The sequence below is a fragment of the Bufo gargarizans genome, chromosome 2, assembly GCF_014858855.1.
Source record: "Bufo gargarizans isolate SCDJY-AF-19 chromosome 2, ASM1485885v1, whole genome shotgun sequence".
Taxonomy (NCBI): Eukaryota; Metazoa; Chordata; class Amphibia; order Anura; family Bufonidae; genus Bufo; species Bufo gargarizans.
In genome coordinates this window covers 492,174,813-492,318,991 of record NC_058081.1, presented here as the reverse complement: position 1 = coordinate 492,318,991, position 144,179 = coordinate 492,174,813, and the positions used below count along the sequence as shown (strand labels likewise).

Here is a 144,179-nt window from a genome sequence, read left to right as displayed (position 1 = left end):
TTGGGCCCCCATGCATAGCACCCCCCTCTACCCGTTCCTGACCAGCAGTGAACTGATAGGTATGAGGTATAAATTACAGGTCGTACCTCACATATCAGTACACTGCTGTATATACTATATATCTGTACACACTGCATCTATTATACCTTGTACCTCACATATCAGTACACTGCTGTATATACTATATATCTGTACACACTGCATCTAATATACCTCATACCTCACATATCAGTACACTGCTGTATATACTATATATCTGAACACACTGCATCTATTATACCTCGTACCTCACATATCAGTACACTACTGTATATACTATATACCTGTACATACTGCATCTGTTATACCTCATACCTCACATATCAGTACACTGCTGTATATACTATATATCTGTACACACTGCATCTATTATACCTCGTACCTCACATATCAGTGCACTGCTATATATACTATATATCTGTACACACTGCATCTGTTATACCTCATACCTCACATATCAGTACACTGCTGTATATACTATATATCTGTACACACTGCATCTATTATACCTCGTACCTCACATATCAGTACACTGCTATATATACTATATATCTGTACACACTGCATCTATTATACCTCATACCTCACATATCAGTGCACTGCTATATATACTATATACCTGTACACACTGCATCTATTATACCTCATACCTCACATATCAGTGCACTGCTGTATATACTATATATACTATATACCTGTACACACTGCATCTATTATACCTCATACCTCACATATCAGTACACTGCTTTATATACTATATACCTGTACACACTGCATCTATTATACCTCATACCTCACATATTAGTACACTGCTTTATATACTATATACCTGTACACACTGTATCTATTATACCTCATACCTCACATATCAGAACTCTTGTATATACTATAAATCTGTACACACTGCATCTATTATACCTCATACCTCACATATCAGTACACTGCTTTATATACTATATACCTGTACACACTGCATCTATTATACCTCATACCTCACATATCAGAACTCTTGTATATACTATAAATCTGTACACACTGCATCTATTATACCTCATACCTCAGATATCAGTACACTGCTTTATATACTATATATCTGTACACACTGCATCTATTATACCTCGTACCTCACATATCAGAACACTGCTGTATATACTATATACCTGTACACACTGCATCTATTATACCTTGTACCTCACATATCAGTACACTGCTTTATATACTATATACCTGTACACACTGCATCTATTATGCCTTGTACCTCACATATCAGTACACTGTTTATATACTATATACCTGTACACACTATCTATTATACCTCATACCTCACATATCCGTGCACTGCTATATATACTATAAATCTGTACACACTGTATCTATTATACCTCATACCTCACATATCAGTACACTGCTTTATATACTATATACCTGTACACACTGCATCTATTATACCTCGTACCTCACATATCAGTACACTGCTGTATATACTATATATCTGTACACACTGCATCTATTATACCTCATACCTCCCATATCAGAACACTGCTGTATATACTATATATCTGTAAACACTGCATCTATTATACCTCATACCTCACATATCAGAACACTGCTGTATATACTATATATCTGTACACACTGCATCTATTATACCTCGTACCTCACATATCAGAACACTGCTGTATATACTATATATCTGTACACACTGCATCTGTTATACCTCGTACCTCACATATCAGTACACTGCTGTATATACTATATATCTGTACACACTGCATCTATTATACCTCATACCTCATATCAGAACACTGCTGTATATACTATATATCTGTACACACTGCATCTATTATACCTCATACCTCACATATCAGTGCACTGCTGTATATACTATATATACTATATACCTGTACACACTGCATCTATTATACCTCATACCTCACATATCAGTACACTGCTTATATACTATATACCTGTACACACTGCATCTATTATACCTCATACCTCACATATCAGTGCACTGCTGTATATACTATATATACTATATACCTGTACACACTGCATCTATTATACCTCATACCTCACATATCAGTACACTGCTTTATATACTATATACCTGTACACACTGCATCTATTATACCTCATACCTCACATATTAGTACACTGCTTTATATACTATATACCTGTACACACTGTATCTATTATACCTCATACCTCACATATCAGAACTCTTGTATATACTATAAATCTGTACACACTGCATCTATTATACCTCATACCTCACATATCAGTACACTGCTTTATATACTATATACCTGTACACACTGCATCTATTATACCTCATACCTCACATATCAGAACTCTTGTATATACTATAAATCTGTACACACTGCATCTATTATACCTCATACCTCAGATATCAGTACACTGCTTTATATACTATATATCTGTACACACTGCATCTATTATACCTCGTACCTCACATATCAGAACACTGCTGTATATACTATATACCTGTACACACTGCATCTATTATACCTTGTACCTCACATATCAGTACACTGCTTTATATACTATATACCTGTACACACTGCATCTATTATGCCTTGTACCTCACATATCAGTACACTGTTTATATACTATATACCTGTACACACTATCTATTATACCTCATACCTCACATATCCGTGCACTGCTATATATACTATAAATCTGTACACACTGTATCTATTATACCTCATACCTCACATATCAGTACACTGCTTTATATACTATATACCTGTACACACTGCATCTATTATACCTCGTACCTCACATATCAGTACACTGCTGTATATACTATATATCTGTACACACTGCATCTATTATACCTCATACCTCCCATATCAGAACACTGCTGTATATACTATATATCTGTAAACACTGCATCTATTATACCTCATACCTCACATATCAGAACACTGCTGTATATACTATATATCTGTACACACTGCATCTATTATACCTCGTACCTCACATATCAGAACACTGCTGTATATACTATATATCTGTACACACTGCATCTGTTATACCTCGTACCTCACATATCAGTACACTGCTGTATATACTATATATCTGTACACACTGCATCTATTATACCTCATACCTCATATCAGAACACTGCTGTATATACTATATATCTGTACACACTGCATCTATTATACCTCATACCTCACATATCAGAACACTGCTGTATATACTATATACCTGTACACACTGCATCTATTATACCTCGTACCTCACATATCAGTACACTGCTGTATACACTATATACCTGTACACACTGCATCTAATATACCTCATACCTCACATATCAGTACTCTGCTGTATACACTATACACCTGTACACACTCCATCTATTATACCTCGTACCTCACATATCAGTGCACTGCTATATATACTATATACCTGTACACACTGCATCTATTATACCTCATACCTCACATATCAGTACTCTGCTGTATACACTATATACCTGTACACACTGCATCTATTATACCTCGTACCTCACATATCAGTACACTGCTGTATACACTATATACCTGTACACACTGCATCTAATATACCTCGTACCTCACATATCAGTACACTGCTGTATACACTATATACCTGTACACACTGCATCTAATATACCTCATACCTCACATATCAGTACTCTGCTGTATACACTATATAACTGTACACACTGCATCTAATATACCTCATACCTCACATATCAGTACACTGCTGTATACACTATATACCTGTACACACTGCATCTAATATACCTCATACCTCACATATCAGTACACTGCTGTATACACTATATACCTGTACACACTGCATCTAATATACCTCACATATCAGTACACTGCTGTATACACTATATACCTGTACACACTGCATCTAATATACCTCACATATCAGTACACTGCTGTATACACTATATACCTGTACACACTGCATCTAATATACCTCATTCCTCACATATCAGTACTCTGCTGTATACACTATATACCTGTACACACTGCATCTAATATACCTCATACCTCACATATCAGTACACTGCTGAGAATACTACATACCTGTGTCCACAGCATCTATTATACTGTATAATAGATGCAGTGTTTGTGTGTATATATATATATATATATATATATATAAAAAAATATTGTGTGTATATATATATATGTATATATATATATATATATATATATATATATATACCGTATATATACACAGTGGATACAAAAAGTCTCAAAAATGAGACAAAGATAAACCATTTCAGAACTTTTTCCACCTTTAATTTGACCTATAAACTGTACAACTCAATTGAAAAACAAACTGAAATCTTTTAGGTGGAGGGAAGAAAAAAAAGAAAAAAATAATAATATGGTTGCATAAGTGTGCACACCCTAAGGCTACATGCACACGACCGTATGTGTTTTGCGGTCTGCAAATTGCAGATCTGCAAAAAAAAAGGATGATGTTCCGTATGGCACATCCGTTTTTTTTTGTGGATCCTATTGTAATAATGCCTATCCTTGTCCGCAAACTAGATCCACGTTTTTTTGCGGACCCATTGAAATTAATGGGTCCGCATCCTAGCCGCCAAAAAAAACGAATCGGAAATGGAAACAAAATACGGTCGTGTGCATGAGGCCTTAAACTATTACTTTGTTGAAGCATCTTTTGATTTTTTTACAGCATTCAGTCTTTTGGGGTATGAGTCTATCGGCGTGGCTTCTTTACAAAAACACTCCAGATCTGTCAGATTGCGAGGGCATCTCCTGTGCACAGCCCTCTTCAGATCACCCCACAGATTTTCAATCGGATTCAGGTCTGGGCCATTCCAAAACTTTAATCTTCTTCTGCTGAAGCCATTCCTTTGTTGATTTGGATGTATGCTTTGGGTCGTTGTCATGCTGAAAGATGAAGTTCCTCTTCATGTTCAGCTTTCTAGCAGAAGCCTGAAGGTTTTGTGCCAGTATTGACTGGTATTTGGAACTGCGAGTTAGCCGCCGCATGCGCATTATTTACTGGGATGCAGTACCAGGAATGGACATCGCAGTGCGAATGCGCCGGCCGACAGATTCAGCGTACAGGCGCGGGATCTCAGCGAGAGAAGAAGTAAGAAGATGGGCAGGCAGAGGTAAAGACTGGGCGGGGGGGAAGCGACGATAAGGCAGAGCTGCCTGGGCACCTACGAGGTTGACGCCGCCCCTGGGCACTTGCGAGCCCTCATTTGCATATCCTACTAAGATGATTTTTGCCAGTTTTATAAGTCCACGAATGCTTATAAAGGGAACGTTTTTATCAACTGTAATGCTGCTAGAAAGCTATGGGAAGGGTTAAAAAGGTGAAACTGTGATGACAGACTCCCTTTAAATGATGGCAGGTGTATGCTGACTCCTATTTAACATGATTTTTAAAGTGATTGCTTAATTCTGAACACAGCACACTTATGCAACCACATTATTTTAGTTTTTTTTTTGCTTCCCTCCACCTAAAAGATTTCAGTATGTTTTTCAATTGAGTGGTACAGTTTATAGGTCACATTAAAGGTGGAAAAAGGTTCTGAAATGATTTATCTTTGTCTCATTTTTTTACATCACAGAAATCTGACATTTTAACAGGGGTGTGTAGACTTTTTATATCCACAGTATATATATATATATATATATATATATATATATATATAGCAATAGGGTACAAGGAATAATCGGGTATCATAGGTACGTGTCACCAAGGTTTCTGGCCTCAGTGGAGTGAGAGCCATTTTTTATGTGTCAGCAGCAGTTGCTGTTTGACACCTTGATACTTATTATGGCTGTAAGTGCTGGGTGGGCGACTACTCCCCATGTTCCAGGCCGGGTTTTGCCAGGCATAAAAACCAGCCAGCACTGCCAGGTGGGTAGAATTACCTCCATCTAACAGTGGAGCTCTGGAGGTCTGTGTGCTGTGATCTAAGGGCTGTGTTGGGATCCACGGCTTGAGCCGGGCTGGAGGGTTCAGGCCCCTGCGAGGGCGAACAGGCTGCCTGTGGACTTGACAAAGCAGAACTTCCAACAGGGTGTGAAGTAACACCCAGGAGAAAAGGTGACTGTTTTGTATATGAACTTTTCATGTGTGTGAACGATCACCAACACTGATGTTTTGAACCAAGTACTTTGCCTCTGCGCTGCACCTGCTAATCCTAACTACCAGAGCGAGTCCCCACAATTGGTGGAGGATGCGGGCAAGCGCAGTGAGGCTGGCGTGAACGCCAATATATTTTTGGGTTTGCATTTTTGGGCACGGTTGTATGTCGTACATCAAACCCACAGTATTACAACCCTTACCCCATGACAAAATGGAGGTTGTTGTGAAGGCCCTCATGGAAGCTAATCTACAGCAGTGAGAGACCAACGTTTACCAATGGGAGGCTAATAAGCAACAGAAAGAGACCAACTAGTTGCTGCTACAACACGTGATGACTTTTCGGACAGCAGGAGCAACCCCAAGCGTCCACGAGGCCCGGAAAGCATTCCACGCAGCGATCCCTAAGATGACACCCGCAGGCGACATCGAAACCTACCTGGCGATGTATGAGAAAGTGGCCACCAGAGAAATGCTTCCCCAAGACCGAGGTCATTGCTCCTTTTCTGGCATCAGAGTCCCAGCGCGTATATTTCGTCTTGCTGGACGATCAAGCGGCCAACTACCCGAAGGTAAACGGTGAGATTTTGGCAAGACTGGGGGTAAATGTGTTGGTCCGAGCCCAGCGGGTACATTAGTGGGGGTTTAAGCCCGCTGAGCCCACGAGACCCCAGTTTTATGGGTCACTCCACCTTTTGTGGCTACAGCCTGATGTGCTGAGTCCCACGGCTATGCAGGATAGACTATTGGATGACATATTCTGGAGGGCACTGCCACCCCCTCTCCAGCTCTGGATCGGCCAGGTGTCTCCTGGAAATGCCCTCGAAATGGTGGACCTGGGGGAACTCTATGAGGCCACTAAGAATCTCAAGGGGCGTTCTTTCGGGAGGGGGGCAGTTAAACCCCAGAACTCCCCACCCCAGGCCCAACCGTATGAGCCGGTGAAACCCACCTGGGAGGTTCCCACTATGGGCTGGACTCAGGTAATCTGCTGGCGGTGTCAGGAACCTGGCCATATAAGGTCTGAGTGTCCCCATCGGGTTGAGCCCATGGACACTAATTGTGCCAGGTGGAAGAGGGAGACACTCAAGCTGGACTCAGGGAGCTTGGTGACTCTAGTAAGAGCTACCCTACTGCGGTCCGCTGAGTTTACTGGCCCGAAAGTTGGGATGATGTGCATTTACGGAGACATAATAGACTACCCCACAGCGCTGGTGACTCTAACCACGGTAGCCGGCAGGTGGACCCACGAAGTGGCAGTCGCCACAAACTTGCACTACAAACTCATAATAGGGAGAGACTTTCCCCTATGGCCGTTATTGAGAGTGACTGGTACCCCTGAGTCAGGGGTGAGCCCAGAAGATTGGCCTTGTTCAGAAGGACGGCCAGAACCCTGGGAACCTGAGGCTAAAAGGCCAGCAGTAGGGGTGACTGCCACCTTGGTGGAAGAGAGGGAGACAACCCTGCATAGGATAATGGTGGGAGACGTGGGGGAATTGCCACCGGGGCCTGAGTTGGCAGACCTCAACGTCTCTGGGGAATATTTCAGTACAGCCCAAGCCGAAACCCAACCCTATCCTGGGCTTGGGAGATTGTGGTAATAGTTGATGGGGTATCCCATCCTGGGGCGCGCACACGGACACAGGTCCTGTGATCCAGCGCCGAAGTACCACTAAAGCCGCACTAAGATAATAGACCGCCGAGGAAGGCTTTGTTAGGCCGAAACATCCGGTCACCTAATCTAACACTTATAATCAATTGCGCTTCAGAGACATTACTGGATCATGAATTTTGTATGATGTAGCATTTTACTATCAATTTACTACGACCGGCGAGTCATCGCTGGCACCGACAACCGCTGTGTGCGGTGCTCTACTTCTATACCATCGTATCTCTCGATTATCGAGACTCCATTTGAAAGAATCGCCATGGATCTCGTAGGCGCAGTACCAAAGTCCGCTAGATGGCACCGACATATCTTGGTAGTCCCAGACTACGCCACTCGGTACCCAGAGGCGGTGCCTCTGCGACTTAAATCGGCCAAACTCATAGCAAAGGAGTTAATGGAGATGTTCTCCAGAGTGGGGCTACCTAAATAGGTTCTGACTGGGGGGACCCCTTTTATGTCCAAGGTCATGCGGGAACTCTGTAAGTTGCTGAACATCAAACAGATACGAACGTCCGTCTATCACCCGCAAACTGACGGCCTAGTAGAAAGGTTTAATAAAACATGAAAAACCATGTTAAATGAGTAGTGTCTAAGGATGGGAACTCCTTCTGCCCTATCTTATGTTAGCAGTGCAAGAAGTGCCCCAGGCCTCTACTGGGTTCTTGCCCTTCGAACTTCTATATGGCAGACATCCACGTGGTCTGTTGGATATAGCCAAAGAGGCATGGGAGCAACAACCCACACGATATAAAAGCGTTATTGAATATGTTTTCCAGATGCAGGAACGTATGTAAACCGGGTTGCCACTGGTAAAGGAACATATGGAGGCAGCTCAGCGAGCTCAAAGTCAGGTGTATAATCGGCAGGCTCAGGTTCGGATCTTTAACCCAGGAAATCGGGTTTTGGTTCTGGTACTGACAATGGACAGTAGGTTACTGCCTAGGTGGCAGGGACCCTACGAGGTACTCGAAAAGGTTGGAGAAGTATACTACAAGGTACAGCAGCCAGGGTGGTGGAAGCCGGAGCAGGTGTACCATGTGAATTTGCTCAAACCTTGGAAAGATAGGGAGACCAGTACTGACGATAGCCCGCGGCCGAGAGGTTCCGGACCCTCAGTCTGATGTAAGGGAAGCGGTTGCCACAGTCAAGATTGCCGACAGCCTCTCCTCTAAACAGGCTCAGGAGGCCAGGGAGTTCGTCAGCAGGAACACGGACATGTTCTCAGACCTCCCTGGACGCATTTCCATAATCCAGCATGACATTGTCACTGAGCCTCAGGCCAAAATCCAGTTGAAACCATACCCGGTACCTGAGGCTCGGCAACAAGCCATCTCGGAGGAAGTGCAGCTAATGCTGCAACTAGACGTCATTGAGGAGTCCAAAAGTGAGTGCGCCAGTCTGAAAGTCTTAATACCAAAGTCAGACTGGTCGTTACGATTCTGTAACGATTTCCAGAAACTATACGAAATCTCCACGTTCGATGCGTATTCCATGCCCCGGGTAAACGAGCTGATTTAGAGGTTAGGACAAGCCCGGCATTTTCTGTTTTGGACCTCACCAAAGGGTACTGGCAGGTACCCTTAATGGAGGCTGCCAAAGAGAAAACGGCCTTCATTACACCGGAGGGGCTATACCAGTATAAGATGTTACCCTTTGGTCTGCATGGCGCCCCCGCCACTTTCCAAAAGCTAATGGACATTGTGCTGCGACTGGGAAAGTCACCTGCCCAAAGTGCAGGCTGTAGTAGACTCCCTTCAAAAAGCTGGACTAACCGCTAACCCGAAAAAATGCACGATAGGGTTGGAGGAGACAAAATACCTGGGGTATGTCATTGGCCGCGGAGTAATCAAACCCCAAGTAAACAAAATAGAGGATATAAGAAATAGGTCCCGACCTGTCACCACTAAACAAGTAAAGTCGCTCCTAGGAATGATAGGCTATTACCAGAGATTTATTCCCCACTTTGCTACTTTAGCTGCGCCATTGACAGGGTTATTAAAGGGACGCAAGTCAGTAATGGTTCACTGGAATGAGTCCCCGATTTGGGGATGCCCAACTTCAAGCGGGAATTCATAATACAGACAGATCCTCCAAGATCCTCCGAGTAGGCCTCGGTGCTGTACTGTCTCAGGAAGTCAACGGGGAGGAGCATCCCGTTGTCTTCCTAAGCCACAAGGTCACCCCAGCCGAGACCAGGTACAGTATAGTGGAAAGAGAGTGCCTGGCTATCAAGTGGGCACTCGAGTCTCTCTGCTATTATTTGTTGGGGAGAACATTCCGACTGGTGACTTACCACTCCCCTCTCAAATGGATGAGCCAGGCCAAAGAGAGAAATGCCTGAGTCACCAGGTGGTTCCTGTCCTTACAAAACTTTAAGTTCTCCGTAGAACACAGGGCAGACCGGTTGCAGGGAAACATGGATGCCTTGTCCGAGTATACTGTATGGCATGTGTTCACCCCCTCAGGGTTGAACAAAGGGGGGAGGTATGTAAGAAGGTACAAGGAATCAATGTGGATGATAGTTACGTGACACCGAGGTTCCTGGCCTCGGTGGAGTAAGAGTCGTTTTTTTGTGTCAGCAACAGTTGCTGTTTGTCACCTTGATACTTAGTATGGCTGTAATAGCTGATCTGGGATGGCTTTTACTGGGAGTAGTCAAAGTGCTGGGTGGGTGACTACTCCTCATGTTCCAGGCCAGGTTTTGCCAGGCATAAAAACCAGCCAGCACTGCCAGGTAGGGAGAATTACATCTGCCTGACAGTGTAGCTCAGGAGGTCTGTGTACTGTGATCTGAGGGCTGTGTTAAGATCCGCAGCTTGAGCAGGGCTGGAGGGTTCAGGCCCCTGCGAGGGCAAACCGGACATCTAAATGCCTGCATGTTGACTTGGCAGAACTTCCAACAGGGTGTGAAGTAACACCCAGGAAAAAAGGTGACTGTTTGGAATATGAAATTTTCATGTGTGTGAACGATCACCAAGCAACTTGTATTTTTGTTTTGCTTTCATGTGTGAATAAACACAGATGTTTTGAACCAAGAACTTGTACTTTGCCTCTGTACTGCACCCACTAATCCTAACTAATAGAGCGAGTCCCCCCAATATAAATATATATATATATATATTTATATATATATATTTATATAGAGAGAGAGAGAGAGAGAGAGAGAGAGAGAGAGCAGTGTACTGATTTGAGAAGTACAAGGTATAACAGTGCAGTTCTCTTACTAGATATACAGTTATGGCCGGACTGAGAGCAAAGCTTGGGGGAGGCTGGCATGACGGGGGGTTTGGCTCAGGGAGACCCCAGTAGTAGTGATAGGTTAGTTAGTTAAAGGGGGGTGGATTATGGAGATCAGGGGGTTAGGGATTGGTTAAGTAGTGTTTAGGGGTGGGGGTTAAAAGAAGGAGACAGGTATAAGAAGGGTGCCATTTTAGGTCAGGAAAAAAGAGAGTAGAGAGTCCACGTTATTTAATTAAAAAAACTTACTGATGGAGCAACTGGAGGACACCATCAGGCGTCTGCGGGAGGCTGCGGAGGTTCGGGGTCCAAGAGCAGCTGCAGCATTTAATCAGGGGGATGGCTGAGGCTTCTGCACCGCCTCAGCCCGTGGTGTCCCGGCCGTGGTGGACCAGGCTTCCGGTGCGCTTTAGCCCACAGTCCTCCCCCACCCCCGGGCTTAGCGCCGATGACGGAACCCTTCCGAGGACACTCAGCTCCAAGGACCGGCGGGGAAATCATCCTCCTGCACCCCCCAGAGTGCGGCATGGTTCATCCAGATGCGGCATGGATGCGGGACCAGGAGCGGCTGGCACCTTCTCAGGTCCTGTTGAGGGAGGTACCCCCCAGCGTGATCATGGCGGCGAGAGACACGGGGCTGCTGTGGTGCCAGTGGAGGTGTGCAGCATCTGGACTCAGGATTTTCGGCTGATGGGGTCAGATTTCTTGGTTGAGGTGGTGGGCCCCAGGCGGATTTGGGTAGGGGCTTAGGGCAGCTGCTGGGGGGATTGGCGGGCCTACTGGCGGGTTGGGGTATGGGGGGGTTGTCCCCGTTACCAGCAGTGGGGGGTGACAGGGGGCCCTGGGGGGGTCTAACATGGGGCCAGGTGGTAGTGTAGGGTCAGGGAGCACTGTTGCATCGTTGCAACCACAGGCAGACGGGGTAGCGGACGAAGAAACGGTGTGGTTGGATGATAAAGCAAAGGGGGAGGTATACGTCTGCTTTGAAGGTCCGTTGGGGGCTCATTTAAAGAGGACCTTTGACTACAATAAAAAATCCAAACTAAGCATACAGACATGGAGAGCGGTGCCCAGGGATCTCCCTGCACTTACTATTATCCCTGGGCGCTGCTCCGTTCTCCCGGTATAGGCTCCGGTATCTTCATATGTTTGGCTCAACTGGGTGGAGCCTGCCGGCGTCTCCTTCTCCCAGGCTGTAGCGCTGGCCAATCGCAGCGCTCAGCTCATAGCCTAAGAGTTATTTTTTTTTTCTCTCAGGCTATGAGCTGAGCGCTGCGATTGGCCAGCGCTACAGCCTGGGAGAAGGAGACGCCGGCAGGCTCCACCCTAGTTGAGCCGAACATATGAAGATACCGGACCCTATACCGGGAGAACGGAGCAGCGCCCAGGGATAATAGTAAGTGCAGGGAGATCCCTGGGCGCTGCTCTCCATGTCTGTATGCTTAGTTTAGATTTTTTATTGTAGTGAAAGGTCCTCTTTAAAGCAAGAGGTAGGGAGCGTATTAGGAGGGGGGGAGTATGTGGAGATTTTTTCTTTGCTCCTATTGGATACGTTTATTCTGGATAAGTTTTGGAAGGATGAGGGCAAAAAAGAGGAGGAGCAGAAGCGTAGATATCGTATGATACCGCAGACTTTTCAGAACTGGCTACAGGCGTTTGCGATATTAGCGACTGTGATAGGGGAGAAGGCGCCGGAGTGCTGTTCGGCGTTGTTTTGTTATCTGGACACAATAACTCGCCTCCTCCAATTGATCACATAGCTGCCGGTCTCCTGTTCTTCAGGACCTGTCAAAGGACCTGTGATGACGTCACTGAGCTCATCACATGGTCCATCACCGTGGTGATGGATCATGTGATGAGCACAGTGATGTCACCACAGGTCCTTTGACAGGTCCTGAAGAAAGAACAGGAGACCTGCAGCTACGCTACAATTGGAGGAGGTGAGTTAATTTTTATTAATTTTTTTCACCCTCAATTGACCTTCTACTAAGCATTCTGTATTAAAGAATGCTATTATTTTCCCTTACACCATGTTATAAGGGAAAATAATACATTGAATAGACTTTTATCCTAGCAACCATGCATGAAAATCGCACCGCATCCGCACTTGCTTGCAGATGCTTGTGATTTTCACGCAGCCCAATTTACTTCTATGGGGCCTGAGTTGCGTGAAAAACGCACAATATAGAGCATGCTGCGATTTTCACGCAACACACAAGTGATGCGTGAAAATCACCGCTCATGTGCACAGCCCCATAGAAATGAATGGGTCCGGATTCAGTGCGGGTGCAATGCGTTCACATCACGCATTGCACCCGCGCGGAAAACTTGCCCTTGTGAAAGGGGCCTTAGAGGATCTAAAAAGGGAGGTGGGGAGGGCAGCTCGTTTAAAAAGGTTGAAATTGCGTGAGCTTCAGTCGCTCCTGTGGAAACTCAATTTTGTGTGTCGGATTATGCCCATGGGGATGGTTTTTTGTAGAAGGTTAGCGGGGACGACGGCGGGCGTTGTTTCACCACATCACTACATTCGCTTGGGTAGAGAATTAAAAGTGGACTTGCAAGTTTGGAGTTCCTTTTTGGAGCAGCATAACGGTCACTCGTTATTCATGGGTGAGATTTTTTCAGACACGGCGGGGGGTTCCAGTTTTGGCGTTTACTGGGGGGGGGCGATAGTGTGTTGGGAAATGGCCGGGGAGTTGGGCGGAGAGGGGCTGGTTAAAAAATGTAGCACTGTTGGAGCGGTTTCCCATTGTGGTGGCAGTTTTGTTGTGGGGGAGTGTTTCAGGGATAAGAAGGTTTGTTTCCACTGTGACAACTTGGGGGTGGTTCAGGCGATAAATAAGTTGTCGGCCTCGTCGCCTTCAGTGGTATGGCTGCTGCAGAGGCTGGTTTTGAAGTGTTTGTCGATCAACACTTGGGTGGTGGCTGTGCATGTGCCGGGGGTAGACAACGGTATCGCTGACGCTCTCTCGTTCACAGTGGGATTGTTTTCGGCAACTGGCCCCAGAGGCGGAAGAGTCCGGGAGGGAATACCCGAGCTGTCTGTGGGAGCTTTTGGAGTGACAGTAGCCGGGCTCGTTCAGGCATCATTGGCGCCCGGTACATGGGTGACATGTTAAGGCGTGGGTGTACTGGGAAGAATGGTGTAATAGGCTGGGTGTTGGAAATGGGGATCTTGAAGAATGGTTGTTTAGACTGGCGTTTTCTTGTGCTTTCTTTGGGGTTTTACATTTAGGGGAGTTGGTTTGTCCGACGGTCAGTCGGGTGGGGGGGTTGCTTAGGGATGATGTTGAATTGTTTCGTGATAGGGTGGAATTCGTTATTCGTCGGTCTAAGACGGATGTGGAAGAAAAGGGGAGGAGAGTAGTGTTGTTCAGTGTTCCTGGTTGTGAAATGTGTCCGGTAAAAAGTTTGCGTGATTATGGGGCGGTTATGAGGAAAGGGATTAGGCCATTGTTAGTACATGCTAATGGGTCCTTTTTGTCCTGTTTTCAGTTTGCGGCTGTTTTTTCTAAATGTTTGGAGCGATTAGGGCTGGGACAGGCGGGGTACTCTAGCCATTTGTTTCGTATTGGAGCAGCAACGGAGGTCGCTCGGTGGGGTCTGGCCGACAAGATTATTAAACGGATTGGGGGTGGGAGTCGGTTCGGGTCAGGTCCTATGTCTGTTTGAATTGTCTATAATTTAAGGGGCCCGTGGGGGGTAAGGGTATTATATTGGGGATAGTTGTTAATGCAGTTGTATTTTATTGTTTTGATTTTTCTCATTACAGGTGCAGTACCTGCCCTGGTGTGGATCTTGGGACATTCTTATGTCTTTTGGGGGGCTGTCCGGGCAGCGGTTTGGCCGGACGGTCAGCAGTTGGGATTCTCACGGTCCGAGGTGGTGGTAAGGTGGCTGGGGCATAGAGGTACTGTCTGGAGTGGGGTTGTGCCTGAGATCCATCGTTTTGTTAGGTTGGATAGGGCGCCGGATGTTCTTGTGCTGCATGTTGGCGGCAATGATTTGGCGGCGCAGCCATTGCGGGAGCCGCTGCGCAACATGAAGTTTGATTTGTTACGGCTGTGGGCTTTGTTTCCACGGTTAGTGACGGTGTGGTCGGACATAGCTCTGAGGATGGTCTGGAGAGGGGCTAGATCGGTGGAAGGGGTAAATAGGGCTAGAGTAAAATTGAACAGGGTGATGGGTTATTTTATGGCCAGGAATGGGGCAGTAGCGGTGAGGCATACAGAGCTGGAGAAGGGGGTTGTTTTTTTTTTGGAGGTCTGATGGAGTACATTTAAATGCGGTCGGTTTGGATATGTGGAGTTTGGCCTTGCAAGAGGGTATTGAAACAGCTTTGGGTGTATGGCGGGCCGCGCAGACTTAAGGAGTCAAGTCTGTGTGTTGGTGGCGGGGGGAGGTCCTTGAAGTTGGTTTATTTACTGGTGAGGATGAAGTGAAGGGTGAAGTATTCCAGTTATTTGGGGCTTCAAGGACCTCCCTTTGCAAGGAATTGATTATTGTTATGGTTAATTTTATATGGTTATTTATATTCTTTGTTGTTTGTTAATAACAACGGCTGCTGTGGCCGACTTAGGCTACTTTCACACTAGCGTTCGGGTGTCCGCTTGTGAGCTCCGTTTGAAGGGGCTCACAAGTGGCCCCGAACGCATCCGTCCAGCCCTAATGCATTCTGAGTGGACGCGGATCCGCTCAGAATGCATCAGTCTGGCAGCGTTCAGCCTCCGCTCCGCTCAGCAAGCGGACACCTGAACGCTGCTTGCAGCGTTCGGGTGTCCACCTGGCCGTGCGGAGGCAAGCGGATCTGTCCAGACTTACAATGTAAGTCAAAGGGGACGGATCCGTTTGAAGATGACACAATATGGCTCAATCTTCAAACGGATCCGTCCCCCATTGACTTTCAATGTAAAGTCTGGACGAATCCGTTCAGGCTACTTTCACACTTAGAATTTTTTTTAAACTATAATGCAGACGGATCCTGTAATGACCGGCGTCACACACAGGGAGGAAAACAGGGATAGCCCTGCCCAAGGGAGAGGGAAAGGTGGTGACCCCCTAACTCACCTTGCGGCTGGCACCTGACTGCCCTGACGTCCCTAGACGGGTTCCTCACCCGTGCGGCGATCACGTGCCTAAACCCTGGCTTTCCCTGAAATGAGCCCTAGATAGTGAACGGGCCGGTGGGATCGCTAGTCCGCACCACTGCACTAAGAGGGAAACACCAGGGAGAGGACAGACAAATACAAACAAACACATACACCCAGGTGGGCGACCACAGCAGTCCACAAAGGTCCAGCAGGGATCCGGAGGGTAGCGTTCTGAAACAACCATCCGAGAACGCAGCAACACAGCTCCAGTGGGTCAGAATAGATGTCCAGGCAGGAAGCTCTATCTCTGGCAACCAGAGAAGTGTGAGAGAGGAATATAAGGAGGTTTGGGAGTGCTGGACAAGGAACAGCTGAGGAGAAGGAGCTACGGATCCCTGAGTGAGCCAAAAGGGTTTGCAAAGCAAACCCAGAAAGCTACCATAAGGAAAACAGCCCTATCTTAAATAGAGCGTGCAGCCAACCGCTGCGACTTCCTGACCCCGGGTATAACGGAGTCAGGTGTGGTTCTGGATACCCTCGTGACAGTACCCCCCTCTCTACGAGGGGCCTCCGGACACTCAGGACCAGGTCTCTCAGGATGAGAGGCATGAAAAACCCGAACTAACCTGTCGGCGTTTACCTCAGACGCAGGAACCCACATTCTTTCCTCGGGACCGTAACCTCTCCAATGCACCAGATATTGAAGAGAGCGGCGGACCCGACGAGAATTAACAATTTTGGATATCTGAAATTCTAGATTACCATCCACGACAACAGGAGGGGGTGGCAGCGGTGATGGTTCTAGAGGTGGAACATATTTTTTGAGTAACGACTTATGAAAAACATTATGAATTTTAAAAGTCTGAGGTAACTCCAGGCGAAAAGCCACGGGGTTGATGATGGCTACAATTTTGTAAGGGCCAATAAACCTAGGACCCAGTTTCCAAGAGGGAACCTTCAACTTAATATTCCTAGTAGACAACCACACATAGTCATTCACTCCTAGGTCCGGACCTGGCGACCGTCTCTTATCAGCCATGCATTTGTATTTACCTCCCATATTTTTCAAATTAGCTTGCACCTTCTGCCTGACCGCAGAGTGAAGGCAAAAGGGCCAACAAATGCTAAGCATCTCTGGGAACTCCTTCAAGACTGTTGGAAGACCATTTCAGAGAATGCCAAGAGTGTGCGAAGCAGTGATCAAAGCAAAAGGTGGCTACTTTGAAGAACCTAGAATATGACATATTTTCAGTTGTTTCACACTTTTTTGTTATGTATATAATTCCACATGTGTTAATTCATAGTTTTGATGCCTTCAGTGTGAATCTACAATTTTCATAGTCATGAAAATAAAGAAAACTCTTTGAATGAGAAGGTGTGTCCAAACTTTTGGTCTGTACTGTATATCCCTCCATGAAAAGGACATCCCTAGCATCACAAGGACATCCCTAGCATCACCCGCGGGGTAAGTAAATTCCCATGGAGGGGCCCGGCACATGGGGGCTTTTGTAGATACTGGATAACCCCTTTAACTCTTTGTGTGTGCTGTCTTTGGACATCAAGGAGAGATAAATTTCAGTAAGAAAATTTAAACTATTTATGACTTTTTTTGTGCTGTTATGCGTTTTTTGCTGCTGTTTATTTTAACAACCCCATTGAAGTCTATGGAAAAAAAAAAAAAAAAACACCCTACGTAAGGTGCAGAATTTCATGTGAAAATCAACCTGCCATGTGGATTTAGAAATCCACAGTGTGTAAATTTTTTGTGCAATTTATTTTCTGTGTGCCGATTTCAGCCTTTGCAATGCAAATCCACAATAAAGACTGCAGTTGTTGGTGCGGAAATGCAGAGAAATCTGCACGAAAATACGTGTGGTTATACTGTTTCTACATTCCTCTAATAGGTGTTGTCTTCTCAAGAGGTTGTTCACACAGCTGATTTGGAAACTGTGGCTTCTGCTGGGGTTGTTCACTTTTACAGGCTATAAACTACAGTGCCTCCTCCCATTTTTTTTTTTTAAAACAATGGGAGACAGAACACACGCGACAACCGCTAGAATTTCACCATGAAAATTCCGGGGGCAAAATCCGCCATTTGAACAGCCTCTAATAGTGGGGCTGCAGTAGCCAGACAATTATGAAGTGGCTCTGATGGTTCCCATTGGATGGAACAATAGTCATACTAAATTAAGGCTGCATTTACACATTTTTTTCGGTCCACAATCCGCAGATCACAATGCGGACCCATTGACATCAATGGGTCTGTAGTCCATATGTTGCAGTATAGGACACCTCACTTGATGCTTGAAAAAGACCAAAAAATCGCACATTCTGGTGAATAAACTACTTTTTCCTTGAAGACTTGATAGTGCTGCGGTCTCTTTCTACATTTTGGAATAATGGGGGAACTATGGACTGGTACCCCCAACTGCTGGCACTACCACCATACTGGCTATACAAAGGAGAGCAAAGGGCAAAGGAGAGCATCGGAGCATGAAATGCTCCGATGCTAACACCAGGGAGGCTGTCTGCGTGAAAATATGGGTATGTCCAGGTTCAGCTCTGCACCCGGACAACCCCTTTAAACATATACTGCAGTGTGGTGATCAACTGCAAGCGGCTGGGCATGTTTTACATACAGTTGACCAAATGCATAACAGGTGCAGTCATCACAGGGCTGTCTCAGGGTACGACCACATGTGGTTGTGATGCAGTTAGGAACCGCAGCATCTCCGTCCCAAATAGAAATCAATGGGGAAATAGGTTTCTGAGAGAGACCTGATGAGATGACCGCAAGTGTTCTACGTGCGGTTGCCCACCTGCTTGCGTTTGCTGACTGCATTGTCTATACAGTGGATCCACTGCTTGGGGTATATGTTTAACAATGAAATTTAAATTTGCATACAATAATTTACCACGTGTCACTATTTGAAGTTCATCAGAACATTAAAGAACCACAAAAATCCCCAACAGTCTGTAAACCACCGCAGACAATAAAAAAAACGTACACCCTGAAAGCATGAATATACATGTGGTGGCCTCATGGGTTCTCTAACTTCGCCGCGTCGTCATACCCTTACGATACGTCATACCCTTACGATACGTTCAGCCATTTCTTCATGGCGCCTCTGATAGAACAATGACAATGTTGCCTTAGGATTTGGGTTCACCATTATGCAACAATTCACGGTCCTTCAAGAAGTCATTTCCCTATAGAGAGATCTGCATAATCTCTTAGCCGATGGATCATAATAAATGATTACCTTTTTTTCCAGCTATCATCCAGAAGCAATCAAGAGATCAAGTCCCTGGAGCCAGTTCACTTGAGCTGCTGGAAATGTTAGTGAAGATGAGTTCTTTAAAATGAGATTGAGGGAGATGTCTAATAAATTATTCCAATGATCTCGGTTACATTATGAGGAGCGGTGGCGGCTCAGTATATCCACATACACGACACCTGGTTAGGCAATTTCACCGTACGCTGAGCTGTATGTAATGTAATACATAAAGTCAGTGTTAGACACTGCGGCTGGAAAACCCAGCAGGTTCCGAAAATTCAAATATATTCCCTGCAAGAGCAGTGACAGCCACAAGTGGTGAAGGAACCAGTCCTAATCCAATGAGACCTGTTTAAAGGGGTATTCCAATCTTACAATATTAAAGTGTATCAGTAGGACAGGTAATGAAATTAACACCAGTGGGGTCCGACCTCCGGGATACCCACCGATCACAACCACAAAGGTCCCTTCAAATTTTTTCCAGTACATCAGCGCTATTGGACATGCACTGTGCCGGAAACTGTGTTAGGCCTCTTCCACATTTCTGTGTTAGTTTGACGTCCATGGAAAAAATTTAATAAAATTGGCTGTGTTTCATCCATGAAGATGTCCGTAAAGAACCCGTGTGTCTGTTTTTTTGCCCTCTGTATTACATGGACACTGCTCAGCTGAAAATTAATTTCCAGAGCATTTCCTACCGGTGGTCAGTGAGAAACAGAACAAACATGGATTCCATCAGTGCTGTATCAGTGATTTTTCATGGACACATAGCTTTCAATGGACATGTTTGGTCTGCATCACGGACCAAAGTAGTGCATGTCTCCATGATGGCCCATGGTCAGTAAAAAAAATTACTGGTGTGTGAACAAACACATTAGAATCAATGGATACCTGTGCTGTCCGTGGAAAATGTGGATGTGAACGAGGCCTTACAGTGGGTGGATGGAGTGTTGTTGTACAAGCAAATACTGTAAACTAGCGCTGCAAATAATGGGAGTCCTACTGAGAAGCACATGATGGCATATTCTAGGTGCTGAGCAACATCTGGAGGTGGCTTTTTTCTCCCTAAAAAACTGTCCTTCAGCATAATTAAAATACCAGAACCCCCCCCCCCCCCTAAAAAAAAAAAAAACTATGAAACCAGCCTTATGACATACAATAATAACAAGTATACTTATCCTATAGGTGCAACTGCTGTGTCCCAACTAATGCTGGTTTGCTTGGCTTAGGCTTCATGCACACAATCATGTGTTGGCAGTGCCCGTGCTGCGGTCCATAATGCACGGGCACCGATCTGTGACTCCGTTCTGCACGGTATCTTCTGGATCGTGGAAGTGAATGTGTCTGCATCCGTGATACGGTGTGCACAAGGCTGCTGCCCGTATATAGTGGACCCTCTGTTTGCAGGCCGCAATATGTGCACAGACCTGCTAAAGTTGTGTGCATGAGGCCTTCGGCTTCTTTCTCACATCCGTGAAGGAGCCGTTTTTGGTCCATGTGTCAGTTTCTTGCTCTTGCTCTCCATATTCCACAGACTTTGCTAGGCTGAAAATTAATTTTCAGAGCATCTTCTAGCATTGATTCGTAAAAAACCATGGACCAAACATAGGATCTGTGTTGTGTCCTGTAATTTTCATGGACATGTGTGTGAGACATTTGTAATCACTGACACAAATAGGGCATGCTCCCGTGGTGTCACCATGGAAAACCAATGGATACGTGAGCGGTCTGTGGAGACCATGGACAGCATGCATCTGAGATTCGTTCACATGTGAAAGACGCCTTATTGTGGGGCTCCAGCAATCACCTGTTATCCAGGGGTAGTATAACATGGTGCCCATGTTTGCTGTGAGTGCTATTAGATATAACATCCTTTATAATGCTTACTCCATATGTATTTATATGGCTCCCAATGTAAGCTGGAAGTCAACATGCCCTTGAGGCACTGTGATAAATGTGGCGCCTCTTCTGCTTGTCTCATCTAGGTCGAGGTTTTAGACAGTATTAATAAATTGGCCCCAAAGTGCCCGTTTTAGGCTGCATTCAGGAGATCCTAATACATCCACATTTTAACCTCATTATGACAGCATCAAGACCCAGAATCCCTTCAGTTCTGCTGAACCAAACGTTCTGTAGATGACTTTATTCTACTAGAAATCCTCTAGCAACCAGCCCCCTCTCAGAACAGCGGCTTCAGGCCTATTAATGCCATTAATGCATCTGGTTAAACGGCTTCATTAGTACAAAACATGTGCCTAGAAAAATAAAGCACATTTTCTATGAAAACAAGCAGATTTTGTTGACAGCCAAGCTGTTTTTGTAGGCTCTGGCGTTATGGGGAAGACAAGGTATTACCATAGAAACAGTGCCCTCTTGTGGTAGAAGTGAAAAACAGACACTGCAGTGGAATATATTCAGTCTATAGGAGCAGTAGTACTTATGAGGTTGGTTTTGGTCAGAGATCTACAGTAGAGATAGTACTGCAATTATCATGAAATGTCCACTGCAACTTAAAGGGGTTTTCTGGGATTTTGATACTGATGACCTATCCTCCGGTTGGGTCATCAGTATCTGATCACCCAACCGGAGCATTGTGGCCTCTTCTGAGGCCAGTTGACATGACGTTCATTGGTCACATGGCCTAGGTTCAGTTCTATTCAAGTGAATGGGGCTAAGCTGTCATACCAAGTACAGCATGGTACTCACCGGAGCGCCATTAAGCGCTACAGCTTCCTCAAACAGCTGATCTGCGGGTGCTGGGAGTCAGACCCCCTGCCAATCTCATATTGATGGCCTATCCTGAGGATAGGCAATATGAAAATTCTGGAAAACCCCTTTAATATTACTGCTGGATAAGGGGGGCCTCTGCATGTATCAGGGCATGAGTAGGGCTGCAAAGTCTGCACCTGTGATAATCATAGTTCCAGCAAAATGAGATTGGGAGCTAAATGGGCATGTTATCCTAATGTTTTCACGTTCTTGGAAGAAAAAAAGCCAGGGTAGTGATCTGAGAGACTTTTACATGGGTCCAATTGTCATGACTAGGTCTGAGCTGGTATGTTGGGTTGCAGTGGTTAGTACTTACCAAAAGTGGTCTGAGGAAGGACAACCTGTCAACATGGCATCTAGGACTGGTTGTGCAGGGAGTGAAGGCTAGGCTGATCCCACAGAAAAAAAATAGTGGCTATAGTAGCAAGTGTCATAAGTGGACCATGGAGTAAGGATGTTTTCCTTTACATCATGTGGGTGGCCGAGTGTGTCACTTGACTGGAGTAGAGATGTATGTTGGGAAGAAGGCAGAGTAGTGAAGGTAGTATGATGGTCTGGGCAATGTTCTGCCGGGAAATCTTGGGGGCTCGGTGTTCATAGTGGATGTTACTTTGACATATACCATCTACCTTCCAAATTCCTCAGATCAGGAGCTGGAAAGACAAGTCCCATCCATGGAAGTACCACCTTGCAGCTTACAGGACTTTTGGAGTCCATAGGAGGAGATTCATCAAAACTAGTGCAAAGAAAAACTGGCTTAATTTCCCATAGCAACCAATTAGCTTGACCATTTCATTTTCCAGAGGAGCTCTGTAAAATGATAGGTGTATTCTGATTGGTTGCTAAGCCAGTTTTCCTTTACAGCAGTTTTGATCAATCTTCCACCATGACTTAATGGGTCATAGCTATTTTGGTGGCAGGACAGGGGCCAACACAATATTAGGCTATGTTCACATTTGCATTAGAGGGTCCAGTAGGGCAGATTCCATTCAAAATGTTGAACATAATTAGCACAGAATGTCGTCAGGCAAAATGCCAGGCTTCCTGACTGCCTCCAGACACCCCCCTTATAGTTGATGGGCATTGCTCGTTTCCATCACAACTAAGATCTGGCGTTTCAGATATGTTCTTTCTGTTCCTGTAGCTATGGTTTTAATCATAGAAACATAGAATGTGTCGGCAGATAAGAACCATTTGGCCCATCTAGTCTGCCCAATATACTGAATCCTATGAATAGTCCCTGGCCCTATCTTATATGGAGGATGGCCTTATGTCTATCCCATGCATGCTTAAACTCCTCCACTGTATTTGCAGCTGCCACTTCTGCAGGAAGGCTATTCCATGCATCCACTACTCTCTCAGTAAAGTAATGCTTCCTGATATTACTTTTAAACCTTTGCCCCTCTAATTAAAAACTATATCCTCTTGTAGCAGTTTTTCTTCTTTTAAATATTCTCTCCTCTTTTACCTTGTTGATTCCCTTTATGTATTTAAAAGTTTCTATCATATCCCCTCTGTCTCATCTTTCTTCCAAGCTATACATGTTAAGGTCCTTTAATCTTTCCTGGTAAGTTTTATCCTGCAATCCATGTACCAGTTTAGTAGCTCTTCTCTGAACTCTCTCCAAAGTATCAGTATCCTTCTGGAGATATGGTCTCCAGTACTGAGCACAATACTCCAAATGAGGTCTCACTAGTGCTCTGTACAGCGGCATGAGCACCTCCCTCTTTCTACTGGTAATTCCTCTCCCTATACACCCAAGCATTCTGCTAGCATTTCCTGCTGCTCTGTGACATTGTCTGCCTACCTTTAGGTCTTCTGAAATAATGACCCCTAAATCCCTTTCTTCAGATACCGAGGTTAGGACTGTATCACCGATTTTATATTCTTATGGTTGACACCTGTAAGGACTAATAATACTAAAATATTCAGCATGTTCACCTGTGTCTTGAAAATTACAGCAATGTACTTACCATCAGCACTGACCATGTTGTAACAAGTTACTGGAGGCATCTGGTAAGCAGAAATCCCAAGGATGCTTGGTATCTTAGAGATGAGCGAATTTCATATCTTGAAATTCATTTACGCTTCGTTTACTGGTAAAAGGTAAATTGCGTTATGGATTCTGTTACCATGGACCATAACGCAATTCTATAATGGAATGCCTCTAGAATAGATGTCTATGGGCTGCAAAACAGATCCGTTCCGTTTCCGTTATGCAGGGGAGTCCTGCGTGAACCCGTCCTCACATGGAAAGAGCTACAGCAGTAAGGACACACCCTCTAAGCTGCCAGCCTGAAACAAATAAATCAAAACAATTGGAGCAATGAATGTGGAGATCTCTGGATCCATGTGAGCTACAGGGCAGGTATAGGATTGTCATGTGCTATATGGTGTCAATTTTTTTTTTTTTACTTCAATCATGGCATAACCCTGTTCACATGCTCTATTAGAGCCATCGAGGAGAGCCGCCTTTTGGCCAGCGATTCCCTCAGTAAATGCAGTGAAAGCTGCTGTGGATATATTTAACCGTCTGCAGCTTTCCTCAGCAGAATCAGCCATTTGCCAAGGGTGCCAGGAGAAGATATGTGACCATCAGTGATCATTGCTGGAGCTCCAATCTGATGGGGGGTTATCTGTAACAAAACTGCTACAAATGGGCCCACCTTTACAACCAATTTTGCTTTCCTGCTAAGGGTACTTTCACACTAGCAGGAGTTCCGTCACAGGATCTCAATACCGGAAAGAACTGATCAGTTTTATCCTAATGCATTCTGAATGGAGAGCAATCCGTTCAGTATGCATCAGTTCAGTCCTTAAGTTTTTTGGCCGGAGAAAATACCGCAGTATGCTGCAGTTTTCTCTCCGGCCAAAAATCCTGAACACTTGCCGGAATGCCGGATCCGGCATTCATTTCCATTGAAATGCATTAATGCCGGATCCAGCACCAAGTGTTCAGGCAAAACGGATCCGGTTGTACGTCTGTGCATGCGCAGACTTTTAAAAATGAGAAAAAAATAAATACTGGATCCGTTTTTCCGAATGGCAACCGGAAAGACGGATCCGGTATTGCAATGCATTTGTGAGACGGATCCGCCTGACAAATGCCATCCTTTTTTTGTCCGTTGGAACTGCCTGCCGGAATCCTCTGCCGCAAGTGTGAAAGTACCCTTAGGTTTATCAAAAATGAAAAAAAATGAATATTCTTAATGAAAAATCTCCTTTCCTTCTGTTCCCTGTGTGTGTCTCCATGGTTACAGACTACAAACAACTCCTCTGTTGTCAGATTCTACTGTCACACTACCATCTCCCCCCAGCTACCAAAATGTATTAAAGGTAAATTACAATTAGGGGTAATGTGGAATAGGGCTCATGCACACGACCATATGTATTCTGCGGTCTGCAAAACACAGATCCGCAAAAAATACGGATGACGTCCTTGTGACATCCAAATTGTATCTTTTTTTTTTTGCGGATCCATGGTAACAATGCTTATCCTTGTCCGCAAAAGGACAAGAATAGGACAGGTTCTATGTTTTTTTTTAATGAAACGGAATGCACACATTATTTCCGTTTTTTTGCAGACCCATTGAAGGGACTGGTTCTGCATGAGGACAGCAAAAAAAAAACTGAAAGGACACAGGAAAAAAAAATATAGGTTTGTGTGCATGACCCAACAGAGTGTGACTACAGAGGCTTATTAGGTAGTCTGTAACCATAGAGACACATGGATTTGCATAGGAGCTGTTAACACTAAACTGTTTTCCACAGTCTGTAATATTTTTGATGGCATAAAATATGAAACAATTATAGTTATGTAACAAATTAATAAACTATACCATAAACCAGCAGCTTTGGAGGCTATACGGTGGACGTCGTACACGTGCGCACAAGCGCTTACGATACTTAATGAAAGATCACAAGTGGTTTCTTTCTTTTAATCACGTCAAACATTTCCCATAAGAACCAACAAAAATACAAGAACGAGTCTATCAGAGATAATACATGATTCAATAGGAATGATGCTGCACTGGATTGTCAGACATAGAAAATACAGGACATAGTAATACTGGAAAAAGAAACCCTTCCCATCGCCAGAATGAAATGTTCCACAAGGTGAAAAGATCTCATGCCTTCCAATGTAATACAACAGGAGTTACTAAAGAAAACTGCTGCGGGCGACTACAGATTTATACGCGCTAGAATGACCAGATCCGACAACGTACAAACATAAAAATATATTACATTTTACACAACCATCGCCTCATACACAGCAAAACGTTCACCTGTTTGTTTTGTACCTTAGGGCTCATGCACACGACCGTGGTTGTTTTGCAGTCTGTTTTTCACGGATCCATTGTTCTGTATCTGAGGGTTTTTTTCCCCTCCGATTTAAGTCCTCTTCCGTTATCCCACGAAACATATCCATATGCGATCCATTTTTTGCGGATCGGATACAGTAACTTATTAATCACCAAACACATGAGCAATATGGGCTGGGCATAGCATTTCTACAGTATGGATCCGCAAAATACAGATGACATACGGATGTGTTCAGTGTGCGTTCAGTATTTTTTGTGGACCCACTGACTTGAATGGGGCCTCGGACCGCGATTTGCGGACAATAATAGGACATGGCGCTACTTTTTTGCAGAAAGGAAATACGGAAACGGAATGCACACAGAGTACCTTCCGTTGTTTTTGCAGACCCATTGAAGTAAATGGTTCCGCAAAAAAAAAAAAAAAAACTAACTGAAGTGGAAAGAAAATACATTCGTGTACATGAGCCCTAATACTGTGACGGCTAACCTCCGGCACTCCAGCTGTGGTAAAACTACGACTCCCAAGATGCACACTTGCTTGGCTGTTCTTAGAACTCCATAGAAATGAATGGAGCATGCTGGGAGTCGTAGTTTCCCCATAGCTGGAGTGCCGGAGGTTAGCCATCAGTGTCTAATGCATCTAAAATTTAAAAAAGTTTGATTTTTTTTTTAATCAAAAATTTCAAAAGACTTGTAACTATAATACAGATTTATGTATCTCCATGGATACAGACTACAAACAAACCCTGTGTGGTCTGATCCTTCTCGATGACCTATAACCATGAAGATGCATCTACTGTATCTGTACAAAAAAAGGAAGTTTTTTAATCAAAATTTGCAAATTTTCTTTTCTTGTTTTTCTTTTTATTTCAGATGCTTTGAAGCAAAAAATAAAACAAAAAATTTGAAAAAGCGTGCATATTTGTTAAAGCATGATTTGAATGAAACATCTCTTCGAGTAACATAGGTTTTAGATCAGAATAACCAGTCTCCTCAGGGCAACAAGGGAAATGTCTGTTAGGCCAGTTTCACACTAACGTGTTCGGCCTGGAAAATGGCGTCTGTGTCTCGGACTGACCCCAGCTCATCCAAAACCATCTATGTACAAACAGTAGATCCCTGCTCAGGCGGGGATGCAGTGAGTTTGGGTCCATCAAGTAGTGGCCGGTACAGGAAACGTGACCGTTACACAAACTGTATTTTCCAGACCAAACACGCGTGTGTGAAACTGACCGATGACTGTGTTCTATGGCCCTGACGCCTGTGTGTGAAAGGACCCCTTATAAACGCTACAGGAGGAATGTATTCCGATACCACACCAGGAACCAATATCATCCAAACATGACCACCACACTTTGGTCAAATAACATTTTCTCTTCTCCGTCTTTTTTTTTTGTCTTTCCTAGAACAAACCTTTGGAATGTACGGCCTCACCCAACTTCCATCCGCCCTCTTACTGATGTTGTCGAGCTTAATTAACTTTCTACAGAATTAGGTCAGTGTGCGTTTCAGATTATAGACCAGGGATCAGCAACCTCCGGCACGCCAACTGCTGTGAAACTACAACTCCCAGCATGCATACTTACTCGGCTGTTCTCGTAATTCCCATAGAAGTGAAAGGAGGATTCTGGGAGTTGTAGTTTCTGAACAGCTGGGGCGTCAGAGGTTGCGGATCCCAGTTATAGACATTAGATTGTCGGATTTAAAGTGTGCTTAAACGTTTACAGAAATTTGATAAAAAGAATATTTCTACTGAAGGTCAGGAGCCTATTGTACTTTGGGGTCCATACACTGGGCTCCAGGTGAGCTGAGTACAGGTAAGAGCACACATCGCTGCCCCTGCCTGTACCAGCTCTGCAGAGCCCATCACTAATAGGGTATGCCAGGCTTTAGTGGAGCGAGTGCAGCAATGTGCTATAGGAGCTCCTGCCTCTGCTAGAAGTCTACCACATCAGTCAGTCCCATAGAAGAGAATGGAGCAGTGGACTGACATACGTACTACCACGCTATTCAGAGAAGGGATTTGGGGAACCCTTGTCTTGAGATTACGGAGCATTCCTGCAGTAAGACCCCCTGCACTCCGATATTTATCACCTATCCAGTAGATCGTTTTCTTGGGATGAATCCTTTAAAGGGAACCCATCACCGGGATTTTGTGAATAGAGCTGAGGACATGGGTTGCTAGATGGCCGCTAGCACATCCGCAGTACCCGGTCCCCAAAGCTCTGCGTGCTTTTATTGTGGGAAACATATTGGCAAAAGTAATGTCTTTTTACCAGCGGGCGTAAGATCGTTTCCTCAGTACTTTCCCATCCACTTCTTGTTCTGCTGCTAATTGTAATCCTGATATTTATTATGTACTGTATGAATTTCTATCAATAAACTATGACCTTACATTATATGTGTGTGTTTAAATACCAGACGCAACCTGCGTACACGAGTGGCACTGTTTTGGAAGGAAGCAGCACTTTTTCTCTAATCTCATACAACCCCTTTAGGACTAGATGAAAACCACATCCCGATGTATTAGTTCCAGACAGTAAAAACTAGATGCTACTGGTAGGGATACCCTACTATAATAAATCCTGTAACAAGGTGGCTTGGCACAGCTACTTAATCACTGGAAAGAATGATGTGGACTGTAAGATGTACACTCTTTGTAACAAGTTTTAGGGTTAAGGTGGTCATGCAGTGGTTTCGGGTGGTGTGTCCTCCTGATCCACTACAGTAATAACCTCCTCCAGGCAGGCTTGCTGGGCACTCTCCTGAGAATGGTTGGTGTTAATGCTCTGAGTTTCACACTGGGGATGAACAGACACATTCACGGCTATCTCCTGCCCTTGGACAGAGCTGTCTTCAGAGTCCCCTGCAGAAGATCCACTTCGGTTCATACCTGAACTGATGGTGTAGATTCCACCCACGTGATCTTTTTCAACCTGGTCAGGGTCATCCAACCGTACAGCCTCAAACATTTCTTCCATAAAAGTTCTGCAGTTGAAGATGAGTGGAGGCAGGGGAATACTTCTGGCTAGCTCTTCTATATAACGGGCAAACTCCATGGTTTTAAACTGTGTCACCTTGGCCAGCTCCAGGGTTTTAGCTGAGGTGATAATTGGGATCCGTTTTGCTATCTCAAAGGCTTTCTGAAGCTTCTCAGCCCCTTCTGTACGGAAGAACTCGTTGATGGCTTTCTCTGTCTTTCGAAGGTGACTGCTCATCATGCAAAGCCGAGTGATATTCATGATAAGGGTGATGGTGAAGGTCACCAAGCAGACAATCATGTAATAAATGCCCATATCACCGGATGTGTAAGTCACACGGAGGGTAACGGTGTAATAGGAGGTGGCATTTCCAACTGAACACATACAGGTGTACCGCCCTCGGTCAGCAAATGTCACACTGGTGATGTTAAGGGCTCCATTGGAGGAGATCAACCATTTTCCTCCTGTATTATAAAGAGCAGAACAAACAGAATGCCATGAAGCAAAACATCACAAAATCTATGAATAAAATTATAATACTCTTTGAAGGGGTTGTCCACTTTTTCCTATTGATAACATCAGTGGAGGTCCGACTCTGGGCATGCCCACTGATCTCTGTTTACCTGCACACGGTTGTAATTGCAGTAGTGAGGTGTAATTACAACTATTGCGTCATCATCAGTGATGGTCAGTTCGCCGCATTCGCCAGCGAACACATGCGAGCTGCCATCTTAACTCACAAGTCTGGCGATGCACAGGTAAGCCCTTACCTGTGCCGGTCTGAAACAAATGCGGTCACCGGGAGCAGGCAGTTCCGAGAACAGCCAGATGAAGACCCCTGGCGGCTGTTCTCGGAACTGCCTGATCCCGGTGACCTAGTTTGTTTCAGACCGGCTGGCGAACACGGCGAACTGGCCATCATTCACTTCTATGGGACGGCTCCTTCTGTTCAAGTGGATAGGACTGAGCCGTCCCATAGAAGTGAATGAGGACGCCATAGTTGTAATTACCCCTGCTCACCGCTGTAGTTGGTGCTGGACCACGAGCAGGTAAATAGAGAAGAGAAGGCAGCGCTCATATGAGTGCTGCTTTCTCTTCAAACAGCTGATCGGCGGGGGTGTTAGCCCCCTGATGATCTGATATTGATGACCTGTCGTGAGGATAGATCATCAATATAAAAAAGCGGACAACCACTTTAACTGTTAAACTTAGCTATTGGACAGTAAATAATCCAACACTTAAAGGGGAAATCTACTTTGTTTTAAGGGGTTGTCTAGTTTGCCAAACCCTAGTGTTGAGCGAACTTCTGTTTTCAAGTTTGACGTACAAGGTTATCTAAGAATTCCGCTACCATGGACCGTAAGTTATGGTTTGTGGTAGCGGAATCCATAACGGAATTCTTAGATAACCCGAACCTTGTACGCCAAACTTGAAACACAACTTCACTCATCCCTACCAGACCCATTTACATGCACCCTGTTAGGGAACAGAGTCCTTTTTTTCAGGATCCTCATCTCTTGGACACAGTGGAAAGTGGTCCTCACTGGAGGACCTGACCTATCCTGTCCCGAATTATACACATACTGATTTGAATTGGCACTGTGTAATATTTCATTTCCACCGTGGTGGCGCTGAGGGAAAGTGAAGACTAAGTGCCATGTTTCCCCATAGACTAGCACTGGGGGTTACAGCAGGGGGACACTTTAGAAAGAGCTTATCGTCAAGGGATCTTGACTTGATGAACAAGTAGAGATTGTACAAAGCAGAGAATCCCTTTAAATGAGGATTCCCCTTTAATAGTAGAACTTTAGGAAGGCTAAATCCCATAGCATTTGTATTGGACATGATTATGAAGTAATAGGGATAGAACTATAATGTATATCTTCAGGGCTTCTAGAATTAAAGTGACCCTTCTGCTGCTGCCTCACCTACCCCATGAGTAGATGATAAATGTAAGATCTCTGGGCCACCAGCGATCATGAAAATGGTGGTTCGGGGCCCCTGTGTGAATAAAGTAGGGAGCACATGCGTGACCATTGCTCCATTCACTTCTATGGAAATTCCGAGTACAGCGCTTGTTTCTCTCTCTCTCTCTCTCTCTCAGTCCCACGGCAGTGAGTGGAGGGGTAGTCAGAATATCCAAATTATGGATGTCAGAATAAAACGATGCAAATTAAATAAAAACAACAACATAAAAACCTCTATAAATATGATATCTCTGTAAATGTAATGACCCGCACAATAAAGGTAACATGTCATTTTTACTGCCCAGTGACCGCCGTAAATACAAAACTGCTAAAAGTATGGGCTCAGATGCAGTAAGCTCATATATATATATATATATATATATATATATATATATATATATATATATAAAATTTTCAAAGAAGAGGCAGCACTCCAGAATTTCGGTAAAAACGACCCACTTTAATCTCCCCCCTATGCACAGGGGAGATTAAAGTGGGTCGTTTTTACCGAAATTCTGGAGTGCTGCCTCTTCTTTGAAAATTCTATAACCATACTTGACCGAGTGGCCTAAGGTCAGAGGACTTCTGCACCCGACTACATCCACAAGTGCTGCTGCTCTTTCTTTGTATTGTATATATATATATTTTATCTGCTAATCTTGAAACTTTGTACTTTAAGTGTGAATAAAATAACATGATGATAATAGACGGACATTAATTTTAAAAGGGAAAAACTGCAGCCAGGGGGAGCGATTTCCTGTAGTAAAGACAGGACAGCTGCTGCTGGGGAAGTCATTCAACCTGTCAGAGCTTCTGGGAGATGACAAGGGATCTCCTCATTCTACTCATCGAAATTTGGGCCTAAACCTCAGGCAAAGGTGAATATATACGGACACTCCCAGCTTACCTCCTTCCACCTCTTCCAGTGGGCGCCCTTTAGAATTAAACCACACCACGTCCCCATTCTGACTGGCGTTAAGGTTACACTCTATCACTGTGCTGCTTCCCTCCTTGGCAATCTGGTCCCGGTGTGCAGGAGAGTTGGCAGAGATCTGCAGCTGGGCATGTAAGGAGGCATTGTGGAGGCTCAGCGGCTGAGTGTTATTTGGTAAGATTTGGGCACTGGAAAGCCCTCCTGCCAGGCTGCTGCAGAGGAGGAGGACGAGGGGCAGGGGAGGGACACGGCAATGAAATCTTTCCATCTGTTCATAAAAATACAGCAATGTACTCCACGACAAACAGTCCAGGCATAGGAGTCTTAACCAGATCTCTCATTGGTTGCTAAAGGGTGCGGCTTGTTCTTCTCCACCATCTTTCCGTAGCCGTAATCCTGTCCAGAAGAGAAGAAAACAAGTCTTATTCTTCACTTCTGAGAGCTTATCCCCAGGACATAGACACACGGCTAAAGCCAGATCCTGACAGCTTCCACTGCCGTCATCCAGTTACTGTCTGCAACGTGCTCATACGCCTATCGAAATCTGTAGACGAAAGCTTCCCTGTGCAAATATTAAGACAGGACGACCGCTTCTTAAAGGAAACCTGTCACTGGGATTTTGTGTATAGAGCTAAGGACATGGGTTGCTAGATGGCCTCTAGCACATCCGCAATACCCAGTCCCCATAGCTCTATGTGCTTTTATTGTGTAAAAAAACAAACAACGATTTGATACATATGCAAATTAACCTGAGATGAGTCAGGGACAGGACACATCTCAGGTTAATTTGCAAATGTATAAAATCATATTTTTTTTTTACACAATAAAAGAACACAGAGCTATGGGGCTGGGTATTGCGGATGTGCTAGCGGCCATCTAGCAACCCATGTCCTTAGCTCTATACACAAAATCCCGGTGACAGGTTCCCTTTAACCACTTCAGCCCCGCTAGGTGAAACCCCCTTCATGACCAGGCCACTTTTTACACTTCGGCACTACACTACTTTCACCGTTTATCGCTCGGTCATGCAACTTACCACCCAAATGAATTTTACCTCCTTTTCTTCTCACTAATGGAGCTTTCATTTGGTGGTATTTCATTGCTGCTGGCATTTTTACTTTTTTTGTTATTAATCAAAATGTAACGATTTTTTTGCAAAAAAATGACATTTTTCACTTTCAGCTGTAAAATTTTGCAAAAAAAACGACATCCATATATAAATTTTTCGCCAAATTTATTGTTCTACATGTCTTTGATAAAAAAAAAAATGTTTGGGCAAAAAAAAAAATGGTTTGGGTAAAAGTTATAGCATTTACAAACTATGGTACAAAAATGTGAATTTCCGCTTTTTGAAGCAGCTCTGACTTTCTGAGCACCTGTCATGTTTCCTGAGGTTCTACAATGCCCAAACAGTAGAAAACCCCCACAAATGACCCCATTTCGGAAAGTAGACACCCTAAGGTATTCGCTGATGGGCATAGTGAGTTCATAGAACTTTTTATTTTTTGTCACAAGTTAGCGGAAAATGATGATGATTTTATTTTTTTTATTTTTTCTTACAAAGTCTCATATTCCACTAACTTGCGACAAAAAATAAAAAATTCTAGGAACTCGCCATGCCCCTCACGGAATACCTTGGGGTGTCTTCTTTCCAAAATGGGGTCACTTGTGGCGTAGTTATACTGCCCTGGCAATTTAGGGGCCCATATGTGTGAGAAGTACTTTGCAATCAAAATCTGTAAAAAATGACCGGTGAAATCCGAAAGGTGCACTTTGGAATATGTGCCCCTTTGCCCACCTTGGCATCAAAAAAGTGTCACACATCTGGTATCGCCGTACTCAGGAGAAGTTGGGGAATGTGATTTGGGGTGTCATTTTACATATACCCATGCTGGGTGAGAGAAATATCTTGGCAAAAGACAACTTTTCCCATTTTTTTATACAAAGTTGGCATTTGACCAAGATATTTCTCTCACCCAGCATGGGTATATGTAAAATGACACCCCAAAACACATTGCCCAACTTCTCCTGAGTACGGCGATACCAGATGTGTCACACTTTTTTGCTGCCAAGGTGGGCAAAGGGGCACATATTCCAAAGTGCACCTTTCGGATTTTGCAGGGCATTTTTTACACATTTTGATTGCAAAGTTCTTCTTACACATTTGGGCCCCTAAATTGCCAGGGCAGTATAACTACCCCACAAGTGACCCCATTTTGGAAAGAAGACACCCCAAGGTATTCCGTGAGGGGCATGGCGAGTTCCTAGAATTTTTTATTTTTTGTCGCAAGTTAGTGGAATATGAGACTTTGTAAGGAAAAAAGAAAAAAAAAGAAAAGTCATCATTTTCCGCTAAATTGTGACAAAAAATAAAAAATTCTAGGAACTCGCCGTGCCCCTCACGGAATACCTTGGGGTGTCTTCTTTCCAAAATGGGGTCACTTGTGGCGTAGTTATACTGCCCTGGCAATTTAGGGGCCCAAATGTGTAAGAAGTACCTCGCAATCAAAATGTGTAAAAAATGGCCTGCGAAATCCGAAAGGTGCCCCTTTGCCCACCTTGGCTGCAAAAAAGTGTCACACATGTGGTATCGCCGTACTCAGGAGAAGTTGGGCAATGTGTTTTGGGGGGTCATTTTACATATACCCATGCTGGGTGAGAGAAATATCTTGGCAAAAGACAACTTTTCCCATTTTTTTATACAAAGTTGGCATTTGACCAAGATATTTTTCTCACCCAGCATGGGTATATGTAAAATGACACCCCAAAACACATTCCCCAACTTCTCCTGAGTACGGCGATACCACATGTGTGACACTTTTTTGCAGCCTAGATGCGCAAAGGGGCCCAAATTCCTTTTAGGAGGGCATTTTTAGACATTTGGATCCCAGACTTCTTCTCACACTTTCGGGCCCCTAAAAAGCCAGGGCAGTATAAATACCCCACATGTGACCCCACTTTGGAAAGAAGACACCCCAAGGTATTCAATGAGGGGCCTGGCGAGTTCCTAGAAACTTTTTTTTTTTTGCATAAGTTAGCGGATATTGATTTTTTTTTTTTTTTTTTTCTCACAAAGTCTCACTTTCCGCTAACTTAGGACAAAAATTTCAATCTTTCATGGACTTAATATGCCCCTCACGGAATACCTTGGGGTGTCTTCTTTCCGAAATGGGGTCACATGTGGGGTATTTATACTGCCCTGGCTTTTTAGGGGCCCTAAAGCGTGAGAAGAAGTCTGGAATATAAATGTCTAAAAATGTTTACGCATTTGGATTCCGTGAGGGGTATGGTGCGTCCATGTGAGATTTTATTTTTTGACACAAGTTAGTAGAATATGAGACTTTGTAAAAACAAAAACAAACAAAAAATTTCCGCTAACTTGTGCCAAAAAAAATGTCTGAATGGAGCCTTACCAGGGGGGGGGGGGGGGGGGGGGGGGTGATCAATGACAGGGGGGTGATCACCCATATAGACTCCCTGATCACCCCCCTGTCATTGATCACCCCCCTGTAAGGCTCCATTCAGACATCCGCATGATTTTTTACGGATCCATGGATACATGGATCGGATCCACAGAACGCATGCGGACGTCTGAATGGAGCCTTACAGGGGGGTTATCAATGACAGGGGGTGATCAGGGTAATCAGGGTGATCACCCCCCTGTCACTGATCACCCCCCCTGTAAGGCTCCATTCAGACATCCGCATGATTTTTTACGGATCCATGGATACATGGATCGGATCCACAGAACGCATGCGGACGTCTGAATGGAGCCTTACAGGGGGGTTATCAATGACAGGGGGTGATCAGGGTGAATCACCCCCCTGTCACTGATCACCCCCCCTGTAAGGCTCCATTCAGACATCCGCATGATTTTTTACGGATCCATGGATACATGGATCGGATCCACAGAACGCATGCGGACGTCTGAATGGAGCCTTACAGGGGGGTTATCAATGACAGGGGGTGATCAGGGTAATCAGGGTGATCACCCCCCTGTCACTGATCACCCCCCCTGTAAGGCTCCATTCAGACATCCGCATGATTTTTACGGATCCATGGATACATGGATCGGATCCACAGAACGCATGCGGACGTCTGAATGGAGCCTTACAGGGGGGTTATCAATGACAGGGGGTGATCAGGGTAATCAGGGTGATCACCCCCCTGTCACTGATCACCCCCCCCTGTAAGGCACCATTCAGACGTCCGCATGATTTTTACGGATCCATGGATACATGGATCGGATCCACAGAACGCATGCGGACGTCTGAATGGAGCCTTACAGGGGGGTTATCAATGACAGGGGGTGATCAGGGTAATCAGGGTGATCACCCCCCTGTCACTGATCACCCCCCCTGTAAGGCTCCATTAAGACGTCCGCATGATTTTTACGGATCCATGGATACATGGATCGGATCCGTAAAAATCATGCGGACGTCTGAATGGAGCCTTACAGGGGGGGTGATCAGTGACAGGGGGGTGATCACCTGGTGTTTGGTGGGACTGTACTGACCTACCTGAGTCCTCTGGTGGTCGATCCTAACAAAAGGGACCACCAGAGGACCAGGTAGGAGGTATATTAGACGCTGTTATGAAAACAGCGTCTAATATACCTGTTAGGGGTTAAAAAATTCGGATCTCCAGCCTGCCAGCGAGCGATCGCCGCTGGCAGGCTGGAGATCCACTCGCTTACCTTCTGTTCCTGTGAGCGCGCGCGCCTGTGCGCGCGCGTTCACAGGAAATCTCGCGTCTCGCGAGAAGACGCGTATATGCGTCCAGGAGGAGTAAAGCAACCACCTCCCGGACGCATATACGCGTACAGCGGTCGGGAGGTGGTTAAAGTAACAGATATATATGGAAAAGTTTACATAATATTTGCCATGGTGCGATGCAAGCCTGTGGAGCAGAGACGAGGTGGGACAGTTCTCAAGACCGGTGCAAAGGAAAACTTACTTAGTGGCCCCTAACAACCAATCAGGTTGATCCTTTCATTTTCCAAAAAAGCCCTGGAAAATGAAAGGTGGAATCTGATTGGTTGCTATGGGGAACTAAGTTTTCCTTTGCACCAGTCTTGATAAATCTCCCCCAAGGACTTCATGGCACTGTCAGTACCGTTCAGACTATAGGACAACATGGTGAAGCTGCTAGACAGTCAGCTGGACCACCCTATGGGACCAAGGAGCTGACTTAGCCACCCTGCTCGTCACCTATCACATCACATGTCGCCATCTTGTCCAGCCTTGTTCTGTTCATAACCTCAGAATAGACTGAAATTATAACCCCCTCCCCCACCCCCATTATGTACAAATACCATAAGGTGTGTATCTATAGCGCTCATCCCCATAAAGGTTGTGCACCCCTGGCCAAAAAGGGTGCAAGTTAGAACACTTTGATGCCAGCATCCTGTCAGTGTGACTCTTATGGGGTACTCCCATTTATATTGTTATGGCATGTCGCTAGCTGATTGTTAGCTGATTGTCTGATTGTACCCCAACCGATGGCATATCCTAGCCATATAATAATAAAAACAGGAATACTCCTTTAAGCTGAAAACTGTGGCTAAAGAATAATCTGAATGAATGCAAAATTCCACATATTCCATGAGTGTACTTTATGATTGGACGCTCACCTTCAGCCGAGGACATGTCACCCTGCCTAATCACCCCCCTTTAATACCCTGTTAGGGAAGTTAACCGCCTCCGGACCGCCTAATGCAGGATCGCAGTCCGGAGGCGGCAGCGCTGCGCAGAGTCACGCATATATGCGTCCTCCCGCGAGATTTCCTGTGAACGCGCGCACAGGCGAGTGGATCTCCAGCCTGCCAGCGACGATCGTTCGCTGGCAGGCTGGAGATGCGATTTTTGTAACCCCTATCAGGTATATTAGACGCTGTTTTGATAACAGTGTCTAATATACCTGCTACCTGGTCCTCTGGTGGTCCCTTTTGTTTGGATCGACCACCAGAGGACTCAGGTAGCTCAGTAATAAGTAGCACCAAACACCACTAACTACACTACACCCCCCCCTGTCACTTATTAACCCCTTATGAACCCCTGATCACCCCAAATAGACTCCCTGATCACCCCGATGTCATTGATCGCCCCCCTGTAAGGCTCCATTCAGACGTCCGTATGATGTTTACGGATCCACGGATACATGGATCGGATCCACGAAACACATACGGACGTCTGAATGGAGCCTTACAAGGGGGTGACCACCCATATACACTCCCTGATCACCCCTTGTCATTGATCACCCCCCTGTAAGGCTCCATTCAGACGTCCGTATGTGTTTTGCGGATCCGATCCATGTATCCGTGGATCCGTAAAAATCATACGGACGTCTGAATGGAGCCTTACAGGGGGGTGATCAGGGAGTCTATATGGGTGATCACCCCCCTGTCATTGATCACCCCCCTGTAAGGCTCCATTCAGACATTTTTTTGGCCCAAGTTAGCGGAAATTGTTTTTTTTTTTGTCTTACAAAGTCTCATATTCCACTAACTTGTGTCAAAAAATAAAATCTCACATGCACTCGCCATACCCCTCACGGAATCCAAATGCGTAACATTTTTTAGACATTTATATTCCAGACTTCTTCTCACACTTTAGAGCCCCTAAAATGCCAGGGCAGTATAAATACCCCACATGTGACCCCATTTCGGAAAGAAGACACCCCAAGGTATTCCGTGAGGGGCATATTGAGTCCATGAAAGATTTAAATTTTTGTCCCAAGTTAGCGGAAAGGGAGACTTTGTGAGAAAATACAAAAAAAAAAAACAATTTCCGCTAACTTGTGCCAAAAAAATAAAAATTCTATGAACTCGCCATGCCCCTCATTGAATACCTTGGGGTGTCTTCTTTCCAAAATGGGGTCACATGTGGGGTATTTATACTGCCCTGGCATTTTAGGGGCCCGAAAGCGTGAGAAGAAGTCTGGGATCCAAATGTCTAAAAATGCCCTCCTAAAAGGAATTTGGGCCGCTTTGCGCATCTAGCCTGCAAAAAAGTGTCACACATGTGGTATCGCCGTACTCAGGAGAAGTTGGGGAATGTGTTTTGGGGTGTCATTTTACATTTACCCATGCTGGGTGAGATAAATATCTTGGTCAAATGCCAACTTTGTATAAAAAAAATGGGAAAAGTTGTCTTTTGCCAAGATATTTCTCTCACCCAGCATGGGTATATGTAAAATGACACCCCAAAACACATTCCCCAACTTCTCCTGAGTACGGAGATACCAGATGTGTGACACTTTTTTGCCGCCTAGGTGGGCAAAGGGGCACACATTCCAAAGAGCACCTTTAGAATTTCACAAGTCATTTTTTACACATTTTGATTTAAAACTACTTACCACACATTATGGTCCCTAGAATGCCAGGGCAGTATAACTACCCCACAAGTGACCCCATTTTGGAAAGAAGACACCCTAAGGTATTCCGTGAGGGGCATAGTGAGTTCATGGAAGTTTTTATTTTTTGTCACAAGTTAGTGGAATATGAGACTTTGTAAGAAAAAAAAGAAAAGAAAAAAAAAAAATCATCATTTTCCGCTAACTTTTGACAAAAAATTAAATGTTCTATGAACTCACTATGCCCATCAGCGAATACCTTAGGGTGTCTACTTTACGAAATGGGGTCATTTGTGGGGTGTTTGTACTGTCTGGGCATTGTAGAACCTCAGGAAACATGACAGGTGCTCAGAAAGTCAGAGCTGCTTCAAAAAGCGGAAATTCACATTTTTGTACCATAGTTTGTAAACGCTATAACTTTTACCCAAACCATTATTTTTTATTTTTTTACCCAAACATTTTTTTTTTTTATCAAAGACATGTAGAACGATAAATTTAGCGAAAAATTTATATGTGGATGTTGTTTTTTTAAAAAATTTTACAACTGAAAGTGAAAAATGTCATTTTTTGGCAAAAAAACTTTAAATTTCGATTAATAACAAAAAAAGTAAAAATCTCAGCAGCAATGAAATACCACCAAATGAAAGCTCTATTAGTGAGAAGAAAAGGAGGTAAAATTCATTTGGGTGGTAAGTTGCATGACCGAGCGATAAACGGTGAAAGTAGTGTAGTGCCGAAGTGTAAAAAGTGGCCTGGTCATTAAGGGGGTTTCAGCTAGCGGGGTTGAAGTGGTTAATAAAGGTGGCCCCCCATTCATGACCCTCATATTAGTGTCTCAAAGTCCTGGAGTCCATTTAAAGGTTTGCTGAGTTTTCTGGGGGTCTGAGTGCTAAGACCCTCACCGATCACTAGAAGGAAGCAATATGGACTCCAGAGAGTCTATGGACCCATCTCTGCAGTGAGCGATTCTCTCTCCTCTTTCTAGTGATCGGTGGGGGTCTCAGCATGCAGCAAAACTTTGGATATGACTTTACTTCTCCTGTGGTGGCGCTAAAAAGTAAAATGGCCAAATGAACAGGCGGCTATAAGAAGTGTCTACTGTACCAAGGCCTAGAGACTCAATGGGGAAATAATATTCAATTGTGCGCTACACTGATTGGCTCAGTGGGTAAGAGCCCATGTTAACAGCCGTGAGCGATTGCTTTGACCAGGACCCGCACTGCTATACTGTGTGGTGCCATACTGTCCACTAGGCGGCATTATTGCTGGTATAAATGGAGCGGTGAGCGGATTCGGTTCTCCTATTTGGATTAGTACTGATGGTGGCTATATGTTGGCCTGGGTCTCCTAAGGGGCTGGCACTTACTGTGTTCCTCCCCATGAATTGCCTGCATACAGATGGTTAATGTTTGGAGCACTTACAACCACTCTGGGCAGCTAGGTCTAGCAGAGTGGCCCAGTAGGTAAGAGCGCCTGTATAGTACCTCCTATTAGCGGTAAGATGTTGGTTACACGGGAACAGAGCACTTACCGCTCGTTACTCACAGTAATCCCCGACCTTCCTGCAGCGACATTCGCACACAGCCTCTCCGCCCAGGCCCAGCTGACGCTACCCGGAAGACGTCGCTGACAGATCACTTCCGGGTCGTGGCTGCTTCCGTGACCCCCAGTGGTGTCGGATTGCTGGAGCTGTCAGTGACGTGTCGGGAGCGCTGCAGACACTCGGTGACGTCACGCGCAGGACCCTTCGCTCATCTACCGCACACAGGTAACGTCACTCACCTCCGCCCGGCGTGGGACTACAAGGCTCAGCATGCCTCTTTAGGGTATGCAGGAGGAGGTTATAGTCCTATAGCTGGTATGAGAGTGGTTGTCAACTACAACTCCCAGTATGCTCTCAGGCTATTTGGCTGCAGAGTGGTAAGACTTGTAAGGTGTTACCAGATGTTGGGTGCTTCGGAGCAGTCACTGATGCCCCGCCCACTTTGAGCTGGACTAATATGTTGGGGTCATACTGGCTCTGCCTGATGGTGGAGATACCCTACAAGTAACACTGACGTGATGGCTCTGCCTGATAGTGGAGATACCCTACAAGTAACACTGACGTGATGGCGGAGATACCCTACAAGTAACACTGACGTGATGGCGGAGATACCCTACAAGTAACACTGACGTGATGGCGGAGATACCCTACAAGTAACACTGACGTGATGGCGGAGATACCCTACAAGTAACACTGACGTGATGGCTCTGCCTGATGGCGGAAATACCCTAGAAGTAACACTGACGTGATGGCTCTGCCTGATGGTGGAGATACCTTACAAGTAACACTGACGTGATGGCGGAGATACTCTACAAGTAACACTGACGTGATGGCTCTGCCTGATGGCGGAAATGCCCTAGAAGTAACACTGACGTGATGGCTCTGCCTGATGGCGGAGATACTCTACAAGTAACACTGACGTGATGGCGGAGATACTCTACAAGTAACACTGACGTGATGGCTCTGCCTGATGGCGGAAATGCCCTAGAAGTAACACTGACGACGTTATGGCTCTGCCTGATGGCGGAGATACCCTACAAGTAACACTGACGTGATGGCTCTGCTTGATGGCGGAGTTGACCTACAAGTAACACTGACGACGTGATGGCGGAGATGCCCTACAAGTAACACTGACGACGTGATGGCGGAGATGCCCTACAAGTAACACTGACGACGTGATGGTGGAGATGCCCTACAAGTAACACTGACAACGTGATGGCGGAGATGCCCTACAAGTAACACTGACGACGTGATGGCGGAGATGCCCTACAAGTAACACTGACAACGTGATGGCGGAGATGCCCTACAAGTAACACTGACAACGTGATGGCGGAGATGCCCTACAAGTAACACTGACGACGTGATGGCGGAGATGCCCTACAAGTAACACTGACAACGTGATGGCGGAGATGCCCTACAAGTAACACTGACGACGTGATGGCTCTGCCTGATGGTGGAGATGCCCTACAAGTAACACTGACGACGTGATGGCTCTGCCTGATGGCGGAGATACCCTACAAGTAACACTGACGTGATGGCGGAGATACCCTACAAGTAACACTGACGTGATGGTTCTGCCTGATGGTGGATATACTCTACAAGTAACACTGACGTGATGGCTCTGCCTGATAGTGGAGATACCCTAGAAGTAACACTGACGTGATGGCTCTGCCTGATGGCGGAAATACCCTAGAAGTAACACTGACGTGATGGCTCTGCCTGATGGCGGAAATGCCCTAGAAGTAACACTGACGACGTGATGGCTCTGCCTGATGGCGGAGATGCCCTACAAGTAACACTGACGACGTGATGGCTCTGCCTGATGGCGGAGATGCCCTACAAGTAACACTGACGACGTGATGGCGGAGATGCCCTACAAGTAACACTGACGACGTGATGGCGGAGATGCCCTACAAGTAACACTGACGACGTGATGGCGGAGATGCCCTACAAGTAACACTGACGACGTGATGGCGGAGATGCCCTACAAGTAACACTGACGACGTGATGGCGGAGATGCCCTACAAGTAACACTGACGACGTGATGGCGGAGATGCCCTACAAGTAACACTGACGACGTGATGGCGGAGATGCCCTACAAGTAACACTGACGACGTGATGGCGGAGATGCCCTACAAGTAACACTGACGACGTGATGGCTCTGCCTGATGGCGGAGATGCCCTACAAGTAACACTGACGACGTGATGGCTCTGCCTGATGGCGGAGATGCCCTACAAGTAACACTGACGACGTGATGGCTCTGCCTGATGGCGGAGATGCCCTATAAGTAACACTGACGACGTGATGGCGGAGATGCCCTACAAGTAACACCAGATTTTTGTTAGTCATTTATATGGAATCTGATGACAGAAGCCTCTGCATTCTTCAGGATGGAAGATGGCGCTCGCATCACCCGCAACATGCAGAACATACACTGTATACGCAGATGGTGAGCTGCATGGCGGTGTCCATAGTGGCTTGTATTACTGCGTGCAAAATGGAACTATATTGCGGTCCATAGAGGACTGAGTTTGACAGGTATAGCATTTAAAGGGACACTACCATCACAGTTTTTTCTCACCTATTTACAGCCTATATGTGAATATTTGTGCTTTGTAACTATAACAAAAAAATGGGTGGATGGTTTTTTGGATATAGGGGGAGATTTAGGAAAACTGGCTTAGTTGCCCATAGCAACCAATCAGGTTCCACCTTTTATTTTTCAGAGCTGCTTTGGAAAATAAAAAGTGGATTCTGATTGGTTGCTATGGGCAACTAAGCCAGTTTTCTTTTACTCAAGTTTTAATAAATCTCCCCTATAATTTTTTTAAGAAGCTCCATATATTCTACTTCCTGTCCTGGCTCTTAAAGGGATATTCCCATCTGGGACGTTGATGGCATCTCTCTAGAACAAGGGTAGGCCGAAGGTCACTGACCCCTGCTGTAGGATATGGGATCAATGTCAGATTGGTGCAGGTCCCACTCCTATCTCCAGAGCAGGACCCCGAAGCGAGCAGAGAGCAGCCGTGCATGTGTGGCCACCCTCCGTTCACCGCTAAGGCTAGGCTGGTACACTTGTCTATATGGAGTGTATGACGGTTTATAAATACGTCACATATCGTTACATAGATTCCGTTTTTTCTTCTCTTCTAGATGTGTTAAGCATGTCTGAAAAAGACAGTATTGAGAAGAGAGGGGAAACCGCTGAACCCCAGGAGCAGGTGGAAAACACAGCCCCCACGAGAAGTATCAGCCCAGAGGAGGGAAAAGCCGTCTCCGAACCGGTGGCCATAACGCGAAAACGTCCAGAGGCCAGATCCAACAGTACGTCAACTGAGGAGGAAGAGAGCAAGACGTCAGCCCAACCGGAGCAGGTGAGGAATGGACAGAGGGCAGAAGGGGAACACAGTGTCACCGCGCTTGTACATCTTCAGTAGAGGAAAACGGAAGCGATAGCTGTCTGCCAAATGGGCTCCCGGGTCCCTCATACAGGCTGAACTCGGCTGTATCTGTTCTCTATGGGGAGAGCGGTGTCAACGACTTATCTCCCGCGAGAGCAAAGGGATCAGACGAAATTCAAAATGCCCAATCCTTCTCTCTGGATAGGCCATCGATATCAGCTATTCTGAAGTAACTCTGGCTCCGGGAGTAGGAGCTGGAACTGCACATTGTCTGGTGGACGATGCTGGTTACTGCAGCGCTGCTCCCATTCACTCGGATTACAGGAGGCACCTGGCACAGCAACCTTGCCATTAGGGCTCAGTTCACACGAACGGTTTTTGCGTTCCGTATACGGTACCATTCATTTCAATGGTTCCGCAAAAAAAAAAAAAACTGAAATGTACCCCGTATGCATTCCGTTTCCATTTTTCCGTTCCGTTCAAAGATAGAACATGTCCTATTATTGCCCGCAAATCCTGTTCCGTGGCTCCATTCAAATCAATGGTCCGCCCCCCCAAAAAAAAGGAAGACTCACGGAATGTACTCCATATGTCTTCCGTATCTGTTCCGTTTTTGCTGAACCATCTATTGAAAATTTTATGCCCAGCCCAATTTTTTCTATGTAATTACTGTATACTGTATATGCCATACGGAAAAATGGAACGGAACCGGAAACACTACTGAAACAAAAAATGGAAAAACGGATCTGTTAAAAAAAAGGCCTGCAAAACACTAAAAAAGCCATACGGTCGTGTGAATGAGCCCTCAGCCTGTATATTTACTTGGGGTGGGAAGATGTTATCTAGTAGATGATTTTGGGTGTTCCCCCTAATTCTCTATCTGTTCATGATCACGTCAGGATCACATGGATGTGCTGGGTGAAGGTCACTGCTGTTGGGTAATAGTAATAAACCATGTCATGAGGCGATAGGCAGACTTTAATGTCCATAAAAATGGACTAATACGTAAACTGGAGAAATGGCTTCATGTGCCTATTTTCTATTCCCTACATGCAGGCCATGCTGGATATCGGCGCTGCTTTCTTACTTCACCTCCTTTAAATTCTTCATCCTAAGAATACGTTTTATTAAAGGGGTTTCCCATCTAGCACATTGATGACATCATATCACTAGGATATGCCATCAATGTCAGATAGGTGCAAGTGCTACCTTGGGGACCCACTCCTATCTAGAGAACGGGGCCCCGGAAGTGAAGGAGAGCACACTGCGTATGCTTCATTCATTGATATTTCTGGCAGTCCTAATACGGTGAAAGGACAGGTGGCCGCGCATGTGCAGTGTGCTGTCCTTTACTTTGGGGCCCTGTTTTCTAGGTGGGACCTGCACCTGTCCGACATTGATGGCATATTCTAGTGATATGCCAACCCCAGACAGGCTATTGTACTCATGTGCAGGTGAGATAGAGTTCCATGACCATGGTAAATGCATAACCCAGGCCATCCAGCTATCTCTACTGTATGGGTTAGATATAATCAATACAGGAACCGAGGGGTTAAAATAAGGAGCCCGCAGGGCTCGGCTTTCTATATGTGGTGCTTATAATTCTTTTCTTCATGTTTGTGCAGGAGTCAGCGGCCAAATCTCCATCGTCATGGGGGTATTGGGGTAACTGGGGCAAGTCGTTAATTTCCTCTGCTACGGCCACAGTGGCTACTGTTGGTGAGTATAATAACACTTCCTGCACCCCCTGTGCTTAGAATAGTGCCTGCCATTGTATTGTAAAGGTATATCAATGTATTGTGACCACACTTGTGCCAAAAGGACACGCTTTTAACCTGTGTTTGGGATATTAAAAGCTGTGGGTAGTTTGTTCAAATACGTCAGGAGCTCGAATACCGGCAGATGGATGCAGGTCCGGCTGTGGATACCACTGGCCATCATCTGTTGTGAAAGGGATCATGTAAAGTTTCTTCCGGAACAGAGTGGAGGTCTGATGCAAATGTAGATGGGACCCCAGTACTTAAGTATCATGCAACTGATTGAGAGGTGTATTGCCTCGAAACGCGTTGTGTGTTTTAGATGTTGTGGCCTAGATGTTGGCACTGGGACTGTGCATCGGATGGAGCTGGTCACTGCGGGGCTGCTTCCATTTACTTCAGTGGAAGCAATGCTGCAGTAACAGCTCCATGCACTACACAATGGATGGAGCAGTGTAGTGCTGTCTGGAGCCACAAGGTAACAGCTGATCAGCCTAGGGTGTGGGGTGACCCTGAGGATAGGCCACCAAAATCAAAATCCTGGACAACCCCTTTGTACACTTGTGTAAAATGGCACGTGCTTCATGGAGTGTTTTACAAGCATATCTGGTGACATATTTGTAGGTTTTAACATTTAAAACATGCTTTTCCCTTCACCCATGACAGCACCATATAGAGATGGATCCGCCCCCACAATTGGACAGGAAACCCCAGAGCAATCAAAAAGGGAACACCCACTTCCTCCCAGAGTGTATTTCCTGTCCTCCGGACAGAGGAGCCTGGAGCATGCAGCCTCCAGGCCTGTGAAAGAAGGAACACCTTATGATGGATTGAACTTAGGTTATGGCTTCGGGCCCCGGTTGGCCGCCTCATGGCTTCGGGCCCCGGTTGGCCGCCTCATGGCTTCGGGCCCCGGTTGGCCGCCTCATGGCTTCGGGCCCCGGTTGGCCGCCTCATGGCTTCGGGCCCCGGTTGGCCGCCTCATGGCTTCGGGCCCCGGTTGGCCGCCTCATGGCTTCGGGCCCCGGTTGGCCTCTGGGCTGCATGCCTTTTGCATCTATGCCTGCTTGGTTAAATGTCTTTCATCTATACCTGCTTGGTTAAATGCTTGGTCGGCTGAACGCCTGTAGCGTCTACTGTAGCTAGCTGCCTTTGAGTCTGTGCCTGTCCAGCTGGCTGCCTTTCCTGGTTGACTACCTTTTAGTATATGCCTGGATGGCCTCATGTTTATGCTTGCTGGGATGACTGCATTGTAGCAGTCTGCTTCTGCTGCTGGGCTTATGTATTGCAGTTGTGTTTGATTGTCTGGGTGCTTCTGCGGCCGTGTCTGCATGTCTGGCAGCTTTAGTGGCCATTTCTGCATGGCTGGCGGCTTCTGCGACCGTGTCTGCATGGCTGTACTTGGCTCTGAGTGGGTGTCTATGTGACCAGCTGTGCCTGAGGTGTCGCCATATCTCGGTGGCGGTCTACTTTGGTGGCCATGTATGCAGGGTGAACTAGTTCTGTGGCTATGTCTGGTTATCAATTTGTAGTTTAATGGTCTACAATAAGCATAGCACTCCAACAAAGTCCTATAATGCTCCTGTTGGGGAGTGAGAAGATGGGCTGGACCATATTGCTTGGATGGCCTAAAGGATGTATGGCGTACCAGCAAAGCCCTATAAGCCTTCTGGTTGGGAATAAGGATATGGGCTGGACCATATTGTTTGCATGGCCTACAGGACATATGGCGTACCAACAAAGCCTCATATTGCTCCTGGTTGGGAGTAAGAAGATGGTCTGGAACATTTAGTCTGGATGGCCTACAGGAGGTATGGCGCACCAGCAAAACCCTATAAATACTTGCCGCCAATCTAGAACTTCCCAGGGAGGTCCTGAAGGGTCGGCGGTTATCTGCTGGGATCCTTTGTGCGGTAGTTCCGGCGGTGGGGATCCTAGTAGGTCTAAAGGGTCCAAGGGGCTCTTTGGACCTCTTGTGGCCGATCCGTGAGCTTCTCCAGGGGATGGATGCCACGGAAGGGTTCCATCATGGATGCCAGATTGTGAGGAAATTTTGAGATTTTGACGTCTGAGGGTTCTTCTGGTAAATGTAACAAAGGGCCTCCAGTGGATCTTGGATCAAAGCATCTGTCTTGCAATATATTGGGCACCAAAAGAATCGGCGTTCAGCAATCATCTTCAGTTTGATTATTCTGTGTCAAGATAAGTACTTTAAGATGTTTTGTTAGATCTGTTATGATTATTTTGATAAATACTTGATGAGAAACCCATATGAGATTTATTTTATAATATTATGCTAGGTTTTAAGTATAATGTCTAGTATAAAAATTTCCTAGGTTTTGAGATGTTTATTGATCCGACTTTTTTTTTTTAGTTCGGGCCTCTTGTTAGCCTTTGGGTTCCCTATGCTTCCATCTGGGTATTCTTAGCTTAGATTACTTTTCAAGCACGGTCCCGCCTGAGAGATGTTTTTATATCTCTGTTACTGGTCTCTCTATGGTGCTGTCATGGGTGAAGGGAAAAATGATAATTACACTTACAGGTAATTGGATTTTCCAGAGCCCATGACATCACCCCTCTAATTCCCTCCCTGGTAATTATGGTTGATGAGAATTGTTTCTGTCTTTCAAGTAAAAAAAAGAAAGAAAAGAAGAATGAAGTAATAGGAATTCTATTTGTACGGCTCCTACTGATCTACTTTGGAATCAACACTGAGGGAGGAAGTGGGTGTTCCCTTTTTGATTGCTCTGAGGCGTCCTGTCCAATTGTAGGGTGGATCCATCTTTCTATTGTACTATCACGGGTTTTGGAAAATCCAATTACTGGTGAGGCTAATTTCACACTCGTGTTTCGGGCGGATCTGTCATTGATCTGCAAAAACAGATCCATTACAATAATACAACCACATGCATCCGTCATGAACATGGATCCGTTTGTATTATCTGTAACACAGCCAAGACAAATCCGTCATCAACGCCATTAAAATTAAATCGGAGACGGATCCGTTTTTCATTGTGTCAGAGAAAACGGATCCGTCCCTCCTGACTTACACTGTGTGCCAGGACAGATCCGTTTGGCTCAGTTTCATCAAGCGGAGGCAAACTGATGCATTCTGAGTGGATCCTTTTCCATTCAGAATGCATTAGGGCAAAACTGATCCGATTTGACCCGCTTGTGAGAGCCCTGAACGGATCTCACAAACGGAAAGCCAAAGCGCCAGTGTGAAGGTAGCCTAAGTATAATTATTATTTTTTCTGATGTTTTTCTGGGAAAATACAATACTTAGAGCATCATGAAAATAAATGCTACAAATGCCATAAAATGCCCATAAATCAAAGAGCGTTGTAGTCTGATGTAGATATTATGTTGGCCTTTAAAGAAAGATGTAGGCAAACAGAAAGCACCGATAAAGGGTCATCCGGTGGCCGTCACTCCCCGAACATATGTCCGTACGTATTCCAAACCTCACATTTGCTGATTCAGAATGCTGTCACGTGGTCCTGGAAGCTCTGTGCTTTCTTCCTGTTGGGCAACGTGTCAGCACTGTCTTATGTGACTGAGCACCGTTTCCCTCCTCCGTTCCTTTTCACAAGTCGCCCATCTTGTGACCGCAAGGAGCTGGCACTCTGACATCAGGGTTCTGTGAGTGAAGTAAAATGCTAGGTTTGCAATTACATTTATGCAAGAGGGAATGTTTACTAAAGTGTTTTTTGTTCATTTCTTTTTACATTTTTGCTGGCAAACAACCCTTTTTAAAAACACCTAAAGCCCATCAGAGGGAGAGCAGTGGTGGCCGTCCATTTTATCTTACAGATAGAATGTTGAGTTCACACATGAAACTTTTCCCACTCTGGTTGTGAAGTTAAAGGGGTTCTGCAGTTCTTTTAAACTGATCACCTATCCTCTTGATAGATCATCAGCATCTGATCGGCGGGGGTTCGGCACCCGGGACCCCCACCGATCAGCTGTTTGAGAAGGCAGCGGCCCTGGCAGTAGCTCCGCGGCCTTCTCGCTGTTTACCACAGGCCCAGTGATGTCACGACTAGTATCACTGGCCTGGGCGCGGCTAAGCTCCATTCAAGTGAACAGAGCATAGCACCGCCCAGGCCAGTGATACTAGTCGTGACGTCACTGGACCTGAGGAAAACCGAGAGAAGGCCGTGGCGCTCCTGGAGCGCCGCTGCCTTCTCAAACTGCTGATCGGCGGGGGTCCCGGGTGTCAGATCAGATGCTGGTGATCTAGCTAGAGGATAGATCATCAGTTTAAACAAACTGCAGAACCCCTTTAAAACCTACGTTTCTCCCCACAGGTCATGGAATCTCTTCAGCTATTGAGAAGGCAGAGAGCTCATTGGGAGTCCCAAGTCCTGTAGAGTTGTCATTTAGGGATCGGGTGGAGGCCACAGAAGGTAAGTCACTTCTACATGTGGGTTGGGGTTGCCTGGGATTTTAAGTTGGTAAATAGAAGGAAATATAAAAAAATTTCCACCCCCAGCCCGCTCTATTGCCACCCCTTTTGGGGTCCCCGCAGGTCTTTAGCCATGATGTGACTTCATCATCCACATAACCACTGCAGCCCGTCACTGGCCTCAGTGGTCACATGCTGTAGGTTCACTGCTGAGGCCAATAATTGGCTGCAGCAGTCACATGAATGGTGTATGTGACATCATCGTTGCAGGACTGGCATGACACCAGTGGAGTGGCAGAGCTGTAGTGGTGTGGCTTAAACAGGCAATGGCTACGTCATGTTTTTATTTTTTTATTTTATTTTATACGGTCCAGTGTAAGGAGCCTGTGAATTAGGCTAGGGCTATACAGAGACTTCAGTGACAGCTGCTTCAAGGTTTCAGTTTTCAATTCCATTTCCAATGTACCAGCACTACAAAATGCCTTCATGTATCCATGGAGCACACACTGGTATCTTGGCTGTATTTATCTTAAAGGGGTATTCCAGTTTCACAAAGTTGATTATCTATCCTCAGGATAGGTCATCATTATCAGATTGGTGGGGGTCTGACCCGGTACCCCCGCTGATCTGCAGTTTTAAAGGGGTTCTGCAGTTTGTTTAAACTGATGATCTATCCTCTGGATAGATCATCCGCATCTGATCGGCAGGGGTCCGACACCCGGGACCCCCGCCGATCAGCTGTTTGAGAAGGCAGCGGCGCTCCAGGAGCGCCACGGCCTTCTCACTGTTTACCGCAGGCCCAGTGACGTCATAACTAGTATCAACTGGCCTGGGCGGGGCTAAGGTCTGTTCACTTGAATGCCGCTTAACCCCGCCCGGGCCAGTTGATACTAGTCGTGACGTCACTGGGCCAGCGGTAAACAGTGAGAAGGCCGCGGCGCTCCTGAAGCACCGCTGCCTTCTCAAACAGCTGATCGGCGGAGGTCCCGTGTGAGCACTGGGTCTTCTTCATTGTTTACCTGCTCGCGGTCTATTGCCTGATATTGATGACCTATCCTGAGGATGGATAATCAACTTTATGAAACTGGAATACCCCTTTATGTACACTGCTTTTATTTCACCAGATGCCAGAGCTGAAGAAAGCAGTGAATCCAAAGAGGCGGAGGGCTCCTCCCCCATTACAGGTGCCCTGGGGTTCTTCTCCAGTATCTCCACAGCAGTGCAGAGTACAGTAAGTCTTCTGTCTTCTTACACGTTCACACAGTGTGCAGTCTGACATCAGCATAAACCATTCCTGGCTTCCAAATAAGAGGACTGTTCTTTGTAGTCTAACTTGTTTATTGGTAAAACAGGAGTATTTGATTAAAACTATAAGAATACAAATAGCAAGTATCAGTATAAAGTATAGATACTGCCCAGGTACAATGATGTTATATGAGGATAAATGATAGCAGTCGCAGTAAATGCAGCGCTTCACCTCCACTTAACAAGCAGCCGATTGTCTGGAAGGAACGTTTTCTTACTGACAGTCAGCTGCTCCTCGCAGCGTCTAAGGTTACTTTCACACTAGCGTTATTCGTTTCCGGCATTGAGTTCCGTCATAGGGGCTCTATACCAGAAAATAACTGATCAGTTTCATCCCCATGCATTCTGACTAGAGAGAAATCCGTTCAGGATGCATCAGGATGTCTGTGGTATTCTCTCCATACAAAATTCCGGATCAGTTGCCGGCATTAATTTACATTGAAATGCATTAAAAATACAGTAATGCCGGATCCGTCCTTCAGGCATCCGGATCCGTCTACAAATTTGCGTGCAGATTGCCGGATCCGGCAGGCAGTTCCGGCGACGGAACTGCTTGCCGGATCACTCTGCCGCAAGTGTGAAAGTAGCCTAAATGCACCATAGAGAGTGGCTCCTACTCTAGAGGAGTCGTACCCACACCTTAAAGGGGTTCTATCATCATGAAGATGTATGATATGTCATATATGTAAAACAATGCTTCATGGGGTCCAACTGCTGCCCACTGAAATGACCAGGTTCCCAGAGACTTACTATTTGGGATAAGTAAGTGTAGGAAGTGATCTGCTTTCATAGCCCATGTTCTATATACTGTGTGTCAGAAAGGAATCTGCGGTCTGCCATAAGACGCGAGCACAGATTCTCTGCCTTTCTTTTCTTTGCTCCATCGCTGTTAACATATATTGGAAATTATTTTTGCTAATGTTTTCTGTACCCACAAATATGCCTTAGGGGAAGACTGTTCTCACCGGAGGGCTGGATGCCTTGGAGTTTATTGGCAAAAAGACCATGGACGTTATCGCAGAAGGAGACCCAGGCTTCAAAAAGACTAAAGGACTGATGAGCAGGAATTCTACTTTGTCACAGGTAGGTCAAGGCTATTCACTATTCTACTGTCTGTCAATGTCCAGCAGGGCAGACTGCATTCATGTATGCTACATCTTAGATAAAGGTTAGTCGCTTAATGAGCATGGATCTTCACTGCTATCGGGGTCACGGAAACAGCAGAGCGTCAGCCGCTCTCCCATTTCTGTAACCTCACCTCCTCTAGCCCATCTCCACCATGAACGGCCAAGATGGGCCAACCCCTCTAACGTAGTGACATGGCGCCTATACATAGTCAAGTTATCGGCCTCCACTCTTTTCTTTTCACGCCCACAACACATTTTACACTTTTATAAATGCCTTCACTTATCTTGTACTTTTGCTTACATTGCCTGTAAAACTGGTTGTACATTGTGGATGTCAGAGGACTGTTTTATGTACAGATTTTCGTTGATAGTCGGCCAGGTTGTCCTCTTGGAAAGCAATGCCATAAGTGAAAATGACAAATCACAGCCCTATTTCTGCCATGATCTCGGGCCTGGGCTTCCATTAACTAGATGCCAGTCTGTAGGCCCATGCTGAGAAACCCCCAACACAACAGATGAACATGTCCAGTGGTCAACAGAAAATTCTCTAACTGCCTAGTGCATGGCCATCTTTAGAGTCTATTTACAGCGCTGACTAAAATGACATACATGGATTGCTCTTTAGCTCTGAGCTCACCTTTACCTATGATTTTCTTATTTGTACGCTGCTGGTGTCCCAGCAAATAAGCCTTGTTGGGCTTACCTTGTTCCCATGGTACACCTCTTTCCCAGCTAAGTGTACACTCAGCCACCTATCTACATGATGTAAAAGAAATTGTGATTCCTCAGACCAGGCCACACTAGGAATGATTCTAAAGCCCCCTTTTACACTGGACAATTTAGCAGATGATTGTCAGGAAGGAAGCGTTCCTTCCCGCCAATCGGCGGCTCGTCAGTGAAGGAGACTGCTGAATTTACATGCAGTGATCTCCTCCTCAGTATAGGGAGGAGCGATCACTTATGCCGCCGCTCATTCCCATAAAGAATCCGCTTTCATGCTTAGATGGCACAATCTGCTGCCGGCAAACAATGATTTAGGTGACCGCATGAAAGATGCGATTACCCAAGTCGCTAATGAGCGTTGTTGATGCTCAGCCGATGTAAACAGGCCTTAACAGAGCCTGTATATATGGTATATGATTCAGACTGGTGACCAGGTGTCCACTGGTATAATGCTGCAACTAGGAACCGCACATGCATCGTCCTCAGGGGCACTGCCTGTTCCTCCACCTTCCTGTCATAGCCAGCATTAACATTTCAGTCATTTGTGCTGCAGTATCTCTTCTGTGGTGTTGGACTCGCCTTCTGTCCTCATGCACATCCTTAAAGGGTTTGTACCAATTGTGGGGGGTCGCTCTGGTAGACACTTGGTAGCTGTGCAGGGACACAGACTGGATAAAGTCCGATTTGAGGGGTTTTATTTCACACTTATATAGTTAAACATAAGCGTAGCCTTAACAAATAGGCTTAAACAAACAAACCCTGCTCGGCTGAGCAAGTACCTAATACAACATGACCGTCCCTGACTATACGTGGGACCAGCTACCCCGCCCACAGGTACAAATGGCAAGTATTGGGTGGCACATGTTATACCTTCTGTAGTCCATCAGTCATCTTCTCCAGATATGGCCACACTTCTCAGCTCTGACCCGCAGCTGTGGGCTATGGAAGCCCGGGTGGAGTGAGCGTCCCACTGCCAACCTCACTCACTCCAGTATAAGCAGGTCCCAGTACGTATTTTACAATCTGTCTATGTTAGGTATGGCTGTCAACCCTGCTGATCCTGTGTCTGGGTTAACCTTTTGGTCCCCAGAGACACACCCAAGGCTCACCACACACAGTTTAACTGTTTCAATGGCAGATATCGGTTCTCCCAAACGATACCCTTCTCACACAATATATAAACTATCCCAGATAAGCATCTGAGCAGTAGGGGTCTGACCTCTGGGAGCTCCACCAATCATGAGAATGGGTTTCCTGAGTCCTACTAACGAATGGAGCAGCGATCGAGCTTGAGCACTCTAATCATTCTGTATGTGACTGCCAGAGATAACCAAGCACTGATCAGATACTTATTCCCTAATATCCACTTGATAGAGGATAAGTGTATATCTCAGTACACTCGCTCCTTGGACTTCTGGCGAGTACTAACCACTATATACTAAGAGCCTCTTACAAGACCTGGTATTTTGGAAATGTTCTGAGCCAGTGGTCTAGCCATCACTATTGGACTCTTGTCATTGCTCAGATCCGTACGCTTGTTCATTTTTCAGCATCCAACACATGGACCAGGAACTGACTGTTCACTTGCTTTCTAATTTATTGTACCCCTTCAACGTGTCATTGTTGCAAGTAGTAGTTTTAGTGCTATGGCTGATCTAGAAATGAGTGCACCTCAGTTTCACAGGATCTTGATGATCAGGTGTTACTTTTTTTTCACGTTTCACAGGTTTTACGAGAAGCAAAGGAAAAAGAGGAACAGCGCGTCAGCAGTGATGTCACCACAGAGACGGAGCGAAGAGCACACTATGGTCTGTTATTTGATGACTATCAGGGTCTGGCTCACCTTGAAGCATTGGAGTTGCTGTCCAAAGAGAGCGAAGGAAAGGTATGGTTCTAACATCCCTGTTGTCACTGTTCATGGCTGATCTACTTGTAGTGAACACATAACATACAGTGGAAGTTACATGTGAGCCCAAATAGGTCTTCCAGTATCTTTATACTGATGGCCTATCCTCAGCATAGGCCATCAATATCAGATCAGTGGAGGTCTGACACCTCACATCCCTGCTCCCCGATTAACAGTAGCTCTGGCACCAGAAGTAGGCACCGGAACTATAAATCTCCATCCATTATAGTGGACAGAGCTGGATACTGCAGCTTTGCTCCCTTGCACTTTAATGGGCGCAGCATTGCATTAACCAGCTCTGTCCACTACACAGCGGATGGAGCAATGTAGTTCCGGCAACTACTTCCAGCACTAGAACTAGTCCTGAACAGCTAATCAGTGAGAGTGCGGGTGTGGGACGACTGCTAATCTGATATTGCTGGCCTATCCTGAGAATACACCATCATAAGATTACTAAAAAATGTCCAAATGACTGAGGTCTGTTAGCAGATCCTACAGAAAGTGAACCATGCACATAAAATAGCCCGGTTCTTTCATGAGTGTGCATGTTTAGATCAGATGTTAAATGGTGAACAAGCTTGAGGCATGTTGGACTTCATTGCATCATTTGTGGACAGTCTGGTTGCCAAAGTACGTCAGACTGTTAGCCTATCCTACTGAAATTAAGAGTATCGGCCAAAGTGTATCTAATGTGTATGGGTGGTTTTATTAAAGGGGTTGTCCGAGTTATTTTTTTCTATCTTCTATGTTCTATATTTGTTCTTTCTATGTTCCTAACTGGGAAAATATAAAACTTTCCAATTAACTCCCTTTATCTGCAGTGCCTGCTTTCTCAGATTTCGCTGAGGGTCACATGACCTGTGATGTCAGCTTCTCTCCCTGCTCTGATAAAGTTCATTTACAAGGCTGTTAACAAGACGTCACTGTGCTGGCCACGCCCCCCTGCACTGCCGGGCTGTCTGCTCTCTCCTAGGATTCTTAACCCCTTCAGCTGCACAGACTGGGTAGCTGCAGCAGGGACAATTCTGGGCACAGGAGCTGACAGACTAAAGAGAGCATTGCACAAGGAGGTAGGGGGAAGATCCTGTGTGAATTAGCAGTGTCATTATACAGCTGGGACCTGTAGTGCTACACATACAAATTGCTGTTGATTCTCCCAGCATTCAGGGCAGCTCTTATATTCACTCCCTTAGCAGTGTCATTATACAGCTGGGACTTGTAGTCCTACACATACAACATGTGTCATGGATGGTGTAACAGAAAGCAAGAAGTTACAAATAAGGATCCGACTGGCTTGATCCGAAACTAAGGAACAAAATGGTGACCCCTATTTAAGCCCTGAAACTCTCCCTGTCTTCTCAGCCCATGCAAAGATCTCTATGATAGAAAATTGCATGCCCTCGTGCCTCGACTGTATGACACCTGAACACCCTATAATAGTGAGGGGACACGACCACCGGCTCCCTACACTTAATACGGAGGGAGTCAGGGTCACCTAGGATCAAGCAAACAGGAAAACACAAATAAATGAACAGACTTATCTTCAGAAGCATCAGTTGTAGCATCCAGCATGTATACACTCCAGGAAGTTGTATAAACCGCAAAGTGATGCAGTATGGGAGGGGATTTAAAGGGATGCATTCGGTGCAACTAGATGACAGCTGAGAGAGGGAAACGAGATGACAAAACAAAAGCAAAACAAAAGAACCTCAAGCAGGAGGTTCTGAAGAACGTCTGTCAGAGCTTCTCAGATGTCTGGCGGTGAAAACATGCTGCTGATTCTCCCAGCAGGCAGACATGTCACTCAGGGCATCTCTTGTATCCACTCCCTTAGCAGTGTCATTATACAGCTGGGACTTGTAGTCCTACACATAAAACATGCTGTAGAGTCTCCCAGCAGGCAGACATGTCACTCAGGGCAGCTCTTGTATCCACTCCCTTAGCAGTGCAGAGGGAGGGGCAGAGATTGTTTTTATTGCATGTAAACAAAGGTCCAGAAGAGAACCAGGTAAATGAGGAAATATATATATTTTTTGCATAAAACTTGCTTAGCTTAGTTATATATTGCTGCCCATCAGATTTTCAGTGCTATATATTTTTTTTTCATAACTCGGACAACCCCTTTTAAGTCTTTATGGACTTGAAAATGATCTTTTGAGACACCTATGGAAGAGCTTGATTTTATGTTCCTAAATTCATCATTTGCCTGCTCAGGTGAAGTCTATTGTTGGGTCTCTATCAGGAGACGAGCTGGCAGATCTTAAGCAAGAGCTGGAGTCCTTAAAGGAAGTGTTCTCGATGGAAGAGTTTGATGATGATGAAGAGGTGGAGAAAGGTATGGAGTCATCTTTATAATCGTCTAAATGTTATCCACTGAAACCTCTTTGAGCCGACCACCCAAACTTGCCTTGAAAAGTGGTTTTCCATAAGGGTTTGGTGGAATTGAAAATCTGTCATAGGGTGGCTAGTCTGGATAAGGGGTTATTGTTTGGAGAGGTTTCTCTGATATCTCTTCATTTTACTCCTATTCAAGCAGCTTTTCAGGCATGTGCTGAAATAAACCAGTTCCTCCCAACCCTTGGCCAAGCATGCATGGGTTTTGAAGCTTGTGTTGGTGGTTCATCTGCCCTGAGAACAGTCCAATCCTTCTTTCCCCTGACATCTCCTGTGGTGGATAGTTGAGAGGCTCTCATGCACACTAGATGGCCGTTAGTGGGTCCTGCCAAAATTGGCAAGTTGGACCTATATTCATCAAATGTATATTATACCCCAAGTACACTGCAATTGATTTGACTAGCCTTTAGTTTAACACAAATCTCTGAGTAGTTCTAAATGCGGTTGTATCCTTCATAGAGCCTCTTAGATGGGGCCCCACATTGGAAGAATAATGTTCCCTGACCTTTCTTTTCAGATGCAAAGTGGACACCATCTCCATTGGCTTCATTGTAGAGGAGGCTACCCTGCTTGCTTGGGTCTTTCCGTAGCCCCCAAGACTTCATTTAAGAGACTTGTATGCAAAAAATGTGTCTTCCACTCCTTTGAAGCCAGTGCAACCAGTGGTCCCCCTATTCTCCTGATGAAAGGTGAAAGTCCCAGTCCTTACTCATCTGGCATTTCTGGCTTATCCTGAGTAGATGCCATAAACGCCTTTTATGAGAATGCATTTTTAAAATTTCCTTGCATACAAAAGGGTATGCCCTAAACATATATTTCTTAAGGAAAACAGAATCACTTGTGAGAAAATCTTATTTGTGAATGACCTGCCCTTTTGATGTCTTGCTGGTGTTCAATTCCCTTCCTACGTCAGAGACATCTAGGAAATCCGTTCTCCAGGCTCTAGTAGGCCCATTCTGCCGGCTGCCTGCCAGGATCAGACATACTGGGCCGGGTTGGGGGATTTATCTGGTGGCATAGCGCAGTGAACGGACTGTGTGAGGCTTCTGTAGCTGGGACTTATTATTAGATCAAAGCAGGCAGCTGCACAGTTGGATTTGGCCAGGTCTTGCTTTTATTTTCCTCTTCATCCGCCTCTTGCATGACTCTCAGTGTGTAAGAAAATGCATCAGCTTGTAGTTATATCAGGGGGAAAAGGGTTTTTATTTTTACATGCTATGAACGTCCACGCTGAAATTTCACCGGTTGATAGCAGCTCTACCAAATAAAAGGAAATGTACCATTCTCTGAGACTATCGCAGAGAACCATCCATTTATGAAACTGTCTAAAAGAAAAACTCTCTTTTCTACCCAAAGGAACCAATCACAGTGCAGATTTCATTGTTCAAGAGCACGATAAATAGTGAAAGCTGTGCTGTGATTGGCTGATGTGGGCAACAAAGACAGTTCTCATAAATCTGCCTTTGTCATTATATGTTGTCCGCACTAAAGGGGTTTTCCTATGAACAGGGTAAGAGGCTGATCAGAGTAGGCCCGACCATTAGAACCCTACAGTTCACAAGAATGGTGGCCCGCTGACCTCCCATTTGAATGGAGTGCTAGCCATTGAATACTGTGGGACTGCACTGCACTCTGCTCTGTCTGGCAGTCCCATGGACATATACAACTGCAACTCCATTCAGACAGGGGGGCACAGGACCCTTGTTCTCGTGATCAGGATCGAGGATAGGTACTGTTCACGGAAAACCCCTTTAAGCCTTTTATTCACTTCTATACTTTATTTCATTAGCTCATACATTTGCAAAAGGGAAATTCACTTTAGTATTCAGATTTTTATGAGCTTAAATGATCATGTTACCAGCTGGGTACTCACAGAAAGTAGCTGTAAACTGGTTCTTGTGCCCAATTTTTTGGCAAAATAGTGGGGGTTCACAGTTACACCTACAGTACACTATAGAGAGTAGAAAAGCCTAAGGGAACACCTGGTGGACAGAAGTAGTAATAGCAGGCAGTGGCAACAAGGCAATCATTTAGCAAGGGGTGAAGGAGCAAGGTATCAAAAGCTTAGGAGTAAGCAAAAAGTATATATGCATAAGGCAAAGTTACATCAATAATCCCTAGAAGATGTCAAGGAAGCTCCAATCCCAAGCTGTGACAAAAGATGCCAGGCTTAGAAAACATGGCTGCCTTCCTCCGAAACAGCACCACGCCGGTCTATGGGTTGTGTCTCGTATAGCTGCTCACATCCACTGAAGTCAGTGGGGCAGAGCTGTAATACCACAACCAACCTGTGGACAGCAGTGGTGCTGTTTATTTTTTTTTGGGGGGGGGGAAGCAGCCATTTTTTTCAAGCCCTGGACAATCCCTTGGGGAAAAGCAGCCATTTTTTTTCAAGCCCTGGACAATCCCTTTAAAATGACTATTAAGTACCTTGTGGCCCACTGTCCCGGCCCATGACCCACTGTACTGGCCATGATTCATCCAGGGCACAACAGAAGATTTATTATGATTGATGATCCCCTTAAATGGAAAATTCTGCTTTTTGGACTCTATGAATGGGGTTCCACAGACCTATCTACTATGACTTTATTTTGTAGAAGACAACTTGTGGAGGTAACCTGTATTTAAAGGTAAGTCGGCCCGGTGATCAGCTAATCGCCAGATTCTCTCATCACCTGAGGAAGCCACTTTAGGCCAGACATGAAGCTTAGTGTGGCCATGTCCACCAGAGCAGGGTCTGTTCTTACCTAACGGCACCCTATCCTTCATAGTGGCGGGCACCACTGTGTCCATAGGGTATATGGACCTTGTATGTTATTGTGAGGTGAGCTCACACTGGGATTGGATCTCCAAATATGAGAGGATCAGACATACTCGGTCGTGATAAACCACTTCACCTTCCTCCAGGTGTTCGGCGCCTGAAGCTACGTATGGTTAAGTTCCAAGTGTGAAGTGCCATCGGTGATTGTTGGTCTGATGTGTCAGGATCAAACCTGAATTCTTCTGTCATATTTCTTTTTCTCTAGCTGATGAGGATTTTATGGAAGAAATATCTGCCCTGTTTAAGGAGCTGCAGATCTCTATGAGGCCTGAGAAACTGACAAATGTGAGTATGTCTTCCGTCTGGTAACGCAATAGCAGACCACCCCCTCCCCCAAAGTCTGTCGATGGACTTCAGCATGCCCCAGCAAGGGTGTGCTTCCAGGCAGTCTGGCAGGTGTCGTACCCCCATATGAAAGAAACATGCATGCGAGGCCGATCTTAGTGAGTGTGCATGTTTATGGGCAGTCCGGGGGTCCAGCTGCATGTTAACCTCTTCCATGCTATGATATACTGCCTGCTAAGGCTACTTTCACACTAGCGTTTTTTGTGGATCCGTCATGGATCTGCAAAAACGCTGCCGTTAAAAACAACAATACATCCGTCTGCATCCATCATACACGGATCCGGTTGTATTATGTTTTCTATAGCCATCACGGATCCGTCATGAACACCACTGAAAGTCAATGGGGGACGGATCCGTTTTCTATTGTGTCAGAGAATCCATCTTGCTCCGCACCACATCGCAGACAGAAAAATGCTGCTTGCAGCGTTATTCTGTCCGCAATGGGGACGCAACCAAACGGAACGGAATGCATTCTGGTGACTCTTTAGTTCAGTTCAGTTTTGTCCCCTTTGACAATGACGGATCTCAATTGCGGTATTGAAAATGCTGGTGTAAATGTAAACTAATTCTCAAATGGAGTTTTCTCAACAACCCCTGTAGCAGTGACTCTCTGCCGGGGCTGATTGACGGGGCCCAGAGAGGGAGCCCCAGCCTCCTCTGTGACATCATGGGAGTCTAATGGACATCTCCATTGCCCACTTTCATTGGATGTCACCATCAGGCTGCGTAACCCTTTACACCTCCTTTTTCCATTAATGTCACTGTTACTTCCATGTCTTTATTGATGCACTTTGCCATTTTTTACTTCTGAGATTGATCAAGAATGGCATAGCACGTCTGCACCACCAGAGGATGTGCTTAATTTTGGAGAAGCGCATCCTTCAGCCGTCCATGTGCCTGAATTGAAATGTGTGCCAACTCGTAGCGGGCTTGGATTTCAGTCATCAGGAATACGTAGTAAATTTTCTGAAAGTGGAAACGCCACTTGCGCCTGGATATAGCATTTAATAAGTTGCAAACCAAGGTCACTAAGATTTGTATCTAGCTTGCAGGGGGTTAGTAGGTTTGGCCAGCTCCTGTTAACCTTAGTGTGTCATCTGCTTACCATTTAAAACAAACAGTAAGGGCCCATGTGGGCACATCCTTAAATGTGTGTCCTGCCATGCATGATTATTTTTTAGGTATTTCTTTTTTTCTGTCTTTGATCATGACATTGTACAAATACACACACAGCTCTGCAGTACGTGCATTATATACACACACAGCTCTGCAGTATGTACATTATACACACAGCTCTGCAGTATGTACATTATATACACACACAGCTCTGCAGTACGTACATTATATACACACACAGCTCTGCAGTATATACATTATATACACACAGCTCTGCAGTATGTACATTATATACACAGCTCTGCAGTACGTACATTATATACACACACAGCTCTGCAGTACGTACATTATATACACACACAGCTCTGCAGTACGTGCATTATATACACACACAGCTCTGCAGTACGTGCATTATATACACACACAGCTCTGCAGTATGTACATTATACACACAGCTCTGCAGTATGTACATTATATACACACACAGCTCTGCAGTACGTACATTATATACACACACAGCTCTGCAGTACGTACATTATATACACACAGCTCTGCAGTATGTACATTATATACACAGCTCTGCAGTACGTACATTATATACACACACAGCTCTGCAGTACGTACATTATATACACACACAGCTCTGCAGTACGTACATTATATACACACAGCTCTGCAGTATGTACATTATATACACACACAGCTCTGCAGTACGTACATTATATACACACACAGCTCTGCAGTACGTACATTATATACACACAGCTCTGCAGTATGTACATTATATACACACACAGCTCTGCAGTACGTACATTATATACACACACAGCTCTGCAGTATGTACATTATATACACACACAGCTCTGCAGTACGTACATTATATACACACACAGCCTGCAGTACGTACATTATATACACACACAGCTCTGCAGTATATACATTATATACACACACAGCTCTGCAGTACGTGCATTATATACACACACAGCTCTGCAGTACGTACATTATATACACACAGCTCTGCAGTATGTACATTATATACACACACAGCTCTGCAGTACGTACATTATATACACACACAGCTCTGCAGTATGTACATTATATACACACACAGCTCTGCAGTATGTACATTATATACACACACAGCTCTGCAGTATGTACATTATATACACACACAGCTCTGCAGTACGTGCATTATATACACACACAGCTCTGCAGTACGTACATTATATACACACAGCTCTGCAGTATGTACATTATATACACACACAGCTCTGCAGTACGTACATTATATACACACACACAGCTCTGCAGTACGTACATTATATACACACAGCTCTGCAGTATGTACATTATATACACACACAGCTCTGCAGTACGTACATTATATACACACACAGCTCTGCAGTATGTACATTATATACACACACAGCTCTGCAGTACGTACATTATATACACACACAGCCTGCAGTACGTACATTATATACACACACAGCTCTGCAGTATATACATTATATACACACACAGCTCTGCAGTACGTGCATTATATACACACACAGCTCTGCAGTACGTACATTATATACACACAGCTCTGCAGTATGTACATTATATACACATACAGCTCTGCAGTATGTACATTATATACACACACAGCTCTGCAGTATGTACATTATATACACACACAGCTCTGCAGTATGTACATTATATACACACACAGCTCTGCAGTATGTACATTATATACACACACAGCTCTGCAGTACGTGCATTATATACACACACAGCTCTGCAGTAAGTACATTATATACACACAGCTCTGCAGTATGTACATTATATACACACACAGCTCTGCAGTACGTACATTATATACACACACAGCTCTGCAGTACGTACATTATATACACACAGCTCTGCAGTATGTACATTATATACACACACAGCTCTGCAGTATGTACATTATATACACACACAGCTCTGCAGTATGTACATTATATACACACACAGCTCTGCAGTATGTACATTATATACACACACAGCTCTGCAGTACTTACATTATATACACACACAGCTCTGCAGTACGTACATTATATACACACACAGCTCTGCAGTACGTACATTATATACACACACAGCTCTGCAGTACGTACATTATATACACACACAGCTCTGCAGTATGTACATTATACACACACACAGCTCTGCAGTACGTACATTATATACACACACAGCTCTGCAGTATGTACATTATATACACACACAGCTCTGCAGTATGTACATTATATACACACACAGCTCTGCAGTATGTACATTATATACACACACAGCTCTGCAGTATGTACATTATATACACACACAGCTCTGCAGTATGTACATTATACACACACACAGCTCTGCAGTACGTACATTATATACACACACAGCTCTGCAGTACGTACATTATATACACACAGCTCTGCAGTATGTACATTATACACACACACAGCTCTGCAGTACGTACATTATATACACACACAGCTCTGCAGTATGTACATTATATACACACACAGCCTGCAGTACGTACATTATATACACACACAGCTCTGCAGTACGTACATTATATACACACAGCTCTGCAGTATGTACATTATATACACACACAGCTCTGCAGTATGTAAATTATACACACACACAGCTCTGCAGTATGTACATTATACATACACACAGCTCTGCAGTATATACATTATATACACACAGCTCTGCAGTACGTACATTATATACACACACAGCTCTGCAGTACGTACATTATATACACACACAGCTCTGCAGTACGTACATTATATACACACACAGCTCTGCAGTACGTACATTATATACACACACAGCTCTGCAGTACGTACATTATATACACACACAGCTCTGCAGTATGTACATTATATACACACACAGCTCTGCAGTATGTACATTATATACACACACAGCTCTGCAGTATGTACATTATACAGACGTGGACAAAATTGTTGGTACCCTTTGGTCAATGAAAGAAAAAGTCACAATGGTCACAGAAATAACTTTAATCTGACAAAAGTAATAATAAATTAAAATTCTATAAATGTTAACCAATGAAAGTCAGACATTGTTTTTCAACCATGCTTCAACAGAATTATGTAAAAAAATAAACTCATGAAACAGGCATGGACAAAAATGATGGTACCCCTAGAAAACACAGAACATAATGTGACCAAAGGGACATGTTAATTCAAGGTGTGTCCACTAATTAGCATCACAGGTGTCTACAACCTTGTAATCAGCCATTGGGCCTATATATATGGCTCCATGTAATCACTGTGTTTGGTGATATGGTGTGTACCACACTCGACATGGACCAGAGGAAGCAAAGGAAAGAGCTGTCTCAAGAGATCAGAAAGAAAATTATAGACAAGCATGTTAAAGGTAAAGGCTATAAGACCATCTCCAAGCAACTAGATGTTCCTGTGAGTACAGTTGCACATATTATTCATAAGTTTAAGATCCATGGGACTGTAGCCAACCTCCCTGGACGTGGCCGCAGGAGGAAAATTGATGACAAATCTAAGAGACGGATAATCCGAATGGTAACAAAAGAGCCTAGAAAGACTTCTAAAGAGATTCAAGGTGAACTTCATGCTCAAGGAACATCAGTGTCAGATCGCACCATCCGTCGTTGTTTGAGCCAAAGTGGACTACATGGGAGACGACCAAGGAGGACACCATTGTTGAAAACGAATCATAAAAAAGCAAGACTGGAATATGCCAAACTACATGTTGACAAGCCACAAAGCTTCTGGGAGAATGTCCTGTGGACAGATGAGACAAAAATCGAAGTTTTTGCCAAGGCACATCAGCTGTATGTTCACAGACGAAAAAATGAAGCATATCAAGAAAAGAACACTGTCCCTACTGTGAAACATGGAGGAGGCTCTGTTATGTTCTGGGGCTGCTTTGCTGCGTCTGGCACAGGGTGTCTTGAATCTGTGCAGGGTACAATGAAATCTCAAGACTATCAAGGAATTCTAGAGAGAAATGTACTAGCCAGTGTCAGAAAGCTTGGTCTCAGTCGCAGGTCATGGGTCTTGCAACAGGACAATGACCCAAAACACACCGCTAAAAACACCCAAGAATGGCTAAGAGGAAAAAATTGGACTATTCTAAAGTGGCCTTCTATGAGCCCTGACCTCAATCCTATTGAGCATCTTTGGAAGGAGCTGAAACATGCAGTCTGGAAAAGGCACCCTTCAAACCGGACACAACTGGAGCAGTTTGCTCATGAGGAGTGGGCCAAAATACCTGCTGAGAGGTGCAGATGTCTCATTGACAGTTACAGGAAGCGTTTGATTGCAGTGATTGCCTCAAAAGGTTGCGCAACAAAATATTAAGTTAGGGGTACCATCATTTTTGTCCATGCCTGTTTCATGAGTTTATTTTTTTACATAATTCTGTTGAAGCATGGTTGAAAAACAATGTCTGACTTTCATTGGTTAACATTTATAGAATTTTAATTTATTATTACTTTTGTCAGATTAAAGTTATTTCTGTGACCATTGTGACTTTTTCTTTCATTGACCAAAGGGTACCAACAATTTTGTCCACGTCTGTATATACACACACAGCTCTGCAGTACGTACATTATATACACACAGCTCTGCAGTATGTACATTATATACACACACAGCTCTGCAGTATGTACATTATATACACACACAGCTCTGCAGTATGTACATTATATACACACACAGCTCTGCAGTATGTACATTATATACACACACAGCTCTGCAGTATGTACATTATATACACACACAGCTCTGCAGTATGTACATTATATACACACACAGCTCTGCAGTATGTACATTATATACACACACAGCTCTGCAGTAAGTACATTATACACACACAGCCTGCAGTACGTACTGTAAGAAGGAACAAGGAGCCGTCATTGACGGAAGATACGTGTCACCGAGGTTCCTGGCCTCGGTGAGGTAAGAACCGGATTTTCTTCCTGAAGTGTCAGTTCTGTAGTGCAGTCTGACACTTCAGCTGTCAGAATGGCTGTAAAGCCAATCCGGGCCGGTTCTTATTGGGAGCAGCCAAAGAGCAGGGTGGGTGGCTGTTCCCCACGGTTCCAGGCCGGGTTTTGGCTGGAATATAAAAACCCAGCCAGCATGCTCAGGTGGTGAATTATCCTCCATTACAGAGGAGCTGAGGAGTCTGTGGTCTGAGACACTGAGGGATCTGTTTGTGTGAGCCATAGGCTGGGGAAACAGGCCACTAAAGACTGCTGCGGACTCTGGGTGAAAATCATCTGCTGACCAGGTGACGTCTTTTTGCACTGTGAACTTTGTGTGGTGTGAACAGGCACCAAAACTGAACACTTTCTTTTGGCTTGTTTTCTGGCTATGTGTGAATAAACACTGAACTTTGATTTAAACCTTGTTTTTTGCCTCTGTACTGCGTCCGCTTACCCTGCCTACCAAAGCGAATCCCCACATTTGGTGGAGGATGCGGGCAAACGCAGTGAGGCAGGCCTGAAGGCCGAAAAGTTTTTTGTTTATCCGGGCACAAGTGCATGTCTTACATTAAGCCGGCAAGGTTACGACCCGTATCCCCTGACAAAATGGAGGCGGTCGTGAAGGCCCTCGTGGAGGCTAACTTGCAGCAGCGGGAGGCTAACAAGCAGCAACAAGAAACGAACCAGCTGCTATTGCAACATGTGATGGCGTTGCAGGCGTCAGGAGCGTCCCACAATGTCCACGATGCCCGGAAAGCTGTCCGCGCGGCGATTCCGAAGATGACCCCCTCGGATGACGTCGAGACCTATCTGGCGGTCTTCGAAAAAGTGGCCGTGAGGGAAAAGTTACCCCGAGACCAGTGGGCTGAGGTCGTTGCTCCGTTCCTGGCGTCCGGTCCCCAGCAAGTATTGTTTGATCTCCCCGATGATCAGGCGGCCGACTACCCGACAGTAAAAGGTGAGATCCTGGCGAGACTCGGGGTGAATGTATTGGTCCGGGCCCAGAGGGTGCATCGGTGGGAATTTAACCTGGCTGAACCCGCTAGACCACAATATTATGATCTGCTGCACCGTTTGCAAAAATGGCTGCAGCCGGACATGTTGACTCCCACTGCTATGTTGGATCGGCTGTTGGCGGATGTGTTTTGGAGGGCTTTGCCGTACCCTCTCCAGCACTGGATCGGCCAGGTGTCTCCGAATAATGCCCTGGAGATGGTCGACCTGGTGGAGCGCTATGAGGCCACCAGAAATCTACAGGGGGGTTCTTTTGGGAGGGGGCCAGTCAAACCCCGGAAAACTCCGCCCCAGACCCGGCGGCCGGTGCCAGCTAGACCCGCCCGGGATGTACCCCCTGCCGACCTAAACCCGGTGGTCTGCTGGCGTTGTCAGGAGCCTGGACACATAAGGGCGGACTGTCCCCATCGGGGGGAACCCATGGACACCAACTATGGCTTCCGCCACTCATTATATGCCAGGATGTTGTGTGCCACAGGAACTTCAGAGACTATGGACAATAGCCACCTGTGCCAGGTGGAAGTGGGGGGCACTCTGGCGGTGGCTCTGCTGGATTCAGGGAGCCTGGTGTCCCTGGTAAGAGCTGCCCTGGTGCGGCCGGCTGAGTATACTGGCCGAAAAGTCGGTGTTGTTTGCATACATGGGGACTTAAAGGAGTATCCCACCGCCCGGGTCTCTCTGTCAATGGTGGCCGGCAGGTGGATGCATGAGGTGGCCGTCGCCACAAAGCTACCATATGACTTGATCATTGGGAGAGACTTCCCCGGGTTCCCGGCACTCTGGCCGGATACGAAAGTTACCCGGGAAACAGATGTACCCCTAGCAGAGTGGCCTGACTCAGGGGGGAGGCCAGAACCTTGGGAACCTGAGTCAGAAGGACCAGCAGTAGGGGTGACCGCCACTTCGGTGGAAGAGGGGGAGACAACCCCGTTAAGTGTGATGGTGGGAGACGTAGAGGATTTGCCGCCGGGTCCTGAGCTGGCAGACCTCAATGTCTCTAGGGATAATTTCGGTACAGCACAACACCAGGATCCGACTCTATCTCGAGCCTGGGAAAATGTGGTAGTAGTTGAGGGTGAGCCGCAACAACTGGGGGCCGAATCTATGTTCCCCCGTTTTGTGGTTCAACAGGAGATGCTGTACCGGGTAAATAAACTACGGGGTGAACATATTGAACAGCTGGTGGTGCCCCAGGCATATCGCAAGCTCGTGTTGAAATTAGCCCACCAACATGTTCTTGGGGGACACCTGGGCCAGCAGAAAACGCAGGACCGGATTTTACAGCGGTTTTACTGGCCCAGTGTGTGCAGAGAGGTAGAAGAGTTTTGCAAGTCTTGCCCAACCTGCCAGATAACCAGCCCCCAGCCACATTTCCGTAGTCCTCTGGTCCCTCTCCCGATTATTGAGGTTCCCTTCGAGCGGATCGCTATGGATCTTATAGGCCCAGTACCGAAGTCAGCTAGAGGGCACCAGCACATCCTGGTCATCCTCGACTACGCCACGCGGTACCCGGAGGCGGTGCCATTGCGTCATACGTCAGCCAAACTCATAGCTAAGGAGTTAATGGAAATGTTTTCTAGAGTGGGTCTGCCTAAGGAGGTTCTAACTGACCAAGGGACCCCATTTATGTCCAAGGTCATGAGGGAACTCTGTAAGTTGCTCCAAATAAAACAGTTACGGACATCCGTGTATCATCCGCAAACGGATGGCCTGGTAGAGAGGTTTAACCAGACGTTAAAAAATATGCTGAAAAGAGTGGTGTCTAAGGATGGGAGGGACTGGGACCTTCTTCTGCCCTATCTCATGTTCGCAGTGCGAGAAGTGCCCCAGGCCTCTACTGGGTTCTCGCCCTTCGAACTACTATACGGCAGACACCCTCGTGGTTTATTAGACGTCGCCAAAGAGGCGTGGGAACAACAAACCACACCGCACAAAAGTGTAGTTGAGTATGTCACCCAGATGCAGGGACGGATGGAAACAGTGTTACCTCTGGTTAGGGAGCATATGGAGGCAGCGCAGCGAGCCCAGAGTAGGGTCTATAATCGGCAGGCTCGGGTCCGAAACTTTAACCCGGGTGATCGGGTGTTGGTTCTGGTACCAACGGTAGATAGTAAGTTCCTAGCTAGGTGGCAGGGGCCCTATGAGGTACTAGAAAAAATTGGACCAGTAGATTACAAAGTACACCAGCCAGGGAGGCGAAAGCCGGAGCAGGTGTACCATGTGAATCTGCTCAAGCCGTGGAAGGAAAGGGAAACCTGTACGGAAGACAGCCCACGACCAGGGTTCCTAGGGGAAGCGGTTTTGGCCCCTCAGTCTGAAGCAGGGGAAGCGGCTGTCACAGTGAAAATTGCTGACAGCCTCTCCTCTAAACAGGCTCAGGAAGCCAGGGAGTTCATTAGTCGGAATACGGATGTGTTCTCAGACCTCCCTGGACGCACGTCCGTAATCCGGCATGACATTGTCACTGAGCCTCAGGCGAAAGTCCAGGCTGTAGTGGACTCCCTTAGGAAGGCTGGCTTAACCGCTAACCCAAAAAAGTGCTCGATAGGGTTAGAAGAGACCAAGTACCTGGGGTATGTCATTGGGCGCGGAGTGATCAAACCTCAGGTGAACAAAATTGAGGCAATTAGGAATTGGCCCCGACCTGTCTCTACTCGGCAAGTAAAATCGTTCCTGGGTATGGTGGGGTACTATATGAGGTTTGTCCCCAATTTTGCTACAGTCGCCGCACCATTGACAGGCCTTTTGAAGGGACGCAAGTCAGTGACGGTCCACTGGAATGAGCAGGCGGAAAAAGCTTTCTCCGCTTTGAAGTCGGCCCTGTGTGGGTCCCCGGTTTTGGTGACACCCGACTTCAAAAGGGAGTTTATAGTGCAGACCGATGCCTCAGAGATAGGTCTCGGTGCTGTACTATCTCAAGATATTGACGGGGAGGAGCATCCCGTTGTCTTCCTCAGCCGGAAGCTCACCCCAGCTGAGACTAGGTACAGTATAGTGGAGAGAGAGTGCCTGGCCATCAAGTGGGCACTCGAGTCTCTCCGCTACTACCTTTTGGGGAGAAGGTTCCGTCTGGTGACCGACCACTCCCCCCTGAAATGGATGAGCCAGGCCAAGGAGAGGAATGCTCGAGTCACCAGGTGGTTCTTATCTTTGCAAAATTTTAAGTTTTCCGTGGAACACCGGGCAGGCAGGTTACAAGGAAACGCGGATGCCCTGTCCCGCATACACTGTCTGGCAAGTGTTCACCCCCTCAGGGTTGAACAAAGGGGGGAGGTATGTAAGAAGGAACAAGGAGCCGTCATTGACGGAAGATACGTGTCACCGAGGTTCCTGGCCTCGGTGAGGTAAGAACCGGATTTTCTTCCTGAAGTGTCAGTTCTGTAGTGCAGTCTGATACTTCAGCTGTCAGAATGGCTGTAAAGCCAATCCGGGCCGGTTCTTATTGGGAGTAGCCAAAGAGCAGGGTGGGTGGCTGTTCCCCACGGTTCCAGGCCGGGTTTTGGCTGGAATATAAAAACCCAGCCAGCATGCTCAGGTGGTGAATTATCCTCCATGACAGAGGAGCTGAGGAGTCTGTGGTCTGAGACACTGAGGGATCTGTTTGTGTGAGCCATAGGCTGGGGAAACAGGCCACTAAAGACTGCTGCGGACTCTGGGTGAAAATCATCTGCTGACCAGGTGACGTCTTTTTGCACTGTGAACTTTGTGTGGTGTGAACAGGCACCAAAACTGAACACTTTCTTTTGGCTTGTTTTCTGGCTATGTGTGAATAAACACTGAACTTTGATTTAAACCTTGTTTTTTGCCTCTGTACTGCGTCCGCTTACCCTGCCTACCAAAGCGAATCCCCACAGTACATTATATACACACACAGCTCTGCAGTAAGTACATTATACACACACAGCCTGCAGTACGTACATTATATACACACACAGCTCTGCAGTACGTACATTATATACACACACAGCTCTGCAGTAAGTACATTATACACACACAGCCTGCAGTACGTACATTATATACACACACAGCTCTGCAGTACGTACATTATATACACACACAGCTCTGCAGTAAGTACATTATACACACACAGCTCTGCAGTAAGTACATTATACACACACAGCTCTGCAGTATGTACATTATATACACACACAGCTCTGCAGTACGTACATTATATACACACACAGCTCTGCAGTACTGTACATTATATACACACACAGCTCTGCAGTACGTACATTATATACACACACAGCTCTGCAGTATGTACATTATACACACACACAGCTCTGCAGTATGTACATTATACACACACACAGCTCTGCAGTATGTACATTATACACACACACACAGCAATGCAGTATGTACATTATATACACACAGCTCTGCAGTATGTACATTATACACACAGCTCTGCAGTATGTACATTATATACACACACAGCTCTGCAGTACGTACATTATACACACACACAGCTCTGCAGTATGTACATTATACACACACACAGCTCTGCAGTATGTACATTATACACACACACAGCTCTGCAGTATGTACATTATACACACACACACAGCTCTGCAGTACGTACATTATATACACACAGCTCTGCAGTATGTACATTATATACACACACAGCTCTGCAGTACGTACATTATATACACACACAGCTCTGCAGTAAGTACATTATATACACACACAGCTCTGCAGTACGTACATTATATACACACACAGCCTGCAGTACGTACATTATATACACACACAGCTCTGCAGTACGTACATTATATACACACACAGCTCTGCAGTAAGTACATTATACACACACAGCCTGCAGTACGTACATTATATACACACACAGCTCTGCAGTACGTACATTATATACACACACAGCTCTGCAGTACGTACATTATATACACAAACAGCTCTGCAGTACGTACATTATATACACACACAGCTCTGCAGTAAGTACATTATACACACACAGCCTGCAGTACGTACATTATACATATTGATTGTAAGAATACTGAGATTAGTGTATAAAAGATTCCATACATGAGCAGTACTGTATGTGGTGGTGATCTTTTGATTCTCTGGTCACGTTGCTGCCATTAGACTGTTCATCTTACGTGGACTGAGGACCACACTGGGACGTTTTTGCTGCCTCTGTGATGAGATCTTGGATAAGCCCCCAATTGGCTTAATTAAAAATGATGTTCTACTTGCCTCTTTCTCCAGCGCAGTTGTCTGCTGCCGGTCTAGTCCTCCGGCTGCTGCTGCTTGTTTACAAACTGCAGCGCTAAAAGTGATGGGCTGAGGACGGTAATTGGCTGCAGCGGCTTTACAACCCCTTTAATCTTTTTCCACAGTGACTTTCTGGGATAGCCCGATTTTCTAAGGTCACTAAATTACATCTCTTGGCATTTCAGGCACGAAAAAACGCTTACAACTGGATGATTAAAGTGGAGGAGGAGGACAAAGTGATGGGAGAGGAGGATAAGACTGATCCACAGAGGAAATCTACCATTGAGGTAAGTGAAAAATAATTGGATCTCGTTATAGCTGCATTTAAAAAATAATAATAATACGGTTTCATTCATTGAAGACAATAGAAGAGAAACAACAGCACATCCAGCAGGTTCTGATGGAAAAGGCCTGTGAACTGCTTACACATCTAGTTCTTGGGGGAAATGGTGGGAATCAAGCAGTTTGAAATTCAGCGTCTCCTATTCTTGTATGGTCATAGGTCCAACAAAATCTAAGGATGGTTATTGCCTTTCCTTTAAAAGGGTTGTCTCCCAAAAGCGTGTTAATTTACTGTGATAAATCTTGCAAAACAGAACTTTTTTTTTTTTTTAGCTTTTGAATACCCCTGTTGCTAGATATTGGTGCTACACACCTGATATGGCACCCCTACAGTTCCTTTGATTCCCGTCAAAACATCCACCTAATGAGTACAGTGCTGGTGAGGAGAAGCGGTGTTTAGTGGGCTGATAATAGCAGGAATCACTCCAAAACAAGACTGAGCTACTGAGCATGTGTGACCACCAGCATTGGACAGATTAGTTAGACATTATGCACAAAGAATCCAAAGAAGACCAGAGGGAATCATAACAAACATATAACTGAAATATCTAGACGCAGGAACATTTAAAAAAAAAAATATTCCAGCTGGAAAGCTGTTATGTTTTGCGTGATCTAATAGAGTAAATTAATATTAATTTGTGAGGCCACCCCTTTAAAGTTCTTTAAAACTTCACAAAGGATATCAAGGCATAAATGAAAATGTACCAATGTACGAAAATTACCTTTGTACAGACATTTTCTTCTGTTTTTTCCACCTTCAGTTTCTGGAACAGGAGTTTGCTGTTTGATACATACCATAGTTAGCCCTCATAACTGGCATGGCACCTGCTCTCCCAGAAAGACCTACCACCCTCTCGTGACTTTTCCTTACCAGTTGTAACATAGTCACATCATTCATTCATTCTAAAGATGACCTGGTGTCAGTGTGCTGATACTCAAAGCCAGGGCTACAATAGTTGGTAGTCACGTTAATCTTGTATCCCTTCATATTATTACCATATAAAACATGTTCATGTTGAGTCCACTCTTTTTAAGGGTTCTAGAAGCAAATCCTCTCTATGGTATTCATATACTGTAATATACACCTGTCATTTTATAGGAGGGTTCTCCGGGTTGTGTTCTCTCCTGTCCTTGTTCTAGTGATAAGCAGGTCATTCTGGTGATAATAGAATATCAGTTCTCACCTCTCCTGTGTTCTCCCCTGTTCTTATACTGTAAACTGTGATAAGTAGGGTATTCTAGTGGTGACATAAAATCAATTCTCGCCTCTCCTTTCCTTTATACTAGGTATCTTTATGCTGCTCCAAGGCCCTTAGTTACAATGCATTAAACTATGCTGTACATGTTCAGTAGTAAATTTTTCCTGTAAAGGTCAGAGGAGGATCACCCTGCTTATCACTAGTATAAGGGACAGGAGAGAACACAGGAGAGATGAGAACTGATTTTCTTTCACCACTAGAACATCATGCTTATCACTGTTTATAGTATAAGGACTGGAGAGAACACAGGAGAGTTGAGAACTGATTATCTATTGCCACTAGAACACCCTGCTTAACACTAGTATAAGGGACAGTAGAGAACACAGGAGAGATGAGAACTTATTTTCTTTCATCACAAAAAAAAAACTGCTTTTCACTATTATAAGGGACGGGAGAGGAGAAAACACAAGAGAGGTGAGAACTGATTATCTATCACCACTAGAACACCCTCTTAACATTGATTATAGTATAAGGATAGGAGAGAACACAGGAGAGGTGAGAACTGATTATCTATCACCACTAGAACACCCTCTTAACATTGATTATAGTATAAGGATAGGAGAGAACACAGGAGAGGTGAGAACTGATTATCTATCATCACAACACAGTATGATATCTGTCCATGTAGTTGGTATTCAAATAGAAAAAGTAAGAAAGGAATAGAAAGAAATAGATTTTTACCCTGATCACTTTTCTTAAGATCCCTAGGATACACTTTAATGCCGTCTTCTCTCTTGTCAGGATATCCATGAGTTTGCCATTCGGAGCCTTGCTGAGCTAACAGCCTCTGCCATAGAAGTCTTCCACAAAACGTCTGCTTTAATTTTGCATGGTGACACACAAGTGGCAGCAGTGTCACGAGGCAAAGCACTTTCACAGTAAGTGTTAATCTGTCTGTATATCGTCCATCACTGGCAGTCTAGAGTCCACAATTACCAGTCATTATTCATATGCATGTCTAGTAATCTGGAGCAGAGACCGATTATATGGAAAGTATTTGTATGAAGTATCACACGATTAGTGAGCTGTCTATGTACTGTGCGGACATGCCAGGTCCCCCAGAAAGAGACCTACCCTCTATAGTAGCAACCTTGTGCTAAAATGAAAAAATAAAATAAAATCCCCCATCATTCTGCACTCAATGCCTCAAAATAAGAAAGTGGAATTTTGCTAATTTATTAAAAAGGAAAAACAAAAATTTTAGCTCTGGGGGCCTCCCATTTCTCTTGATCATCTTTGAGATGTTTCTACACCTTGAATGGAGTCTACTTGTGATAAATTCAGTTGATTGGACATGACTTGGAAAGACACATCCCTTTCTGTGTAAGGTCTCACAGCTGATAATGCACACCAGAGCAAAAACCAAGCCATGAGGAGGAAAGACATGCCTGTAGAGCTCAGGTACAAGATTGTTCCCAAGAGCACATTGGACTCTATTCTTAAATGGAAGGCGTTTAGAACAGCCATGGAGAGAAAAAAAAGCTCATCTTCTCCCTGGCTGTGACTCTCTCCGCTGTGATTGGATCCCGGCACAGCCAGGGAGAAGGAGACGCCCATTGAGAAACCCTGGTGTCTTATCCTCCCTGTACCGATGCTCAGGATTAACATACTGAGTGGGAAAACTGCAGGTGGGCACATCGAGCCGTACGAGTGGATGCGGATCCGCTCAGAATGCATCAGTCTGGCTCCGTTTGGTATCCGCTCCGCTCAGCAGGCGGACACCTGAACGCTGCTTGCAGCGTTCAGATGTCCGCCTGGCCGTGCGGAGGCAAACGGATCCGTCCAGACTTACAATGTAAGTCAATGGGGACGGATCCGTTTGAAGTTGACACAGTATGGCTCAATTTTCAAACGGATCCGTCCCCCATTGACTTTCAATGTAAAGTCAAAACGGATCCGTTTGCACTATCCGTTTGTTCATGGAAATGCAAACGGATCCGTTCTGAATGGATCTAAGCGTTTGCATTATAGGTGCGGATCCGTCTGTGCAGATACCAGACAGATACCACCCGCTCCGAACGCAGGTGTGAAAGTAGCCTAAGAAAGGTGACCAAGAACCTAGTCGTCACTCTGAGTTCTGAAGATCCTGTGTGCAGATGGGAGAAACTTTAAAAACTTCACTGCCGCATTCCATCGAACAGGGCTTTATGCCAGTGTGGCCAGGAAGAAGCCTCTGTTCAGTAAAATACACCTCAAAGCCAACCTGGAGATTTGCCCAAAATGTCACTTAAAGGACTCTCAGACTTTGAGACACAAGATTCTCTGGTCTGATGAAACCAAAATTGAACTTTTTGTCCTCAATTCTAAGCATCATGTCTGGAGGACACCAAGCACTGCTCATCATCTGCCCAAAATCATCCCTACAGATAAGCACTGTGGTGGCAGCATCATGTTGTGAGGGTGTTTTTCAGAGGTTGGGACAGGGAGGCTGATCAGGTTTGAGGAAAAGCTTGAATGGATCAAAGTGTAGGGATGTTCTTAATGAAAACCTTATACATAGTGCACTTGACCTCAGACTGGGCTGAAAGATCAAGGCAGTGACCCTAAACACACAGCCAAGACAACTCTCTGAATATCCTTGAGTGGCCCAGCTAGAGTTCTAACTTAAAGAGGACTTTTCACCTCTCCTGACATGCCTGTTTTAATAGCTTCATGCAGTCCCGTGTAATAATAATTCTGAAGCATCTATTCTTATGGCTCTATGTTGTGCCATTCCTATATTATTTCTACTAGAAGTTATGAATGAACTGCTAGCAGTCTGCAGTAAGGGTACAGAGGGGTGGTAACCAGTTGGGGGTGTGTACCTGCTCAGTCTCACTCTATCCAATCAACGCTGCCATTTTTAGACTGAGCAGGTACACCCCCCCAACTGGTTACCTCCCCTCTGTACCCTTACTGCAGACTGCTAGCAGTTCATTCATAACTTCTAATAGAAATAATAAAGGAATGACACAACATAGAGCCATAAGAATAGATGTGTCAGAATTATTATTACATGGGGAATGCTTGAAGGTATTAAAACAGGCATGTCAGGAGAGGTGACAGGTCCTCTTTAAACCCAATCGATCATCTCTGAAGACGCTTGAAAATGTCTGTCCACTGCCAGTCCCCATTATACCTGACAGAACTTGAGAGGATCTGCAGTGAAGAATGGCAGAAAATCCCCAAATTCAGGTGTGCAAACCTTGTGGCATTATACCAAGAAGATTGGAGGCTGTATACGTTATTGAATATCAAAAAGATCAAATATACTTTAAAATCTATTTTACAAAAATTCCTGTCCCCAAGTTTCCACATATTCAGTGTAAATGACTTTCATAAATAATTTACCCAACACAACCCATGTAACTGCCAAGAAAGAGGAGAGCGAGGAAAAAAAAAAATCAATCCTATGTCCAGGGAGACCAGACTTTTTCCCCCACGTTCTGAAATAGATCTGTTTCTATCTTTTTACCAGCTGGATTACATTCTCCCATTCTACTGATCAGATCGCCCAGAATCCCAGCCCTTATTGCAGGAGGACATACAATGCCCGTTTTAGCCACTATTATCCGCAGTACTTCATCCCAAAAAGAATAAAGAACGGGACAATTCCATGCAAGATTTTAGTTTTTCTTTTTTAATACGTTAACAAACATTTCTAACATTCAGTTTTCACTTTGTCATTATGGGGTACCTAGTGCAGATTGATGGGGAAAAATAGATTTTTATTTTAGCACAAGACCGCAACGTAACGTATGTGAAAAAGTGAGAGGGTCTGAAGTCTTTCCAAATGCATTGTATAAAGAGGACAACCCCTTTTATGTTGTTGTTTTTTATTTTTTTATTTCTTAACTTTCTCCTCACCAGAATGACTGTTGCACTGTGTAAGGAGCTATCACAGCTTTCTAAGAGGATGACCACTCTCCTGACTACCGCAGGGGTAAGTACAGTGCAGCTCTGCCATTACATACAGCATCCAGGACACAAGCTACATCATAAATCTCTATGCACTATATATATATATATATATATATATATATGCAGGTGATTTTTGTATCTTCCTTGTATTTATCCTGCGGTTAATTGCCAGTATTTTTTAATAATGTACACTGACCACTAGGTGGCAGTCTCTAGCTTTGTATGTTTCTGTAGTTCGTAAGAAAAGGGAAGAAAGAAGCGTTTAAAGCAATGGTGGCCATATTAGTTACTTCAAATCAAGTCAAATTTAGCATTTTCTTCACGTTTCACTAGAGGTTGTATTTTATTTTTTTATCCAATATTTGTTATTAACAATTTTTCCCCAATGTACATATAGAAGGGAAAAAACAAAAACAAAACAGCACATCAAAGGATACATGAATGGGTACATACATTCCCACTGGGCATTTAGAAACTTATCAGGACCTCTTCATATATCACATCCAACTTTCGATACACAAAGTACAGAGAAATACCCCTTCAACTGTAGTACATATTAGTATTACATAAACCACCCCCATCCAGCGATGAGACGGGCACAGCACCACTAATATAGGTATAATGTGTCAGAGCACCGAGAAAGATATTGCCGACTCTCTACCGATAAGCTCCACACCTATCCTTTCCAAGATAAACTATTCACTAAGCTCCTTCTCTCCGGGTCACCCATCACAATTGCCCATCCCAGTTCCAGTCTTGTGTATGCCTGTTCCAAAATCACACGTATCTCTGAGGCCACTCCTCCCAACACAGCCAAAAGAGCCATAAGTCAAGCTATATCGCCATGGTCCTATACTCTACCCATTTGTCCTAAATTTGTCATATAGCTTAGATGCATATAGTTGTCATATAGCTTAGATACATATAGCTTAGATACATATAGCTTAGATACATATAGCTGTCATATAGCTTAGATACATATAGCTGTCATATAGCTTAGATACATATACTGTCATATAGCTTAGATACATATAGTTGTCATATAGCTTAGATACATATAGTTGTCATATAGCTTAAATACATACAGCTGTCATATAGCTTAGATACATACAGCTGTCATATAGCTTAGATACCTATAGCTGTCATATAGCTTAGATACCTATAGCTGTCATATAGCTTAGATACCTATAGCTGTCATATAGCTTAGATACCTATAGCTGTCATATAGCTTAGATACCTATAGCTTAGCTACCTATAGCTGTCATATAGCTTAGCTACCTATAGCTGTCATATAGCTTAGATACCTATAGCTTAGATACCTATACTTGTCATATAGCTTAGATACATATAGCTTTCATAGATAGGATCACAGGGAGGGAGCGGGCACACTGTTGAATCTTTCTGCCCTGCTGGCTGCACTGGTAAGGATCGCGCATGCGCGATCCCTCACAGGAGCCGCGGCAGCGAGAGGAGAGGGGAGAGGGGGGGGGGGGGGGGCACACAAGGCTCTGACGTTTCGTGTCGGGAGAAGCCTGTACACAACACGTCGCCACCAGAGCCTGGTGGATGACGTCAGGGGTCACGTGACCCACATCGGCAGTTCAGAAACACTGCAAATGTATTTTTAATAACCTTATAAGCCACCGTAACATATATAGATCTAACTCAGACAACCCCTTTAAAGGGATTTCCTTAGATTTTGATACTGACAATCTATCTTCTGGATAGGTCATCAGTATCTGATCGGTGAGGGTCTAACACCCAGGACCCCCGCCGATAAGGCATCCAGCACCTGTGAGCGCCGCGGCCTTCTCCGTGGTCACCATGCACCACATACATTGTACAGAGGCTGTGCTTGGTATCGTGCTCAGCCCTATAGAAGTGAATAGGGCTTAGCATGATACCAAGCACAGCCGCTATACAATGTATGGCGCTGTGCTTGGTAAGCACAGAGAAGGCCGCGGCTTCAGTGGGGGTCCGCGGTGTCGGACCCCCACCTATCAGATACTGATGACCTATCCTGAAAAAAGGTCATCAGTATCAAAATCCTGCAAAACCCCTTTAATAGGGCACCCATACCAATGCCTGCGTTCCCCCATCATGCACACATGTAGCAAGTGAAGGACTTATTAGTTGCTATGGGAAACCATTTTTATTATATGTTTTGTATCTTAAGTTTTGTCTTAAATTTATATAGATGATGTCAAGAGATTGCTTAAAGAATCGATGAAAAATACTTATCCCCTATCTACAGGAAAGGGAATAATTGATTGGAGGGGGTCCAATTATGGAGACCATGCCAATGACAAGAAGATGGTTCTCGTGTTTCCCCTTTTGAATGGAACTGCAATCACGCATGTCCACTACTGCTCCATTCAACTCTGTGGGACTGCATGAGGTAGCCGTGATTGTCAGGGGTCTCTACAGTCGAGCCCCCACAATCAGACACGATCCTGTGCTGTGGATTGGTCATGTGTTGTTCATGGGTAAACCATATTAAGCTCTTCGTGATTTCCTCTAGCACTTATGGAAAATCTAATATTTATGCTCTTTCCAGGCCTCTGAAAAATCTGACATCCTGAACCCTTTAATCACGGGAGTATTTCTGGAGGTGAGTCCTATCGATAAGAAATATTTCTATGCCACTACATCTTATTACTGTACCTTCCATAGAGGGGAGGGCTGCTATGGGGTCTGTTGTGGAAAGCAGTGCCTGCTTGCCATCTCACTCATAGCAGCTACCTATAGTGTCTCAAGGGGGCTCTTACTGTATACAGATATCGACACCTACCTGTAGCTCCCCCCAGTGGTGGCTGCATTTATTGGACTTCACCTATACAGGTATATTATGAAATCAGCACAAAGATTTGCATGACATTGATGTTAATAAAAGTTTAGTGTGTTTCCAGAGCTCGGTGGGGAGTGGGTCACATCTTGGGGTTTGCTGTCCATCCTTATGGTTTCTATGTACATTCTTCATTGTATTAAAGGGGTTGTACAGATTATTTTTCTGATAGCCAACCATCAGATTGGTTTGTCGTATTTTTTTGTTAAGGTTTAGTTGTGAGATAGAACAGTTGCTGTGTTGACCCACCCTTCCTAACTTAATTGAGTGCAATCTCGCTTTAAGACCTATTTCTTAGAACGACTTCTTTAATGAAGCTTAAGTAATGATGACATAATATATAATATGATGACATAATACTAACAAATACATACAAGGCCGTCCACAACCTGTCCCCTCCCTACATCTCTGAGCTACTTTCCCGATACATCCCCACACGCAATCTCTGATCCTCACAAGACCTCCTTCTCTCCTCTTCCCACTATCACCTCCAAGATTTCTCCCGTGCATCCCCCATACTCTGGAACTCGCTACCCCAATATATCACTCGCCTACAGTGGAATCCTTCAAAAGAAACCTAAAAACCCGCCTCTTCAGACAAGCCTACAACCAGCGACCCTGCTGCCTCTATACCGCCATGACCAACTTCACCTCACCTGTGTCCTTCTCCCATACCATGTAGATTGTAAGCCCTCACGGGCAGCGCCCTCTCTCCTTCTGTACCAGTTTGTAACTCGTCTTGTTTATGATGAGTGCAATTGTCTGTATTATGTATGTGCACTGCTTATCGTATATACAGTGCCATGGAATGAATGGAGGAATGGAGCTTTAATAATATAAGTTTTTATATATATATATATATATATATATATATATATTGAAGAAAATCCAGCGGGAGCACCACCCAAGATACGGGTGCAAAATCCACAAGGGCAGCGGCAATGCCCCAATAATATGGTTTGAGAAAAATAGGACTGCACTCCAGATAAAAGTGAAAAATAAGTGAAACTTTATTCACCCATGATATGGCAACTTTAGCAAAGTTGCCATATCATGGGTGAATAAAGTTTCACTTATTTTTCACTTTTATCTGGAGTGCAGTCCTATTTTTCTCAAACTATATATATATATATAATATTGTGGGGATACGCTCTGGTAGTTGGGATAAGTGGGTGCAGTACAGAGACAAAGTACAAGTTTGTAATTCAAATGTCCGTGTTTACTCACACATAAGGGCAAACAAAAAACACTCTTTGCAAGGTTGGTGTTTGTTCACATAACATAAAACGTCACCTTGGCAGCGGTTCTGACTCCAGCAGTCTAAATGCAGGCTTTAGGTAGCCTGCTCTCCCAACACACAGGTCTCTGCTTTTCAGCCCAGCACAGGTCTCAGTTCCCACACCAGCGATTCCCAGAGCACCTCTGTCAGAGAGAGGTAATCACTCCCAGCTGGCTGGGTTTTTTACAGGCCAGTCAAGACCCGTCCTGGAACATGGGGAGTAGTCACCACCCATCACTTTTACTACTCCCAGTAAGTGCCGTCCCGGATCAGCTATATAGCCATACTAAGATTAACTGCTGCTGACACCTGAAAATACCGGCTCTTACTTCACCAAGGCCAGGAATCTCGGTGACGCATACCTTCCGTCATCGACGGACCCTTGCGGCTTCCTACTATATATATATATATATATATATATATATATATATATATATATACTCATGGAAAAAGGTCAGGCAGCACTCCTCCAAATGCAGATACAGTTGTATGGGTGCCCGCGGCGGTCCTTCGATACAGGATGGAATCAGCAGACAAAGAAAATCCGCAGCACTCCTTCAAGTAAAAAAAGTGTGTATTTTATTCACACATATCGGCAAAGACAACGTTTTGTTCCTCTCACAGGACCTTTATCAAGTCAAGTGAACATAAAAGTGCATAGTGCAAAAATAAATACATCTCTACAACATGATCCAATCCATTATTGGCCAATGGAGTACTAGTGCACTCCCATTCGTGGGTGGGCTACAATTCATATAATTAATTCCATCTGTTAACATACGCACCAAAAAAAATCAGAGCATATCAGTGATACATTCAGTAATAATCCATCAACATATATGTATACAAGTGCATATAATAAAGTGAACAGTGCAGTTTAAAAATGGCCTTGACTATATTACCGTCCCGCAGGCTTGATAGTGGATCGCAACAGTATGGGGAGAAGGCGACTTTACTTGTATTGGAGCGCGCCACTCATCCGCGTCCACTGGTCCTTACTTGCGCATGTATCTAACCCCCTTTCCTTGACGCAGCATATAACAGCCATGCGTCGCCTCTAGGGTGGAAGCCAGCGTGATGACGCACGGTCGATCATGTCTGAGCGCAACGCCCATACTCAATGTGCGTCGGCACGCAGTCAGATCGTCCGCGCCCCTCCACGAGTCCATCTCCACCATCTTGCTTTCAGGCACTTTTTTTGGGCAATATTATTATGCCTCCATATAACCCCATACTTTTTCGTCCCCATCCAATGCCCGGCATAGGTAAGAGTCATGGCCATACAAATATATATTTTTAACATAAACAGATCATTATAGCTTCCATCTAATTCACCATATACAGAGAGCAGACAACATCAGGTCACAGGTCCTGTAGACTGGGTATCTAACTAACCATTCCTCCTGTCACCCTAAATTCTACATTTAACCCTTTAGGTTTCAGAGTATCCAGCCGGAAGATCCACCTTAGTTCAGTTTTCTTTAGTTTACTTAATCGATCCCCTCCTCTATCCAATGGTTTAACATGGTCTATAATCATAAATTTCAAATCGCTTTCTTTATGATTTTGTTCAGCAAAATGCTTTGATACGGGCAAATCTCTTCTCTTATTCCTGATAGATTGTCTATGGTTATTCAACCTAGTTTTTAGATCACAAGTGGTTTCGCCAACATATAATTTTTTACAAGGGCACCATAGTACATATATCACCCATGACGAATCACAGGTGAGATAATGTCTTATGTCAAAGGTCTCGCCCGTGTCTGGATGTGCGAACACCGATCCCTTGGCCATCTGTTTACAGTTCACACATCCCAGACACGGGAAAGAGCACGTGCACCTTGTTTTAAGGAACGTCTGGCAGCAATATTAGGGTGTCCACTGCTCAATAAACCCCAATGTCGCCTCACTATCTTTTCAATATCGGGACTCAACTCATTGTATGATGATACAAACGGCAATCTGTCACTAGTCTGTCTTTGTTTGGGGGTCAACAACTCATCTCTAGGGATTTTTTTAGCCCTTTCCGCATGTCTTTTTACTAACCTTCTAGGGTACCCCCTATCTATAAAGGATTGTTCCATGTTTTTCATTGCAAAACTCATATTCTCATCTTTGTCAACTATTCTCCGTACTCGAAGCATTTGACTAAACGGCAGAGAATCTACCATCCTTCTTGGGTGCCCGCTAGTAAAATGCAACAATGTATTCTTGTCTGTGGCCTTAATGTTCAAATCAATATGTATCTGTTCATCCTCAATGTATACTTGTGTATCCAAATATTGCACCCGGTCAGTCGATGCCGTTAACGTAAACTGGATCTCCCGGTCAAGGGAGTTCAAGTGTACGTGAAAGTCCATCAACTGCTCCATGGTGCCACCCCAGATGAGGAAGATATCATCTATGTATCTCCACCACGTCAAAACCTGGTTGAAGTGGGGAGATACATAGACAAGACGTTCCTCAAATGACCACACAAAAATGTTTGCATAACTGGGCGCGGCATTAGAGCCCATCGCCGCGCCCATCTTTTGCAAGAAAAATTGTCCCTGGAACACAAAGTAATTGTTCCTCAAGGACAATTCCAACAATGTCAATATAAACTGCCGTGCTGGAGCAGAGTGTTCTGAGTGTTCTAACATCCCCGCTACAGCCGACAGTCCTTTGCCATGGTCGATCGAGGTATATAGCGACACTATGTCAAAGGTGTCGCTATAACAGATATAACAGATATATACACATAAGTAGGAAAAAGGCAGCACTCCAAGAAAAAAATACTAAAAAAAAATACTTTATTCACCTCAGTGGCAATGGCGACATTTTGGCTCTATACCATAGCCTTTCTCAAGCCTCTCTGGTATAGAGCCGAAACGTCGCCATTGCCACTGAGGTAAATAAAGTATTTTTTTTTTGTATTTTTTTCTTGGAGTGCTGCCTTTTTCCTACTTATGTGTATATATATGTTATGAAATCTTTCGTTCTAACGCCTAGCAGAGTTACATAATTGGTCATTTAGTCGTTGTCCTATTTCATCATCCTATATGTTTTCTTATGTGATTGGGTTGATATTGGGCTCCTAGCTACAGCAGTGCATAATCTAACCTATGTCACGTACTCAAGGGTACATTTGGCACCCACGCAAATGTGTGAGGCCCCAAAGTTCAGGGAAGCCCTTAAAAGAGTTTTCCGAGACTTAAATACTAATGACCTGTCCTCAGGATAGGTCATTAGTATCTGATCAGTGGGGGCCCAACACCTAGGACCCCCGCTGATCATCTGTTTGAGAAGGCACTTCGGCCTTCTCTTTGCTCACCAAGCACAGCGCCGTACATTGTATAGCGGCTGTGCATGGCATCGCAGCTCAGCCCCATTCACTTCTAGGAGGATGAGCTGTACCTAGGCCACGTGACCATTGAACGTGTCGTCACTGGCTTAGCGAAGGCTGCGGCGCTACTGTGAGTGATTGTGCCTTCCTGAGGATAGGTCAGTATTAAAGTCTCTGAAAACCCCTTTTAACTGACCCCTGGCAACAGCACCACTTTCATTGTGCCTAGCCTCTAGACAGACCAGAGCGAATCTGCACATTGAGACCTACCCGTTCATTGTGGCAACCGTGGGCTAGGCAAGTATTCATTTTGGGGACACTAAAGGGGCACCATATTGTGTTGGGGTCACTATATTGTGTTGGGGGCTCATATAGGGGCATTTTTCTGTGTTGGGTGCACATAAAGGGGCACCATTCTATGTTGGGGGAACTGTATTGTGTTGATTGCACACAAAGGGGCACTATTTATATTAGCAGTGTGACGGGCAGAGCTTAGTCGTGGGACAGGGGCCCCCAACAAAACTTTGCTTGAGGTGTGTACCTTTATAGAAAATAGTATACAGATAAATAAAGCGTATGTGACTGTGCAAAAATAGTGAAGAAATAAAAGCTCCATACTTCAAGTAATCTAGTAACACTGTTTTACAAAGCGTAAATGTACTGTAATGCAATTAATATTAACCCCATCATACGCACTCAGTCGTAAAGGGGTTTTTCAGGACTATTGATGACCTATACTTCAATATCAAATTGGTGGGGACCCAGCATCCCCACCAGTCAGCGATGCAGTAAAAAATGCATATCAGTGGTCATTAAAGAGTTGTCACTGTCCTCGGGTACCAGGTCATCTGTGTCCTCTTCAGAAATGTCCTCACAGTTCGCACAACCCTAAGGCTAGCACTGCACAACCAACCTGATTAAAACCAAACTGATTTCCAGTCTTCTCTGAGGGAGGTCTCTGGGCGTAGTTTTCTGTCTACATCTGTTCTTTCTAGTGGTATGGATAGCATTTTCTGTTGAAATTCTGGTAAAATTAAAATATGTTAACGTGATACTCTTATCAGTTCCACTGACCCCACTCCTTCCTTTCTTCTTCACAGGCATCAAACAGCGCTTCCTATATTCAAGATGCATTCCAGCTTCTGCTTCCTGTACTTGAAATCTCCCACATCCAGAGCAGGATTTCATCTTAGAGCGTCTAGCAGAAGATCTTCATCTCCTATTTGTTATTATTTCTTGACCCAGCACTGTCCAGAGGTCCTCTAATCTGTCAGATGTTTGACCTACTGCTAATTGGAAAAACTAAAAAGCGAAAAACACATTTTTTGCAGATATATATTTTTATCTTGCATCACTACAGTCTGTATGTTATATATAAGTGAATATTTCTGAAAACTACACTTTTTACTACTGCTTTTTTTTAAATTAAAAGGGTATTCAGACAACTGACTGGCGGTGGGGCAACCAAGACTCCTATGAGCCATAACATTTTTTGTTTATTCCCTATTTTTAGCATGGTCATTAGATGTGTGGTTACCTTTTCATTGCAGTCAGTGACCCCTATAGAAATTGGACGTGCTGTCAATATATACATGACCGATCCTACATATGGTTAGGATTAGTCATATTAATTTAACCTCTTTAAAGGCGTTCTCCGGGAATTAAGAAAATTAAATTACTGAAAATACTTAAATATTACTTTATTATAAATATATTCCCAAAAATACCTTTTAATAGTTCTAATGGCTCATTTTGTCTAGGGAGCAGTCATCAGGGGAAATAAAATGGCTGCCGTCATATTAGTACATACAAAACCTGTTGTAATCACACAGGAGAACAAGTTACTTTACAACAATGAGGTAAAGAGCTACCTCATCCTCCTCTCCTATTTGTTAGGGATTATGATCCTGAATATAGCTGATAAGATCTTCAGCAGGATCTCTGTAGGAATGGAGTTAATGAGGAGACATGAAGTGAAGAGAAGAGGGTGGGATGTGACTGAGCAGCAGCCCTTGTATGCAGTCTCCATTACCACAGTTTGTCCTGTCCATCCTCTCTGTACTTCATGTCTCCTCATAAACGTCATTCCTACAGAAATTCAGCTGAAGATCTTATCAGCTGTATTCATGATCATAATCCTTGACAAGTAGAGCACACAGGAGGATGAGGCAGCTCTTTGGCTCAGTGTTGTGAAGTAAGTTGTCCTGCTGTGTGATTAGGACAGGTTCTGTGTGTACCAATAGGACGGTGGCCATTTTTTTTGTCTCCTAATGACTGCTCCCTAGACAAAATGAGCCATTATAACTAATGAAAGGTGTTTGGAAATATATCTTTAATAAAGTAATATTTAAGTATTTGTATTTTCTTAATTCCCGGAGAACTCCTTTAAATTGGGGCATGTATTAGGTGGATGGCTATGACAGTTCATTCTTGTGAGATGGGTGGCATATCTTATTGATAGGCCACCAATGTATGTGATGAGACAACCCCTTTAATAGATGCCCTTCATTAAAGAGTTGTGTGGCCATGATCTCAAAAGCTGGCCATTCGCTAGAACTTTTTGTGGGCTGAATAGGCTGATTTAGTTAATTTGGCAGCCCTTTGGCAGTGCTCTGTCAAAAAGTTGATCTGCCGTGATTTTTTGTCATTTTCAGGTTCAAATGACAAATCCGAATCCCATCAATAGAAGACCAGATCACAGCAGAGATCAGTTTGCTATTTGTTGTTTTAACTTACGGCATTCTTTCTAGATGTCAACCTTCACAGAATAACCGTGAATGGCACTGTTCTGTAATCCCTAATATGTGACCAGCTTAACTCTGAAGATAACAAGGAGTGTTTTTCACAAAAGTCAATTGTGGGAAAACTTAGACCTAAAATCGTTTGACATAGTTGCTTAATCGATGTTGCCCTAGGTATAGAATTAACATTGACAAGCAATATGAGACTCCCCATCTGATATAAAGCTCAGAAGCTTAGTTTGTCAGCCATTGTGTGATTTGTAGTGCGAATGGATCCTGTATATTGCCTCTTGTATATCCTTCATTGACTTGTAGACAGTTCTGAGGATGGTGATGAAGTTCACACACCACATTTTCACTGGTCACAGCAGATGTCCTATGATCAGACATGAATAGCATATCCTAACAATATTCATTGTGAGTTAAAGGGAACCTATCAATAGGATGTTGGCCTTTAGCTACTCCCATTACCTTATCAATCCTTTTTTTTTTAGAGTAGTTCTTAAAAAAAAAAATATATATATATATATCTTTATTCTTCACGCTCACTGTATGCTAATTAGCACTTTGAAGTCAATTAAGCTGGCTGTTCATCATCTCGTGTCCAGGTCTCGCCTCCTTTCCTATGACAGGCAACGTCATCCCCTCGCCTATCGCAAAAACAGGGTCTGATTTGCTGGTTGCAGTGTATAGAGAGGTCGCCGCGCATGCGGGTCCTTCTCCATTCACCTCTATGGATGCTCTGAGGACAGCAGATGAGCCTCTCGGACCCGCATCTATCATGTATGGTGTATCCTGTGATTATGCCATAAAAGTATGATGGGAATACCTGTTTAAGCTTCCAGCATCTTAATAAGTAGTGTGTAAATGAGCTAAGGATGTATAGGAAGACATCCAGACTAAGCCATGTGAAGCCAGACATGTGTGAACAGGACAGATGCCTGCAGATGGATGACATTCATGTTCCATAAATGCCTCTAGTCATTTAGACACAAAAACAGGATTATCTAGTTACTAAGTGAAACCATGGAACTATTGACTGTGAGTTCAGTCCAGGGTTGTCAGGGTCTCATTGCAACGATGCCAAATGTCTCCCTTGCTGCCACGTCCTCTAGAAACCCCATCCTACTAATAGCTCAGGAGGAAATCTGTATTTTTCTGTATGTATATTTATATTTGTATAGTTACGAAACCAGAAATAAACCTTAAACAAGGTAACCGAGTGAATCTGGTTGGTTAACATTAAACTGATGGAGGGCTGGGAACATCAAATGAATTCATAATACTAAAGTGTGCTATCATCTTTTTGGGGGTCCCAGAATAATTTGTTCCTCAAGTCAGGCCTAAAATATTGGAAAGGACATAGGAGAGTTAGCATTAAATTGAAGGCCCTATGCACAAGTTGGTATTAGAGAAGGTTCACACTGAGTTTTTTGGAGGAGGTTTAAAGGCAGATTGCTCTTCAGGTTATTCAGCCAAAACCAGAAATGGATCCAGAAGAAGAAGTATTAGTTCTTCCTTTATATTTTTAATTCTTTTTGAATCCATGTCTGGCTTTGGCTGAAAAACCTGAAGGGAAATATGCCTCAAAAACCTCAGTGTAAACCTCTCTTATGGATCCATGAAGTATGGCTGTATTGTACAGCGCTCATAGACTGGTGTCCCCATACTGTGCCTCTGTTTGCAGCTGACTTGCTTAAGGATTCATATGGATTATTATGGCACATTTCATTGTATGTGATATTACTGAGGTATTTACAGTGGCATACACAGTGCCTACGAGTCTGACATATTCAGGATTGCATTAGACCTGGAACTGGATGCTTAAAGTGATATTGTACTGATATGGCACTTTTTTCCTGTGGATTTTGATGAGTTGTCCATGCCCAAATCTGCAGCAAAAACAGTTACTATTGCAAATTTTTTGGTAGGCCATTATAGTTAATAGGCTATCCTAGCATCACTATACCACCAATACAGCCCCTTGGGTTAAAGCTCAGGGATCCTGCACTTGTCTGTAGAACCTTAGGGATCGTGCATGCTTCTTACACCATATACAGGATGCCGTATTACAAATTTCCTATAATTTCTGAAATGCAGTATTCATATCTCAATTTATCAAATTACATATTTATATCTAAAAATAATTTTTTTTTCACAGCAACCACTTTTTAATTCTTCAATCTTTTTATTAGGAATTTTCAACTCGTACATGTAAGTATGGTTTGTAGCTACACAATGTTTCCATATGTGTCACATAACAGGACATAAAAAGGAATAGAACAGATTGACCATAAACCATATTAGAGCAGAGTATCTACTGGTGGTACATTCAGTGCCACAATTATCGCATACATGTGCAAAAAGGAACCCGTCAAAGTAAAATGAGGGACAGAAAATAAAGACAAAATGGCCACCAAAGTATATTCAGATCGGTATGACTGCCAGTGTACTTCACAGTCTCGCTCTAGATTTACTCTAACCTGGCGAGAAAGCTTTATGTGACATTCATGGGCTCCAAACTCTTTCGAATTTAGAATAAGTGGATTGACCAATCACTTTTTCGTAGGAGCATGTGGTGTTTATCACTGAGATGACCTCTCCTAAAGATAGTGTTATCCGGCTCTATCAGTGTCTCGCCACTACTATTTTGGAGATGATAGGGATTTTACATATTATAGGCTGCAGTGATTTGTGGAAGCATGGAATGTCAATGAGTAGTAGAGCCGTCTGAGGGGGAATGGAGGTCACCACCAATGATTTCTGAAGGGGTCGCTTTATGGATCTCTGTTTCAGAGATTGAGGCATTCAGAGAGTTTAATTATTCAGGGTGAAGAGTGAGCAAACGTATGGAGTCCAGAAAGTTGTTGATATCTGCCAGAGATGGGTGGGAGTTAAACTGTTCAGTTTTGAGGTTGTAGAGGGATGTATAATATTTTTTTAAATCTATTAGCGATGTCTTGGGGGCAGTTTCCCATTATTAGAAGGGTCTAATAAATATATTGAATTTATGAGCTTATCTAGCTTTCAATCTAGAAGCCAAAAGTTTCTCAGCCCTGTTGTCCTGAGAGTAATAGACAGCTTTAGTTTTACACAGCTTATGCTCATAAAAACTAAGAGACAGGTGTATAATTGCTGTCTTAATTATGCAAGACGTTGGGCCTGTAATTGTTTGTTAAGAGATTCTTAGGGTTGGATATCCTTAAAAATGGAAGAAATCTCATGATCCTTAACTTTATGTCCCAATTAGATAAAAGAACCTCTGATAACGGCCTTATAGGCATTCCACAGCACGCCTGGATCTGACACTGTCCCCACATTCTGTTCAAAATATTTGCGTAATACATTTTCGAGGATTGCCCTATACTGTATTGAGGATGACCCATCAGGAAGACATTGTTTCTCTAGAGATACGTAGAGGATTGGTTAGGTTTTTAGAAAGAAAAAGGGAAACTGGTGCGTGATTGGTCTATGTGATACCTTCAATCTCAGGATTATTGGACATAAGCAATAGATCACGGTCTGTAATAATTGGGTCTATCCTGGAATAGCTATTATGGACAGGTAAATGATACAGTGGATATATAAATGGTCTACACACCCCTGCTAAAATGTCAGGTTTCTGTGATGTAAAAAAATGAGACAAAGATAAACCATTTCAGAACTTTTTCCACCTTTTAATATGACCTATAAACTGTACCACTCAATTGAAAAACAAACTGAAATCTTTTAGGTGGAGGGAAGAAAAAATATAAAAATAAAATAATATGGTTGCATAAGTGTGCACACCCGTAAACTAATACTTTGTTGAAGCACCTTTTGATTTTATTACAGCACTCAGTCTTTTTGGGTATGAGTCATCAGCATGCCACATTTTGACTTGGCAAGATTTGCCCACTCTTCTTTGCAAAAACACTCAGCTTTCTAGCAGAAGCCTGAAGGTTTTGTGCCAATATTGACTGGTATTTGGAACCGTTCATACTTTCCTCTAGCTTAACTAAGGCCCCAGTTCCAGCTGAAGAAAAACAGCCCCAAAGCATGATGCTGCCACCACTATGCTTCACTGTGGGTATGGTGTTCTTTTGGTGATGTGCAGTGTTGTTTTTGCACCAAACATATCTTTTGGAATTATGGCCACAAAGTTCAACCTTGGTTTCATCAGACCATAACACCTTTTCCCACATGCTTTTGGGAGACTTCAGATGTGTTTTTGCAAAATGTAGCCTGGCTTGGATGTTTTTCTTCGTAAGAAAAGGCTTTCGTCTTGCCACTCTACCTCATAGCCCAGACATATGAAGAATACAGAAGATTCCTTATGTCACATGTACCACACAGCCAGTACTTGCCAGATATTCCTGCAGCTCCTTTAATGTTGCTGTAGGCCTCTTGGTAGCCTCCCAGACCAGTTTTCTTCTCGTCTTTTCATCAATTTTGGAGGGACGTCCAGTTCTTGGTAATGTCACTGTTGTACCATATTTTCTCCACTTGATGATGACTGACTTCACTGTGTGCCATGGTATATCTAATGCCTTGGAAATTATTTTGTACCCTTCTCCTGACTGATGCCTTTTAACAATGAGATCCCGCTGATGCTTTGGAAGCTAATGCACCTGGGGCGTAAAAACCCAAGGGCAGAATATAGAATATTCAACACAGTCCTGACCTCAGTATCTGAGGAAAGGGATTTAGGAGTAATTATTTCAGAAGACTTAAAGGTGGGAAGACAATGTAATAAAGCAGCACGAAATGCAAGCAGAATGCTTGGATGTATAGGGAGAGGTATAAGCAGTAGAAAGAGTGAAGTGCTTATGCCGCTGTACAGATCACTAGTGAGACCTCACTTGGAGTATTGTGCGCAGTACTGGAGGCCATATCTCCAGAAGGATATAGATACTCTAGAGAGAGTTCAGAGAAGAGCTACTAAACTAGTACATGGATTGCAGGATAAAACTTACCAGGAAAGGTTAAAAGACCTTAATATGTATAGCTTGGAAGAAAGAAGAGACCGAGGGGATATGATAGAAACTTTTAAATACATAAAGGGAATCAACTCGGTAAAGGAGGAGAGCATATTTAAAAGAAGAAAAACTACCACAAGAGGACACAGTTTTAAATTAGAGGGGCAAAGGTTTAAAAGTAATATAAGGAAGTATTACTTTACTGAGAGGGTAGTGGATGCATGGAATAGCCTTCCTGCAGAAGTGGTAGCTGCAAATACAGTGAAGGAGTTTAAGCATGCATGGGATAGGCATAAGGCCATCCTTCATATAAGATAGGGCCGGGGCTATTCATAGGATTCAGATATATTGGGCAGACTAGATGGGCCAAATGGTTCTTATCTGCCGACACATTCTATGTTTCTCTGTGGACCATGGCTTTTGCTGTGGGATGCGACTAAGAAAATTTCAGGAAAGGCCAACTAGAGCAGCTGAACTTTATTTGGGGTTAATTAGAGGCACTTTAACTGATGGCAGGTGTATGCTGACTCCTATTTAACATGATTTTGAATGTGATTGCTTAATTCTGAACACAGCTACATCCCCAGTTATAAGAGGGTGTGCACACTTATGCAACCACATTATTTATTTATTTTTGTTTTCTTCCCTCCACCTAAAAAATTTCAGTTTGTTTTTCAATTGAGTTGTACAGTTTATAGGTCACATTAAAGGTGGAAAAAGTTCTGAAATGATTTATCTTTGTCTCATTTTTTTTTTAAATCACAGAAACCTGACATTTTAACAGGGATGTGTAGAATTTTTATATCCACTGTATGTATAATCAAGCTCCGTGCCGTGTAATATCCACCTTAAATCATACAGGTCCTCCTCACAGAAGAGACCGCTCAGGCCTACAGGCATTCTACGAGAATGAGAGGAACTATCCATCTGAGGGTTAGGACAAAGGTTAAACTCTCCACAAAGCAGTAATCTGCCCTGCTGGCATTTACAAGTAACTTGCAGCATTTTGCGGATAAAATGTACCTGTCTGTTGTTCGTGGCATACAAGGACACTAGCGTGTATATGCTATTATTAATAGAGCAGGCCAGAATTACGGTACATATCTCTTTTTCAGATCTATTTTAATGGCTAATTCCTTAAAAGCTACTGTCGATTTTAATAGCAAGTAATATCCCTCTGGATTTAGCAGAATGGTGGGATTGATAGATTGTAGGGAATAGAGTATGTCGGATTCTATGTCCTTCCTTTTCCATGATATGGGTCTTCTGCGCACAAAAGACATCACATTTGAGAGAAGCTACTGATTGCCACATATAGCGTCTTTTCTGAGTGGTACTAATTTTAATAGTCATCTTGATTAGAAAGAAAATACAAAAAAAGAGCTATGATCTTGAAGAAAAGTGTGAGTAGATGCAGGAGATCCATATGCATCATCTCCCCAAAGGTGTCCCATTCCTTCAGATATTTCATTCCCTTAAGGGGCACATACCATACCAGCAATATTGGAAAAAGATAGGCCAGAACTAAAGCAACAACAAAAACAATAACAAACCCAGGATCATAAAGGCGGTTAATCATAACCAGAAAGGATATAGTTGAGCAGATAGTGTGTCTATGGTCAAATCGTAGGCTAACTATGGGAGGGGGGGGGGAGTCTTAGAGCAAAGTCCAAGCTCCCTTTAAGGCACTTGAAGGATCATAATCACATCTCAGTGGTTAGAACGCTTGTGAGCTGAACTGTATTTTTCTGTCTCGTGTGACCACGAGGGCCTCAGCCCAACCAATTTTTAAGGTGGCTTCAGAAATGCCATTTGATGTAGCAGGAATATGTAATTTGTTAGTAGAGGCGAAAGAGAGGTATCTAAAAAAAAAAAAAAAGGTCTAAATTAAGTATTTTCTTCCTACCTAAATTTTGTTGTTTTTTGTTCTTCTGATGGATCAGAAGAACGGAAAGTGGAATGGTAAGGTGAACCCAGTTTTACTCCATTTTTTCCATGCATTCCCAAATACTGTACATGCCAGAGACACTGTTAGCCAATGCAAGGGTATGAGGAATTTTGCCAGTGAGCAAACAAGTTGCTAAATTGTGTCTGGGTGGTCAGCACTGAGGTGTAGAAAACCAAAGAAAAAAATGTCTCCATTGTGGGCAGGATATCCACCTGGAATATCTGTTTTATTTTCTGCTTTGCTCAGTGTCCAGAAAGAAAATGTGCGAAATTGTGCCCAAAGTTTGTCGACACCTCAGGCATTTGTCCATTAGAGATAAATGTGCTCTTTTTTTAAATAAACAATGGGGTCTAAATTTAGACAAGAGTTTAAGAGAATATTCCTGAATCCTAACACAACTTTAAAAAAAATGAGTTTCGAGGCATAAACCTCAGTTCATCAGCAGTGAATTGTTTAGACAGCTCCATGTCTAGTTATATAGGGACACCCAGTAACTTGTACAGCTTAGTCTGAGTTCACACGGGCGTGACGGATTTGTTCAGGATGCGTCCCGGGTGTACTGCGGCAAACCCGTGCTAGTAGGTACCTACTTGCAGTCAGTTTTGACTGCGATTGCGTTCCGTTGTTCAGTTTTTATCGCGCCGGTGCAATGCATTTTGCACACACAACCTGAATGTGGTACACAGACCCGAACTTCTTCACTGAAGTTCAAGTTTGGGTTCGGTGGTGTGTAGTTGTAATTATTTTCCCTTATAACATGGTTATAAGGGAAAATAATAGCATTTTTTAATAAAGAATGCTTAGTAGAAGGTCAATTGAGGGTTACATTTTTTTATTTTATTAATTCGCCTCCTCCAATTGATCGCGTAGCTGCCGGTCTCCTGTTCTTTCTTCAGGACCTGTCAAAGGACCTGTGGTGACGATGGACCATGTGATTGTACCATGTGATGTGACGTCACCACAGGTCCTTTAGCCGGCAGCTCATGATTAAAGAAGTAAGAAGAGATCGGCAACTACGCGATCAAGAGGAGGAGGTGAGTTAATTATTTTTGTTTTTTAACCATCAATTGACCTTCTACTAAGCATTCTGTATTAAAGAATGCTATTATTTTCCCTTATAACCATGTTATAAGGGAAAATAATACAGTGAATAGACTGTCATCTTAGCAACCATGCGTGAAAATCACACCGCATCTGCACTTGCTTGCGATTTTCACTCAGCCCCATTCACTTCTATGGGGCCTGCGTTGCGTGATAAACGCACAAAGAGGAGCATGCTGCGATTCTCACGCAACGCATAAGTGATGCGTGAAAATCACCGCTCATGTGAACAGCCCTATAGAAGTGAATGGGTCCGGATTCAGTGCGGGTGCAATGCGTTCACCGCACGCATTGCACCCGCGTGGAAATCTCGTTCGTGTGAACTCAGCCTTAGAGAGAAGCTTAGAAGAAAGTTCGGGGGAAGAAGGAAACGTTCCAACCTATAACTGTCACGCTCCCTCAGGTGACTGATGTCAGGAAATCAAGGAGATTGGCTCAGCCTGGAGGGATCTAACAGCCTTCTTGATTTCTCTTGATTCAGTGTTGATAGGGTTAATGACCACTTCCCTTTTCTGAGCTGTTGCTCAGTGGTCATCACTTCTACCCTTTATAGTCTGACCCCACCCTTCTGACTATGTGGTAGATAGCTTCATTTGGGTTTGGCTGAACTGGTGTGAGTTTTTCTCTGGTGTTCTTGCTCGTCCGTCTCTACAGAATTTAAGTGTCGCGTTTGTTATATTCTTTACCTTTTCCAGGGGCTAATAGAAATATATAGGCCTAGGTATCCTGCATATGAATATTCCTTCCTTCAGGGTCTATTCATATTGATAGATAGTTAGGGCCCAGATTAGGGTTGTCTAAGAGGTGACCTGTTCCTTCCCTAGTTTCCAGGCCCAGTTACTGTTCCCCTTCCTCCTATGATCAGTGTGGAGTTTCTTCCCCACACTGATCGTGACATTATCTACCGCCATTTCGTTCAGGTCAGTGCAGCTATGGATCTTATGCCTGTACTGGTCGAACAATTGCAGGGAGGTAGCTGACCTCCGTGCGACAGTCTTACGGATTATTAGACCACAGGCGGCTGGTTCCAATGGAGGGTACCAGGCCTGCTCTGAACCTAAGGTTGCCCTCCCTGACAGATTTTCTGGGGGTAGTGACAATTTCAATCGGTACAGGGAATCATGTAAGTTGTACTTTAAGCTGCGTTTATACTCGTCTGGGGATGAGTGTCAACATGTGGGTATGATCATTTCTTTGCTTAAGCCTACATGCACACGACCCTATGTGTTTTGCGGTCCGCAAAAAAATGGATAACGTTCCGTATGGTATCCGATTTTTTTTTTTGCGGATCCTTTGCGGATCCATTGTAATAATGCCTATCCTCGTCCGCAAACTAGAAAAAAAATAGGACATCCACAATTTTTTTTGCGGAGCAACGGAACGGATATACTGATGCGGACACTGAACACAGGAGGGAAGGGGAACAGTAACTGTGCCTGGAAACTAGGGAAGGAACAGGTCACCTCTTAGACAACCCTAATCTGGGCCCTAACTATCTATCAATATGAATAGACCCTGAAGGAAGGAATATTCATATGCAGGATACCTAGGCCTATATATTTCTATTAGCCCCTGGAAAAGGTAAAGAATATAACAAACGCGACACTTAAATTCTGTAGAGACGGACGAGCAAGAACACCAGAGAAAAGCTCACACCAGTTCAGCCAAACCCAAATGAAGCTATCTACCACATAGTCAGAAGGGTGGGGTCAGACTATAAAGGGTAGAAGTGATGACCACTAAGCAACAGCTCAGAAAAGGGAAGTGGTCATTAACCCTATCAACACTGAATCAAGAGAAATCAAGAAGGCTGTTAGATCCCTCCAGGCTCAGCCAATCTCCTTGATTTCCTGACATCAGTCACCTGAGGGAGCGTGACAGTTATAGGTTGGAACGTTTCCTTCTTTCCCCGAACTTTCTTCTAAGCTTCTCTCTAAGGCTGAGTTCACACGAACGAGATTTCCACGTGGGTGCAATACGTGCGGTGAACGTATTGCACCCGCACTGAATCCGGACCCATTCACTTCTATGGGGCTGTGCACATGAGCAGTGATTTTCACGCATCACTTATGCATTGCGTGAAAATCGCAGCATGCTCTATATTGTGCGTTTATCACACAACGCAGGCCCCATAGAAGTGAATGGGGCTGAGTGAAAATCGCAAGCAAGTGCAGATGCGGTGCGATTTTCACGCATGGTTGCTAAGATGACAGTCTATTCACTGTATTATTTTCCCTTATAACATGGTTATAAGGGAAAATAATAGCATTCTTTAATACAGAATGCTTAGTGGAAGGTCAATTGAGGGTTAAAAAACAAAAATAATTAACTCACCTCCTCCTCTTGATCGCGTAGTTGCCGATCTCTTCTTACTTCTTTAATCATGAGCTGCCGGCTAAAGGACCTGTGGTGACGTCACATCACATGGTACAATCACATGGTCCATCGTCACCACAGGTCCTTTGACAGGTCCTGAAGAAAGAACAGGAGACCGACAGCTACGCGATCAATTAGAGGAGGCGAATTAATAAAAAAAATAAAAAAAATGTAACCCTCAATTGACCTTCTACTAAGCATTCTTTATTAAAGAATGCTATTATTTTCCCTTATAACCATGTTATAAGGGAAAATAATTACATCTACACACCATCGAACCCAAACTTGAACTTCAGTGAAGAAGTTTGGGTCTGGGTACCACATTCAGGTTTTTATCACGTGCGTGCAAAATGCATTGCACCCACGCGATAAAAACTGAACAACGGAACGCAATCGCAGTCAAAACTGACTGCAAGTAGGTACCTACTAGCACGAGTTAGCTTCATTTGGGTTTGGCTGAACTGGTGTGAGTTTTGCTCGTCCGTCTCTACAGAATTTAAGTGTCGCGTTTGTTATATTCTTTACCTTTTCCAGGGGCTAATAGAAATATATAGGCCTAGGTATCCTGCATATGAATATTCCTACCTTCAGGGTCTATTCATATTGATAGATAGTTAGGGCCCAGATTAGGGTTGTCTAGGAGGTGACCTGTTTCTTCCCCAGTTTCCAGGCCCAGTTACTGTTCCCCTTCCCTCCTGTGTTTAGTGTGGAGTTTCCTCCCCACACTGATCGTGACATCTACCGCCATTTTGTTCAGGTCAGTTCAGCTATGGATCTTATGTCTGTACTGGTCGAACAATTGCAGGGAGGTAGCTGACCTCCACGTGACAGTCTTACGGATTATTAGACCACAGGCGGCTGGTTCCAATGGAGGGTACCGGGCCTGCTCTGAACCTAAGGTTGCCCTCCCTGACAGATTTTCTGGGGGTAGTGACAATTTCATTTGGTACAGGGAATCATGTAAGTTGTACTTTAAGCTGCGTTTATACTCATCTGGGGATGAGTGTCAACATGTGGGTATGATAATTTCTTTGCTTAAGGCTACATGCACACGACCGTATGTGTTTTGCGGTCCGCAAAAAAATGGATAACATTCCGTATGGTATCCGATTTTTTTTTTTTGCTGATCCGTTATTATAATGCCTATCCTTGTCCGCAAACTAGAAAAAAATAGGACATGCACTATTTTTTTTGCGGAGCAACGGAACGGACATACTGATGCGGACATAACACGGTGTGCTGTCCACGTTTTTTGCGGACCCATTGAAATGAATAGGTACGCATCCTATCCGCAAAAAAAAAAAAACGGATCGGACACGGAAACAAAATACGGTCGCGTGCATGAGGCCTAAGGATGATGCACAGTCTTGGGCTTTTTCGCTGCCGATCGAATCACCGTCCCTCCAGTCGGTAGATGAATGTTTTAGAGCCTTAGGTCTTATTTATGATGACCCGGATCAGATCTCTCAGACTGAGACCAAGTTACATGGTTTACGGCAGGGAGAACGCTCCGCTGAAATCTATTGCTCTGAATTTAGGAGATGGGCTACGGATGCGGAGTGGAATGATCCTGGATGTCTGTAGCCAGTTCTGTCAGGGTCTATCTGAGAGGCTGCAGGACGTGTTGGCCTTTCATGAAAAACCTGAGCCATTGGAAGTAGATATGTCCCTTGTTGTACGTCTGGATAGATGCTTGAGGGAGAGATCTAAGGGTCCTCACCCTCAGGACGTACTGTCAAATAAGGTGGCGGCTTCCATTGACACTAATGGTAAAGAGACACCTGCGATTACGCCTTGTGAGGAGCCTATGCAGTTGGGGGGGAGCTACTCCTGGGACTGCTGGTAAGAGCTCTGGTCATATGAAGGGAGTCTAATTTTGTGGAAAGAAGGGACATTTTGTGAATATTTGTCCATACATTCAGTGTCAAGGTGTAAAAAAAAAAAAAAGAAAAGACGCTTAATCTCCAAATTACTATTGGTGGTGTGGGTGGGGAGCAAGAAAACTTACTTTTGACATTTACTGGTAGTACCTGATTTGTCCTGTCTGCCGAGGTGGAGCTAGAGTCCAAAACTGTGGAAATCAAGGTATTTATCGACAGTGGGGCTGGGGTTAACCTGATTGATGGACCGTTTGTTCGTATTCATGGGGTGACTACTCGTGCACTAGAGAAAAGCATTTCTGTCTTTGCAATTGATTCTGCACCTCTTACCCAAAAATGCCTGTCGCAGGTGGTAAATGACATCCATTTAAGAGTGGGTGAATTCCATCAGGAATCTGTCTTGTGTTATGTGTTGGAGGGTCTGCCTGCTCCAATGGTTTTGGGCTTACCATGGTTAAGCAAACATAACCCTAGCATCGACTGGCAAGCGAGACAGATTCTTGATTGGAGTAATTTTTGCATAGACAACTGTCTTAATGCGTCTTTCTCTGTGGTCACCACCAAAACTGTACCCTCGTTCATTTCCAAATTTTCTTGTGTGTTTTTTGAGAGTGGTAACCAGGAGTTACCCCCACATTGGGAGTATGATTGTCCTGTCAATCTTATTACTGGAGCTAAACTGCCCAAATCTCGGTTGTATAATCTTTCGGAGCCCGACAGAAGGCTATGCAAGAGTATATCACCGAAAGCTTGGCGAAGGGTCGTATCAGACCATCCAAATCCCCAGTGGCTGCTGGGTAGTTCTTTGTAAAAAAAAAAAAAAAAGATGGTACCCTTAGACTCACTTCCGTGAGCTCAACCGTATTTCCGTCAGTGATCCTTACCCCCTTTCTTTGATTCTGGATTTGTTTAGTCAGATTGTCGGTGCCTAGGTGTTCTCTAAATTGGATCTGAGTGGGGCATATAATCTGGTAAGGATCAGGGAGGTGGATGAGTGAAAGACCGCATTTAATACCCCTGAGGGTCATTTTGAAAACCTGGTCATGCCCTTTGGGTTAAACAACGCTCTAGCGGTTTTTCAACGCTTTATCAATGACTTCTTTTATCATCTGGTAGGGAGATTTGTTGTTGTATATCTGGATGACATACTAATTTATTCTCCAGACATGGAGACTCATAAGGATCATGTGAGACAGGTGTTACAGATCCTAATAGAGAATAAATTGTATGCAAAGATGGAAAAATGTGTTTTGTTTGTTTGTTTATTTGTTATGTTTTGCTGTTCAGGAAGTGCAATTCCTGGGTTACCTGCTCTCACTCTCAGGTTTTCGTATGGATCACAAGAAAGTCCATGCGGTATTGGACTGGGAGCCCCCCTGCCCTAACACCCCCCCCCCCCCCCCCCCCCCGAAAAGCTGAAAGCGTTTATGCCAGGGATGGCTAACCTGAGGCTCTCCAGCTGTTACAAAACTACAACTCCCAGAATGCCCACACTGCCTACAGCTAGCAGCCTACAGCAGGGCATGGTGGGAGTTGTAGTTTTACAACAGCTGGAGAACTGCAGGTTGGCCATCCCTGGTTTATGCGTTTTTTGAGATTCACTAACTACTACGGTAAATTCATCTTGAACTATTCAACTGTGGTTAAACCTTTAACCGACATGACTAGGAAGGGGATCGATTTCTCTGTTTGGTTAGAGGCAGCATTACAAGCCTTTTCCTCTGTGAAGGAATATTTTGCTTCAGCCCCTATTCTGGTGCAACCGGACGTGTCTCAGCCATTCATTGTAGAGGTTGATGCATCCGAGGTAGGGGTGGGAGCACAAAAATCTGGCTTACCTTGAGTTGGCTAAACGACTGAATCCAAGGCAGGCCGGATGGTCGCTGTTTTTTACCAGATTTAACTTCATTGTCACCTACTGCCCTGGGGTTAAGAACGTCAAGGCGGATGCTTTGTCGCGCAGCTTTCCTTGGGAAGGGGGGTGGGGGGGTAGTAGATCCACTGTCGATCTCATCTTGCACAGATTTTGGTGGCCAGGGCTGTGTAAGTGTGTTAAGGATTTGTGTCAGCCTGTTGTACCTGTGCTCGTGCTAATGTGACACATACTCGGCCTTCTGGATCTTTTCTTTTATTACCCATCCCGTCCAGACCTTGGACGCATCTGTCCATGGACTTTATCACAGATTTACTGAATTCTTCGGGAAAAAACGTGATCCTGGTGGTAGTTGATCGGTTCAGCAAAATGGCGCATTTTATAGCATTGCCAGTGTTCTGCCAAATCTCTATACCCTGCGAAAAGTCTATACCGCAAGTGACGCGGCTTCACAGGAATCAGCTGGAGGAGGGTGTGTGCGGCGCATCCACCGGCTTAGAAAAGAATTATTGCAGCGCCGCGATAGAAGTACTTCGTACACCGCGTGTGTGCACTTAGGGCTATAGAGATTTTGCAGCGCAAAATGTTTCATCAGATCTCCCTACCCCTGAGTGCGCACGCGCGCACAAATCATCAGTTGCAGTTCATCCTTACCACAGAGCTGAGTGCTGAAAACCGAGGTCACCACATAGTAGCGCTGAACTGCAACTGATGATTTGTGCACGCATGTGCACTCAGGGGTAGGGAGATCTGATGAAACATTTTGCGCTGCAAAATCTCTATAGCCCTAAGTGCGCACACGCTGTGTACGAAGTGCTTCTATCGCGGCGCTGCAATAATTCTTGCTCTACCTAATACCAAGACTCTTGCACAGGTGTTTATCGTTAACATTGTGAAACTACATGGCGTTCCCTCTGATGTGATGTCTGTTCGTGGGACTCAGTTTGTTTCCAGATTCTGGAAAGCGTTCTGTACTCGACTGGGGGTACAATTATCCTTTTCTTCTTCTTTTCATCCTCGGTCGAACTGACAGACGGAGCGCACCAATAAGAATCTGGATACTTACTAGAGATGTTTTGTTTTCGGAGAACCAGGAGTGGTCTTCATTCTTGTCGTTAGCTGAGTTTGCCATTAATAAGATGAGCAACAGGTATAAGCGTCTGGCTGACAGGAGACGTAATGAATGGTCCGGACCTGAGATTGGGTGATTCTGTGTGGCTGTCCACAAGAAACATTAAGCTTAAGGTACCTTCTTGGAAGTTGGGCCCGAGATTTATTGGTTTATTTAAGGTATAACGTATTTCATAAGTCGTTGGTCGTTGTTGAAGAAATGTGTCGAACCTGTTGGGCCGTCCTTCTTGCCTCCCGCTACTGTGATGGTGGACGATAATTTAGAATTTCAAATCAGCAGGATTGTGGACTCCCGAGTTCTCTGTAGATTCCTCCACTAGCTCGTCCACTGGAAGGGTTACGGACTAGAGGAGAGGATGTGGGTTCCAGCGGCCGATGTTAATTTGAATCGTCTGGTGAAGGCCTTTCACAGAGCCCACCCTGATAATGTCAGTCCTGAGTGCCCGGAGGTCACCCATAGAAGGGGGGGGAGGGTAGTGCCACGGTCCCTTAGGTGACTGATGTCAGGAAATCAAGGAGATTGGCTGAGCGTGGAGGAATCTAACAGCTTCCTTGATTTCTCTTGTTTCAGTGTTGATAGGGTTAATGACCACTTCCCTTTTCTCAGCTGTTGCTCAGTGGTCATCATATCTACCCTTTATAGTCTGACCCCACCCTTCTGACTATGTGGTAGATAGCTTCATTTTGGGTTTGGCTCTGGTGTTCCTGCTCATCCGTCTCTACAGGAGTTAAGTGTCGCGTTTTTGTTTGTTAGATTCCCTGTTTGTATCTGGGCCTGAGACAGAGACTTCTATTCATCCATCTGGGGAGGAATGGGTTGTCTCTGGTCCTAACCTTTTCCAGGGTCTAATAGGCCTAGGTATCCTGCATATTAATATTCCTACCTTCAGGGTCTTTTCTTATTGCTAGATAGTTAGGGCCTAGATTAGGGTTGTCTAAGAGGTGACCTGTTTCTTCCCTAGTTTTCAGGCACAGTTACTGTTCCCCTTCACTCCTGTGTTCAGTGTGGAGTCTGGGGAGGAATGGGTTGTCTCTGGTCCTAACCTTTTCCAGGGTCTAATAGGCCTAGGTATCCTGCATATTAATATTCCTACCTTCAGGGTCTTTTCTTATTGCTAGATAGTTAGGGCCTAGATTAGGGTTGTCTAAGAGGTGACCTGTTTCTTCCCTAGTTTTCAGGCACAGTTACTGTTCCCCTTCACTCCTGTGTTCAGTGTGGAGTCGTCGTCCCCCCCCCCCCCACACTGATCGTGACATTTAGGGTCTCTCAAAGGAGGCTTCAAACTCCACACAGGACCTACATTTTTGTCAGAAAGCTCATTTCTGCAGAAAAAATAGATCTCGCATATGAGGATCATCCAGCAACTCCACAATATCTTAAACACTGATATGAGTTTTTGTTTTGTTTTGTTCATGGTGGAGATAATATGCCAGTGGCTTTTGGGCTCATGCACATGAAAATATTTTTTGTCAGTGTCCAGTCGGTTTTTTATGCGGCCTGTATCCGGAACTATTCATTTCAATTTGGCTGAAAAAAAACAAACTGAAATGGCTCTGTGCGCATTCCGTTTCCGTATGTATGCTAGTCCATTCCGCCAAAAAAGAGATTTCCTATTCTTGTCTGTTTTGCGGACAAGGATAGGCATTGTTACAATGGATCCACACAAAAAAAAACTATGCAATATAGATGTCAAAGGAATATCATCTGTATTTTTGCATACCACAAAATACATACAGTCGTGTGCATGCGCTCTTTTTCTGCTGGAAAGAGGGAGTCAGACCCACAGGCATCAAAGTATAGGACCAGGTAACCCCTTGAGATTAGATAGAGTTATCTTTCCCTAGTAGCACTAGAGACTAAGTGAAGGGGTTTTAAAGTGTATGTGCCGCCTGGAGTTCCGGTCACATGGTTGGAGCGCCATGTGACGCGGGAGGCGTTGGCGTGCATTCCACTGCCGGGTAACGTGACCCCGGAAATGGCGATTTTGCGTTCCACAGGGGAATTTTATTATGGAATAGGTGAGGCTGAATGGCTAAACCATTAGTGTATTATTTGAACACCTGAGAAAATCTGTGTTAATATTTGGTACAGAAGCCTTTGTTTGCAATTACAGAGGTCAAACGTTTCCTGTAGTTCTTGACCAGGTTTGCACACACTGCAACAGGGATTTTGGCCCACTTTTCCACACAGATCTCCTCTAGATCTGTCAGGTTTCGGGGCTGTCGCTGAGCAACACGGAGTTTCAACTCCCTCCAAGATGTTCTTTTGGATTTAGGTCTAGAGACTGGCTAGGCCACTCCAGAACCTTCCTATGCTTCTTAGTTATCCTGGTTGTGTGCTTCAGGTCGTTATCATGTTGGAAGACCCAGCCACGCCCCATCTTCAATGCTCTGACTAAGGGAAGGAGGTTGTTGCTCAAAATCTCACAATAAATGGCCCCATTCATCCTCTCCTTAATACAGTGCAGTCGTCCTGTCCCCTTCGGAGAAAAGCACCCCCAAAGCATGATGTTACCTTCCCCATGCTTCACAGTAGGGATGGTGTTCTTGGGATGCAACTCATCCTTCTTTTTCTTCCAAACACGACGAGTGAAGTTTATTCCAAAAAGTTCTACTTTAGTCTCATCTGACCACATGACTGGACATCTAATGACTTGAGCAGGGGAACCTTCTGTGCAATGCATGATTTGAAACCATTGCGGTGTAGTGTTCTACTGACAGTGACCTTTGAAACTGTGGTCCCAGCTCTCTTCATGTCATTGACCAGCTCCTCCCTTGTAGTTCTGGGCTGATTCCTAACCTTTCTTATCATCAGTGATACCCCACGAGGTGAGATCTTGCATGGAGCCCCAGTCCGAGGGAGACTGATAGTCGTCTTAATTTTTTTCTATTTTCTAACAATTGCTCCAACAGTTGATCTATTTTCACCAAGCTGCTTGGCAATTGCCCCGTAGCCCTTTCCAGCCTTGTTGTCACCACCAGACATCTGAGAATCTCTGTCAGACGTTCTTCAGAACCTGCTGCCTGAGGTTCTTTTGTTTTGCTTTGGTTTTGTCATCTCGTTAGCCTCTCTCAGCTGTCATGTAGTTGCACTGATTTCATCCCTTTAAATCCCTTCCCATACTGCATCACTTTGCGGTTTATACAACTTCCTGGAGTGTGTGCATGCTGGATGCTACTACTGAGTCTTCTACAGATAAGTTTTGTTCATTCATTTGTGTTTTCCTGTTTGCTGGATCAATTTTGGATCCAGTCAGTCGGATCTTCATTTTGTGTCTTCTAGTTTTCTGTACACCTTCCGTGACATTTGTGGAGGTCCACAATTTTGTCTCTGGTGTCTTTTGACAGCTCTTTGGTCTTGTCCATGGCAGTAGTTGGCGTCGGGGTAGTAGTTGACTGTGGGGTGGACAGGTGTCTTTAAAGAGCTCAGACAGGTGCTACTAAGTTAGATTAATGAGTGGAGTAGAGGTGGACTTTTTAAAGGCACAGTAATAGGTCTTTGAGAGACAGAATTCTTGCTGTTTCTCAGGTGTTCAAATACGTATGTTTAGCAATGCAAGACAAATAAATTCTTTAAAAATCATGCAATGTAATTTCCGGATTTTTTTATTTTTTTTATTCTGTTTCTGAGTGGGAATGCACCTACAATGTGAATTTCAGACCCCTCCATGATTTCTAAGTGGGAGAACTTGCAAAATTGCAGGGTGTTCAAATATTTCTGTTCCTCACGGTATATATAAGCTATCTATCAAATGTAGTGTCGAAAGAACAGAGCACAGCAATGACACTGGTGTCTGTCTCAGCACTTTAAAAAACTGTAGAAAATGGCTGCTGGGGAGGTTCTTATATACCAAGGGGTAGGCAACTTTCCTATTGGTTGCTAGGGATGTTGCTAAGCTCAGACAAAGACATTGCAGCCTTCTCATTGGCTCACAAGCAAGAAGGGAGGTTACTGATGAATAAAAAAAAATCTAGAATATTCAAAATTGCAAATATTTATCACTATATTCTAAATATTCATGAATTCTCAAAGTGCCGATATTCGCGATTAGAATATTTGCGCCCAACACTACCCATTGGTATGCTCCACCTAAGATAAATATATCACTATTTCACTATGCATGGAGCTTGGGCATGTGCACTATGTAATTTTCCACCTGTGTACAGACCATCTGGTGCAACAAACCAGGCTGGTGTAGTGAGCTTTATTTATATTTATATAAGCAGGCATATAACGCAAGTTTGACCGTGACGTGTGGTTGATTAAGTGTGTGGTTGTGTAAGTGTGTGACTTAAGATTAAGTGAGGGAGTATCTGAGAGCTCAATTATTTGTGGACATTGATGAGTGGCTGTATTTGACTGTATTGTACACTGGGACTTGCTTCTCCACAAGCTTCATTGTGCTTTGATAACACTTTTTTTTTTTTCCTTCTCCAGGGGTTGCACAGGTGAGTAATTAGGGTGTGGCTGTCTAATTAGGAGACTATAAAAATTCAGCGGTGAGAGCAGCACAGCCTTTTTGAATCCAGAGGGAAAACAAACCAGGCTGGTGTAGTGAGCTTTATTTAAATTTATATATGCAGATATGCAATGCAAGTTTGACCGCGACACGTGGTTGATTAGGTGTGTGGTTGTGTAAGTGTGTGACATAATATTAAGTGATTTTAGATTCAGGGACTTCAGTGGGGGACTGCAATTAGGCAGCTTCTTATTACTACATTATATTGTATTTTTCACTTTTGTGGTGTAATCCCCATTTAGTATGTGTTGCCCAATTGACAACGCAGTCCATCTTGCATGATGTATGCAGTCCTGGAACAGCCGTTTGATGGTGTATATCTTTGTTCAAGATGTGAGCAAAAACCTGTCAGATGCAATGCTGAATGTAAAAATAAATTCCCCATTAAAAGTGTCCTGTCTGACCCAGGACAGCGTCTTAAAAAGATTAAAACAGACAAATTGCAAGGACCGGATGGCATACACCCCCGTATCCTAAGGGAATTAACTAATGTCATAGCCAGACCCTTATTTCTGATATTTGCGGACTCTATACTGACAGGGAATGTCCCACAGGATTGGTGCATAGCAAATGTGGTGCCAATATTTAAAAAGGGTAAAAAAACAGACCCCGGAAACTATAGGCCGGTAAGTTTAACATCTGTGGTAAACTGTTTGAAGGTTTTCTAAGAGATGCTATTTTAGAGCATCTCAACGGAAATAAGCAAATAACGCCATATCAGCATGGCTTCGTGAGGGATCGGTCATGCCAAACTAATTTAATCAGTTTCTATGAGGAGGTAAGTTCTAGACTTGACAGCGGCGTATCAATGGATGTCGTGTATCTGGACTTCTCCAAAGCATTTGACACTGTACCACATAAAAGGTTAGTATATAAAATGAGAATGCTCGGACTGGGAGAAAATGTCTGTATGTGGGTAAGTAACTGGCTCAGTGGTAGAAAACAGAGGGTGGTTATTAACGGTACACACTCAGATTGGGTCACTGCCACTAGTGGGGTACTTCAGGGGTCTGTATTGTTCCCTATTCTCTTCAATATATTTATTAATGATCTTGTACAAGGCTTGCAGTAAAATATCAATTTTCGCAGATTACACTAAACTGTGTAAAGTAGTTAATGCTGAAGAGGACAGTATACTACTACAGAGCGATCTGGATAGATTGGAGGCTTGGGCAGATGAGGTTTAACACTGACAAATGTAAGGTTATGCACATGGGAAGAAATAATGCAAGTCACCTGTACATACTAAATGGTAAAACACTAGGTAACACTGACATGGAAAAAGATCTAGGAATTTTAATAAACAGCAAACTAAGCTGCAAAAAACAGTGTCAGGCAGCTGCTGCCAAGGCCAATAAGATAATGGGTTGCATCAAAAGGGGCATAGATGCCCGTGATAAGAACATAGTCCTACCACTTTACAAATCATTAGTCAGACCACACATGGAGTACTGTGTACAGTTCTGGGCTCCTGTGAACAAGGCAGACACAGCAGAGCTGGAGAGGGTCCAGAGGAGGGCATCTAAAGTAATAACTGGAATGGGGCAATTACAGTACACTGAAAGATTATCAAAATTAGGGTTACTCACTTTAGGAAAAAGACGACTGAAGGGAGATCTAATTACTATGTATAAATATATTAGGAGGCAGTACAGAGATCTATCCCATCATCTATTTATCCCCAGGACTGTGACTGTGACGAGGGGACATCCTCTGCGTCTGGAGGAAAGAAGGTTTTTACACAAACATAGAAAAGGATTCTTTACGGTAAGAGCAGTGAGACTATGGAGGAGGTGATGGTGAGTACAATAAAGGAATTCAAGAGGGGCCTGGATGTATTTATGGAGTGTAATAATAGTGTAATAATATTACAGGCTATAGCTACTAGAGAGGGGTCGTTGATCCAGGGAGTTATTCTGATTGCCTGATTGGAGTCGAGAGGGAATTTTTTTATTCCCCTAAAGTGGGGAAAATTGGCTTTTTTTTTTTTTTTTTTGCCTTCCTCTGACCGAACTGGATGAACAAATGTATTTTTTCGGCCTTATGTACTGTGTAGGGGCCCTTTCACACTTGCGTTGTCCGGATCCGGCATAGAGTTCCAGTCGTCGGGGCTCTATGCCGGAAGAATCCTGATCAGGATAATCCTAATGCATTCTGAATGGAGAGAAAGGGCATCAGGATGTCTTCAGTTCCGGAACGGAACGTTTTTTGGCCGGAGAAAATACTGCAGCATGCTGCGCTTTTTGCTCCGGACAAAAAAACTGAAGACTTCCCGCAAGGCCGCGGAATTATCGCCCATTGAAAGGCATTGATCCAGATCCGGCCTTAAGCTAAACGTCGTTTCGGAGCATTGTTGGATCCGACGTTTTGATTTTTTAGAGTGGTTACCATGGCTGCCGGGACGCTAAAGTCCTGGCAGCCATGGTAAAGTGTAGTGGGGAGCGGGGGAGCAGCATACTTACCGTCCGTCTGGGCGCCCCAAGCGCATGGATCACGTGATCACATGGAACACGTCATCCATGCGCACGGGGCGCTCTGACGTCATTCTGGAGCGCCCCGGGAGCCACACGGATTGTAAGTATACCGCTCCCCCGCTCCCCGCTCCTACTATGGCAACCAGGACATTAATAGCGTCCTGGGTGCCATAGTAACACTGAACGCATTTTGAAGACGGATCCGTCTTCAAATGCTTTCAGTACACTTGCATTTTTCCGGATCCGGCGTGCAATTCCGGCAAGTGGAGTACACGCCGGATCCGGACAACGCAAGTGTGAAAGGGCCCTAACTATGTAAGTTACATAAAGTGACACTGGTCAGATTAGCAAAAAATGGCCTGGAACTTAACGTGAAAATGAGCCCGGTCCTTAAGGGGTTAAACTAGTTCTTTAAGAAATGTGATTGTTTCAGAATTATTTGTTTAAATATGTTATACCCAGGCCACTCTGCCTAATTATATGTATCCCACTTAATGGCCCAATTTCATTGTGACGGCTTGGAACTTAAACTGCAGGAACAGTGCACGGAGAGCGTATCGCCGTGTACATTACGTTCTAGTGCACCCACATTCATAGTTAATCCGTTCTGTAGGTATTGTGCAATCAGTATTACAGGCAGTTGTACTTTATCGCTGTCTACATCACTGTGCAGAGCATGAAGATTCATAGCTGATCCCTTCTGTAAGCTGTCAAATTACTGTGTGTCAGAATTACAGGTCAATAGAAGCGTCCGGTCTCTTCACTTTCACCAGGATGTGACATTCTGCACCCCCTGGGGGTACATAAAGTCAGCTTTGCACAGTTTTACACAGACACCCCCTGTCCACACAGGCATAGGGAGGCACAGGGAGTGAGAGAGGGTGGCCCACGCAACCTCCAGTCTAGCACAACACGGACAGGCTGAGAGAGCCCTTTCACTACCCGGTGAAACAGAACCCTGCCAGCCCAGTAGGCTGCCACCAGTTCCTCGTTAGATATTATATATCGGGCCAGAAACTAGTCTAGGAAGTATGTAATGTTAAACCGAGACAAAACAAACAAATTTGTGGATTGAGGTAAAAGAACAACCCAAGATTAATTTGTATATTTAATTGCCTTAAGGGCACACTAGACAATAACACTAGATACACAAAGGATATATACAATGGTCAGAGATGCAAATTCAGATGGTAGTACAATCAGAAGTAGCAGAGCTCCCTGGTACATTTCGAGACCAAACACGGCATTGCTACTTGCCTTCTACTATGAGTTCTCCATATCTCCCCTTCCCTGGGTCCTACAAGCCAGGGAGACCCAGGGGAACCTTCAGGTCGTTCCCAGGATCTCGAAGATGTAACCAGTATATTGCTAAGACGTACAGTAATCTTCTAAATTCTTGTGAACTCACGGTTCCAGACTGTCTGGGGGGTTTCTTTGATGCAGTCGGGCTCCCAAGCAGGGGGTCATCCTGCCAGAGAAGCTTGCTCCCAGCCCGGCTGCTGGAGGTGTGAAATGTTATCACCTGTGGAGCCTATTTCCTATGCAAGATGCCCATCACCCTTGACAGAAAATTGCCAGGCATCAAATTATATTTCCCCATATACCTCACTCCTGCTTTTGGCTTACAAATTCTGATCAAATACTGATACAAAACACTGACCAAACACTGACTAAAAGAATGTATTAGCTACAATGAATTTGGGTCAAGCTGGTGGAGTGATTTGTGTGGTTCATTTAAATAACCAACAACACTCCTCCCATATGGCAATAATTTAGCTGCCATGTTTGATCCAAGTTTGGCCCATCTTGTTTTAACCCTAATAACATGTTTTGGTACATATTTGGTTGCACTGCACAGTAAAATATAATTTGTTTCAAATTTGTCATGACTGTCAGTGTAACGCAGAATGAAATGATGAATTTGGGACCAGTCGTTGGAGCGATTTGTCTGGTAATACCGTCGTAGTTCCAACTATAAACGATTGCAATAACGACGCAGACTAGTTTTTTTTTTCCACTAAAAGAACGTATTAGCTACAATGAAGTTGAGTCCCGTAGATTTGTGTGGTTCATGCTGATAACCAACGAGACTCCTCCCATACGGTAAAAATCCTGGCGCTAGGTTTGATCCATCCAGCAATTTCGGCCTATCTGGTTTTAACACTAATGCAAGGAGTTATTTGACCACAGACGTTTAGCACTTACTGTTCTGTGATGCCTTTACATGTCCAGGGCTGCACACACGCTGCACTAAAGGGATCCCCGTGTGTCTAGAATGAGACGGGGTATCACCGCAATTTGTGAATCAGGCCCTAATAGAATTGCTTAACTATCAATGGGACACACCACAAACAGTAGAATGAGACAGATGTATTTCCCAAATGTGTGATTCAGTGAGTGAACAAGATGCACAGGGCGATTAGAATAAACTGAGCCTGCACTATCCTGCAGTCTACCTATGCTCTCCCTACAGTGTCTAAAAACTCTCCCTATGATCTCCCTACACTGTCCCTATCCAATAGTCTACAATTAAAAACTTGCTAAAACACTGGAGGTAATTTATTAAGAGTGGCGTTTTAGATGCCAGTCTTAATAAAGCACCTGCACTGGCGCTGGATCGCCAAAGTTATGTAGAGGCGCGGCCTCTACATAAGTTCAGCGTATCTGTTCCCCTCCCTGCCTGCACCACACCCATTTATTTAGAGCTTGCGTGAGCAGGGAAAAGTTGCAGATTGCAGCGCAACTAACCATTGCTCCACAATTTGCACCTGAAATACGCCTAATATGGCGTATTTTAGGTTAATAAATGACCCCCACTGTCGCTAGCGCTCGCCAAGTCTCTCCTTATGCTCAGTTTACAGTGAAATGGCGACAACCGCATGGGACGAGGCTTTTATAAGGCTCTGACATCACAGATGATAGCTGCATGGCATTATGAATCATACGTCATTCCCGGGCTTCTTTCAATTTGTAACTTGTGCAGCTGCCATTTTAGGGGGAAAAAAATTGTTTGTTACCACCAAGTGCAAGGAAATTCGAATTTGTTGTAAATCATGTTTTTCCAGAAATTTGGATAGGTCAATTTAATTCACTTTGATTCACTCAACACTACTTTTAACATACAAATCTGTAATAAATCCACCTTCCTTCACCATAACTAAGGTGTCAAGAAATTGTATTAAATTAGCAGAATAGACTACAGTAAATTGTAGCTCCGGGTAAATATTATCTAACTCATTAAAAAAATTATTGTGTCTGAGGATGACCTCCAGAAGAAAGACATGGCCCTTCGGGGTCAAATTGGAATTTTTCTGAAAATTTTCTACAGCCTTTCTGACGCGATTATCTGTTTTTGCATTTTTTCCTTTTTCATTCCCTGCCTTCCTAGAGCCATAACTTTTTGATTTTTTCGTTAATATAGCCTTGTGAGGGCTTGTTTATTGTAGAACAAGTTGTACTTTCTAATGCCACAATTTAATATGGCATGCAATGTAGTGGGAAGCTAGAATAAAATTCCAAATGGGGCTGAATTGGGAAAAAAAATGCAATTCCGCCACAGTTTTAGGCCTCTTTCACACTATCATTTTTTTTTTTTTTTCGCTTTGCGGGCCTTTTTTGGCGTTCCGTATACGGTCCGTATACGGAACCATTCATTTCAATGGGTCCGCAAAAAAAACGGAATGTACTCCGTATGCATTCTGTTTTCGTGTTTCCATATCTCTGTTCCGTGCAAAGATAGAACATGTTCTATATTTGGCCGCAAATCACGTTCCGTGGCTCCATTAAAGTCAATGGGGTCGCAAAAAAAAACCAGAATGCATACAGAAATGCATCCGTATGTCTACCGTATCCGTTCAGTTTTTTGCGGACCCATCTATTGAAAATGTTATGCCCATCCCAATTTGTAATTTGTAATGTAATTACTGTATACTGTATATGCCATACGGAAAACGTATCAAAACGGAATAAAAAAACGGAACAATGGATCAGTTAAAAACGGACCGCAAAACACTGAAATAGCCATACGGTAGTGTGAAAGAGGCCTTATGGGTTTTCTTTTTATGGTTTTCATTATCCAATAAAACTGACTTGTGCTGTTCATGTAGAAACACTTGTATAGTTTTTCTTGCATTTAATACTGAAAAAAGATAAACTTTTGAAAAATGTTTTTTCTTTTCATCGCCATATTCTGACCCCTGTAATTTTCTTTTTATAGTCATGTCTATGGAAATGTGGAAGGGCTCATTTTGTGGGATGATCTTTAGTTTTTGTTAATACCATTTTTGGGTGTGTATGACTTTTTGATCACTTTTTATTCCATTTATTTTGTGGGAGCTAGGGTACATGCACACAAACGTATTTTGTTTCCGTGTCCGTCACGTTTTTTTGCGGATAGGATGCAGACCCATTCATTTCACCGTGTGCTGTCCGCATCATGGTGTCTGTTCCGTAGCACCGCAAAAATAATGGAGAGCACCCGACAGTTTAGGGAGTGTGATGAGGGACTGATGGTGCCCCCCATCCCTTCCCAGGTTATAAGCAGCCTCTTCCCTATGGCCCGTTCGGGCAATGTATGGTTAATAGGAGTTGGGAATGTGGGGTGGAAGGGTTAAATGAATAGCGGTGTGGCTAAGGAGCAGGAAGGGGAGGTGGCAATGGCAGGTGATATATACGCCCCCCCTGCTCCTGCCTCTTCCTCTGTTCGGCGAAGGCAAGCTGGTAGGTCTGCTGGCTGCCTGTCCCCCAGAGCTATGGCCGCGAGAGACGCTCACCTCCGGGATGCGCTCTTGGCAAGGTTTAGTGAGGAAGGGGAGGGCTGGCTGTGATCGTTTTTACGCAGCTTGAGCGCTCCTGCTTCCTCTATCCCTCCTGCACCCGTGCTGACTGATGCGGTGGGGACACCGCAGCTGGCTGCTATACCCCCTGCCCCGTTTGATGTGCCGTCTGAACGGCGTTCGGGGAGAACTCACCGGCCTCCGGTACGTCTGGGGCACTCGCCTCCTTGCTCCCTGGGCACCGCTCCATCTTCTACGAATGTGCACAGGCGCGCAGCCTCTGTGCGTCGGCCGGAGGTGGTTTCGCGCGGCCGGGGTTTGGCTCCGCCTCTTCCGCCTTCTCGGCCGCTTCAGCCACCGGGTACCTCAGCGTGGCAGGTGGCGGGAGTGTGCACCATGGGTTCGGGGAATAGTGTTCAGGATGCTGGGGATCGCCCATTAACCCGTCCGGATTCGCAGCAGGCGCCCCCCTCCCTCCTCCCCCTCCTTTTGTGCCATTACAGGGGGACGTGTTGCCTCCTTTGTCTGGGGTTAGAGCACTCGCTTCCAGCATGAATCCTCTGCTTGTGGGGGCCCTCACACAGCAGGTAGGTGTACCAGGTCCCAGGTTAGGCCCGGGAGCAACCCCTCTGCCTTTGAGCAAAAGGACGCCAGTCAGCGTGGTAGAGATGGCGCCGTGGCTAGGCAAGTATCCCAATAGGGAGGCTGCTTTGACCCTGTGCAACGGTTTTTCTGAGGGTTTTTTCATACCATTTGTTCTTAGTCGTTCCCCGGTTTACTCTGATAATCTTAAGTCTGTCAGGGAGAACCCGGAAGTCCTGGAGGCTAAGTTGCGGAAGGAGGTGTCAGCGGGTAGGATGGCAGGCCCTTTTGTAGCCCAACCTTTTTCTAATTTGAGGGTTTCGCCGTGGGGTGTGGTTCCTAAAAAGGAGTTGGGAAAATTTTGCCTCATACATAATTTGTCTCATCCCCGGGGTTCGTCCGTGAATGATGCTATCCTTCATGATGAAGCATTGGTAACATATGTATCATTTGATAGGGCAGTGGCGTTGGTGCGAACAGCGGGTCAGGGTGCCCTTATGGCGAAATCGGATATTGAATCCACGTTTAGGCTTATGCCCATTCGCCCTGACTGTTTTCATTTTCTGGGAGGTTGTTTCGGGGGCTTTTTTTATTACGACATGTGTTTGCCTATGGGGTGCTCTATTTCGTGCCATTATTTCGAAATGTTCAGCTCATTTTTGGAATGGGTTGTGCAGATTGAGTCCGGGTTGTCGTCAGTGATTCACTATCTTGACGACTTCCTTTTTGTGGGTCCGCGGGAGGGTGACGGCTGTCGATTCCTGCTGTCCACCTTTTTGGAATTAATGGCACGCTTTGGAGTCCCTATTTCGGTCGAAAAAACGGAGGGTCCAGTGACTTGTCTTTCCTTTTTAGGGATTGAGATTGATTCGGTCGCTATGGTTTTTCGTCTCCCTGCGGACAAATTGAATACCCTCATGGGGTTGATTGATGGTTTTTTGGTGGTGCGGAAGGTTACCTTGCGGCAACTCCAGTCCCTTTTGGGTTTGCTTTGCTTTGCGTGTGGGGTCATGCCTATGGGTCGGGTTTTTTCGCGGCGCCTATCTTTGGCGCCTATCTTAGGCCGGTCCCCTCCGCATCGCATTCGACTTACAAAATCGCTGAAGGCGGACTTGAGGGTGTGGAGTTCTTTTTTGGGTGCCTATAAAGGGCATACTTGCTTTATTGCGGAGGTGGTTTCGAACTCGGAGTTGGCATTGTGGTCTGATGCGGCTGGCTCTTGTGGTTTTGGTACAATACTGGGAACGGAGTGGTGCGCGTCTTCCTGGCCGGAGGATTGGCGTGCCTCGGGGCTTGTTCAGAATCTTACCCTGTTAGAGCTGTTCCCTATAGTGGTGGCGGTGGAGATCTGGGAAGAACGTTTAGCGAACCGGCATGTCTGTTTTTGGTCGGATAATTTAGGGACTGTTCAATGTATTAATTGTTTGTCATCTTCGTCCCTCCCGGTGTTGGCGTTGCTGCAGCACTTGGTCCTCCGTTGTCTGGAGCGTAACATTTATTTTAGGACCAGGCATGTTCCTGGGGTCGACAATCGGATCGCTGATGCTCTTTCTCGCTTCAATTGGCACGTGTTTTGGGAGCTACATCCGGAGGCGGAATCGGATGGGCTGGAATGCCCGCAGTACCTGTGGCAGCTGGTAGCCAGCAGTTGATGTCCCTCGTGAGTGCGTCGGTGTCACTGGCGACGTGGCAGGCACATGGTAAGGCCTGGGCAGACTGGTTGGCTGTGAGTGGGGTAAGAAATGTTGCTGAGAGGGATGATATTCGCTTGGAGGTGACTGTTGAGTGGGTGTTAAGGATGAGGTCCATGGGGGTCTCAGCCCCGGTTGCGCGGCGGCGTTTGGCGGGGGTGGCGTTTTACTTTAAATTGTGTGGCTGGACGGATGTGACGAAGGTTTTTGTGGTGAAGCAGGCTATGAAGGGATGGCAGAGGGAGTATGTGGTGAGGGATAGTAGACGGCCTATTTCTTTTACATTGCTTTGCAAGTTGATTGAGTGTTGCGGGACTGTTTCGTCAGCATTTGAGGGTTCTATGGTAGCGGCTAGTTTCAGTCTAGCCTTTTTTGCGGCTCTGAGGGTGGGTGAGCTAGTAGCGCCTTCGGGTACTAGACCTGGGGGCTTGTCGGAATTGGATGTTGTGTTGGGTAATAATGCTCTAAGAGTCCGTATTAAGAAGTCGAAGACTGACCAGTTGGGGACTGGGGCGTGGCTGCCGATATTGCCAGTTTCGGGAATAGCTTGCCCGGTTAGTTTGGTGGGGCAGTATATGGCTGTTCGGATGGGAGGTGTGAACTTTATCACGCATGCTGCTGGGTTACCGTTTCCGAAATTTCAGTTTTGCGCAACTGCTTGAGGCATTCGGGGGTGGAGCCTGGTGAATTCGGCACTCACTCTTTTTGTATAGGCGCGGCTACGGAAGTGGCTAGGGAGGAATTATCTGAATCAGAGGTGATGCGTATTGGTAGGTGGCGATCCGCCTGCTTTGCGCGATATATTCGTCCGGATTTGCTGGTTTGAGTTATTAAGTTTGCTGCCATGGCATATATATAAAAAAAAAAAAAAAAAAAAATGATTTGTTTTGGTGGTTAAGGTATGCATTGCGGATCAGTTTTTTCATCATTTTCTCTTTTAGGTGCTGTTCGTCCGGTGGTGTGGCTGTTGGGCCACTCATATATTTTGGGCTGCACAGAGGGCGGAACGGAGGCCTGGAGGTCGGAGCCTTGGATTCAGGGAAGTAGAATTTTTTGGAAGGGGATACGGGGTCTTTGGTGGTCACAGCTGTTACCTGAGGTGGTTGATTTGGGTCTCCGGTCGGTGGGGCCGGTAATACTGGTGATTCATGCGGGCGGAAACGATCTCTGCGCCCTACGGCTTACTGAGTTGATGGCGCTCATGCGCTCTGATCTGGAAAGGTTCCAGGCCTTCTTTAGAGAATTGGTTATTGTGTGGTCGGAGGTGGTTCCCCGAGTGGTGTGGCATGGGGCTCGGGATGGTGAGGCACTGGAGAGGTGCCGGAAAACTTTAAATGCCCGTATCTCACGCTTTGTGCGCTCTCGAGGTTGTGTAATGGTTCGTCACCGGCAATTGGAAGGTGACAACAGGGCGTTAATGAGACCGGATGGGGTACACCTGACAGAGATTGGTCTTGATATATTTTTGTCTGGCCTTCAAGATGGCATCGAGCAAGGTTTCTTTTTGCTGGGTGGTGGTCGGAGTCCTGTATAAATTCGGCCTCCTCCGTGGCGGCAAGGTAGAGAACAGGAGCATGATGGGAACAGATTTGGCGCACGTGCCCTCTGGGGTCCAGGGGTTGGCACACTGCACCGAAGGAGTGGTTGGAGGAGGAGTTTAAATTTGCCTTTATAATGTTAGCTGTGGCCGACCATCACCCAGTAAAAGAGAGTTAAAAGTTAAACGGTGTCCGTGTCCTTTGTTTTAGGATAAGTGAATAACGGGGGCCGGAAGGTACTGTATGTCTTATCCTAACCCTGTTCCTGAATACCAACAGTCTAGAACATGTCCTATTCTTGTCCGTTTTAGGCATTGTTACAATGGATCCGCAAAAAAAGAACGGATGCCATACGGACATCATCCTTTTTTTTTTGCGGATCGTAAAACAGATACAGTTTTGTGCATGTAGCTGTAAAGTGATGAAAAAAAGGCAAATCGTCCATTTTATATATATTTTTTAATTACGCCATTCACTTAAAGGGGTTGTCTGGGTTCAAAGCTGCACCCGGACATACCTACATTTTCACCCCGGCAGCCCCCCTGACTTGAGCATCAGTTCATGCTCAGATACTCTTCTTTGCCCTGCGCTAAATTGTGCAGGGCAAAGGCCTTTTTTGGAGATCTGGTGATGTCCTGGGGCTCTCCATGGGGTTGCTAGGAAGCCCGGTGACGTCACTGGCACTGATGGGCGGGATTTAGTGCTGCCCTAGCCAGTAAAACGGCTATGGCAGCGCTAAAGCCCAACCATCAGAGCCGGTGACATCACCAAACACACTGCCAGGCATAAGTTTCCGCCCAGCAGTGTGTTATCGAAAACTAAAAGGAACCTTGCCCTGCGCGATTTTTGCACAGTGCAAGGGAGCGCATCGGAGCATGAAATGCTCCGATGCTAGCCTCAGGGGGGCTGTCTGGGTGAAAATGTATCCTTAAATAGGATACTTTTTTATATTTTAATAGTATGGGTGTTTTCTCACAAGGCGATGCCCATGATGTTATTTTTTTTTTAATTGTTGATTTTGAGGAAAGAAGGTGATTTGAATTTTTTAAAAATATTTTTTTTAACTTTTTTTTTAGGTCCCCAAGTGGACCCCAACATGGAATCCTCAAATGGAGTTCTCAATTACTCTATACATAGATTGCTATATTACAATTCAGTCCTGCCACCTGCTAGCCTGAATTGTAACATTGATCAGATCCCCATCGACACTGATGACTTATACTTAGTGTAACTGTCGGAAAAACCCCTTTAGCTTCACACTTGCGTTTCACGGATCAGTTTGAAATGCATTTAAAACAGATCCGTCAATAAAATGACTAAACGGAGACAAACGGAAGCCATTCAGGCAGATCCGTTCAAACGGATCCGTCTGTACTGCGGATCCGTTTGTCACATTCGTTTCCGTTTTGCCATCCGTTTAACGGATCTGTTTTGGAATGAGTAGCATCTCTAGGTTCCATCTTCATGTATTCAGATCCCCAGGGTTGTCATGCTCTTATATTTCTCCAGGGCTATCGGTTGGGGGCGGTGCATAATTTCCCATGACCCGTTCTCTAGCATGATCTTAAACTCATGCAACTGCTCGGGCGTCATTGAGTCCATCAAACTGATTATGCTTAGCCCATAATGGTAGTTTGGGCTGCGTTGAATCCTTGACTCCGCCCCCTCCCAGCGGCGAATCAAGTCAGCACCAAACTCCTTCTGATGTTTGGCAAAACCTTCTAGAGCGTCGGAAACTACCTCTACAAGGTTCGCATAATCAGCTCGATTTGGCCTACCGGATCTCTGCCCGCTCACCAGGGCTCTCAAATTTTGGTGAAAACCTAAGAGCCTCTGTTGAGCGGAGGGATCCGGTAGGGGACCCGGATTATCCTGAGCCGATACATGAGGGACAGGAGGGCTGGCACTGTCGATCTGTTCCGGTTCCGCCTCAGGAGGTTGTTCAGGCTCCCGAGTGCTGCTGGCACTTCTGTAGAAAAAAAATAAGGAAAGTTATGAATTGTTCTTTAAATAAAACATCCATGTTCTATGCTATGTCTACCGTATACCATAGGGGGCTGGCCAAAACAGGGGAGCCAAATGCTCCACTGTCTCAGACAGCCCTTTACACTCAGACGGAGTGAACAGTTGTCACTCTGATTGTAGGGGGCTGGCCTAAACAGGGGAGCCAAATGCTCCACTGTCTCAGACAGCCCTTTACACTCAGACGGAGTGAACAGTTGTCCCTCTGATTGTAGGGGGCTGGCCTAAAGAGGGGAGCCAAACGCTCCGCTGTCTCAGACAGCCCCTTACACTCAGACACAGAGAACAGTTGTCCCTCTGACTGTAGGGGGCTGGCCAAAACAGGAGAGCCAAACGCTCCACTGTCTCAGACAGCCCCTTACTCTGACGGAGAGAAAAGTTGTCCCTCTGACTGTAGGGGGCTGGCCAAAAGAGGGGACCCAAACGCTCCACTGTCTCAGACAGCCCTTTTACAATTATTTTTTTAACAGTTGTTAAAAATATTTACCTTCTTGGTGCCATCGCCTTTCGTAGGAACCCCAGGGCCGCCATATGGATGTATGGGGTCCCTGAGGTTCCTCCGGAGCCACTTGGGGCCTGAAACTCCTTGTTAAAATCCCTGAAGCAGTCCTGGATAGATCGCCAACGCGTTGTAACCAGTTTGACTATAGAAAAAAAACATAAAAAATAAAATCAGCATGATGAAAGGAAAATAACAATATTTTAATATATTAAAATACGTATTGTTTTACTTACCATATTTTTCCTGAGCAGTCGCATTTAGATCCCCACAGGTCTCAAAAATTTTGGAACAGATGTCCTTCCAGAGCCGCTGGGTACAATGATGATCAGCGTGGTGGCGGTCAGAGTGGGCCCATAATGATGGACACGCCTCCACCAGTTGGATGAGGAGCAGGTTATCTATCATAGGAACCCCGAACTCCTCATCTTCCCTGGTGGAGCCTACGGAACCCATAAAAAAAGGAAATACAAAATTAAATGTAAATCCTAATACAAAATGCAAATTAAAACTACTTAATTCAAGACTTACACGTCTACGACCACCACGCTGATTCCCGCAAACTCTGCAGGTGATCCGTGCTGGCGGCTCTAGGTGCAGATTGCTGAAACCCCAATTTATTTATTTTTTAAAGAATGTATTTAAATTAAAAAATATATTTTATATATACATATATACACAGTACAGACCAAAAGTTTGGACACACCTTCTCATTCAAAGAGTTTTCTTTATTTTCATGACTATAAAATTGTAGATTCACACTGAAGGCATCAAAACTATGAATTAGCACATGTGGAATTATATACATAACAAAAAAGTGTGAAACAACTGAAAATATGTAATATTCTAGGTTCTTCAAAGTAGCCACCTTTTGCTTTGATTACTGCTCTTGGCATTCTCTTGATGAGCTTCAAGAGGTAGTCACCTGAAATGGTTTTCACTTCACAGGTGTGCCCTGCCAGGTTTAATAAGTGGGATTTCATGCCTTATAAATGGGATTGGGACCATCAGTTGCGTTGTGGAGAAGTCAGGTGGATACACAGCTGATAGTCCTACTGAATAGACTGTTAGAATTTGTATTATGGCAAGAAAAAAGAAATGAAGGTCAGTCAGTCCGAAAAATTGGGAAAACTTTGAAAGTGTCCCCAAGTGCAGTCACAAAAACCATCAAGCGCTACAAAGAAACTGGCTTACATGCGGACCGCTCCAGGAAAGGAAGACTAAGAGTCACCTCTGCTGCGGAGGATAAGTTCATCCGAGTCACCAGCCTCAGAAATCACAGGTTAACAGCAGCTCAGATTAGAGACCAGGTCAATGCCACACAGAGTTCTAGCAGCAGACACATCTCTAGAACAACTGTTAAGAGGAGACTGTGTGAATCAGGCCTTCACGGTAGAATATCTGCTAGGAAACCACTGCTAAGGACAGGCAACAAGCAAAAGAGACTTGTTTGGGCTAAAGAACACAAGGAATGGATATTAGACCAGTGGAAATCTGTGCTTTGGTCTGATGAGTCCAAATTTGAGATCTTTAGTTCCAACCACCGTGTCTTTGTGTGATGCAGAAAAGGTTAACGGATGGACTCTACACGCCTAGTTCCCACTGTGAAGCATGGAGGAGGAGGTGTGATGGTGTGTGGGGTGCTTTGCTGGTGACACTGTTGGGGATTTATTCAAAATTGAAGGCATACTGAACCAGCATGGCTACCACAGCGTCTTGCAGTGGCATGCTATTCCATCCGGTTTGCGTTTAGTTGGACCATCATTTATTTTTCAACAGGACAATGACCCCAAACACACCTCCAGGCTGTTGACCATGAAGGAGAGTGATGGGGTGCTGCGCCAGATGACCTGGCCTCCACAGTCACCGGACCTGAACCCAATCGAGATGGTTTGGGGTGAGCTGGACCGCAGTGTGAAGGCAAAAGGGCCAACAAGTGCTAAGCATCTCTGGGAACTCCTTCAAGACTGTTGGAAGACCATTTCAGGTGACTACCTCTTGAAGCTCATCAAGAGAATGTCAAGAGTGTGCAAAGCAGTAATCAAAGCAAAAGGTGGCTACTTTGAAGAACCTAGAATATGACATATTTTCAGTTGTTTCACACTTTTTTGTTATGTATATAATTCCACATGTGTTAATTCATAGTTTTGATGCCTTCAGTGTGAATCTACAATTTTCATAGTCATGAAAATGAAGAAAACTCTTTGAATGAGAAGATGTGTCCAAACTTTTGGTCTGTACTGTATATATACTTACTTCTTGACAGCCCCACTCCGGGCTTGGTCCACCTCCCCTGGACGATGACGATGCCACCACTGTCGAGCCGGCCCGGCAGGTGAGCCGGCCACATCCGGAGAGCCCTCCGCTGATGATGAAGAATCTATAATAAGAGCACATACTGATTAATGCAACGAATCAAACAGTACAAACTCCAAGTGTTGATTTTATACTTACCGGCCACTGAATACGCCTGCGCCTTCTGGGTGGGTTTTTCCAATCAATTTTTGTCTTCTTTGATGACATCTGTATGCAACAGAATACCAGACAAAATGCAGATAACGTTAAAGAAACTTGTTTAGAGCACTATTTCCACATATATCAACAATTTTATTATTTATTTTTAATACTTACTTTTCAAAATATGGATTGGAGCTTGCCCACCGCAGAACTTTCTATAAAAAAATTTGGGAACGACCCTAATAATAAAATGATTAAAATAAGTTATCCGACAGGAACCATAATCCCCCCAAGTGCCATAAACACCCCCAGAGACAGCAGCCCCCCCATAGTGCCAGCAGCCCCCCACAGTGACATCAGCCCCCCAGTTCCAAACAGGGCCGGCCTTTGGGGTGTGCGGGCTGTGCGGCCGCACAGGGCGCCATAGCAACAGGGGCGCCGGGCGGCCGACAGCCCGCAATGTAATATGGGCAGGCGAGGCGGCACTTATGTTTTCCCACGGGGCCCCCCCCCCTCCTATATTCAGCAGGGGGCGCCCGGCGCCCGTTGCGGTTTAAAAAAAAAAAAGTTGCTTATATAAGTTGGGGGCGGCTGGCGGCGCCCCTCACTCTGCGCCGCCTGAGTGGCTGAGGCTGAGCGCTTGCCGCTCTAAAGAATCCTGCGCCTGTTAATGTAGCGTGGCCGAGCTCTGTTAGGTCCGCGGTACAGGAGCTTTTGTTTCCTGTACCCGGCCGGACTGACAGGAAGTGCTCACTTAGTGTGCACTTCCTGTCAGTCCGGCCGGGTACAGGAAACAAATGCTCCTGTACCGCGGACCTAACAGAGCTCGGCCACGCTACACTAGAGGTGGAGGTGGGACGTGGGAGTAGAAAGAGAGTGACAAGGGGGGAGGGGGGAGGAACGAAAGAGAGTGACATGGGGGGGGGGGGGAATAATGAGAGTGGGGGGGGGGGGGAGAATAATGAGAGTGGGGGGGGGGGGGGGAGAATAATGAGAGTGGGGGGGGGGGGAGAATAATGAGGGGGGGGGGAATAATGAGAGTGGGGGGGGGGAGAATAATGAGAGTGGGGGGGGGGGAGAATAATGAGAGTGGGGGGGGAAATAATGAGAGTGGGGGGGGGAAATAATGAGAGTGGGGGGGGGAATAATGAGAGTGGGGGGGGGGAAATAATGAGAGTGGGGGGGGGGGGAAATAATGAGAGTGGGGGGGGGGGAAATAATGAGAGTGGGGGGGGGGGGGGAAATAATGAGAGTGGGGGGGGGGGGAAATAATGAGAGTGGGGGGGGGGAAATAATGAGAGTGGGGGGGGGGAAATAATGAGAGTGGGGGGGGGGAAATAATGAGAGTGGGGGGGGAAATAATGAGTGGGGGGAAATAATGAGTGGGGGGGGAAATAATGAGAGTGGGGGGGGGGGGAAATAATGAGAGTGGGGGGGGGAAATAATGAGAGTGGGGGGGGGGAAATAATGAGAGTGGGGGGGGAAATAATGAGAGTGGGGGGGGGAAATAATGAGAGTGGGGGGGGGAAATAATGAGAGTGGGGGGGGGGAAATAATGAGAGTGGGGGGGGGGAAATAATGAGAGTGGGGGGGGGGAAATAATGAGAGTGATGGGGGGGGAAATAATGAGAGTGATGGGGGGGGGAAATAATGAGAGTGATGGGGGGGGGGAAATAATGAGAGTGATGGGGGGGGGAAATAATGAGAGTGATGGGGGGGGAAATAATGAGAGTGATGGGGGGGGAAATAATGAGAGTGACAAGGGAGGGCGGGTGGAATAATGAGAGTGACAAGGGAAGGGGGGGGGGAAAGAGTGACAAGAGAGGGAGGGGGGGGGGAGAGAGAGTGACAATGGAGTCCCCAGAGCCAGACTGCAGCCAGAGTCCAGATCATCTAATTGTCCTGGCGGTAAGTAGACAATGCAATATGTTTATTATTTAATTGTTTAGTTATTAATACTACATTGGAAACGAATTTTCTCAGCTGGACACCGGCCGACACTGCGCATGCGCTGGGAGCCTCACCAGCGGTTAGGGTAGGGAAAAAGCACTGGCCCGTACGTAATTTTTCCCTTCCCTAACCGCTGGTGAGGCTCCCGATGCATGCGCAGTGTCGGCCGGTGTTCAGCTGAGAACATCCATCCGATCCCTGCGCCTGCACATTGGCCCATAGTTTTTCCCTACCCTAACCGCCGGCGAGGCTCCTGGCGCATGCGCACTCTGCTGTGAAATTTCCCTAACCTGTCGTTGTGCGCCTGCGCGGCGCTGCACACCTCCTCACGTCATGTCCGGTGCGACCGGAAGTGACGAGGGTAGGGAAATCTCACGAACTAGGGAAGTATAACATTACACCGGCCTTTGGGGTGTGAGGGCTGGTAACTACTTGGTTGGATAGTCAGCCAGCCTATGCCATGATGCCAGCAACAAGCAGTGTTTTTTTTTTTTTTTTGGGGGGGGGGGGGGGCGCCACAAGGTTATCTCGCACAGGGCGCCTGAACACCTAAGGCCGGCCCTGGTTCCAAACAACCTTCCCACAGTGCCCTCAGCCCCTCAATGCCAGCAGACCCCACAGTTCCAGCTACACACACACGCCCGCAGTGCCAGCATAACCCACAATTCCAGCCACAAAAACCTGCGCAGTGCCAGAAGCAACGCACAGTTCCAGCCAAAAACACCCCTGCAGTGTCAGCAGCAACCACAGTTCCAGCCACAAAAACCCCTGCAGTGCTAGAAGAACCGCACAGGTCCAGCCACCAAAAAAGCTGAAGTGCCAGAAGCACTGCACAGTTCCAGCCACAAACACCACCGCAGTGCCAGCAGACCCCCAGTTCCATCCACAAACACCCCCGCGGTGCCAGCAGACCCCCAATTTCAGCCACACACATCCCCGCAGTGCCACCAGCAAACACAGTTTCAGCCACAAACACCCCGACAGTGCCAGCAGCACCCACAGATCCAGCCACATAAACCTCGGCAGTGCCAGAAGCACCGCACAGTTCCAGCCACAATCATCGCAGTGCCAGCAGACCCCCCAGTTCCAGCCCCCCCCCGCAGTACCAGCAGCCCCCCCAGTGCCAAAAGCCCCCCATAAAGGCAGCCCCCACCACCAGTACCAGCAGCCCCCACCACTGTTCCAGAAACACACACACCCCTTCCCAAGTGCCAGCAGCCCCCCAGCCCCCCCCCCAGAAATAGATAGATAGTCAGATAGATAGAAAAAAAGAAAGATAGACAAACAGACAAAACTTCATATACTTACCAGTCTTCATCAAGTTGATGATCCAAAATGGCCGACGATGAGGGGAGGGACAGGAAGTTACTGGGCATGCGCAGAGATGTGAACGGTTTCTAACGCATCAATGTCAAAGCAGAGCCAGGACAAACGGATCCGTCCCCATTGACTTACATTGTAAGTCTGGACGGATCCGTTTGCCTCTGCACGGCCAGGCAGACACCCGGACGCTGCAAGCTGCGTTCGGGTGTCCGCCTGCTGAGCGGAACGGAGGTCAAACGCTGCCAGACTGATTCATTCTGAGCGGATCCGCATCCACTCAGAATGCATTAGGGCTGGACGGAAGCGTTCGGGGCCGCTTGTGAGAGCCTTCGAACGGAACTCACAAGCGGAACCCCGAACGCAAGTGTGAAAGTAGCTAGCCTGGCTGTACCTACCCCATGTTCAGAGTACACGTTGCATAGAATAAAATTACCTTACATTACAGCACAGTACATTACTAAACAATTGTAGATACGCCTGTAATGGTTTACTGCACTACCTGGGTGGAAAATGTAATGTACATAAAAACGAACAATATGTTTATTGTATGTATGCATGTATGCAATAATACTTCATTTGCAATGCCCTATTCATTCCATAGTAAAACTTTTCTAGGGATTACCCCTTTAAGATGTATAAGTTTCATAACTGGCAACATTCTTCTGAAATACTTGTGTTTTTCACAGAGGGGGTGGAGGAGTGTCACTTTGATTCATTATTGCTTCTGGCAAACCATAAATAGAGCTGCTCTTACCTGTTTCACAGAACACAAAGTATACATCCTGAATCAGGCATCAGCAAGACTTCTGACATGGGAGAATTCGGCTGTACAGCCTGCAACATCCATGTGAATCAACGTATAATGGAAAAAAAAAAGATCACAAATTGTTTCCCCATTAAAGTATGCTTAAGAGAAACATATTTGCTTTGTTCCAAAAACAGGTTCTATTGTAGATATGCTCTATTATGGAACTTAAAGGGGTTGTCTCATCATGGACAATGGGGGCATATCGCCGGCCCCATAGAAAATAAATGTAGCGTGGCTGCGCATGCGCAGTGCACGCTCCTTCACTTGCGGTGCTCTGTTCTCGATATAGGTGCAGGTCCCAGCTGTGGGACCCGCACCTTTAAGGCAATGGGGGCATATCCTAGCAATATGCCCCCATTATCCATGATAAAACAACCCCTTGCCAGAGTTATATATAAACTCAGGAATGCCCTGTAAATAACAGAGGAATCAGTACTCGCCCCTTTTCTTACCTTCTCCTTCCTGTCTCGGTCCTTCCTGCTGCTGTTTGTTTTCCTGCCTGCAGCAGTGATATTTGATAACCTGCTAAAGCCAGTGATTGGCTGCGCTGTGACTTGTGTGCACATACACGGACGAGTAAAAGGGTAACAATGTTTAGAACTTTTGACTTTCAGGCTCCATATCTCACCATCCACTACAGCTGCGAACGTTAGACTACCATAATTTTATAGACAATCATCTTGGCTATCTTACATAAATTGGACTTGCAACTATTTAGCATATTATTAGTTATATAGATTCTTGTCATGTAACTGCATTGTTACTGTTTTGCTCCTGGTGGCGAAACAATCTTTTTCTTCTTGTATACTCGAATTACAACCTGTTCTCACATTCCCTAATAGCTCAGTGTGTTATTAGGTTGATTCCCAAGCGAAAGGTCACTGGTTGGAATCCAGGAGCAACCATATTACTGTGAGGGGGGCACATAATTGGGCATAATACTGTGAGGGACACATAATTGGGCATATTACTGTGAGAGGGCACATAACTGGGCATAATATTGTGTGGGGGCACATAACTAGTGTTGATCGCGAATATTATCATTGTGAATTTTTATGGTGAATATTGTCACTTCGAGAATTCGCGAATATCTAGAATATAGTGCTATTGTCACACTGGACAGGATACAAGATACACAGAATACAGCAAAACAAATGTCTAGGCAAGAAGCTGGGGATAAAGGTCACCTCCTGACAAATCCCTAGGAACAGCAATCCTTCCTTCCCTCCTTCCTTCCTCTGAACAAAACAGAAGCTATAACCCGCACAGGACAGTGGGAGTGGGCGTAATTTAAACTCATACCAATGACCCCACCCAGTGCACCTGAAGGGAGGCAGATACAGCCCAACTCCAAAACAATAACAAAAGGCTACACATGTGCTGCTAACCTAGCAGACCTCCGCACATGACCTGAGCAGGGCATGACAGTACCCCCCTTCTACGGATGACCTCCGGACACCCCGGCCCAACTTTATCCGGGTGGGATCTGTAAAATGCCCTCACCAGTCAACTGGCACTAACATCCACAGCCGGAACCAACATCCTCTCCTCAGGGCCTTATCCCCTCCAGTGTATCAGTTACTGAAGGGAACCCCGAAGAACTCTTGAGTCAAGAACTCTAGAGATCTCGAACTCTAAATTTCCATCAACCAGAACAGGGGGAGGAGGCAATGGTGATAGTTCCACCGGTTTCACATATTTCTTCAGTAAAGACCTGTGGAACACATCATGGATCCTCCAAGTCTGCGGAAGAGCCAGACGAAACGCTACAGGATTGACCACCGCAGATATTTTGTAAGGTCCAATAAATATTGGACCCAGTTTCCAAGATGGTACTCTCAGTTTAATATTTTTAGTAGATAACCACACCAGATCACCCACACACAGGTCCGGACCAGTCATACGTCTTGTGTCAGCCATTCGCTTATACCTCTCACCCATCTTCTCCAAATTCACTTGGATCCTCCGCCAGATAGAAGACAAGGCAGAAGAAAATCTCTCCTCCTCTGGCATCCCAGAGGAACTAGTCCCAAAAAAGGTACCAAACTGAGGATGAAAACCGTATGCGCCAAAAAATGGCAACTTACCCGTGGAATCCTGCCTATGGTTATTCAAAGCAAACTCTGCTAGGGACAAGAATGAGGACCAGTCCTCCTGATTCTCAGCCACAAAGCACCTTAAGTAGGTCTCCAGGTTTTGATTAGTACGCTCTGTTTGCCCATTCGACTGCAGATGAAAAGCCGAAGAGAACAAAAGTTGAATGCCAAGCCGAGAGAAGAACACCCTCCAAAAGCTGGAGACAAACTGCGTGCCCCTATCAGAAACCACATCCGAGGGAATGCCATATAATTTCATGATATTATCAACAAAAATCTGAGCAAGAGTCTTGGCATTGGGCAGACTAGCTAACGATACAATGTGAGCCATTTTACTAAAACTGTCAACAACCACCAAAATTACTGTTTTCCCGGAGGAACTCGGCAGATCCGTAATAACGTCCATAGACAAGTGCGTCCAAGGACGAGACAGAATAGACAAAGGAAGAAGTGAACCAGAAGGTTGAGTGTGAGCAACCTTTGACCGTGCACAGGTTTCACAAGCTGCTACGTAATCCTCAACACTCTTACATAACCCGGGCCACCAGAACCTCCGGGACGCAAGATCAAAGGTGGACTTACCACCAGGATGTCCAGCAAGGACAGTATCGTGATGTTCCTTGAATACCTTGTATCGCAGTCCATCGGGAACAAACAACCTCCCTGGGGGACAAGAACCAGGAGCCCCCTTCTGGGCTCCCAACACCTCCATCTCCAATTCAGGGTACAGAGGGGAGACCACCACCCCATCAGCCAAAATCGGAGCAGGATCCTCTGAATCACATCCCCCAGGAAAATTGCGAGACAACGCATCTGCCTTGACGTTTTTAACCCCCGGGCTAAAAGTATTTACAAAATTGAACCTGGTAAAGAATCTAGCCTGTCTAGGATTCAGACGCTTGGCAGATTGCAGGTAAGCCAAATTCTTATGATCAGTATATTCCATAACGGAATGAGACGCCCCCTCCAACCAGTGACGCCATTCCTCAAAGGCCAATTTGATGGCCAGCAATTCCCTATCTCCTACATCATAATTCCTCTCGGCGACCGACCCCACCCAGTGCACCTACACAGCACAACTCCAAAACAATAACAAAAGGCTACACATGTGCAGCTAACCTAGCAGACCTCGGCACACTGAGCAGGGCATGACAGCTATATCTTAGTAATGACGAATATTCTAGATTTATTTTATCAGTACTCATGATCCCTCTCTGCTTCTAGCTTGTGGGCCAATGAGAATAACAAATAACAAATATTCACCCAAATATTTAGAATATTGCCCCTGCCGCTCATCACTGCACATAACTGGGCATATTACTGTGAGGGGGCACATATTTGAACATTGCTATTGTGAGGGGACACATATCTGGCCATAATTACTGTGAGAGGGCACATATCTGGGAATAACTACTGTGAGGGGGCACATATCTGGCCATAACTACTATGAGGGGGCACATATATGGCCATAACTACTGTGAGGGGGCACATATCTGGCCATAACTACTGTGAGGGGGAACATATATGGCCATAACTACTGTGAGGGGGCACATATCTGGCCATAACTACTATGAGGGGGAACATATATGGCCATAACTACTGTGAGGGGGCACATATCTGGCCATAACTACTATGAGGGGGAACATATATGGCCATAACTACTGTGAGGGGGCACATATCTGGCCATAACTACTGTGAGGGGCACATATGTGGGAATACCTACTGTGAGGGGGCATCTATCTGGGCATAACTACTGTGAGGGGGCACATATCTGGGCATAACTACTATGAGGGGGCACATATCTGGGCATAACTACTGTGAGGGGGCACATATCTGGCCATAACTACTGTGAGGGGACACATATCTGGCCATAACTACTGTGAGGGGACACATATCTGGGCAACACTACTGTGAGGGGCACATATGTGGGCATCACTACTGTGAGGGGGCACATATCTGGTCATAACTACTGTAAGGGGGCACATATATGGGCATAACTACTGTGAGGGGGCACATGTCTGGGCATAATCTTTGAAGGGGGTACAATTAATTACTATGTGCGAGCATTTAGGGGACTGGCTAGGATTAGGTGTTAGTTATGTTTTAGATGGAGTTAGAGATGTGGCCTAGTGCGAAAAAGATGTTGCTCTTCCTTCTATTTAAAAGTTGGGAGGTATGCCACCCCATTGTATCCTCTAAACACCCCGTAATGATCTTACATCATCTTCTTCAGTTCTCGCCTGCATATTTCACATCAGGGCACAGGCATGCGCAGTGCTCTGCCTACTATGGGCAGAGGCACAGACATGTGCACTGCACATGCGGTGGTTAATTCAGCTGCTCACCAGCAGAGGAAGATGCAAGATCATTACAGGGCAAACCAGAGGATACAATGGGGAAGGGTTATGCATGCAGATCACGGAGGGGTATCTAAGCAGTTCAAAACATGAAAACTTGGTGACAGACTCACTGTGTGTACATATCCAGACTCGGTAGGGAGGCCGATCTCCCAGGAGCCCTTCTGCGCATGTCTAACATGCGCAGCGAGAGCTGCATCTCGGGCCTGCCATCTTGAAAGAGGGAGAAGCACTAAATGCTGTGCTGACATATGTGGTGAGTGCCAAATTCCACATCCACCATCATTATAGTCTCTAGACACAGTGCCTAGCTTCCAAGGAAAAGGCACTATGCCAATAAAGCATATACTTGTTACGCACTGAGCATAGCTTTAGGGTACGGCTACGTGGTGACGTGTTTCAAGACATTTCATGTAGGGTTTATCAATGATGTCGCAATGCTATATGCGACATGCTGCAACCCGACAGTTGCAAAAAATCCTGACATGCTGGATTTTGTGTCACAAGTTGCATGTTGCACGTGACTTTTACTCGATTGATAGTGTTGAGCAAACCCAAACTGATGTGAACCTGCCCTTAGAAGCCATCACAGCCATACAAGCTGGATCACCGCCCATCAGCTCTGAGTAGTGCAGGGACAGGAAGCAGGCAGCAGAAGTGAGGGAGAGTGTCAGGAATCTGGCTATTGATTCTGTGGGTGACCTATAGTGATTTTTTTGTGGGTACAATACACCAGCTTTGTACCCCTGACACAGAAATATAATAATTAATCTGGCTGTTAATTCTGTTGGTGACCTATAGTGATTTTTTGTGGAAAGAAATGCACTATCTTTGTACCCCTGACACAAAAATATAATAGTTAATCTGTCTGTTAGTTCGGTGGGTGACAGATACCCATTTTTGGTGTGAGGCACACCTGCACTGCATCCGTGACAGGGAAATTAATATAGTTATCTGTCTATTAGATCGGTGGGTGGGGGTGATCACAGACAGGCGCAGCTGCCTGTCCACAGCCAACAGGGACAAGCTCAAGTCTATTAACCCCTTAGTGACCACCCATACATGTTTTTTTATGGCAGTCACTAAGGAGCCTTAGGCTGGGCCACCGCTTTTTTACGGCGGCCCAGTCTAAGCGCTTTACAGGTCCCCCTGCATCGGGAAGCGGGGACTCGGCTTTCACATGAGAGCCGCAGCCCTGCTCTAACAGCCCGGACCGGCAGGAGTGCTGATCCGGGCTGTTTAACACTTTACATGCCGCGGGAAATGGCACCGGGTGCATGTAAAGTGCTGACAGAGGGAGCGGACTCCCTCTCTCTCCCATCGGCACCCCCCCACAAATGCAATCGCGGGGTGCCGATATGTGTGAAGGCTGCCTTGGGTCTGATGTAGGCTCCAGACCAGCCTTGAGCAATTTACAGTAGGCTGCGCCTCTCTGGCGTAGCCTGCTGGTCAATGTCAGAATAGCATTGCCATTAAAATGCAATGCACTATAGGGATAGTGCATTGCATTTTAAAAGCAATCAAAAAGCTGTCTGTTATAGTCCCCTTGTGGGACTATTAAGTGGTAAAAAAACAACTCACTTGTTCAATAAAAATAATGCCATTAAAAAAATTATGCTTTTTTCTATTGAAAATACGCTTTTCAATAAAAAAAAAGTAAAAAAAAAAATCTTCCCCATATGTTTGGTATTGCCGCGTCCGTAACGACCCGGACTACATAAATATCATGTAAATTATTCCCTATGGTGAACGTCGTAAAATTATTATTTTTTAAAAAAAAATACCAAATTGCTAATTTATTCTTAGTTGCCACCGAAAAAAAATTATAACAAGCGATCAAAAAGCGCCATTTACTCCAAAACGATGCCAATGAAAGATACAAGTCATCCTGCAAAAATCAAGCCCTCACACAACTCCATAGAAATAAAAATAAAAAAGTTATGGGTCTTAAAAACATATTGTTCTTTAACAAAAAAAAAGGTTTTATTGCAAAAAAGTTGTAAAATGTAAAAAAAACTATATGTATTTGGTATCACTGTAATCATACTGACCCAGAAAATAAAGATATTATGTTATTTATACCAAAAAATGAACGCCAGTGGCAGTATTGCTGTTTTTCCCATCTCCCTCGCAGAAAGAGTTAATAAAAGTTAATCAGAAAGTTATGTGTACCACAAAATGGTGCTATTAAAAACTACAACTTGTCCTGCAAAAAACAATCCCTCATAAAACTATATAGACAGAAAAATAAAAAAGTTATAGCTCTTGGATCGCGACGATGAAAAAAGGAAGAAAAATGCTTGGTCAGTAAGGCCCAAAACAGGCTGGTCACTAAGGGGTTAAAATGAACCAGGCATAGATCCCACAGGACTTGTCCGCACCTTGTGCTGAGTAGACAAGTATACGGGCCGCACCCAGCCATTGTTATACTCCAACGTACTTCCTCTTTGCGTTCTCTTTTCCATTTCCCAATGTTTTGGGTCCTTCCAAATTTATTTAAAAAAAACAGTGTTGTCTACCTTCTCCTCCTCCACTGCCGCTTCCACCTACACGCCTCGTCCACCGCCTTCTCAACCTCCTACTCCACTTTTACTTCCGCCTCCGAGTTTAAAGGACTTCTGTCACTTCACTAAACTCATTATTTTTCTTTTGTCTCCTTAAAATCCTTATGCTGCGATTTCTCAATATATAGGGCTATTACTCCGTTTGGTTCAGTAGTTATATAAAAAAAACTGACTTTTATAATATGCAAATTACCTCTCTAGCAGCAGGTAGGGTGGCTACCTGCTGCTAGCAGCTGCCCGCATCCTCCATTCATAATGACGCCCCCTCCTCATGTTGATTGACAGGGCCAGTGGGCGCGCTCGTCCTCTGACTGGCCCTGTCTGCGTTTTAAATCTCTCGCCGGTCTTCAGTTGGCGCAGGCGCACTCAGTGGAGGCCGCTCGCTCGGCCGCTCTATCCTCAGTGCGCCTGCGCCGGGTGTACATGTGACGTCATCGGCGCAGGTGCACTGAGGATGGGGCGGCCGAGCGAGCGTCCTCCATTGAGTGCGCCTGCGCCAACTGAAGACCGGCAAGAGATTTAAAACGCAGACAGGGCCAGTCAGAGAACGAGCGCGTCCGCTGGCCCTGTCAATCAACATGAGAGGGGGCGTCATTATGAATGGAGGATGCGGCTGCTAGCAGCAGGTAGCCGCCCTACCTGCTGCTAGAGAGGTAATTTGCATATTATAAAAGTCAGTTTTTTTTTTTTATATAACTACTGAACCAAACGGAGTAATCGTCCTATATATTGAGAAATCGCAGCATAAGGATTTTAAGGAGACAAAAATATATATAATGAGTTTTGTGGAGTGACAGAAGTCCTTTAAGATTATTATTTTTTCATTTTTTATCTATTCTATGTTATTTTAAGTCATTTCCCTATCCACATTTGTTTGCAGGGCAATTGTACTGCTCGTACCCCCATTTTGCTTCCTTTTGCAGCCCTCTAGCCCTTACTACGACTATTTTACAGCCATTTTAGTGCACCAAAGTTCGGGTCCCCAATGACTTTAATGGGGTTCGAGTTCGGGTCAAGTTCAGGTCCCGTACCTGAACTTTGACCCGAAGTTCGGCCGAACCCGAACATCCATTAGTCAGCTCATCCCCTTTAATTGATCTTAATCTAAATCATGCGCAACACTCAAGTTGCCTGTGACTTGACTGTTTTCACAACCAAATTACAGCTCTAAAATTGCCATGCAACAGCAACTAGTCACACATATTTCAACAGCGGATAGAGCAGTGGTGGTGAACCTATGGCATGCATGCCAGAGGGGGAACTCAGAGCCCTCTCTGTGGGCATGCGGCTCTGTGTGTGCAGTGTGTCTGGTTGCCACCTGTGCACTATTACTAATGAGCGTTTTCATTGTGGAGCGCTCATTAGTACAGCCTTTGCCTCATTCTTCTGCTTGTGTTAAAAAAATAAAGAAAACTCCTCTCCTCCATTTGATCATGCCGCGGTGAACACTCGCTGCTCCCTGGATGCGCAGGACAGGACCTGTGCTCCAGCAGGATGATGTTTTGCAGCACTGACTGGAAACAGCAGGACCTGCTAAACTTCATCACGCTGGCAGTGTTCACCGTGGCGCGATCAAATGGATGAGGTGAGTTTTATTTTATTTTTATTTTTTTGCACAAGAAGAGTGGGGAAGGGGGTATTAATAATACTGTGGCCTCTAATTGGGGCATTATTAATACTGGGAGCTACTAATGGAGGAAAAATAATACTAGGGGGCACTAATGGGGGCCTTATTAATACTGGGAGCCACTAATTGGGCATTATTAACACTGGGGGCCACTACTGGGAAATTATTAATACTTGGGGCCAATAATGGAGGCCTTATTAATACTGGGGGCCATGACTGGGGCATTATTAATCCTGGGGGACACTAATGGGGCTTTATTAATATTTGGGGCCACTACTGGGGCATTATTAATACTAGGTACCACTAATGGGACATTTTTTATGCTAGGGGGCACTAACGGAAGCATTCATTTTACTGGGGCCTGTGTTAATCCACGCCCTCAGAGCTTAACTTGGTTTCTTATTTTTCAGTATTCAGGTTAAAATGCTGTGTTGGCACTTTGCAATAAATTAGTGGGTTTTGGGTAGTGGTTTGGGCGCCCGGATCTAAAAGGTTCGCCATCACTGGGATAGAGGAATAAGCTTAGGGTGGCCAGCTTTAGGTCGGACAGGCTGGTTTCCTGGCACTCTGTCCTCTGTCTGGTGCAAGGCCTGGATGGACACTGGGGTGTCCTTCTTTTCAGGGGCTCAATGCTTAGACGGCAGGCTTAGATTGACTGACTGAGGCTTTCTCTCACCCCAGTCAGTCACTAGAGGTGGCTGACATGTCACTCTGTGACTGATTCTTCTTCTATTTTTGTGTGACATGTTACTGGAATGCGGTGTGGCTTAACTGAGGTGGGGGCGTGGTATAGCAAAGATGGATGTGGCCTGCAGTGTCCTCCGTTTTGGGGCAAAGCAAGTGGCCTCCCTAAATAAACTTATGTATTTTTAGGTGACCCACATATTGCAACAACTCTTAAAGGGCACTAAAGGCAATGAATATAAGTATTCCCGGATAGAGAACACCGTCCTCAACGCAGAGGGCCACAATCCACTTCAGTCTTTGGAAAAGTTGGTGACTGAAGTGTGTCACAGTTTGCCCCTAAAGTAATAGTGGGGTTTTAGACAATTGCCACACAATTACTGATACAGACCATACGGTAAGTTCCCTTACTTCCAAATATTTTACATACATACTCTATCACTTCTCCTCTGCAATGGCGGAGCATGGCCAATAATACGAAATTGTAATTGTCTCTCAATATGTTTAAATTCAGCAAAGTGTTTTGGCACTGACAAATCCAAACATTTCTGTCTAATCGTGTAATGATGATGATTAATGTGTGTCTAGAAAGCCAATGTTGTTTAAATACAGGGGCAGAGCAAAAGCTTAACAAAGTCAAAAATGGCTAATCCCGTAAACTGTGCCTGATACTGGGTGTGGAAAACTTCCTTCTTTCAACATTAGGGAGCAGTTAACACAACTCAGGCAAGGAAAAAAACAACCTTGTTTTTGTGGTGCAATAAAGCTTTAACTCAAAGTTTTACTGGGGCCTATAATAGGTCTGATCTTACCAATGTACCCCCTCTTGGTCTCCAATACCAAAATAAAGGAGATTTACAGAATTCTGGTACACTTGACTTTTCCACCCAACATTCTCCAATGTCCTCAAATAATCCCACCTATTCTATTACTCAGTTTACTATAAGCAGAAACAAATGGAAGTCTGTCCAAGTCACTCCTTTTTTCTACTATTACTTAGGAGTTCTCAACTCTTCACTTCCTCTAGTCTTATGATAACAAATGAGTGAAACTTCACAGACACCTCATCCATAGTCTGAACAAGAGAATCCTGCTGACTCACAATCCTCTTAGCGCTATATGGCAAGGACCTAAACATACTCCTGGGGTGGCAACTGTCAAATCAAAGTATTCCTATGTGTAGGTTTCATGTATAATTCAGTGAATAAATTTCGCATTTATTAATGTGAGATTAACATCAAGAAATTGTAGCAGGAAAATGTCATTTATATATTTTCACCTTGGTCTAAATGGTGGGACATACAAATGAGATCTTCCTCCAAAGTAACCATGTGTATACATGTCTATAATTGGCATAAGTTGGGGCCACATTGAACCCTGGGGCGCAGCTAAAGGCTCATGGGCACTGTTGTAAGAGTTCAGCTTGGGCCCTCAGTGCATTGTGGCCAGGGGCAGGGAAGCACATAGCCTTCATGCTGCCTGAGACATAAATTGCAACTGCAACCCCTCCCCCATGCCAAATTCTTGACTTAACCCCTTCCCTCCAGCCAAAGGTGTAACTTGACCAGTATACACTTTCTATAATACCGGTGTCTTCTTATGAGGTACAAGGGTCTTTGGGCCCCTCGATCGGACCCCATTGCTGTATTGCTGTACCCTGTGTTTGAATAAAGAACTCATCTAAAAAATGAAAATAATTGCAGGTAAGCACAGTCTCTATCAGAGCAAATAAAAACAATCACAGAAGTTCTTAATTTTTTTGCTACGGCTACTAATGCTTTGTTATGATCAACAGAAGTGTAAACACTTACTATGTCAAATGACGCCAGTATGACTCTATGAAAAGAAGTCAAATCTTACTCCCTACATTTTATCAAAAAATCTGATGTATTTAGATTTAGTCTATACAGTGTAAATCCTTAGAATTTTCGTCAAAAAGAGGGTAATTTTTTCAAAATATTGCATCTTTGGCAACACATGCATCATTAGAGATAAAGGTAATTAATTCCATTGGCAAATTTCTTTAGATCCACATCAATTACATCAAAACTCAAAAAATCAATCAGTATCAATTTAATTTTCTTAGCTATTTTAAGTTTAGGGTAATATGATACCCTTCTGTAAACCTCTCCAAACACTATTTCGGACATATATATATACAGTGCCTTGCAAAAGTATTCACCCCCTTGAATATTTTCGTATTTAGTTACATTACAGCCTTAAGTTCAATGCTTTGTTAATCTGAATCTTATGTGATGGATCAGAACACAATAGTCTAAGTTGGTGAAGTGAAATAAGAAAAATATATAAATAAAACTATTGTTTAGAAATAGAAAACAGAAAACTGTCATGTGCGTATGTATTCACCCCCTTTGTTAGAAAGCCCATAAAAAGCTCTGGTGCAACCAATTACCTTCAGAAGTCACATAATTTGTGAAATGATGTCCACCTGTATGCACTCTAAGTGTCACATGATCTGTCATTACATATACACACCTTTTTTGAAAGGCCCCAGAGGCTGCAACACCTAAGCAAGAGGCATCACTAACCAAACTCTGCCATGAAGACCAAGGAACTCTCCAAACAAGTAAGGGACAATGTTGTCGAGAAGTACAAGTCAGAGTTTGGATATTTTTTTATAACCTAATGTTTGAGGATCCCCATAACCAAATGGAAAGAACCTGGCACAACAGAAAACCTGCCAGGAGACGGCCGCCCACCAAAACTCACGGACCAGGCAAGGGGGGCATTAATCAGAGAGGCAGCAAAGAGACCTAAGGTAATCCTGGAGGAGCTGCAGAGTTCCACAGCAGAGACGGGAGTATCTGTACATAGAACGACAGTAAGCCATATGCTCCATAGAGTTGGGCTTTATGGCAAAGTGGCCAGAAGAAAGCCATTACTTTCAGCTAAAAACAAAAAGGCACGTTGTGAGTTTGCGAAAAGGCATGTGGGAGACTCCCAAGATGTATCGAGGAAGGTGCTCTGGTCTGATGGGACTAAAATTAAACTTTTTGGCCATCAAAGAAAATGCTATGTCTGGAGCAAACCATAACACATCACCCAAAGTACACCATCCCCACAGTGAAACATGGTGGTGGCAGCATCATGCTGTGGGGATGTTTTTCAGCAGCTGGGACTGGGAAGCTGGTCAGAGTTGATGGAAAGATGGATGGTGCTAAATACAGGGATATTCTTGAGCAAAACCTGTCCCACTCTGTGCGTGATTTGAGGCTAGGACGGAGGTTCACCTTCCAGCAGGACAATGACCCCAAACACACTGCTAAAACAACACCCGAGTGGTTTAAGGGGAAAAATGTAAATGTGTTGGCATGGCCTAGTCAAAGCCCAGATCTCAATCCAATAGAAAATCTGTGGATAGACTTAAAGATTGCTGTTCACAAGCGCAAACCATCCAACTTGAAGGAGCTGGAGCAGTTCTGCAAGGAGGAATGGGCAAAAATCCCAGTGGTAAGATGCGACAAGCTCATAGAGACTTATCCAAAGCGACTTGGAGCTGTGATTGCCGCAAAAGGTGGCTCTACAAAGTATTGACTTTAGGGGGGTGAATAGTTATGCACATTGACCTTTTCAGTTATTATGTCCTATTTGCTGTTTGCTTCACAATAAAAATAAACAAACATCTTCAAAGCTGTTGGCATGTTCTGTAAATTAAATGATGCAAATCCTCAAACAATCCATGTTAATTCCAGGTTGTGAGGCACCAAAACACGAAAAAAGTCAGGGGGGTGGGTGAATACTTTTGCAAGGCACTGTACATTTGTCCATAACAACGGTAGCTCCACCCTCACCTGCTCGGTTTATTGTTGAACTACTGTCCTGAGTCAACTCCTTTATTGTTATTACCTTCTCCCTTTTCATATTAGGTAACGTAACCCCTTAGTGACCACCCATAGGCCTTTTTACTGGACACTAACAGGCTTTGGGCTTGGGAGCCACTTTTTTACAGTGGTGTTTCAGCCCCAAGTTAGCACTAAAAGTAAGTGCTGGAGCTCCCTGCTGGGTCCCAATCCTCACCCCCTCCTCCCCTTAATCTAAGTTGGCGGTGACGGCTGTGCGCGCATGCACAGTGAATATGTCCTGGCCGTGCACCTCACAGTGAAAAATATCCAGTTTTACATTTATTCATTAGACTATAAGACGCCTCTTTTTTACATGTGCTAATTTTATTTGAAACTTAACTTTTATTTTTGCCTTTAAAAATAGAAGTAATAGTGAGGAGTTGATATTAAAACTATCAGTGGATGGCACAATATTGTTAGTGTACTGTATACTTATTATGCTATCACTGCAACTTTATCTCTCTGTGGCAGTTTTATTCTGTTATGGCGCTCACCACATAGGAATTTTTAAAAATATTTTAATAGTTTGGACTTTTCAGACGTGGCGATATGTAATATGTTTATTTATTGTTTATATATTTTATATGTAAAATTGGGAAAGCGGGTGATTTTTACTTAATATTTTTTTTTTTTACTTTTTATTTAACCCCTTAGGGACACAGCCTTTTTACACCTTAGGACCAGGCCATTTTTTGCAAATCTGACCAGTGTCACTTTAAGTGCTCATAACTTTAAAACGCTTTGACTTATCCAGGCCGTTCTGAGATTGTTTTTTCGTCACATATTGTACTTCATGACACTGGTGAAATGAAGTCAAAAAAATATTTTTTTTTGCACCAAAAAATACCTAATTTAACAAATTTTTGGAAAAATTTGCAAATTTCAAAGTTTCAGTTTCTCTACTTCTGTAATACATAGTAATACCCCCAAAAATTGTGATGACTTTACATTCCCCATATGTCTACTTTATGTTTGAATTGTTTTGGGAATGATATTTTATTTTTTGGGGATGTTATAAGGCTTAGAAGTTTAGAAGCAAATCTTGAAATTTTTCAGCAATTTACAAAAACGACATTTTTAGGGACCAGTTCAGGTCTGAAGTCACTTTGCGAGGCTTACATAATAGAAACCACCCAAAAATGACCCAATCTAAGAAACTACACCCCTCAAGGTATTCAAAACTGATTTTACATACGTTGTTAACCCTTTAGGTGTTGCACAAGAGTTATTGGCAAATGGGGATGAAATTTGAGAATTTCTTTTTTTTGTCAAATTTTTTATTTTAACCCATTTTTTCCACTAACAAAGCAAGGGTTAACAGCCAAACAAGACTGTATCTTTATTACCCTGACTCTGCCGTTTACAGAAACACCCAATATGTGGCCGTAAACTACTGTACGGCCACACAGCGGGGCATAGAGTGAAAGGTGCGCCGTTTGGTTTTTGGAGGGCTGATTTTTATGGACTGGTTTATTTACACCATGTCCCATTT

General features: G+C 44.7%; 2 protein-coding genes across 3 annotated transcripts; one reads left to right on the top strand and one right to left on the bottom strand.

Annotated features, from left to right (window-relative positions):
• Positions 1-27,111: 27,111 nt before the first annotated feature.
• MFAP3 (microfibril associated protein 3) lies at positions 27,112-41,441 on the bottom strand. 2 transcript variants are annotated; one of them, XM_044281183.1, is made up of 3 exons: positions 41,321-41,441; positions 32,410-32,832; positions 27,112-29,999 (listed from the first exon to the last, which is right to left on the bottom strand). In XM_044281183.1, exons 2-3 carry the CDS (start codon positions 32,702-32,704, stop codon positions 29,239-29,241), a joined length of 1,056 nt encoding a protein of 351 aa, XP_044137118.1. In that variant the 5' UTR covers positions 32,705-32,832; positions 41,321-41,441; the 3' UTR covers positions 27,112-29,238. The 2 variants fall into 2 exon arrangements, with proteins under 2 accessions (XP_044137118.1, XP_044137119.1); XM_044281184.1 differs by having other exon boundaries at positions 41,335-41,413.
• On the top strand, positions 41,431-88,298 carry FAM114A2 (family with sequence similarity 114 member A2). Its single transcript, XM_044281182.1, has 14 exons — positions 41,431-41,557; positions 44,487-44,707; positions 46,360-46,453; positions 50,802-50,900; positions 52,024-52,130; positions 53,153-53,287; positions 55,781-55,939; positions 58,175-58,295; positions 61,381-61,460; positions 74,085-74,186; positions 76,242-76,378; positions 79,350-79,422; positions 81,958-82,011; positions 87,950-88,298. Exons 2-14 carry the CDS (start codon positions 44,498-44,500, stop codon positions 88,040-88,042), a joined length of 1,464 nt encoding a protein of 487 aa, XP_044137117.1. The 5' UTR covers positions 41,431-41,557; positions 44,487-44,497; the 3' UTR covers positions 88,043-88,298.
• The last annotated feature ends 55,881 nt before the right edge of the window (positions 88,299-144,179 follow it).

Coding starts and splice junctions, on each gene's coding strand:
- MFAP3 (XM_044281183.1), bottom strand. CDS start 32,704: ATGGAAAGATTTCATTGCCGTGTCCCTCCCCTGCCCCTCGTCCTCCTC. Junction 30,000..32,409: donor ACTGGAAGAGGTGGAAGGAG/GTAAGCTGGGAG, acceptor TTTATAATACAG/GAGGAAAATGGTTGATCTCC.
- FAM114A2 (XM_044281182.1), top strand. CDS start 44,498: ATGTCTGAAAAAGACAGTATTGAGAAGAGAGGGGAAACCGCTGAACCC. Junction 53,288..55,780: donor GGAATTCTACTTTGTCACAG/GTAGGTCAAGGC, acceptor CACGTTTCACAG/GTTTTACGAGAAGCAAAGGA. Junction 76,379..79,349: donor CGAGGCAAAGCACTTTCACA/GTAAGTGTTAAT, acceptor TCTCCTCACCAG/AATGACTGTTGCACTGTGTA.